The 144,179-nt window shown below is 43.2% G+C and overlaps 2 protein-coding genes across 7 annotated transcripts; one reads left to right on the top strand and one right to left on the bottom strand.

Moving 5' to 3' along the window:
- Positions 1-20,438: 20,438 nt before the first annotated feature.
- On the top strand, positions 20,439-54,950 carry LOC132830481 (carbohydrate-responsive element-binding protein-like). The gene is made up of 8 exons (XM_060848236.1): positions 20,439-20,477; positions 21,386-21,572; positions 22,311-22,420; positions 26,259-26,378; positions 39,567-39,694; positions 41,324-41,447; positions 49,353-49,482; positions 54,804-54,950. The coding sequence occupies exons 1-8, from the start codon at positions 20,439-20,441 to the stop codon at positions 54,911-54,913; spliced, it is 948 nt and encodes a 315-aa protein (XP_060704219.1). The 3' UTR covers positions 54,914-54,950.
- Positions 54,951-76,956: 22,006 nt separating this feature from the next.
- Positions 76,957-142,040, bottom strand: rcc1l (RCC1 like). Of its 6 annotated transcripts, none has more exons than XR_009646370.1 (12): positions 141,650-142,040; positions 138,820-138,949; positions 137,595-137,723; positions 130,916-130,982; positions 129,220-129,271; positions 124,026-124,110; positions 112,429-112,610; positions 110,131-110,218; positions 107,767-107,940; positions 90,952-91,037; positions 90,212-90,398; positions 76,957-77,228 (listed from the first exon to the last, which is right to left on the bottom strand). XR_009646370.1 is itself a non-coding variant. In XM_060848062.1 (11 exons), the coding sequence occupies exons 1-11, from the start codon at positions 141,959-141,961 to the stop codon at positions 90,321-90,323; spliced, it is 1,383 nt and encodes a 460-aa protein (XP_060704045.1). In that variant the 5' UTR covers positions 141,962-142,040; the 3' UTR covers positions 89,813-90,320. The 6 variants fall into 6 exon arrangements, 4 of the variants coding, with proteins under 4 accessions (XP_060704047.1, XP_060704045.1, XP_060704048.1 ...); XR_009646369.1 differs by lacking the exon at positions 76,957-77,228 and adding an exon at positions 82,890-82,983; XM_060848062.1 differs by lacking the exon at positions 76,957-77,228 and having other exon boundaries at positions 89,813-90,398.
- Between the last annotated feature and the right edge of the window lie 2,139 nt (positions 142,041-144,179).

Below are 144,179 nucleotides of genomic sequence, written 5' to 3'. Positions count from 1 at the left end.
CAGGTTATAATCCAACAGGTTTGTTTGGAAGGACAAACTTTTGGAGTGCTGCTCCTTTGACAGGTAGCTCCTTGCTCAGCATATATTATCAGATGACTCAAGTGCAATATAGACCAGTAGAATTACGCAAATACCACTATTTAAAGAAAAATTTAACAATTTTATTCTTTAAGTCCCCAAGAGAACATTAAACAACAACTAGTTACAACTCCTTTCTCTTAAACCTATCTTTTACCTCCCACTCTACAATACAAAAATCTGGTCCAATAACTTCCATCTTAAATTTATGGCAATTCAATTTCAAACCCAGTTGTCATCTTCGGATGTCAAACTTTCTCTGTAGAGTTCTCTAGGTCTGCTGCACAAATATCTTCTGTTCAGGTCCCTTTCAGAGCGTTATTCTGCTGGTATTTGCTTGGCTGCACTTTACTGTTTCCCCCCGCCCCCAACTATTCAAAATATCCGGTTTTATACATCGGATCATTTCATTGGTTTGATGTCCTCCCAAACAGTAAAATTCAAATTTGGTCGGATTTTGGTATTTAGGGAATAATTTAAACTGATTGGCCGAATTTGAATTTGTTTTTGTTCCATGGCAACACAGCTCCAGCTATTTGCTTCACCAAATGTTACATTTTTAAATTGTTCAGCACACGCTGTGCCTCTCTGGGTCCATGCCAACTTCCAGTCTCTCTTAAAGATACAGTACCTGCACCTTCGTAACACCTCCCCCCTTAAGAAAAAATGAACCATCATAATGAAAATGTGGCTTCATTTTTTTCTCTATTCCTTAACCAACTTACCATGGCATACATATGACTTTCATGTAAGTACATATTAACTTCTTCCATATATATATATATATATATATATATATATATAAACATTGAATAGATACCAAACCCACCTAAACTCTGTCAGCTGAATCTCCAATAATGCATCTGCGATTACATTTTTATGATCCAAACATAAAGTAAGTAAGTAAAAAGTCTGTAACACAAGACTCCAGTGAAATAATCTCATATTCCCATCTTTAAAGCGTTCCAAGACTGTAAGAGGATTGTGAACAGTGTATACACTTTGACACATTCTTCATGAAATACACATTAAAATATTGTAAGGCCAGTACCAAACTCAGAAGTTATTTTTCGATCGTGGAGTATTTCCTCTGGTAGATGTTGAGTTTCTTTGAAATGTGACCAACTGACAGTTCAATCCCATCATCATCTTCCTGTAGGAGTCAGCGCCAACCCCTATTTCAATAATATCGATGGCAACTTTGAAAGGTTTTGAAAAGTATGGTGTAGCTAAAACTGGCTTGGTCATTAATATTGCTTTTAAATGGTCAAATGCCTCCTGGCGTTGCCCTGTCCACCAAAGCTTTGTTCTTCTTCAGCAAATCGGTTGAACAAACTTCCGATAGCGTCTGCTTGGTCTCAAAAATTGAAGCACCTCTTTCTATGAGGTTGATTGGAAATTCCTCGATGGCCTTTGTCTTTGCATTCCTTGGAGTCAACCTTCCATGAACTATGTTATTTTCCAAGAAAGTCACCTCTGCTTTCGCTAAATCAGTTTTATTTAAGTTTATCACCAGTTTTGCTTCTCGTAGTCATTCAAAGAGCTCAGCCAACTGTACCAAGTGAGTCCCAGGACTCGCTAAAGAATACTACGTCATTCAGATAGACTTTAATTTGATATATCCTCTTTAGGGTTACAAACCCAGAAATTTCTTTTGCCATCTCTGATAAAGGTACCACGCATTAAGTCCAACTTGGTGATGTAACTGGCTTGTCTGCCTTTCTCGATGCAGTTCTTCAATCTAGGAATTGGATAGGAGTCCAATTTTGTAACAGCATTGACCTTCCGATAATCTACAAAGAATTGTTGAGTCCCGTCCAGTTTGGGAACTAAGACAATCGGCAAACTCCACTCACTCTGCCTCAGTTTGATGATGTCCGCATTGAGCATTTCCTTCTTGACCTGTCTGGCTTTGAAAGGATTAAGCCGAAATGGGTGTTGTTTTATTGGAACAGCATTCCCTACATCTACTTCATGTACAACAGCATTAGTCCTCCCCATCTGATTCTTACGTCGGTCCTTATACTGTAGTAATAAACCTTTCAACTGTATTCTATGCCTTTGAGACAGATAGCTTACTAACCTATCCCACTCCTTAAGGACTTCTTCATTTTTTAACATATTTTGCTGCACATCAAAATCCACAACATCTGGATTTGATTCCTTACTTTGTGGGGCAGTAACTAACAACTGTTTCTCCAGTTCTTTCAGATAACCCTCAGGAATATCCTCTGCCTCCTTTTAGGAGTATGCATCAACATAAATCTTTTGTTGTCTCATCTTTCTGTTGTAAATCTCTGAGCCTTTCAGGAGTAAACACTTCTGTCTGACCCTCTGCCTGTTCAGGTTTTTCCTGCACCATTATGTCAAACAGGGGATCCGCTAACTGAACCTCAACTCCTTCACCTTTCTCTTTAGTTTTTGCTTGGTGCTGTGACTTATGATAATGGGATCTTGTTACTACGTAGTCTGGGAAAATTCCAAGATATTTTTCTTTTAACTCCTCAGTTTCTTGGTCTTCCTTGGGTTTCTGCATAACAAAGGGGTGTCACTCCCACCTTGGATCCTGTCAAATCATTCCCCAAAACAAACTGGATTCCTGGAGCTGACACTCTGTCAATCACTCCCACTGTTACTTTCCCAGTCTTGAGTTGGCACTCCAACCTGATATTACATAGGGGAACACTAAATTTCTGTCCATCTATCCCACACTCTCAGGTAACAGATCAGAAAGAATGCGAATTCACTCATCTCTTACTACTAGAGACTGGTTAGATCCTGTATCTCTCAAAATTATAACTTCTTGTCCTTCACCCCCTGTTCTTTCTGAGTAAACATTACCCACAGAGGAGAATTATTTACAGAGATCGGGTACTGACTCCATACCCAGCCCCTGCCTAGGCTGTGCACTCTCCTGCAGCTCCTCAACTTTTCTTGGGCTTTCCTTTCCTACCTTCACTAAGGCCACTGGCTTAGCTTCTTTTACCACATCTTTTCCCACAATGCCTTTCTTTAACGACCAGCACTGTGTCTGTACATGTCCCACTTTCTGGCAATGACAACACCTTTTCCCAGTGCCCTTCTGAAACCAACGGCACTGTAATTTTCTATCTCCCACTCCACTACAGTGAAAACACCCGAGGTCTTTCACTTCCTGTCCACCCTCTTGGGCTTCTTTTTTTATCCTGTGGTAAACTATTATTCTTTGTTCTCTACTCTTGGTTTAGTAGTGCAGGATCTCCCTTTCTCCCAACTTCTATCCCTCACAGGATGAAACTCTGGCCAGAAGTTTGTCTTATGCACCAACAAATATTCATCTGCTAACCCTGTTGCCCTTCTCACTCCCTGAACTTTCTGTTCCTCCACGTGAATTCTTACCATCTCTGGAAGTGAGTTTTTAAATTCCTCCAGCAAAATAATCTCTCTTAGTGCCTCATAGATCATATCTATTTTAAGGCCCATACCCATCTATCAAAATTTGTATGTTTAATTCTTTCAAACTCAACATAAGTCTGACCTAGTTCCTTCTTTGTGTTTCTGAATCGCTGTCTATATGCTTTTGGTACCAATTCATACACACTTAAAATAGCCTGTTCAACCTCTTCATAGTCTCTTGACACCTCATCTGACAGCACGACAAATACCTCACTAGCTCTGCCTACCAGTTTAGTCTGAACTAGCATTACCCATAAATCCTTGGACCACCCCATCTGCCTCGCCAGTTTTTCAAATGAAATAAAGAAGGTTTTGACATCTTTCTCATCAAAATCAAAAGTGGCAATGTTTTAACAGATTTGTGTATATCACTACATTCTCTCTTCATCCCCATCCTGTTAACTTGACTTTCCTGACTAATTCGCAACTTCTGAAGTTCAAATTCTCTCTTTTTACTCAGCTAAGAACTTTCTCTTTCTTTTTTCTCTCTCTCCTCTCCCTCTTTCTCTCTTACTTTCCTTTCTCTCTCTTTATCTTTCTCTGTCCCTTTTTCCCTCTCTCTTTGCTCAGCTAAGAATCTCCCTTGCTTTTTTTCCCTCTCTTTCTCTCTCTTTTCTCTCTTTCCCTTTGTTTATCTTCTAACTCCATTTTTCTCCATTGTAATTTAAGTTTTGCTAACTCTACTGCACCTGCCTGTTTCTCTGACACACCTGAGTGTTTGAGTAATTCCTTTACAATTTCCAATTTACTTTTGTCCTTGGTTGAACGCAATTCTAACCTCTTTGCTAATTCTAAGAGTATGGTCTTTTCTTTTCTTTCCAAACTTTCTTGGCAAATTTGGGAATCATCTTCAAACCCCAGAACCTCTTTAGCAATTTGAACAGCCACCTCTCTCACTTTTAATTGAACCAACCACAACTAGCCGAAATTAAACAAATTGTCTCACCTATGTTTTATTCAAAGATCTAGGAGCCTAACTGGCAAGTGTTTAAATTATTGGGTTTTTTTTCATACCCCCAAATCTGTTCAAATTTGGCGGCACGGGTGATTCGTGGTTAGCACTGCTGCCTCACAGCGCCAGGGACCTGGGTTCAATTCCCGCCTCGGGGCGATTGACTGTGTGGAGTTTGCACATTCTCCCTGTGTCTGTGTGGCTTTCCTCCGGGTGCTCCGGTTTCTTTCCACAATCCAAAGATGTGCAGGTCAGGTGAATTGGTCATGCTGAATTACCCATAGTGTTAGGTGCATTAATCAGGGTTGCGGAATGGGCCTGAGCAGGTTACTCTTCGGAGGGTCGGTGTGGATGTGTTGGGCCGAAGGGCCTGTTTCCACACTGTAGGTAATCTGTGCAAATCTCAGACTGGATCTGTCTAGACCTGTTCACATCACGGATGAGAGTCCCCAAACTGTTCAAATCCTGGCAACCAACCCCTAACTGTTTAAATCTCGGTGATGTGTCCCAGACTGTTACAACACTGGGTAAAATCCTCTGCTAATTTAAACCAGATACAGAGGAAAGCTCACCTTGTGCCGTAAGCTGTTGTATTTCGAGAAGCAAAGAACTATCCCAAATATCACTAATTTAAAGTAAAATTTAACAATTTTATTCTTTAATTCCACAAGAGAATATTAGACAACAAGTTACAAATCCTTTCTCTTAAACCTATCTTTCATCTCTCACTCTACAATACTGGTCCCATACATTTCCTCTTAAATTTACGGCAAATCAATTTCAAATCAGTTGTCGTCTTTAGATGTCGAACTTTCTCTGTAGATTTCTCTTGGTCGGCTGCACAAATATCTTCTGGATAGGTCCCTTTCAGAGAGGTATTCTGCTGGCAGTCTTGGTACTTGCTTGGCTGCTCTTTACTGATCTCCCCCCAACTGTTCAAAATATCCAATGTTATACCCCAAAACATCAGATTATTCCATTGGTTTAATGTCTCTCCAAACAGTAAAATTCAAATTCGATTGGATTTTGGTATTTAGGGGATAATTTAAACTGATTGACTGATTTTGAATTTGTTTTTGTTCCATGGCAATGCAGCTCCAGCTATTTGTTTCATCAAATGTTACATTTTTAAATTGTTCAGCACACTCTGTGCCTCTCTTGGTCCTTGCCAGGTTCCACTCTCTCTTAAAGACACAGTACACACGTACACCTTCATAATAATTCAGTCACATTTCGAAGAATGAGAGATGATCTCATTGAAGCATAAAGGATTCATAATGGCCTTGACATGATAAATACAGCGAGGATGTTTCCCCTTATAGGTGAGTCTCAGACCGGAAGCCATAGCCTTAGAATAAATGAGTGCCAATTTAAGACTGAGATGAGGAGGAATTTCTTCTATCAGAGGATTCAGTGTCTTTGGAATTCATTGTCACAGACAGCTGTGGGGGCAGAAAATGCTCTTTGGAGGGTCAGTACAGACTCAATGGGTTGAATAGCCTCTCACTGCACTGTAGGGATTGTATCATTCTATGTTTGCTTGTTCCCTATCTACTGCCATGCATTAGTCAGGGTTGGGGAATGGGCCTGAGTGGGTTACTGAGGGGGTCGGTGTGGGTGTGTTGGGCCGAAGGGCCTGTTTCCACACTGTGGATAATCTGTACAAATCTCAGACTGGATCTGTCTAGACCTGTTCACATCACGGATGAGAGCCCCCAAACTGTTCAAATCCTGGCAACCAATCTCTAACTGTATTAATCCCGGTGATGTGCCCTCAAACTGTTACAACACTCTGCTAATTTAAACCAGATTTAGACGAAAGCTCACCTCGTGTCGTAAGCTGTTGTATTTCGAGAGGCAAAGAACTATCCCAAATGTCACTAATTTAAAGTAAAATTTAACAATTTTATTCTTTAAGTCCAGAAGAGAATATTAGCCATGCATAGTTTGGTTAAGATTGATTCATTAACAATTCCCTTTTTACAGAGAAATATGAAGATGGACCATTAGCACAGTTCTGCCATGACTTTGTCCATTCACCATCCAGTTGCCCGGTAAGACTCATTGCTGAGTTTTCAAGTGATTCACTTTTATTTTGCTTTTCTGAAAGCTCAATATTTTGTGCTGATTTTAATAAACAATTGGATCTTGCCAATATTTGTATTTCTATGAAGAGATTTGAAAGGAAGGATCATGAATCTGCAAATATATGAAATAGCAGTTTTCACAAGGCCTTTGATCAATTTCCATTCTTGGTCCCATCCAGTCAGGCAACTCTCGGACAGAATTTTGGAACAGCTCCCGCTTCTAGCTCAGCTTCACTCCAATCCTCGAATGCAAGCTGCTAAAGCATTGACACTAACTGCTGTGGTCCTTGTATAGTCGGTGGACCCAAAATGCCCTTAGGGAGGGAATTCCAAATCTTGACCCAGTGACAGTGAAAGAACGGTGATATATTTCCAAGTCAGGACGGTGAGTGGCTTGCAGGGGAGCTTGCAGGTGATGGTTGTTCCCGAGTATCTGCTGCCCTTGGAAGTGGTCATGGGCTTGCATGGTGCTGTCTTTGGTGTTTTTCTGCAGTGCATTTGAAGTGGTTAGTGTCAATGCTTTAGCAGCTTGGACTCGAGGATTGGAGAGAAGCTGAGCTAGAAGTGGGAGCTGTTCCAAAGACCACCTCACTTTTATTGAGATAAGACTAGAAGATAAAATTTATTGTTATATTTCTTTGGCTTTTATATTCTGTGTTTTGGCTTATTTTTTTATGTTTTAAGATGGTGCTGGAGAGTGGTGACACTAAACAACACTTTTCACTGTACTTGTAATAAATACATGTGACAATAAACCAAATCAAATCAAAATCAACCAATGCTGGCCCAGCCAGTGATGCCCACATCCCATGAGTAAGTAATCATTTTTCTCTCATTCAGATTGGTAACTTCTATCCTAGAATTGCCTGACTGGATGGAACCAAGAATGGAAATTTATCAAAGGTCTTGTGAAAACTGCTATTTCATATATTTGCAGATTCATGATCCTTCCTTTCAAATCTCTTCATAGAAATACAAATATTGTGATAGCACTATTGATGACACCTTCCATCACTTTACTGATAATCAACTGTAGACTGATGGGGCAGTATCACTGGTTAGGTTAGATTTGTCCTGCATTTTGGATACAGGGCATACCTGCGCAATTGTCGGAGAGGTGCCAGTTTTATAGCTGTACTGGAATAGCTTGGCTGGGAGTGGCAAGTCTTTAGTACTATAAATTCACAAACAGGAAAGGAAATGGCCTTATCAATACACAGAGTTATGTTTCACCCCCCAGGAATGTGTAACTAACTAGATTTGCTATCAAATCCTTGAGCAAATGAAAGAATAATTAAACAAGGCTGCATTCCCGTTGGAGGAGAAAGTGAGGTCTGCAGATGCTGGAGATCAGAGCTGAAAATGTGTTGCTGGAAAAGCACAGCAGGTCAGGCAGCATCCAAGGAACAGGAGATTCGACGTTTCGGGCATAAGCCCTTCTTCAGGAAAGCCCTACATAAGCCCTGCATTACCGTTGGAGACAATAAAGTGTGGAGCTGGAAAAAGCATAGCAGGTCAAGTAGCATCTGAAGAGCTGGCGAGTCAGCGTCCTGAAATGTTGACTCCCCTGCTCCTCAGATGCTGCTTGATCTGCTATGCATTTTCCAGCTCCACACTTTATCAACCCGATTTTCTAGCATCTGCAGTCCTCACTGTCTCCATTACCACTGGATCACTACTTGAACCACAAATGGTAGCAAATGTCAAAAGTCAATCAAAACATTGTGAGTGATGCTGAAGCACAATGTTGGGCTCTCCTCATGTACCTTCAGTGGGAAAAACACTGGAAGCAATGATGAGATGTTGTCAAGAATCACGTGAAGGGTCCAGAGATCATCAGGAGACTCAGCGTGGATTTACAACCAGAAGCCCCTCCATTTAGTTCGATGTTGTCAAGTGTAAGAATAAAACTTCCTTGGATTTCAGAAGGCATTGGTAATGTTCTACATGTAAGACTTAAAGTGGTTAAAACCAACAGGACATTAGCTTTTTGAAACCTAGTTTGATAGTGGGATGTGCAGTTTGCCTGTGAAACCACCACTGGTGGCATGTGTTTGGAATAGAATCTCCCTTTCTGGACAGGGTTGAAGAGTGTGTTCAGTTAAAATGGTAGAGGATTAACTATTAGTGAGCTTTAACAAACAGGTGAACTTGTTTGAACAATAAAATGGAGTTAATTGTATGATAGTAATAGATACAAGTTATATCGGCTAGTTAGGCAGAATGACAAAGATTGTGTTGCTGGAACACAATTTTAAGCTCTGATCTCCAGCATCTGCAGTCCTCAATGTCTCCTTCCAGAATGACAAAGGTTATCAGGAACTGGGAGATAATGCATCTGACCCCTCCCCCACCAGGATCAACAAGTAAACCTTTCAATTCTTCACCCAAGACTGTGTGACATCATCATGTTGGTGGAGCCGAGTGTCGTATCCACCATTAACCCTTTCAGAGCTATTACCTTACACAATGGGAAAGCAAGTACAGGCTGTGGCACAGAGAATGAGCAATGATTGAAGGGATTGCTTTAGGATCTGCTATGGTCATTGTTGCTCAAGCATGTTTTTCTTGTCAGATTCTATGCTCTCATTAAACAATGTGGGTTAATGACAAATAACTAACAATCTAGTGATGCTGTGTGAGTGAAGGTTTAAGGATTGCTGGATGTGTTTTAGGATGAATGCTGTGCTAATCTGAATTCATACATCTATTCAGTATGGGGAAGATAGGATGATGAACTGCGAAGGGGAAGTGTGCGTACACCAGGATAACACTTCTGTCTGACCTGACGCCAGTTCTCAGAGTGGCTGTTAGTATATGTCCTGGAATCTCAAAATTGATACAGTGCAGAACGAGACTAGTCAGCGCATAATGTGTGCACTGACTCTACAAATAAACAGCTCACTTAGTGTGATCTTATTAAGGGCATACCCATTCATGTGGTAGGTCTCAGGAATACAACTGAGCTCAATTATCACACTAATCTGAAGCGATTAGCTTTCTCAGCCTTTGAGAAGTTTGAGAATAGTGAAGGGCTGTGTGATGTTCCTGTTCTGAGCTCTTATTACTCCTGTTTTATTTAATCTGACAAAATATTTACATTGCCCAGTTTGTGGAATTTAGCTTGGTCAATTACTTTTGACCTACAATTGAATGTTCAGTTCTCAACAGCCTTTATGCTATGATGGAGACTTCCCTAACAGCAGCTTTCCATTGTTGGAGTTTCAGATTCTTCCAAGAACATGCAGAGATAGAACAAAGAACAGGAACAAAGAACATTACAGCACAGGAACAGGCACTTCGGCCCTCCAAGCCTGCACCGATCCAGATCCTCTATCTAAATCTGTGGCCTATTTTCTAAGGATTTGTATCCCTCTGCTCCCTGCCCATTCATGTATCTGTCTAGATACATCCTAATTGATGCTATCGTGCCCGCCTCTACCACATCCACTGCATAAAGAACTTCTCCCTTAAACCTTTTCCCTCTCACCTTGAACTCATGACCCCTAGTAACTGAGTCCCCTACTCTGGGGAAAAAGCTTGTTATCCACCCTGTCTATACCTCTCATGATTTTGTAGACCTCAATCAGGTCCCCCCTCAACCTCTGTCTTTCTAATGAAAATAATTCTAATCTACTCAACCTCTCTTCAGAGCTAGCGCCCTCCACACCAGGCAACATTCTGGTGAACCTCCTCTGCACTCTCTCCAAAGCATCCATATTCTTTCAGTAATGTGGCTATGAGAACTGTACGCAGTATTCCAAATGTGGCCAAATCAACGTCCTATACAACTGTAACATGACCTGCCAACTCTTGTACTCAGTACCCTGTCTGGTGAAGGAAAGCATGCCATATTCTATCGACCTGCGTTACCATATTCAGATACAATGGGCCTGAACATCCAGATTTCTTTGTACATCAATTTTCCCCAGGGTTTTTCCATTTACCATATAGTTCACACTTGAATTGTACTTTCCAAAATGCATCATCTCGCATTTGCCCAGATTGAACTCCATCTGCCATTTCTCTGCCAACTCTCCAATCTATCTATATTCTGCTGCATTCTCTGACAGTCCCCTTCACTATCTGCTACTCCTTCAATCTTAGTGCTATCTGCAAACTTGCTAATCAGACCACCTTTACCTTCCTGTAGATCACTTATGTATATCACAAGCAACAGTGGTCCCAGCATGGATTCCTGTGGAACACCACTGGTCACAGTTCTCCATTTTTAGAAACATCCTTCCACTATTACTCTCTGTCTCCTGCTGCCCAGCCAGTTCTCTATCTATCTAGCTAGTACACCCTGGACCCCTTGCAACTTCACTTTCTCCATCAGCCCACCATGGGAATCTTATCAAACGCCTTATTGAAGTCCATGTATATGATATCTACAGCCCTTCCCTCATCAATCAACTTTGTCACGTCCTCAAAGAATCCTACTAAGTTGGCAAGACATGACCTTCTCTGCACAAAACCATGCTGCCTATCACTGAAGAAATTCCTGAGTATCTATTCCTGAGTATCTTCTCCAGCAGTTTCCCTATAACTGACATCAGGCTCACTAGTCTATTATTACCTAATTATAATTATCACTGCTACCCTTCTTAAACACGGGGACAACATTAGCAATTCTCCAATCCTCTGGGACCTCACCTGTTTTCAAGGATGCTGCAAAGATATCTGTTAAGGATATCTGTTATGTCCTCTCTTGCTTCCCTCAGTAACCTGGGATAGGTTCCCATCCAGACCTGGGGACTTGTCCATCTTAATGTCTTTTAGAGTACCCTAAAATACTTCCTCCCTCCTTATACCAGCTTGACCTAAAGCAATCAAACATCTATCCCTAACCTCAATATCCATCGTGTCCCTCTCCTCAGTGAATATTGACAGAAAGTACTCATTAAGAATCTCACCCATTTTATCTGATTCCATGCATAACTTTCCCCCTTTGCCCTTGTGTGGGCCAACCCTTTCTCTAGTTACCTTCTTGCTCCCTGTATACAAAAAAAAGGCTTTGGGATTTTCCTTAATCTTGTTTGCTAAGGATATCTCATGACCCCTTTTAGTCTCTTAATTCCTCATTTCAGGTTGGTCCTACTTTCTCCCAAAGCCTCATCTGTTTTCATTCACCTAGACCTTATGTAGGCTTCTTTTTTACTCTGAGCTAGTCTCACAATTTCACCTGTCATCCATGGTTCCCTAACCTTGCCATTTCTGTCCTTTTCACAGGGACATGTCTGTCCTGGACTCGAATCAAACTCTCTTTAAAAGCCTCCCATGTATCAAATGTGGATTTCCCTTCAAACAGCTCCTCCCAATCTACATTCCCCAGCTTCTGCCGACTTTTGGTATCATTGGCCTTTCCCCAATTTCGTACTCATCCTTTAGGACCACTCTCATCTTGTCCATGAGTATTCTAAAATTTATGGAATTGTGATCACTATTCCCCAAGTAATCCTCTATTGAAACTTCAACCACCTGGATGGGCTCATTCTCCAACATCAAGTTCCAGTATGGCCCCTTCTCGAGATGGAATATTTATATAGATATTGAAGGGGTCTACATTGGAGCCAAGAAGGCGGGTCTATATTTGATTTCACAGCATGTTCAAGGAGATCTGCTTGCTGGGTTTCACCTTCAGGTTGTCCTCTTACCAGTTCACAAACTGCCCCGGGACTGGTCTTGCTCAGCATGATGATTGTGACCCAGCATCTAAACTCTGCGCAGCCACTTCCTTTGCAAAGGTGTCATTATTTTCCATGATCCCAAGGGTACAGCAGCTACTGTCTGCAAATCATGTGATCATGTGATCAATGTCAATATTGCTCTGAATGGGGAAGAGTTCCATTCAGTTGACTGGCAAGTTGTATCAGACCATCTTGTAGCTGAAGGGCAGGTCTACAGGAAGCTGACCCACTGCATTGACTGCACAACGGAACATCTGGAATGGTCTGATGGATCCTGGGACCTTCATAAAGCTGTGGCCTATGGGGTTAATCCAAAGTACAGAAACACGACTGTACATTGGCAAAGAGAAAGAAAGCAGAGAATAGAGGTGAACAAATAATTTCCAGACTGGATTGCAGTATATTTATAGGAGTTTTAAATCCTGGAACATACTGCTTAAAAGGGCAGTAAAGCAGATTCAATAATAACTTTCAAAGGAGATCTGAATAAAGACCTGCAGGATTTGATGAGGTAACAGCTGGAATACTGTGTATAGTTTTGGTATCCATATTTAAAGAAGGATCTCAGGATCAGTACAACAGAGGTTCACTAGATTATGCCCTGGGATAAGAGACTTGTCCAGAGGATGTAGCACCAGAATTGGGCTACATGACCGATCGAGTCGGCTGTACCATTTGATCGTAGCTGATACTTTTCTCAACTCTATTCTGCTGTGACTCACTCTATCCTTTGATCAACTTATGCATCAAGAACCTATCTATCCAGTACTGAAGAACGGTCACCCGCACCTGAAATGTCAACTTTGATTTCTCTTCACAGATGCTGCCAGACCTTGCTGAGCTCTTCATGCAGCTTCTGTTTTTGCTTTCGATTTGCAGTATCTGCAGTTCTTTCGGATTTTATTAAGAGCCTTTGTTTCAAATTTACTCAATGGTTTGACCCCCACAGCCTTCTCTGGCAATGTGTTCCATAGAGTCATCCCCCTCTTGTTATAGAAATTCCTCCTTATCTCAGCTCTAAAACATCATCCCTTTTATTCTGAGGGCTGTGCCCTAAGGTTCTAATCTTGCCTACTCATGGAAGCATCTTCTCCATGTTCATTCTATCCAGCTCTCAGTATTCTGTAAATTTTAATCAGATTCCCCCTTATCCTTATAAACTCCATTAGTTACAGATCCAGAATCCTCAACCGCTCCTGAAATGACAAGCACTTCAACTCCAAGGTCATTCTTGTAAACCTCCACTGGACCCCCTTCAACGCCAACACAAATTCCTTAGATATGGGGCCCAAAATTGCTCACAATGTTTCAAATATGGCCTGCCCAGAGCCTGATACAGCCCCAGCAGTACATCCCTGCTCTTGCTTTCTTGCCTTCTTGAGATGAATGCTAACATTGCATTTGCCTTTTTAATTGCCATCTGAACCTGAGTGTTCACCTTAAAAGAATCTTGAACTAGAATTTTAAAATGAGAAAAATGTTCATGCAGAGGAATGAGCTACCAGAGGCAGTGATGGAGGTGGATACAATTACAACATTTAAAAGGTATCTGGATGGGTATAGGAATAGGTAGGGTTTAGAGGGATATGAGACAAATGCTGGCAAATGGGACTAGGCCAGGTCGGGATATCTGGTTGATACAGATAAGTTGGACTCTTTCTGTGCTGTATGACTATGATTCTATAACATCTGTCACTTTACATTTAAGATTTCTACAGGTTTTCCTCATGTAGAAAACAGTCTATGCCTCTATTCTGTCTTATCAATGTGCATAATCTCACACTTTCCCACATTGCGTTCCATTTGCTCACTTTCCTAGCCTGTCTAAGACCTTCTGCAGCCTCCCTGCTTACTCAACACTAGCTGTCCCTCCACCTATCTTTGTGTCATCTGCAAACTTAAGCAATAATGCCCTCATTCTTTCCACTATTTACTGGCTACCATCCTGAAAAGAACCCACTTTTGCTCACTCTGTCTTAGTGATGGAATCATAGAGATGTACAGCATGGAAACAGACCCTTCAGTCCAACCCGTCCATGCCAACCAGATGTCCCAACCCAATCTAGTCCCACCTGCCAGCACGCGGCCCATATCCCTCCAAACCCTTCCTATTCATATACCCATCCAAATGCCTCTTAAATGTTACAATTGTACCAGCCTCCACCACTTCCTCTGGCAGTTCATTCCATACATGCACCACCCTCTGCGTGAAAATGTTGCCCCTTAGGTCTCTTTTATATCTTTCTCCTCTCAGCCTAAACCTATGCCCTCTAGTTTTGGACTCCCTGACCTCAGGGAAAAGACTTTGCCTATTTATCCTATCCATGCGCCTCATAATTTTATGTAAGGTCACGCCTCAACTTCCGACGCTCCAGGGAAAACAGCCCCAGCCTGTTCAGCCTCTCCCTGTAGCTCAAATCCTCCAACCCTGGCTACATCCTTGTAAATCTTTTCTGAACCCTTTCAAGTATCACAACATCTTTCCAATAGGAAGGAGACCAGAATTGCATGCAATATTCCAACAATGGCCTAACCAATGTCCTGTACAGCTGCAACATGACCTCCCAACTCCTGTCCTCAATGCTCTGACCAATAAAGGAAAGCATACCAAATGCCTTCTTCACTATCCTGTCTATCCGCGACTCCACTTTCAAGGAGCTATGAACCTGCAGTCTAAGGTCTCTTTGTTCAGCAACACTCCCTATGACATTACCATTAAGTGTATAAGTCCTGCTTAGATTTGTTTTCCCAAAATGCAGCACCTCGCATTTATCTGAATTAAACTCCATCTGCCACTTCTCAGCCTGTTGGCCCATCTGGTCCAGATCCTGTTGTAATCTGAAGTAACCCTTTTCACTGTCCACTACACCTCCAATTTTGGTGTCATCTGCAAACTTACTAACTGTACCTCTTATGCTCACATCCAATCATTTATATAAATGACAAAAAGTAGAGGACCCAGCACCGATCCTCATAGCACTCCACTGGTCACAGGCCTCCAGTTTGAAAAACAACCCTCCACCACCACCCTTTGTCTCCTACCTTTGAGCCACTTCTGTACCAAATGGCAAGTTCTCCCTATATTCCATGAAATCTAACCTTGCTAATCAGTCTCCCATGGAAACCTTGTCAAATGCCTTACTTAAGTCTATATAGATCATATCTACTGCTCTGCCCTCATCAATCCTGTGTGTTACTTCTTCAAAAAACTCAATCAAGTCTATGAGACATGATTTCCCATGCACAAAGCCATGTTGACTATCCCTAATCAGTCCTTGCCTTTCCAAATACATGTACATCCTGTACCTCAGGATTCCCTCCAACAACTTGCCCACCACTGAGGTCAGGCTCACCATCTATAGTTCCCTGGCTTGTCCTTACCATCCTTCTTAAACAGTTGACACCAGGTTAGCCAACCTCCAGTCTTCCAGCACCTTACCTGTGACTATCGATGATACAAATAGCTCAGCAAGAAGCCCAGCAATCACTTCTAGCTTCCCATAGAGTTCTTGGGTACACCTGATCAGGTCCTGGAGATTTATCCACCTTTAACCATTTCAAGACATCCAGCACTTCCTCCTCAGTAATCTGGACATTTTGCAAGATGTCACCATCTATTTCCCTACATTCTATATCTTCCATATCATTTTCCACAGTAAATACTAATGCAAAATATTCATCTAGTATCTCCCCCATTTTCTGTGGCTTCACACAAAGAACACCTTGCTGATCTTTAAGGGGCCCTATTTTCTCTCCCTAGTTACCCTTTTATCCTTAATATATTTGTAAAAACCTTTTGGATTCTCCTTAATTCTATTTGTCAAAGCTATCTCATGTCCCCTTTTTGCCCTCCTGATTTCCCTCTTAAGTATACTCCTACTTCCTTTATGCTCTTCTGAGGATTCACTCGATCTATCTTTTCTATACCTGACATATGCTTCCTTCTTTTTCTTAACCAAAAAGAAACCCTCAATTTCTTTAGTCATCCAGCATTCCCTATACCTACCAGCCTTTCCTTTCACCCTGACAGGAATATACTTTCTCTGGATTCTTGTTATCTCATTTCTGAAGGCTTCCCATTTTCCAGCCATCCCTTTACCTGCGAACATCTGCCCCCAATCAGCTTTTGAAAGTTCTTGCCTAATATCGTCGAAATTGGCCTTCCTCCAATTTAGAACTTCAACTTTTAGATCTGGTCTATCCTTTTCCATCACTATTTTAAAACAATTAGAATTATGATTGCTGGCCCCAAAGTGCTCCCCCACTGACACCTCAGTCACCTGTCCTGCCTTATTTCCCAAGGGTAGGTCAAGTTTTGCACCTTCTCTATTAGGTACATCCACATATTGAATCAGAAAATTGTCTTGTACGCACTTAAGAAATTCCTCTCCATCTAAACCCTTAACACTATGGCAGTCCCAGTCGATGTTTGGAAAGTTAAAATCCCCTACTGTAGCCACCCTATTGTTCTTACAGATCGCTGAGATCTCCTTATAAGTTTGTTTCTCAATTTCTCTCTGAGTATTAGAGGGTCTATAATACAATTCCAATAAGGTTATCATCCCTTTCTTATTTCTCAGTTCCACCCAAATAACTTCCCTGGATTTAATACCAGGAATAGTGTAGGTTAGATGGGCTTCAGATTGGTATGACATAGGCTCAACATTGAGGGCCAAAGGGCCTGTACTATGCTGTAATGTTCTATGTTCAGCACAGCTGTAATGCTATCCCTTATCAAAAATGCCACTCCCCCTCCTCTCTTGCCTCCCTTTCTATCCTTCCTGTAGGATTTGTATCCTGGAACATTAAGCTGCCAGTCCTGCCTATCCCTGAGCCATGTTTCTGTAATTGCTATGATATTCCAGTCCCATCTGCCTTCCCTTTAGGCCCCTTAATTTATTAGTCCTACCTTGTCCCTGCCTGCCCTGACTGTTTGACTCACTTCTGTTCTCAACCGTACCAGTCTCAGATTGATGATCTCTTACCTCATTATCTCCCTGGGTCCCGCCCCCTTACTGGTTTAAATCCTCCCGAACAGTTCTCGCAAATTTCCCTTGCCAATATATTAGTCCCCTTCCAATTTAGGTGCAATCCATCCTTCTTGTACAGGTCACTTCTTCTCCAAAAGAGTTTCCAATGATCCAAAATGTGAATCCATTTCCCAAACACCAACTCCTCAGCCATGCATTCATCTGCTCTATCCTCCTATTCATGCTCTTGCTAGATTAGATTAGATTAGACTTACAGTGTGGAAACAGGCCCTTCGGCCCAACAAGTCCACACCGACCCGCCGAAGCGCAACCCACCCATACCCCTACATTTACCCCTTACCTAACACTACGGGCAATTTAGCTTGGCCAATTCACCTGACCCGCACATCTTTGGACTGTGGGAGGAAACCGGAGCACCCGGAGGAAACCCACGCAGACACGGGGAGAACGTGCAAACTCCACACAGTCAGTCGCCTGAGTCGGGAATTGAACCCGGGTCTACAGGTGCTGTGAGGCAGCAGTGCTAACCACTGTGCCACCGTGCCGCCCTAGCTCGTAGCACGGGGAGTAATCCAGATATTACTACCCTTGAGGACCTCCTTTTTAAATTTCTGTCTAACTCTCTGTAATCTCTCTTCAGAATCTCAACCTTTTCCTTTTCAATGTCATTGGTTCCAATATTGACAGTGACCTCCTGCTGGCCCCTCTCCCCCGTGAGAACATTCTGCACCCTCTCTAAGACATCCTTGATCCTGGCACCAGAGAAACAACACTCCATTCTGCTTTTTCTCTGCTGGCCACAGAAACATCTGTTTGTTCCTCGGACTACAGAATCCCCTAACACAATTGATTTCTTGGAATCTGACACACCCTTTGTTGCATTAGAGCCAGTCTCAATACCAGAAACTTGGCTGTTCGTGCTGTGTTTCCCTGAGAATCAATCATCCCTACATTTTCCAAAACAACATACCTGTTTGAAATGGGTATATCCACAACAGACTCCTGCCCTAGATGCTGACCTCTCTTGCCTTTCCTAGAGTTAACCCATCTATGTGACTATACCCTCCTATAATTGCCATCCGTCAGATACGGTTCCTGTTGCAAATTCCTCATCGCCTCTGTCTCTCCAACCGATCCATTCGTTCCGATAAGATTTGCAGCCAACAGCATTTATGGCAGATATAATCCACAGTAAGCCTTAAACTCTTTTTAAACTCCCACATCTGACAAGAAGTTACTGCAAAGGCCATTTTTGCTCCTTCACAATCTACAGACCCAGAAAATAACACCGTCTTATTCCTCGACAAAACACTGCCCCAGGTTAAATTAATAGTTACGGCTTATATTTTAAGTTTAATCAAGAGACATATCTCCAAAAAATATGTAATCAAGAAAGAACCCACTGTACTCACTACTAAAGCCTTTCTATTGGACAAACTTAAAACAATGATTAACTTATCTGATTCTGTGCTGTGAACTTCGCCCAACAGGCTCCTCCAAGATTAGCTGTGAAATTCACTGTTGGTTAATTTTCCCAGATGCACTCCGATGTCCAGCGATTCTGCCATTCAGCCAACCCTCTATCCAGGCCCTGAGCCTCCCCTGACACCATGGGCTGCAAATGGGGCTTATACTCACCAGTGTTTCAAAAAGTAAGATAGAGTCTGGGTAGATACTGACTGGTTGTTTCTTCTTGTGGAATCTAAAACATGAGGTCTCAATCTCAGGATAAGGACTGATCATTTAGGACTGTGTTAAGGAGCAATCTCTTAAAGGTTGTGAATTGTTGAAATTCTGTACCTCATAGAGTTGTTGATACTCCAACATTGAATACGATAGACAGATTGATGGTCTCTCAGAGAAGTCAGGGTATGTGAGAGGAAGTTGAAACCAGTCGTTAGTCAGAATCATATCGCGTGGTGGAATAAACTTTAATCATTCAGTGCAATTAAGCATTACTCACACTGAGGCTTCTATGGGGTTTGCAATGTCACGACCTGCTGTTGTTTGTGTCTAAGGAGATAAACAGCTGGGAATGGATGACTGAAGAATTTAACACATTTCTTTACACAGACCAGCGCACTTTCCGATTTCCCAGGAACGACCTTGATGAAGCAAGCTGAGCACATCCTGCTGGAGCCACCCGCACAATCCAGTACGTCATATTCTGTCCCACATGTTTATTCAACGGCAAAGCGGTTATCACCAAGCTCAAGCTGCGGTGAGAAGATTCCATCATTCTCACTTCCAGGTATTTACTGAGGAACTTATGGCAGAATCTTACAGAGGTCTGAGCAACATCGTGAGATTTGTGACAAAACTCCGTGAGGAGTCCAGCGAGGTCTACCTCAACATCAGGGCCACCTTGTTGCACCTTTTATAATTTTGCTGAGCAGCAGCATTTCTCGCTTGGCAGCAGTGAGCTGCCAGTTATTGGGAATTGCAGCTTAATATTAACACCACAACTCACTTCATTAATATGTAGCTTCCAATTTTACCAACCACACCAAACAAGCTCGACGTCGAGAAACCAGAGTGAATCCCTGGTGCATTCACCTCACTGCGTGGTCAGAAGGACAACACCCCCCCCCCTCCCCACCAATGTCTCAGGGCACACTCCATGGGCACACATACACAGATATTGTCATCTGACATGTGCCAGCCTGGACTGACAGGGTATTTTTACACTTCAATGCTGTCCCTCAGGCTGCACTGATGTTCTCATTGTAACGCTGCTGTAAGGACACTATGTGCTCAGGGACACAGCCCCAGCTCAGGGATTGGGGGGTGCAGCTCCGAGCTCTTTGCTCTCTCACAGCACTCACTTACTCTGAGCTGAGCTGGATGCTCACTGAATTCCTCCTCGCATTGCCTTTGTGCATTTTGCCCTGTCAGCCAGGGATATCAGGCTCATATCACTGCTATCTTGCTGCAGTTTAGCACAGACACAGACACACAGCAAGCTGGTCAGCACTGCCAGCAGACCGCAGTCATGTCAAAAGGTGGGCAGCCTTTACTCTGGGGGGGGGGCTGGCACAGTAAGTCAAGGGCAGCCACCGATACCACCATAGGGGATTGGACCTTGTCAGTCAGCTGATTGGGGCTGAATAGGAGCTGCGTACAGGCTGCATACCATCCAGCCGGACACTCTCTGTCCTATTGGGCTGTTTTCACCCTGGAACAAGAGAGGCAGGTACCATGGGGGATGAAACTGGATGACACAGCTATTGGGGAGGAGTCCCAAGTGAGTCAGTGGACAGGGCAGAGGGCAATGCAGGGTACATGATATATATTGGGGGTTGGGTTCAGTGACAGTGAGTGAGGGAAAATGTTGCAGTAATGGTGAGAGCAGGAGACCATGAGCCTTGGTGGGAGGTGGAGGCAGTAGTAGAGATAGAGTGAGGGTGAGGTATCAGAGTGAAGATGGTGGCATCTATGTAATGGAGTGGGGAGGGTCAATGACCCTCTTCCTACAGAGCTGGGCATTCCCCCACATGGCTGAGACTGCACTAATCCAGGGTCAACCTGGGACCAGAATGGCAAAGTCTGATGGAACGGCCTCTACTGCTTGTCCTGAGGGAACATTATGCTCTGTGTTGGCCCTTCCCAATCCAGCAAGGCCTTCAGGATCCTGCCCACAAAGCAGGGCACCAATTTTTCTCGGTCTACCTAGAGTAGCGCTGAACTGATTGCATGTGTCCTTGTGTACCATGGACTTTTAAAGATGGCACCTGATGGTTGCCAGTCTTTCAGTAGATGTTTGGTGAGTTGTTCTGGGTAAAATGTGACTAGAATGAGTTATAATCAGAAATAAATTAGAATCAGGTGGAGCAGGTTGTTAATGAGGTGAATTTGGTAAAATACAGCGAGAAATTCTCAATGCAACTTGCATTTAACCAAACAAATACAAAATTCAATATATAGAGACTTCTAGTGCAGAAAGTAGAAATTCAGCCTATCAAATTCATGCTGGTCCTCTTGAGTAAACTAGTCAATTTATCCTCTACTCCATCCCTGTAGAAATCTATTTTTGTCAAGTGTCTATCAAATTTCCTTTGGAAATCTATGTCCTTTAGTCTTTGCATAATCAGTTAATGAGAACAGCATTCCTTTTTCTATCTAACTTACCTAAATCTTGTACATCTGTATCAGGTCTCCTTTCAGTTGGGGGTTTTTACTACCTACAAGGAGAATGACTCCAGTTTTGTCAGCTTAACCTTATCGCTAAACTCTCCGGCGTTGGAAGTTTTCTGGTACACCACTTCTGCCAAGGATCCTTACATCCTTCTAAAGTGTGGTGACCAGGACTGGATGCAGTATTGTAGCAGCGGTGCAACTGGTGCTTTAGAAAGTTTCAGCATAACATCCCTGCTTTTGTCCTCAGTAACTCTATTTATGAAGCTTCAGATCTGCATGGGCAGCATGGTGGCTCAATGGTTAGCAATGCTGCCCCAGGGACCCAGGTTCAATTCTAGCCTTGGGTGACTCTCTGTGTGGAGTTTGCACATTCTCCCTGTTCTGCATGGGTTTCCTCTGGGTGCTCCACTTTCCTCCCACAATCCAAAGATGTGTAGGTCAGGTGAATTGGCCATGCTAAATTGCCCACAGTGTTGGTACATTAGTCAGAGGTAAATGGGTCTGGTTGTATTACTCTTTGGAGGGTCGGTGTGGACTTGGGCCAAAGGGCCTGTTTCCACACAACGTAGGGAATCGAATCTAATCTATCCAGCTTCCCCCTATCAGTCAAACCCTGCAGCCTCAGGAACATCCTTGTAAATCTTTTCTGCACCCTTTCAAGTTTAACAACATACTCCTGTATCTGGATCACTACAGCTGCAGTCAGAGCTTTCTTCTCCTGTCACTCCTAAATTCACTGAGAAACAGGCTGACTGGAACCGTGTTGTCCCATATCCTTTTAAACCCTTCCAGATAAGGGTCTGTGTTGCATTTTCCTTCTCTTCCTCTATTTTCAGTTATGATAGTGTTCTGCATTTTGGATCTTTCTCAGTTGTAAGAAGCTCTGGATGAGTGCTGCCTTCTATGCATTGCTTGTAATCAGTGCTCTCTCTTTGTGTAGGTCACAAATGTGGCTCAGGGAAACTGTCACTCACTGACCCAGGAGAACAGGAGTCAGTGACACAGTCACCACGTTCCACTGCAAACAGGAAAAAGCTCCAAACAAACAAGGTAAGTATGTGGAGAACTGATCTCACATAGGGCCAGCTTTTAAAAGTTAAGAATGAGTGAATAGGGTCCAGTTTTAATCTTTGTAGAACTGGAATTAGAAGTCATTTCCAATACACTAACTTCCAGATTGAACAGGGGAGCCCTTGGTGTGTGGTGCAATACAATCCACTTGCCTGGAAGAGGGCAGCCACAAATTTAGATCAAAGGCTGTGAATTAGGTAACTCACTGATTGACTTCAGCAACACTCAAAAAACTCAATACCATCCACCTGATTGACACAATCCACAACCTTCAACATTCACTCGCAACACCACCAACACATCTGCACCATCTACAAGGTACACTGTCACCAATTAACAAGGCTTCCATACAGCAGCAGCAGGGGGAGAGAGAGAGAGAGAGAGAGAGAAACAATTAGACAGGGAGAAGCTGAAAGACAGAAAAGCAAAATCATGCGGGAGCAAAGAGAAAGAGCAGAGAAAGAGAGAGAGAGAGAGAGAGAGAGGCACAGCAGAGAGAGAGAGAGAAAGATGCAAGAGAGAGAAAGAGGACCAGAGAGGAGCAAGAGGGAGGGAGGTGCAGAGAGAGAGAGAGAGAGAGGAGGAGCAGAGAGGGGAACCATGAGTAAGAATAAGAGAGATGGAAACACAGAGAGAGAGAGGAGTAAGAGAGAGAGGTGCAGAGAAATGGGGAGCAGAGTGAGACAGCAGCGAGGGAAGCAGCAGATAGAGATGGGAGTTGAAGCAGTTTGCAGGGATTTTAGCAAAACTTTGACAAGGTCCCACAAGGGAGACTGATAAAAAAGTTCATGGAGAAGTTCATGGGATCCAGTGTAACTTGGTAAGATGGATCCAAAATTGGCTTAGTGACAGGAGATAGAGTAAGTTGGGTGAAGTTTGTTTGTGTGACCGGAGCCCAGTGTGAAGTTGCATATCACAGTGTTCAGTGCTGGGTCCCTTATTGTTGGTGCTATTTGTAAAAGATGTTTGCAGATGACACAAAGATTTGCCAGGTGGTTGATAGTGAGGAGGAAGGTGTTAGGTTACAGGAAGGTATAAACTCATTGGTCAGATGGGCAGATCAGTGGCCGATGGAATTTGACCTTGATAAATGTGAGGTGATGCACTTTGGGAGAAGGAACAAGACAAGAGGGTCCTCAATGAATGGTATGACACTAGGAAGCTCTGAGGAATCTTAGGGTGCTTATCCATAGATCCCTGAAGATGGCTGGACAGGTTAATATGATACTTAAGAAGGCTTGTCTTTATTGGTTATGGCATATATTGTAAGAGCAGGGAGATTATATTGGAGCTATACAAAATTTTGGTTAGGCCACAGCTGAAACATGGTGTGCAATTCTGGTCCCCACACTATTGGAAAGATGTGATTGCACTGGAAGGGGTGCAGAGGAGATTCACCAGGATGTTGCTACAGATGAAGCATTTCAACATTAAAGGGAGACTGGATAAGCTCAAGTTTATTCTTTGAAGAAGTTTGAGGAGGGAATTGTTAAGGATGTGTAATGGTATGAAGGGCATGATCAAGGTGAAGAGAAAACATAGAACATAGAAAAGTACAGCACAGAACAGGCCCTTTGGCCCATGAGGTTGTGTCGAGGTTTAATCCTAATGTAAAATATAATAACCTAACCTATGCACCCCTCAATTCTCTGCTATCCATGTGCGTGTCCAGCAGTCGCTTAAATATCCCTAATGACTTCGCTTCCACCACCACCACTGGCAACACACTCCATGCATTCACAGCTCTCTGTGTAAAGAACCTTCCGCTGATGTCTCCTTTAAACCTTTTTCTTAATATCTTAAAACTGTGACCCCTCATACCCGTCAATCCTGCCCTAGGAAAAAGTCTCTGACTATTGACTCTATCCATTTCTCTCATTATCTTGTGTACCTCGGTCAGGTCTCCTCTCTTGCTCCTTCTCCCCAGAGAGAAAAGTCCGAGCTTATTTAACCTTAGTTCATAAGGGAAGCCCTCCAGGCCAGGCAGCATCCTGGTAAACCTTCTTTGCATCCTCTCCAAAGCTTCTGTATCTTTCCTATAGTAGGGCGACCAGAACTGGGCACAACGTTCCAAGAGTGGTCTCACCAGGGACTTGTAGAGCTGTAGCAAAACCTCGCTGCTCTTAAACTCGATCACCCTGTTCATGAAAGCCAAAACACCACATGTTTTCTTAACAACCCTATCCACTTGGGTGGCAACTTTGAGGGATCAATGTACTTGCACACCCAGAACCCTCTATTGCTCCACACTGTCAAGAATCCTGTCTTTAATCCTATATTCAGCATTCAAGTTCAACCTTCCAAAATACATCACTTCGCATCTATCCAGGTTGAACTCCATCTGCCATTTCTCAGCCCAGCTCTGCATCCTGTCTATGTCGTGCTGTAGCCCGCCATAGCCCTCGATACTATCGACGACACCTACAACCTTTGTGTCATCTGCAAATTTACTTACTAACTCACTCCTCAACGTCCTCATCCAAGTCATTTATAAAAACTACAAAGAGCAGAGGCCCAAGAACAGAGCCTTGCGGGACCCCACTCAACACTGACCTCCAGGCAGAATACTTTCCATCTACAACCACTCTCTGCCTTCTGTCAGCCAGCCAATTCTGAATCCAGATAGCCAAATCTCCCTGTATCCCATACTTCCTGACTTTATGAATGAGCCTACCATGGGGAACCTTATCAAATGCCTTGCTGAAATCCATATACACCACATCCACAGCTCGACCTTCGTCGACCTGTCTTGTCACCTCCTCAAGCACTCAATAAGATTTGTGAAGCATGACCTGCCCCTCACAAAGCCATGCTGACTGCCTTTAATCACACTATGCTTTGCCAAATAGTCATAGATCCTATCCCTCAGAATTCTTTCCAAATTCTTTGCTGACCACGGACGTATGACTGACTGGTCTGTAATTGTCAGAGATTTCCCTCTTCCCCTTCTTGAAAAGAGGAACATACATTTGCCTCCTTCCAATCCTCCGGTACGACTCCTGTGGAGAGTGAGGAGGCAAAGATCTTCACCAGCAGCTTAGCAACCTCTTTTCTCGCTTCCTGGAGCAGCCTAGGATAAATCTGGTCTGGCCTGGGGACTTATCAATCTTAATGTTTTCCAAAATTTCCAGCACATCAACTTCATCCATCAAGTTAGATCCCAGGTCGAAACCAATCAGTTGAGAGGCGAAGTAAAGAGTATCGTAAGACTGACAAAGAGAGAATAGGAGTACAGAATGACAGTTGTAAAAGATAACCCGAAAATCTACTGACAGGAATAGAATTAGAGAGTGTCCTACTAAGAACAAAGAATGTGATACATAGTTAGAGGCAGAAGAGTAGGCTACAGTAATTTAAATTAGTTGTTACTAAGGAAAAAGAATCTGCTAAACATTGGTGTAAGTGGAGGTGTTAGAAGTAATGGATGAGCTAAAAATTGAGAAGCAAGAGTTACTGGAAAAACTGGCGATCCTTAGAATTAAAAATCACACAACACCAGGCTATAGTTCAACAAGTTTATTTGGAAGTCCTAGCTTTCGGAGCGCTGCTCCTTCATCAGGTAGCTGCTCAGAATGGATAATTTACTGGTCTGAATGACTTTGTTAAAAGCCCTGTTGGATACTTTTCAATCAACTAATGCAGAATAAAAATGATAATCTATATTGAAGTGCTACTAAAGTGCTTAGTGAAGGTGCTTGCTTGTCTGATACAGGTCTGACAGCAGGAGTATAGGGTTCTGTGACATAATTCCAGTCTCACCTGAAGAATTATCCAAGTGTTCCAATTCTTTGTGACTTGTACATCTTGTCTCTGGTAGTCTGTGACAAGACGGACCATTCACATCTCCGCAGAGCAGAAGAGGCGTTTCAACATCAAGCTAGGCTTTGATACCTTGCACAGTCTGGTGACATCCCTTGATTCACAGCCAGCTGTGAAGGTGAGTATATTCTGCCGCTTTATATTGTCTATATATGTATGCACATGTGTGTATATGACTCTGTGTGTGACTCTATTCTGTGAATGTGTCCTAGTGTATGTGAATGTGTTCGAGTGGTGTTTTGTGTGTGTGTGTGTGTGTAAGCATGTCTATATGTGAGTGAGTGTGTGTATATTTGAATGTGTTTGAGTGTGCCTGTACATGTGTCTGAACGAGCGTATGTCTGTCAGTATGTCTATGTGAGTGTGTGTGTGTCAATATATGACTATATGTTTACGTGAATGTGTATCTAAGTGAGTGTGTGTATATGCGTGCATGCGTAACTCTCTATGAACATGTCTGTTGCACTTGTGTGCCCGAGTCTGCATGTGTATGTTTGTCTGCGGACGTGTGTGTTTGTATATTTCTGCATGCTGATAATATAAAAAATGACATAGAGTTGTGCAGTACAGAAACAGACCCTTTGGTTGAACTCATCCATGCCGACCAGATATCCTAAACTGATCCAGTTCTATTTGCCAACATCCCTCAAAACCCTTCCTATTCATTTACCCGTCCAGATGCCTCTTGCATGTTGTTATTGTACCAGCCTCCGCCACTTCTTCTGTTAGCTTGGTTTCATACACGTGCCACCCACTGTGTGAAAAAGTTGCCTCTCAGCTCCTTTAAAATCTTTCCTCTCTCACCCTAAACCTATGCCCTCTAGTTTTGGACTCCCCCATCATGGGAAAAAGATCTTTGTTTTTTGCTCTATTCATGCCCCTCATGATTTTATAAACTTCTATAAGGTCACCCTTTAGCCTTCGATGCTCTAGGGAAAACAACCCCAGCCTATTCATAGTCTCCCTGTAACTCAAACCCCTTAGTAAGTACAATGCTGGTCCGAGGCTTTGGAAGACTGCTTGCAGTCGATGGACTGGACTGTGTTCAAAGGCTCAGCAGAAAATCTAGACAAATATTCCACTACTATCATGGACTTCATAAGCAAATGCACGGAAGACTGTGTACTAAAGAAGTTAATCTGAGTATTCCCCGACCAGAAACCTTGGATGAACCAGGAAATCTGGGCGTAGCACTCAAGTTTGATGACCCAGAACAACACAGCCTCTCGAAAGCCAGCAGGAATGCCAAGAGACAGTACCAGAGCAAGTTAGAGGCCCAAACCTACCAGACAGACTTCCACTGCCTATGGCAAGACCTAAACAAAATTACAGGATACAAAATGAAGAAGAACAAGATAATGGACAAAGCCCTCCCTGATGTGCTCAATGCTTTCTATGCTTGGTTCGAGAGAATGCCAGCAGTGTGGTGTCGCCTTACCCAACAGCCCCGGACGTACATGTTCCCTTCGTCATCACTGCACACACCAGATCTGTCTTCCTAGGAGTCAATCCAACAAAAGTTACAGGCCCGGATAGAGTCTCCAGCTAAGCATTTAGATCCTGTGTGGATCAATTAGCAGAGGTATTCATTGGCATCTTCACCTTTTCCCTCCTAAAAGCCCAAGTCCCCAGCTGCTTCAAGAAGACCACCACCATCCCAGTACATAAGGAAACACATGCAGTGTGCCTTAATGTGTCTCTGACCTCAATACTCACAAAGTTTGTCGAGAGGCTGGTTATGGCCCACATCAAATCTAGTCTCCCAAACTGCCTTGATCCCCTACAATCCGCCTGCCAACGTAAAAGGTCCACAGTGGATGCCATATCCCTAGCCCTGAACTCATCCTTGGAACATCTGAACAACAAGGACACCTACATCAGACTCTCCTGCTCATTGACTACAGCTCCACCTTCAACCTCATTATCCCCTCCAGACTGATCTCAAACCTCCATGACCTTGGTCTCGGCTCCGCCCTCTGCAACTGAATCCTCAGTTTTCAAACCCACTGACTGCAATCAATGAAGATAGGTAGCTGCATATCCTCCATGATAACTCTCAACACTGGAGCACCTCAAAGATGTGTCCTCATCCCCACAATGCTCCCTGTACACCAATGACTGTATTACCAAATTCCGAACGAGCACCATCCACAAATTCGCTGATGACACCACTGTAGCAAGATAGATATCAAATAACAATGAGTTGAAATACTGAAGGGAGATAGAGGGCTTAGGAATGTGGTGCAATGATAACAATCTCCCTCTCAATGTTGGCAAAACTAAAGAACTGATCATTGACTTCAGAAAGGAAGGAGGAGAACACTCCCCCATCTACATTAATGGAGTGGAGGTTGAGAGTGTGGAAAGGATCAAGTTCCTAGGAGTGACAATAACCAACAACCCGTCCAAGACTCCCCACTGTAGATGTGACAGTCAAGAAGGGACAGCAATGCCTCCTCTTCTTCACATTGCTCAGAAAATTTGGCATGTCCGTAAGGCCTCTCACCCACTTCTCCAGATACACCATACTGTCTGAGTGCATAATAGCCTAGTATGGCAACTGCTCTGCCCAGGACCGTAAGAAACTACAGAAGGTCATGTCCACAGCCCAGACCATCACTGAAGCCAACCTTCCCATCCATGGACTCCAGTTACACTACTCGCTGCCCTGGAAAGGCTGCTGACATCATCAAAGAACAATTGCACCCCGGTAATGATTTCCTCCAATCTCTTCCATCAGGCAGAAGATACAGAAGCCTGAATACACACACCAGCAGTTTCAGGAACAGCTTCTTCCCAGCCATTAATAGACTGATGGATGGACTTCCTAGCCTTAAATAATACTGATCTTGCTAACGTCGATCTCGCCTAGCACACGCCTTGTGCAATATAATCTGTATGCCTCAGTCTAAGTCTAGATTGGATTGGGATATCTGATCAGCATGGACGGTTGGACTGAAGGGTCTGTTTCCAAGCTGTACATCTCTATGACTCTGATCTGTATGTCCTTGCTTATTATGATTTGCCTGCACTGTTTGTAAACAAAGCTTTTCACTGTTCTTCAGTACATGTGACAGTAAATCAATCAATTAATCAATCAATCCAATCCTGGCAACATCCATGTAACTCTTTTCTGCACCCTTTCACGTTTAACAACATCTTTCCTATAGCAGGGAGACCAGAATTGAACGCAGTATTCTAAAAGTGGCCTAACCAATGACCTGTACAGCTACAACTCCTACACCCAATGCACAGACCAATGAAAGCAAACATGCCAAACACCTTCTTCTCCATACTGTCTTGCAACTCCACTTTCAACGAACTATGCACTTACATTCCTAGGACCCTTTGTTTGACAACACTCTCCTCAGGGCCCAATCAGTTACTATATACGTCCTGGCCTAAGTTGCCTTACTAAAATGCAGCATATCTAAATTAAACTTCATCCACCCATCTGATCAAGTTCCCTTTGTACTCTGAGATTTTGGTGTCATCTGCAAACTTACTGAACATACCTCCTATCTTCACATCCAAATCATTTGTATAAGTGATAAAAAGCAGTGGACCCAGCACTGATCCTTGTGGCACACCACTGGTCACAGGCCTTTAGTCTGAGAAACAACCTTCCACCACCACCATCCTCTGTCTCCTACCTTCAGGCCAATTTTGTATCCAATTGGCTAGCTCCCCCTGGATTCCATGTGATCTAATTTTGCTAACCAGTCTAAAATGTGGAACCTTGCTGAATGCCTTGCTAGTCCACATAGACAACGTCAACTGGTCTGCCTTCATCAATCTCACTTGTCACTTCCTCAAAAAATTCAAGTATGTTAGTGAGACATGATTTTCCACCCACAGAGCCATGTTTACTCTCCTTAGTCATCCTTGCCTTTCCAAATACATATTAATCCTGTCCCTCAGAATCCTCTCCAACAATTATCCACCACTGACACAGGCTCAACAGTCTATAGTTCCCTGGCTATTCTTTATCACCTTTCTTACATAGTGACATACCATTCACCAACCTTTAGTCTTTTGGCATCTCACCTTTGGCTATTGATGATGTAAATATCTTAGCAAGGAGCCCAGCAATCTCTTCCCTACCTTCCCACAAAGTTCTGGGACACACTTGATCAGGTCGTTTTATGTGTTTTAAGACAAGATATACTTGTCTAAAAAGATGTGGAGACAAAAAATATCTTTTGCTGAATATGATATAGATTAATATGGAAGACTACCCAGCAATACCCATCTTACAGCAAAACTCTTAGGCACAGCTCGATGGTAATATTGAGGCCATTTGCTTCACAGCTCAGAGAATCTTATGAGTTCTGTTAGTCATCCCATATTGACTGTGTTGTCTTTCCTACACTAAGACACCAAAACTAGACAGAATATATAAGGACAGCCAAGCCAATGGATTACCTGATTGCACATTCTAAATTCTGCAATGCAATGGGCTTGCACTAAGATAATCTGTCAGCTACAGCAGGACAGCCATTAATATGACCAGCTGAGATGTTCAATGTTCAAGTGTATGCCCAATGAGAATGCAAGAAATGGAAGTAGGAACAGGCCACCCAGCCCCTTGATCCTGCTCAAACATTCAGTAGGATCATGGCTGATCTGATCTTGACCTCAAATTTGTTTTCCTTCCCATTTCTTGTCATTTTTTAATTCAAAAATCTCTCTAACTCAGTCTTGTGTATAGTCAATGACAAGACAAATTGACTCTGATATATTTGTGTTCATACTGGGCCCTGACCATGAAAGCAGTAAAATCATTGTAGTTTTTCCAGTTAAAAACCTGGAGGACAATTAATCTATAACAGTGCCCAGTTTGCCAACAAGGACAAACACCATCCCCAGCAGCTCCCCCACATTCATGGGAACGTTGGGTAAATGGAGTCGGTTTACATGTCGACTACGCTGACTCTTTCATGGTCTCAACATTCTTAGTCATTGTAGATGCCAACTCAAAGTGGTTGGACATGCATAAAGTTCAGTTACCAAACACGGGGAAGATGATAGTAAACCTGCGAGCATCTTTTGAAATATGAGGGCTTCTGGAAATGTTGTTCAGACAAAGGACTAGAATTTGAATGGCATTCAGCTCCATACCATCCATTGTCCAATGATCTGGTGGAAAGAGCAGTCCAAACTTTGAAGACAGGCTTAGAGAAACAGCCTACAGCTTCATTCTATGGCGAACTGTCATGGTTCCTATTTGAGTATCAGACTACCCCTCATGCAACTGTAGGGATAGTTCCAGCAGAGTTGCTAATTGGAAGAAGACTCTGCAGCAGGTTAAATGTGATCTTCCCAGACCTGGGGGGTAGAGAGTGAAACAGCATCAGGAACACCAGTGCCAGACACAGGTCTCCTCTAAGCAAGAGAGACAGTTTACTTCAGGAGATGAAATTTGGTGGCAAAACGGTGGAAATGGCTCTACAATGGTAAGAGGCACGGTTGAGACAAGGTCGAGAGCCGAGACATACTAAGTTTGGACAGGTGAGGCAATCCTGAACAAGTACATGGACCACATGAAAGCTGCAAACTCGCAAGCAGAGCAGGAACAAACCATACCTGGCACCTCAAAACAGCAAGAAAGGCTGTGGGAACATGTGGGTTCTTCCCCTCTGTCTAGCGGGTGGCACAGTCACAGCACCAGAGACTCGGGTTCCATTCCCGCCTCAGGCGACTGACTGTGTGGAGTTTGCACATTCTCCCCGTGTCTGCGTGGGTTTCCTCCGGGTGCTCTGGTTTCCTCCCACAGTCCAAAGATGTGCAGGTTAGGTGAATTGGCCATGCTAAATTGCTCGCAGTGTTAGGTGAAGGGGTAAGTGTAGGGTATGTGTGGGTTGAGCTTCGGCGGGTCGGTGTGGACTTGTTGGGCCGAAGGGCCTGTTTCCACACTGTAGGTAATCTAATCTAAAAGCTAGCATCGAGAAAACCTCAGAATCTGAGATGGACATTGTGGATATCGCAGCTTCAGTGTCTTTACTGTTTAAAGAAAAGGATGAATTTCTCCCAAGGTACTCTGGGCGCAGGAGGCAGGCCATACGCTGCCTGTATCTGAGGCTGGGTCAGTGTAGGCAGGCCATATGCTGCCTGTATCTGAGGCTGGGTCAGTGTAGGCCATACGCTGCCTGTATCTGAGGCTGGGTCAGTGTAGGCAGGCCATACGCTGCCTGTATCTGAGGCTGGGTCAGTGCAGGCCATACGCTGCCTGTATCTGAGGCTGGGTCAGTGCAGGCCATATGCTGCCTGTACCTGAGGCTTGGTCAGTGTAGGCAGGCCATACGCTGCCTGTATCTGAGACTGGGTAAGTGTAGGGCAGGCCATACACTGCCTGTATCTGAGGCTGGGTCAGTGTAGGTCATACGCTGCCTGTACCTGAGACTGGGTCAGTGTAGCAGGCCATACGCTGCCTGTATCTGAGGCTGGGTCAGTGTAGGCAGGCCATACGCTGCCTGTATCTGAGGCTGGGTCAGTGCAGGCCATACGCTGCCTGTATCTGAGGCTGGGTCAGTGTAAGCAGGCCATATGCTGCCTGTATCTGAGGCTGGGTCAGTGGAACCAGACGCAGTGTGTAAACACCCCAGGTGAGGCTACAGGAAAAAGAAGAGGCCTACCTCCCCAGGCTTTGAAGGGAAGGTATGTACTAATTGTAATGAGGTCAGCCAGGTGGTTCAATCAGGGAGCCCTGGCTGACATTACAGGAGTCGAGAGTATGTTACTGGAAAAGCACAGCAGATCAGGCAGCACCATGAAGGGCTTAAATCTAAAACATTGGTTCTCCAGCGCCGTGGATGCTGCCTGACCTGCTGTGCTTTTCCAGCAACACACTCTCGACTCTGATCTCCAGCACCTGCAGTCCCCACTGACTCCTAGCTGACATTACAGGAGTGTCAGAGGTTCTGTCACTCTGAGAACTGGCTTTGAGGAAGTATTGCTCTTTCCACTGATTCCATGAAGGCCCACTAGGGTTGAAAAGACTGAAAGTTTGCAGGAAGAATTTCTTGGACTAATCCTGGAAATTACACTGACTTTCCTTGTATTGGGGGAGTGGTGGTTAGGGGATGAATGAATGCAGTAAATGATAAAATAATTGAAGCACAGCAGCAGATCCAAAGGTAAGCGCCTTGTGCTTGACAACATGATCTGAGGGTGAAGCTGAAAAAAGTATGATAAAATGAGATCCTAATGAGAAAGTGAAGATCTTTTCAGGAGCCAGGTGATGAGCTTCAGGCAGTTGTCAATAAAATAGTTGACACTTCTTGTGAGACTTCATATAAGTGCAATGATATAGAAATGGAGGAAGGTGTTGGTGTAGTTGTATCATAATTGGTCTAGTCAGCCAGACATCCAGCAGCGAGTGGAATTTGAATTCGGTAAAAATCTGAAATGAAAACTCTGTTGATGACTGAGAAATTATTGTTGTAAGAAATCATCATAGAATCCCTCCAGTGTGGAAGCATGCCCTTTGGCCCAACAAGCCCACACTGACCCTCCAAAGAGTATTGCACCCAAACCCATTACTCTACAGTTACCCCTGACTAATGCAATTAACCTACAGATCCCTAAACACTGTGGGCAATTTAGCATGGCCAATTCACCTAACCTACACATCTTTGGACTGTGGGAGGAAACTGGAGCACCCAGAGGAAACTCATGTAGACACAGGGAGAATGTGCAAACTCCACACAGACAGTTGCCCAAGACTGGAATCAAACCTGGGTCCCTGGTGTTTTGAGGCAGTGGTGCTAACCACTGAGCCACCATGCTGCCCCTTCACTAATTTTGATTCACAAATGTCCTTTAGAGAAGGAAATCTGCCTTCCTTACCTGGTCTGGCCTACGTGTGATTCACATTACTCATAATAATAGCCCAATTAGCCACTCAGTTGTGTCAAAAGTGGAATGAAACCAGATGGGCCACCTGTCATCGACTGAGGCATTGGAAAAGCTGACGGCAAACATAACCTTGTCCACCCTGAAAGATCTTCCTTATTAACATCTGGATTAATATTGGGAGAGCTATCTCATGGACTAGTCAATCAACAACATGACATTGTCCTACTCAAAGTATCATACATTATGGACAATGTTGCAGACACTGTCATCAGCATTGCTGAGGTGGTGGCACAGATGTATATAGTTGGGAACATATACTGTGAGTCCTCACCATTGACTCGAAACCCCATCTCAAGGTGTGAGATCAAACATGGGCAAGGAAACCTCCTGCTCATTGTCATGACTCCCTTGGCTGATGACTCTGTGCTTCTCTATGTTAACAATACTTGGAAGGAGCACTAAGGTGACAAGAGAGGAAGGAAATATACTCTGGGTCGGGAATTTCATTGTCTATCACCAAGAATGGCGTGGCAGCAGCACTATTGATCAAGCTGGTCGGGTCTTTAAGGGCATAGCTGCCAGACTAGGTCTGTGGTAGATGGTGCAGGAACAAACAAATGGAAACCTTGACCTTATCCTTACCAATCTGCCAACTGCTGATGCATCTGTCCATGGCAATATCTGTAAAAAATTACCACCCCACAGTCCTTTGTATGGTAATAAGCAGTCCTAGCAAAGCCCCATCCTCACACTAGGAAATGTGACAGATTTCAAATAGAGTTAGCAACTCAAGACTGGGCATCCATGAGCATTAGGAGCCACCAACAGCTGCAGTATGGTACTCCAGCACAATCTGTAACCTAATGGCTCAGTATATACCCCACTCAGCCAGTTACCAAAAAGCCAGGAAATCAATCTTGGTTCAATAGAGAGTGCAGAGGGTGATGCCAGGACCAGCACTGGGCAGACCTAAAAATTAGGTGTCACCTTGGTAAAGTAACAAACTGGTATGCCAAACAACAAAACATCAAGTGATGGACAGAACTGTGAAACAATTGTGAAACAATTTCACAAACAATGGATCAGATGTAACCTCTGTAGCCCTGCTAGACAGGACATGAATGATGTTGGGCAATTAAACAACTCAGTGGAGGACGAGGCTCCATAAATATCCAAATTCTCAAAGATGGAAGAGCCCAACATTTCAGTACAAAAGATAAAGCTGAGGCTTTTGCAAATATTTCAGCCAGAAGTGCAGAGTAAATGATCCATCTTGGCCTTTCATTATCGTCCCATCAGTCTACTCTTGATCATCAGTAAAGTTACGGAGGTGTCATCAACATTGCTATAAAGCAGCACCTGCTCTGTGATGCCCAGTTTAGATTTTGCCAAGGCCATTCAGCTCCTAACTTCATTCCAGTCTTGGTTCAAACATGGACAAAAGGGCTGAATTCCAGAAATGAGGTCAGAGTGACAGCCTCTGATATCAAGACCACATTTGAACAAGTATGGTATCAAGGGGCCTTAGTAAACTGGAATCAATGGGTATAAGGGGGCAAATTCACCACTGGTTAGAGTCACAGCTGACACAAAGGAAGATGGTTGTGGGACGTCTGTCATCTCAGCACCAGATCTCTGCATAAGATCTTCAGGATAGTGTCCTATGTCCATCCTTATCTGTTTCATCAAAGACCATTCCTCTATTACAAGGTCAAAATGGGGACGTTCACTGATGATTGTACAATGTTCAACACCATTCGGGACTCCTCAAATACTGAAGCAGTCCATGCTCACATGCAACAAGACTTGAACAATATGCAGATTTGGGTTGACAAGTGGCAAGTAACATGTACACAACCCAAGAACCAAGTAATGGTAATCTCCAATGAGAATCTAGCCATTGCCTCTTGACATTAAATGGCATTTCCATTGCTGAAACCCACACTGGGGATTAACACCCTGGCGATTACAATTAACAGAAACTGAACTGAACTATTGATGTTAATATTGTGACTATTGTGACTGGGCGGCATGGTGGCACAGTGGTTAGCACTGTTGCCTCACAGCGCCAGAGACCCGGGTTCAATTCCTGCCTCAGGCAACTGTCTGTGTGGACTTTGCACATTGTCCCCGTGTCTGCGTGGGTTTCCTCCGGGTGCTCAGGTTTCCTCCCACAGTCCAAAAATGTTCAGGTTAGGTGAATTGGCCATGCTAAATTGCCCATAGTGTTAGGTGAAGGGGTAAATGTAGGGGAATGGGTCTGGGTGGGTTGCTCTTCGGAGGGTCGGGGTGGACTTGTTGGGCCAAAAGGCCTGTTTCCACACTATAAGTAATCTAATCTAAATTAAAAAAAACAAGTCAAAGGCTAGGAATCCTGCAGCAAGCAACTCACCTCCTGACTCCCTAAAATGTGTCCTCCATCTGCAAGGCACAGGTCAGGAGTGTGATGGAATACTCTGCATTTGCCTGGATGGGTGCAGCTCTAACAACATTCAAGAAGTTTGACACCATCCAGAACAAAGCACTTGATTGGCGCATCCACAATTATCCACTCCCTCCCTGACTGAAGCTCAGTAAAAGATGTGTGTACCATCTACAGGATGCACTGCAGAAATTCACCATTTCCTTAACACCTTCCAAATCCTTGACTAATTCATCTAGAAACACGAGCACAGCAGTCACACAAAAGCAACAGTTGCAGTTCATGTGAGATTTCAGAGAATAAGGGGCTCGGATAACAGTACGATTCTACTGGCCAGGCTATCCAGGGATTGGGTAACTTCTCAAGAAATGCCACAAATATCAAAGACATGACCCCATGTTACAGTAAAAAGTGAAATCTTGTACAACACCTTTCTTACTGTTGGGATCAGATAAAACTTGCTCTTTTAAATATTTATTTTCTTCCTTTTAAAAGTGACTGGCCTTTACAGGGCCATCATAACCTTCTCACAACTTGTTTTCCTGGCTATTTCTATTTAGTCAGCAAGTTTGGTTGCAGTATATTTGGTCCCTTCTTCCAAGTCATTAATATAGATTGTTGAGGACATTTGAGATCCCAGCACTAATCCCTGTTACCTCACTTTTTAAATTGAAAATGATAGTTATTTATCCCAATTCTTTGTTTCAAGTTAGCTAAATATCTACACTAACATATTACTCCTGCACCATAACTCTTAGCTTGTGCGGTAACATTTTATGTGTCATCTAAGTATGCAGCATTGTAGTATAAATACATAACTTTGGACCCCTTTGTCAATTCAGCTAAACATTCAACATTTTACAGGTGTACTTAATATGCTTCTTCTTTCTTTCTAAAGCTGCTCTGAAAACATCTTACTGAGAGGAAACCATTTGTAAATCATGTCACCTTACAGCACAGAAGCCTTCTTTTCTTTTTTTTCTTCTTTTCTGTCCATTATTTCTGAGGCACTGACTCTTAGTTGTACCATTAGTCCCACTTACCTGTTATTTCTGCATAGCTCTGCAATTTTTATCCATTTTATAACTTAGCCAGTTCCCCTTTTTAAAGTTGCTATTGAATCTGTTTTCAGCACCTTTTCAGGTAGTGCATTCCAAACCACAATTATTATGTAAAAACTCTGCAAGTAAAAAAGTTTCACCTTGTTTATTCTATAAAAACTTCATGATTTTAAATACCTCTACAAATACTTTGAAAGGCCTTTGATAAGGTTCCACATTGTAGGCTGCTCTGGAAGGTTAGATCGCATGGAATCCAGAGGGAGCTGGGAAATTGGATACACAATTGGTTTGATGGTAGGAAGCAAAGAGTAATAGTGGAAGGATGCTTGTTGGACCGGAGGCCTGTGGCTAGTGGTGTACCTCAGGGGTTGGTGCTGGGTTCATTCCTGTTTGTTATCTATATCAATGATTTGAATGAGACTGCAGAAGGCATGGTTAATAAGTGTGCAGATAACACTAAAATAGGTGGTATCATGGACAGTGAAGAAGGTTATCAGAAATTGCAGCAGGACCTTGATTAGCTGGGGAAGTGGGCCGAGAAATGGCAAATGGAGTTTACTACAGATAAAGATCTTCCGTTTTGGAAAGTCAAATTAAGGCAAGAGTGTCATGTTGAATGGTCAGACCTTAGGGCTTGTAGTGGAACAGAGGGACCTTGGAGTTCAGGTGCATGGTTCTCTGAAAGTGGAGTCCCAGGTAGACAGGGCAGTGAAGAAGTCTTTTGGCACACTGGCCTTCATCAGTCAGGGCATTGAGTATAGAAGTTGGGGAGTTATGTTGTAGTTGTACAAGATGTTGGTGAGGCTGTACTTGGAGTAATGTATTCAGTTTTGGTCACCTTGCTGTAGGAAGGATGTTATTAAACTGCAAAGAATGCAGAACAAATTTACAAGGATGTTGCCAGGACTCAAGGGTTTGAGTTCTCGGGAGAGGTTGGACAAGCTAGGACCTTTTTCTTTAGAGCATAAGAGACATCGGAGGGTCGGTGTGGACTTGTTGGGCCAAAAGGCCTGTTTCCACGCTATAAGTAATCTAATCTAAATTAAAAAAAACAAGTCAAAGGCTAGGAATCCTGCAGCAAGCAACTCACCTCCTGACTCCCTAAAATGTGTCCTCCATCTTATAGAGGTGTATAAGATCATGAAAGGCATGAATAGGGTGAATGCACTATCCATTCCCAGGGTTGGGGAATCAAGGACTATAGGATATCAGTAAGTTAGAGGGGAATGAATAGAAAGGAACCTGAGGGGCAATGTTTATACACAGAGGGTGGAATGAGCTGCCAGCAGAAGTGATTGAGGTGGGTACATTAACAACATTTAAAAGGCCTTTGGACAAACACATGGATAGGAAAGGTTTACAAGGATATGGACCAAATGCAGGGAAATGGGGTTAACATGGATGGAAATTCTCGTTGGCACAAACCAGTTTGGGCCAAAGGGCCTGTCTCCATGCTGGGGAGGACTCTATGACTCTACTAAATCTCCACTTAAACTCCTCTGCTTTCAGGGAAACACCTGAAACCTATTCAGTCTTTATGTAACTGGAATTTCTGATCCTAGATATCATTCCAGCAAATCTCATATCCACCATCTCCAAGCTCATGCCATCCTTCTGAAAGAGTCATGTCCAAAACTGGATGCAATGCTCTCTTTGGGGCCTAAACAAGTTTAACATAACTTTCTTGCTCTTGTACACTATGCCCTGCTCATGTAGTACAAGATACTCTATGCTTTTTAAACAGCCTTCTCAATGTTAGCTTGCTTCTGAAACTCAGACCTGCCTTTCTGTTAACATCCGAATGACACTAAAGGGTTGTTTTAAATAGAGAGTGAGATCAGGGCACTGTTAAATCTGCTGGTAACCTTTCTGCTTCAATGGGGATAGTCTTCTTTCTTCAGTACCATTACCGTCACCCCACAACTGCTTTTGAAATCCATGTTCTTGCTCTGTATGATTCCTATAGGTCAGCAAAGCCACAACGTTGCAGAAAACAGCTGCATACATCACCAAGCTCCAGCAAGAACAGGCACAGACACAGAAGGAGGCACAACGAATTAGAGAAGATATTGAAAAGATCAATGCTGCAATCAAGTAAGATTTTCTTGCAAAATCTTTAGCAACTGCAGTGTTGAAAGAGCTTTACTCTATACCTAACCCATTTTGTACTTGTCTGGGATTTTCTGATTTTCGAGGATTGCAGAACTTCACTCAATATGAATCCATGTCGAGGGGGCTTTACCACTTCATTGAAACGGTGGTTGGGATGTTGGGGAAATCAACACGCAAAGACGGGATTGGAGTGATGAGATTGCACTTATGTACCACCGTTAACATAGTAAAATATTTCAAGGGGCTTCATAGGTGAAGTATTGAACAACATTTGACAAGAGCCACATAAAAACTTGGCCTAAGGATCATACTTTAAATAGCTTTTCCAACAAGAAAAAAGGGTGATGACTTTGTGGGGCTTATCGTATTCACAACTACCGGTTTTCTCAAAGTGCTTGACAGCTGATGAAATACGTCTTGAAGTGTGGTCATTGTTGTACTGCAGAAAATGTGGCAGTTGATTAGCAAGCAGCATGTTCCCACAAACAGCACTGTGATCAGGACCACAAGATCAGTGAGTTGAGGAATGAATATTGGTCAGTGTATAGGGAACCTTTCCTACTCTTCAGAATGGGGTTTATAATGTCCAATGCAGAGGAAATCAGTGTCTGGTTTTACTATCTAATTTAAAAGCCATTAACTCTGTTCAACGTTCAGTCAGTACTGATCCTACAGCGATGCAGCATTCCATTGGTACAGGCTGGAGTGTCTAACGTGAGTTTTTAGCTAAAATCCCAGAGTGGAATTTAACCCATAAATCTCTGAAATTTCTTCCCTAACTTCACTCTCAACTCTGAGTCAGATTCAGGGACAAGGGTAGCTAATTTAACAACTGCTAATGGTGAAGCAGTTAAAATCAGGGATACTCAAGAGGCCAGAATTGGAGGAGCAGAGAAATTTGACAAATTGTGAGGCCGGAATAAAGTAGAGATTTGCCTTTTGCTCTGGAGAGCCGTGCCACCTGGCTGGTGACAGCATGGTGCCCTTCTCGTAGCTGCTGGCATACTGGGAAGGATGAGGAGGGACAGTTTCCCCTTTGTCACAGAATATCATTTGTGATCTTGATAAGTATATCCCAGGTCGGTGAAAAGGACAGACACCTGACTTTTGAGGGATTGAAGCACGGTGTTCCAGGAAAGATGGGCACAAACTTGACAACAGATTTAAAGGATGAAGGATTTTGGAGAAGATGGGAAGGTTATAGATTGGCCAACAGTTTGCAACATCAGAAGAATCATGGTTTGATTTTGAGGAGTCAGCTGATGAAAACAAATGTGAAGAGGATTGAGTAGTACCTGAGGAGAGACGAATGTGAAGTGGGGGTATTGGGTGGTATTGGGTGATGTGTCTCGTGGATTGCCGAGAGCAGGAAGTCCTTTTGGGTATTGGAGAGGAATTTCCCAAAGTCTATTACCAGGAGATTGGTGATTACGATACACCCCACTTTTCCATGTACATTGTTTCCGAGAAAGCGAGCGAGGTGGGTGGATTTTGAGTACAGGGTAAAGTGGATTTTGTTGTAGATGGCTGAATCAGCAGCTCTTGTCTGGTGACACATGATTCTATTCTATCAACTGAATATTGAGTGAGTTTTTACCTTCTGGTTTCCAGCATTTATCAGCAGCAGCTGCCTGCTACCGGAGTCCCCGTCACTCAGCAACGATTCAGACAGATGAGGGAGATGTTCAATGAATATGTGCGTGTGCGGACATTATGCAACTGGAAGTTCTGGATTGTATCCTTTACTCAGCTGTTGCCACTCATGTGAGCAAAATGCTGGCACCTGACAGCTTGGGCTTTGCAGTGTGGGGGTGCTATTCCTCACTGTGATGACTCAGACCCAGCTCAGCCCAACTGTTAACTTCTGAGCTAAAAGCAGATTTTTGTGGTGGGTAGCATATAATAGTTGGTTATCTGCCATGGAGGACAAGAAAAACTACCAGTTGGAAGCACCAGCTAAGCATGGATTAATTAAGGTATGGATTAGTTTTCTGTTTAAGTAACTATCTATTAATATCAGTGAAGTGTACAGAAGACATGGAGCTGATAACTATTTGTGTCAAAAAGTGTGGTGCTGGAAAAGCACAGCAAGTCAGGCAGCAGCATCCAAGGATCATGAGAGTTGATGTTTCAGGTATAAGCCCTTCATTAGGAATGTGGGAGAAGGCAGTAGGTAGATGAAGGTAAGGGGGTTGATGGTGATAGGTCAGAGTGGAGGATGGAGCAGATAGGTGGGAAGGAAGATGGATGGGTAGGACAGTTCAAGAGGGCAGTACCACATTGGAAGGTTACATCTGGGATGAGGTGGGCAAAGGGGAGATGAAGAAACTGGTGAAATTGACATTGATCCCATATGGATGGAGGGTACCAAAGCAGAAGATAAGGCGTTCATCCTCCAGGCTCCGGGTGGCTAGGATTTGGTGGTGGAGGAGGCCCAGGACTTGCATGTCCTTGGCAGAGTGGGAGGGGGAGTTAAAGTGGTTGGCCATAGGGCGGTGGGGTTGTTGAGTGTGTGTGTCCCAGAGATGTTCCCTGAAACATTCCGCGAGTTGGTATCCTGTCTCCCCAAGGTACAGGAGACCACATTGAGAGCAATAGACGCAGTAGATTAGGTGTTTGGATGTGCAGGAAAATCTCTGCCGGATGTGGAAGGATCTTTTGGGGCCTTGGACGGAGATGAGGGGAAGGTGTGGGTGCAGGTTTTGCAATTCCTGCGGTGGCAGAGGAAGGTACTGGGAGGGAAGGGTGTTTTGGTGGGGGCCATGGACCTAATAAGGAAGTCACGGAGGGAATGGTCTCTGCAGAACACAGATAGTGGGGGGAGGGAAATATATCACTGGTGGTAGGGTCCGTTTGGAGGTGGTGAAAATGGCGGAGGATTCTATCCTTATTGCGGTTGGAGGGGTGGGGTTCAAGGGCGGACGGGTGGGAAGTGGAGGAGATGGGCTGGAGGGCATTGTTGACGACATGAGAGGGGAAATTGCAGTCCTTGACTACAGGTGACCATCTGGGATGTTCTGGAGTGGAATTGGTCTTCATCGGAGCAGATGCAGTGGAGGCAGAGGAGTTCGGAATAAGGGATAGCATTTTTAGAGGAGGCAGTTCAGAGGAGGTGTAGTCCAGATAGCTGTGGGAGTCAGTGGGTTTGAAGTAGATGTCTGTGTTGAGCTGGTTGCTGGAGATGGAGATGAAGAAGTCCAGGAAGGAAAAGGAGGTGTCCGAGATGGGCCAAATGAAGTTGAAGTCAGGGTGAAAGGTGTTTGTGAAGTTGATGAACTGTTCACCTTCTCATGGGAGCACTTTTTGTGTTAAACTTCCAGACTTCCAGGACGCTGTGCTTTCCTTATGTTACTGGACTAATGATCTAAAGAGTCGAGAGTGTGGTGCTGAAAACGGACAGCAGGTCAGGCAGCATCTGAGGAGCAGGAGAGTTGACATTTTGGGCAAAAGCCTTTCATTAAAAGACATTCCTGATGAAGGGCTTTTGCACGAAATGTCAACTTTCCTGCTCCTCGGATGCTACCTGTCTTGCTATGCTTTTCCAGCACCACACTCTCAATTCTAATCTCCAGCATCTGCCGTCCTCACTTTTGCCTAATGGTCCAAAAAACATAGTGGTAAAATTCAGCCTGTTTTGATTTCAAGATGTCATCTGTACCATGTGCCTCCAGTGTGATCCTTACTAATGAGAGATAACTGGGTCTTTTCCAGATTGGCAGGATGTGACGAATGGGATCCCACTGCAGTCTGTGCAGAGCCTTTAACCTTTTACCATTTCTAGCAGTGACTTAGATGATGAGAACAAAGGCAGTATAGCTAGATTTAGTAAATGACACAAAGAAAGGTCGGGAAATATGTTGTGAAGAAGATATACGGAGTTTGCAGATTTGTTTCAGTAGCAGCAGTGCATTATAGAAATTCGCCAAATATCCTGAGATAGTATCTTCTAAACCTATGACCACTTTAATCTAGAAAGATAAGGACAGCCAATACATGGGAATGTCACCCCTGCAAGTTTTCCTCCAAGTCCCTCACCATCTTGAATTGGAAAAGTATTGCTGTTTCTTCACCGTTGCTATGTCAAAATCCCTTGAAATTCCTTCCCTAAAGGCATTGTGGGTCAACCAACAGCAGGTAGACTGCAGCTACTGAAAACTGTAGCTCATTATCACCTTTTTAACGGTAACTAAGACAGGCAATAAATTTTGCCATCCAGTGATGCCCACGTACCCTGAACAATTTCTTTAAAAACTATATGTAGATTGAGAGAGTGAGAAACTGGCATATGGAGTATAATGTGGAAAAATGTGAAGTTGCTCAGTTTGCCAGGATAGATGAAAAAGCAGCATATTACTTAAATATTGTAGAATTCCAAGTTGCAGCATGACCTTGGCTTTCTAGTGCAGGAACCGCAGCAAGTTATGAAGAGGTACAGTGCATATTCAAAAAGGCTACTGGATGCGATCTATTATTATAAACAGAATTTGTATGGACCAGACGAAACGTCCTCAAAACGTTTTATGGGTATAGCGTAGACCCTAATTTTTGTCTTTTTTAAAGGTAAGTGTGTTCCAGATATGATTCAATTGGTCCACACCCATGCTTTAAACAAAACACACTTTATTCTTACACAACAGTCAAAATACAAACAAAGACAAGGTGGCATAACTGTAACTCCATTAAAACATGTAATAAAATAATATTTTATTTCACTACTAATCATCAACTCTTCCAATATAGCAGAATCCCATAAACACATCCTTGGCAATGGCAAATTCAGCAAAACAGATTTTGCTCAAGTACTATCTTCCTTCCAGTACAGGAGAAAGGTGCACTAAAATATGCAATCTCACAGCAGAGAGAGAACGCAAGCTATTTTTGCTGCAGTAGTGGTAGCGATCATTTTCAACAACTAACTCCAAAAATCCCAATTGAAAACAAAACTAAAACTCTCGTCTGTGTGAGTCTAACTCCACCACTCTTGCTTCTTTTAGCTAATTTTAAAAAAACATTCAGGGAGCTCACAGTTGTTTACCCACTGTTTCTGAGACAGACATTCGAACACCACTCTGCAAGAGAAACAGCATGGAGCAAATCTCTATCAGTTCACAGTCTCGTCACACAAAAGGAATGCTATACTTCAGTTATCGGGATGTTGGTGAGACCACATCTGGATTACGATGTGCCGTGTTGGTCTGCATATATAGGGAAGGGTAAAGATGTGTTGGAGATGGTTCAAAGGTATTTTGCTAGATTGATACTTGGAATTGATAGTTGACAGGTTATCTTATGAGGAGAGTTTGGACAGTCTGGGCTTGTTTTCTCTGGAGTTCAGAAGATTGAGAAGTGGTTTGACTGAAGTTGATATGATCAAAATGTCTTGACAAGTTGGTTATGGAAAGGATGTTTCCTCTTAGGGGGTTGAGTCCCAAAATGAGGACACCCTGTTTAAAACTCGGGGTTTCCTATTTCAGACAAAGATGAAATGAATATTAGAGTTCTACGATTTTCTAACTTGGAAAGTTTAGGGTCATGGAGTATTGTCGAAAGTGGATTATTGTTAGGCAGGGACATCATGTGTTATTAGTGTGGATAGGAATGTGGAATTCAGAACATAAACAGAGTTGTGATCTTATTGAGTGGATCAGCAGACTTGAAGGGCTGAATGACCTACCTCTGCTCCTAAGGCCTAACTCAATGTGTTAGTAAATATAATATATGTATTGTATATACTATAATACAAGCTTTTTGTTTTTCTTTGAACACTGCAATGAAGATGGCGGCAGTCTAGAAGCATGGAACATTTAAGCATGGAACAAGATTTTGGTGCAGCCCTCAGCCATTGCTGGTTTCTGCTTGTGCTGTAGTTAAAGATAAGACATCAGCTATCAGATACTGCAACATGGTCAGCTCTGTAAGTGGTGCTGTGGACTTTCCAAGCTTCCATCATTGCAACAAACAGATGTGGATGAATTGTTCACTTCAATCCCTGTATCTGCTCTTTGACTTTATTCACTGTTACCCTCTGTGTGAACAGGTTCAAGGCCTACAAGATTATGTTAAGATTTGGGAATGTAGACAGTGGAAAACTGATTGCATGTGCTGATATTGTAAGGATTTGAAGTCACAGATATAGATTTTGAGCAAACGACATGGGGCTGTGTGAGGAAGAATGTTATTACACAGCGAGTGGCAATGACCTGAAACCAGTTCCAAATGGAAGTGGAGATGACCAATGATCTCAAAAGACAACTGTATGAACACTTGAAGAAAATAAGGTTCCAGGGCCATGGGGTGGGAGGGGGGGGTGGTGGTGAGGAAAGGAGAATGGCAGTTTAGGGGACGGCTCCATTTAGAATTGAATTGAATTGAATTAAATTCATTGTCACACGTACCGAGGCACAGTGAAAAGCTTTATCTTGTGAGCAATATAGGCAAATGACGTAGTTAAATAGTATAGATAAGTAAATAATAGGTATACAGCAGCAAAAACAAAACACAGGTAAAGGCGAATGTTAAGTGTTTGTGAGTCCATTCAGTATTCTAACAACAGTGTGGTAGAAATCGTTGCGAAACGGGCTGTGCGTGTGTACAGGCTTCTGTACCTTCTCCCCGATGGTAGAGGTTGTGGAAAAACATTGCCAGGGTGGGATTGATCTTTGAGAATGCTGGCGGCCTTTCCTTGACAGCGGGCCTGGTAGATGGATTCCATCGATGGGAGATTGGTCTTTGTGATTGGCCGGGCCGAGTTCACCACTCTCTGTAACCGTCTCTGATCTTGAATGGTAGTTACCATACCAGGGAGTGATACATCCAGACAGAATGCTCTCAATGGCGCACCTATAAAAGTTGGCAAAGGTATTCGACGGCATGCCAGATTTCCTCAGCTGCCTGAGGAAGAAGAGACGTTGTTGGGGCTTTATAACCAGTGCGTTCACATGAAGAGTCCAAGAAGGTTTGTTGTGGACGACCACTCCCAGGAACTTGACACTCTCCACTCGTTTCACTTCTGTGCTGTTAATGTGTAAGGGGCATGAGTAACATCCTGCTGAAAATAAATAATGAGATCCTTGGTTTTGCCGGCATTAAGAGCTCGGTTGTTCTCAGTGCACCATATTTCCAGGTCTTCCACCTCCCACCTGTAGTCTGCTTCATCACCATCTGAGATTTGACTAACTATGGTGATGTCATCAGTGAACTTGTAAATGGCATTAATCTGGTATTTGGTGGCGCAGTCATGGGTATACAGTGAGTACAGTAGAGGGCTGAGTATGTCCCTGGGGGGCTCGGATGGTGAGTGTTATTGAGGATGAAATATTGTCCCCAATCTTCACTGATTGTGGCCTGTGGGTCAGGAAACTGAGGATCCAGTTGCAGAAAGTGGGGCTTAGTCCGAGATCACGAAGTTTAGTAATCAGTCTTGAGGGGATAATAGTGTTGAAGGCTGGACTGTAGTCAATGTGTAGGATTCTTATGTAGCTGTTCTTGGTGTCAAGATGTTCTAGAGAGGAGTGAAGGGCGAGTGATATGGCATCTGACGTGGATCTGTTGGTTCGATAGGAAAATTGGAGTGGGTAGTGGGAAGGCTGGCGTTGATTAATACCATGACCAGTCTTTCAAAGAACTTCACGAGCACCGAAGTTAGGGCATTTAGAATTGGCATTGACTCACAGGCTCAAATAATCTTCTTCAGAGATGACGGCACATTGGTATGTAATCAGGAGGGAGTTATCTTGGCAGCTGTCCACATTGACTCCAGGCTCCACCTCACGGCATCATCTCCAATATGGGCAAGGAAACCTGAGTACCACATGTCCCCTGCTCCCTACAGCCACCCACACCCCCTCCCTCACTGATGAATTAGTACTCTGCTGTTTTGAACAGCACTTAGAGGAAGCACTGCATTTGGCTGGGTGCAAAATATACTCTAGGTGGGGGATTCCGGTGTCCACCACCAAGACTGACTCAGCAGTGGAATTACTGATCGAATTGGTTGGTTCCTCAAGGACATGGCTACTAGACTGGGTCTGCGGCAGGTGGTGAGGGAGCCAACAAGAGGGAAAAACATACATCGCATCATCCTTACCGATCTGCCAGCTGCAGATCCATCTGCCACGACAGTGTTGGTAAAAATGACCTCTGTCCACTCCTTGTCGAGTCAAAGACCCGCCTTCACATTGAGAATGCCCTCCATGCGTACTATCACTGTACTAAATGGGACAGAGTTTGTACAGATATAGCAAATCAAGTCTGGCCATGGATGAAGCTCTGTGGGCTGTCAGTAGCAGCAGGATTATACCCAGCGAAGTCTGTAACCTCATTACCCGGCATATCCCCCACTCAACCATTACCATCAAGCCAGAGGATCAACCCTGGTTCAGTGTAGATTGCAGTAACAATTTTGACTCAGAAATAGAAGGCTGCTCCTTTCTTGTAACTGGGTAAAATCCTGCAATTCTATTCCTCACAGCACTGAGGCCTTGCCTGTCCCCTGAAAACTGGCATCAGGAAGATGACACAACTTTGAGAATGACAATTTACAGAACCCAAGGGGGCGAGGTCACAAACCTAGTCCATTCAGAACCTCTTGATTAGCTTCCTATTTTTAACTTGTTCCTGAATGTCTGTTACTTTTTTTCCAGAAATATACTTCATCAGTAAAATATTTTGAACTGCATTACCTGACTATTCAATGTTGACATTTATTGAAGCACAAACATACAGGGGTTTTCTCAGGGTTATACAGCTCCTTTATGCACTATGGCTGACTGAACTTTGTGAAATGTTCCCCTTGCATCTGTACAGTAGCTGAGCCAAGTGTTTGGCTCAATATCCCTCAGCACATAGTCCTGGACCTTGGAGTGTGCCAGTCTGCAACACTCAGTCAAGGTCAACTTGCACTGGAAGACCAACAGGTTTTGGGCCTTTCATGGATGCCTGATACTCCTTTGATCCAAGGTTTTATCATCTTTATGATGCCTCAGAAGGTAAACTGCACCTTTTAATGGAAAATTGCAAAATGCGCAAGGGAGAATGCTGTCAATGTGATGAAGAGGAGAACGATTTAAAAAGAACATTCCTGATGAAGGGCTTTTGCCCGAAACGTCGATTATCCTGTTCCTCGGATGCTGCCTTAACTGCTGTGCTTTTCCAGCACCTCTATTCCAGAATCTGGTTTCCAGCATCTGCAGTCATTGTTTTGACCTCGAACATGAGCGGTAACTTGTTTACACAGAGAGTAGTGCCTGTGTGGGATGAACTGCTAGAGAAGGAGATGGCTGCAGGCATAGTTACAATGTTTAAAAGACATTTGGATAAATTCATGAATAGGAAACATTTGGAGGGATATTGGCCAATGGCAGGCAGGTGGGACTAGTATAGTTTGGGAACATGGTCCACTGGACTGGTTAGACCGATAGGTCTATATGTCTCTGTATGACTCTGTGCCATTTACCAGAATTCTGAAGAAGGGTCATTGGACTGAAATGTTAACTCTGTTTTCTCTCCACAGAGGCTTTTGGACTTTGCTGAGTTTCTCCAGCAATTTCTGTTTTGTTTCAGATCTTCAGTATCTTTTGTTTGTATTTGATGTTTTGGTACTGCTTGTTGATCTGTTTAATCCTTAACAGATATTGTATAGTTTAGCTTCATTATTCGTCCTCTTTTCGAATCCTTTAATGGGATGGTTTCCACAAGTAGTTTGGATGATCTTTATCAGTCAGCCCTGGCTTGGTTGGAGCAGCACTGCTCCCTCCCTACACTGAGACTCTGTAAGTATGTCATACTCACAGTGCAGCTGACTATAACTCACTCTGGGAGAATGACCTGATTATTCTATCCTTGAATAGCTGAAAGGAGGGCGGTCAAGGTGATATTGATCAATGAGAACCTTATGGTGCTGGAGGGACAGGGTGTCGCAGAGAGTTCAAGAACACAGTTTATTTGGTTACTGCAATTAGAGTGACTGATACATTACTGGGTATATTCTAAAGACAGCAGTTCCCTGCTGGGAAGGATGCAGAGACACAGATTTGCAAGGACATTACAATTATGATGAGTTCTTGAATAATTAAAGAATTATCACATCTTATTCAAGAAACAAGTCATCAGCTCAAAGGCTGAATTGCAATGTGACCAACCAAAGAATGGGTTTAAAAATGGGGGTAACAAAAATAAATGCATGTCTATTCAGCAGGTACATTTAAGGGACAGTGACAGTATCACGGGACTTAATTTGGCTACTGGAATCAAAGTGCAGCAGCCAAAACTGTGATAGTTTGGTTACATTCACGGTGAAAGGTTAGGCAAATAAATCCAGAGCCTGCTGGATGACAAAAGTGAAGAGTCTAAGGTGAAGGAGGATATACAATAATGTTAAGCGGATAATACAACTCAGAACCAAGCTTAATACAGAAGTTTCAGGTAGGGAACTGAATAAACAATGAAGGGGAGAGAAAAGAGAGTTTGAGAAGAGGTTGGCAGTTAACATAAAAAGGAATCCAGCTCACCTATCGGCTCATAAATAGTAAGAGAGTGGTAAAAGGAGGAGTAGGGTTGTGAGAGACCGAAATGGGGAGTTCTGTAAAGGAGCAGGGCATGGCGGAAATACTAAAGGAGCAATTTGCATCTGTTTGTACCAAAGAAGATGATGCAGCACACATCACAGTGAAAGAGAAGAATGTCAAAATGCTGGATGAGCTAAACATTGGTAAAGAGGAGGTATTCGACAGGGTGCTTGTATCTAAAGTTGATGAGTCATCAAGACTGGATGTGAAGCACCCATTGATTCTGAGTTGAAGGTAGCAGAGGCGCTGAGCATAAATAATTCTTCAATTCTGTTTAGCTGCAGGTTGGGACCACACCCTTCTTCAAAAATGGTGGAACCATAAATCTGACAGCTACAGACCAGTCAGTTCCACTTTTATGGTGGGAAAACTTTTTAAAATGATAATTTAGGACAAAATGATCAATGACTTAAGCAAATACAGGTTACTTACAAGAAATTAATAAGGCTTTGTTAAGAGCAAATTGCTTTTTAATGAAGTTGTTGGTGTTTTTTGAAGAGGTAGCAGAGAGAGATGTTGATGTGGCTGATGAATTTCCGAAAGGCTTTTGACAAAGTGCCATATGATTGGCTTGTGAGCAAAGTTAAAGCTCATGAAAGGGACAACAGAAAAGTGGGTAAGAAACAGTCTGATTGACAGGAAATAGACAGTGCTGACAAACAGATGGTTTTTTTTCAGGCTGAATGCGGGTACCTATGTAATGGAGTTCTCGCAGGTCAGGGTTCTGAGACTCTTGCTACACCCGATACATACTAATGTCTTTGACCTTGGTGGAAAGAGAACAGTTTGTGGATGACACAAAACTTAGAAGCATTGTGAACTGTGGCCTGTATTGTGTAGAATTAAAAATGGCATCGACAGCTTTGTGGACTGGGCAGTCAAGTAGCAGGTAAAATTCAGTGTAGAGAAATGTGAAGTTATTCATTTTGGCAGGAAGAATAAGGAATTACAATATAAAATAAAGGGTACAATGTTAACAGCTGTGCGGGAGCAGAGACCCCTGGGAATGCACCTCCATAAATCACTGAAGATAGTACTTTTAATACCCATTTCTTTTATCCAGCTTTCTATTATCACCACATTTCCTGTGGGATCCTGAACCTGCAACTGCTCACCACATCCCTAATTAGACTTTATTACTTTCCCTTTTACTCAAACAGTACCTAATATATAACTCTACTTGCTCTAGTGTAGTCTGCCTCTTCCTCCAATTCTCTGTTCACTTTGCTATTCTACTTTGATGTTACTACCTGGTCCCCACATGCCTGCCAAATTAATATAAATCCTCTTGATAGCACTGGTAGATCACTCCAAGGATATGTGCCCTGGCTTTGTTTAATGTAATGGCTCCAGTCCATATCAGTCCCATCTTTGCTAGTAAAAGTCCCAATCTTCAGCCCTCCCTTTTTCCAGCCATACATTCATCCTCACCATCCTGCTGCAAACTTTCTATACTCACTGAACTTGGACAATTCCTAGATTAATGCCTTTTGATGTCATACTTCGTTGTATCTTTCCTCACTCACCCAAAGTCTATCTGCAGGATCTCATCACCCTTTCAATCTGTCATTGGTACCACCAGCATGGACCATTACTGATGCTGTCCAGTGGCTACTCAGCGATGTATCAGTTTCTGGTAGCATGGTGGGAGCACACTATCCTGAGTTCACATCTGCAGCTGCATAATGCCTGTGGCTGCACTATCTACAGAGCCTGCTTTCACTATTGCTTTCCCAATCAACTTCCTCCCAGGGCAACATGAACCTCCCTGTACTGCTCCAGGCTGCACTCCCAAGAGAAATGATCTCACTCTTCAGCATTCAGAATGGGACACTACTTGGAGACTATCCCAAGGTACTCCAGCACACCATGCCTGGTCCACCTTGCCTGTGGTCTCTGTGGTGATTAGAACAAGGTCAGCCAGGTGGACATCATGGAATAAAAGTTCCCTGTCTGGGACAGTTAATCTGGTCTGCTCAGGGAGCCCTGGCTAACAGATATGAACAGGAATGTCAGGCATTCTGTTGATGTTTCAAGGAAGCTGGATCAGTGTCACTGAGTTATCATGTGTAAATACTGGGTGATTTGGTGATGGGATGTGGGGTGGTGGAAATGTGTGGAGTTATTTCATTTTCCACCTTCATACAGAGTGAACACTCAGTCCAGATGACTCTCAGCCTCACAGATGCTCCACAATGACATCAGCATTGCGAATTTCTGAAACTCTGCAGTAAATGCCTTCCTGACACCACCTGTACAAGATTGTCCAAAACATGAGAAACTTGTTATGTAAAAACAAACATTCTCTAAATCTCTTTTCTGAATATTTTGCTCATTATGCAATTGTCAATAATAATCAATTCAAGATCTGAAATTATTTTATTTTCTGTGCTTTTCATATACTTTCTATAACCTCTTCTGTGAGATATCCTGAACATCAATAGCAGACAATCATAGTGGGATAGCCCTTCAAAGGAGGATCCACGGGTGTATCACACAGGGGTATCCATGGGTGTATCACACGGGGATATCCACAGGTGTATCACACAGGGATATCCACGGGTGTATCACACAGGGGTATCCACCGGTGTATCAAACAGGGGTATCCATGGGTGTATCACACAGGGGTATCCACGGGTGTATCATTCAGGGATATCAATGAATGTATCACACAGGGATGTCCACAGGGTATCATACGGGGGATCCACAGGTGTATCACACAGCGGTATCCATGGGTGTATCATACTGGGATCGACAGGAGTATCACACAGGGGTATCCACAGGTGTATCACAAAGAAATAGCCACAAGGCATCATACTGGGGATCCTCATGGACAGCCTGAGGGATATCACACAGGTGGATCCCCTAAGTGTATCACACAGGGGTATCATGTCTGGATATCCTGAGAGGTATATGCAGAGGGAGTTTTCTATCCATATGGTTTCAGTTTTCCTTTGTGGCTTGTGATCCCAGTGTCAGGATGAATTTTGGATTGGGAACTGAGAAGTGACCTCGGCTGGATAATGAACATGATTTTCTGAGAGGTAGCGAATTAAGGTGCCTGTCTGGTTCCTCATCTGGTGTTGCAGAAGAGCCCAAGTTCTGGAATCAGAAAGTCCAGTCAGTACAGCCATTCACATAGTGCCACTACTGGGTCTCCTGCCTATAACCCAGCCTATTCTCCCTTCACAGGGAACAATCCAATTCCCTCTTAACCTATTTGCCAGGCACTGTATTCCAGATCCCAACTACTTGCTGCATGGGAATCTTGTTCCTCATCTTGCAATTGCCTCTTTTACAAATCACCTTAAGTCTATAAATCCCTGGACCGAACCTTTCCAGCCTCGAAAAGATCATTTACTGCTACATTTGACATGTAGCAAATTACAGCTACATTTCCCACATAAAACACAAGCCATGATTTTCAAGCAAGGCTTTGAGATTGGGGATCACATGTTGGAGAGTGACTGCGTATTCACAGAAACTACTTGATTGGTCAGGGTTGGAGGGTTTGAGCTGAGGGAGAGGCTGAACAGGCTGGTGCTGTTCTCCCTGGAGCATTGGAGGCTGAGGGGTGACCTTATAGAGGTTTATAAAATAATGAGGGGCATGGATAGGATAAATAGACAAAGTCTCTTGCCTGGGGTGGTGGAGTCCAGAACTGGAGAGCATAGGTTTAGGGTGAGAGGGGAAAGATATAAAAGAGACCTAAGGGACAACTTCTTCACGCGATGGTGGTGGGTGTGTGGAATGAGGTGCCAGAGGAAGTGGTGGAGATTGGTACAATTACAGCATTTAAAAGGCATCTAGATGGCTATATGTTGAGGACGAAATGTAAAATGCAGTGGGTGACTCGCTCATAGTGGTCCGATTTAGATAAGGAATTGCACCACACAAACCTTGAGTTATTGACTGTTCGTGAGCTCACTGGGGGGAAGACAAGTCGACCGAGTGGTCACAAGTCACTCCGATGAGATACAGAGAGTTGCATGGTTATATAGGTTACAAACATTTAACAATTAGCAAAATGTTAATTGCAGGATAATGAGCAGGTTAGGCACTTTGCCCAGTCACTAGCTTTAGTCATGTAGTGTCTGGACAGTGTTGGTTAGTAGCTGATAAGCATGTGTTAGTATACAATAGGTTCTTGCAAAAGAGAACAACATTCCCATGCTGGGAAAGGATTCATTTATCAGGGAACCGGACAGCCGCAAGGCCAACCAGCTCACTGAGCTGGGAAAGTACGAGCTTAGCAAGCAGACAGTAAGATGAGATTCAAAATGGCATCCAGGCTAATATGTGATAAAATAGCTGCTTCAAATCTAACAAATCTCCTACAAATATTTGAACAGGAAGAATTTAGAGTGATATAGGCCAAGTGCTGGCAAATGAGATTAATTTAAGTTATCTGGTCGGCATGGATAAGTTGGACTGAGGAGTCTGTTTCCATGCTGTATGTTTCTATGACTCTATCTATTGCTGTCCTTACTTTGATTCAGTATTGATCAGTTTTAATTTCTCAACAGCTGTGTTGAACTCCCTTCGACAACTGAGCACCTCCACGTCAATCCTAACGGATCCATCCCTAGTCCCTGAACAAGCAATTGTGGCCATGAGGAATCCCAGTCGTTCTTAATGTGTGACCCAGGCTCCATCAACTTGATCATTTCTAAAATGTCCTTGTATTGTCTTTATAACATTCAGGGTTAAAGGACACTATGTTCAACTAATCTCAGTCTTTTGCTTAGTTGCTGAATGTTTTGATGAAATTGCTTTTGTAACACATGACTGTCATAAACCAGTTTGATGCTTCAACCTAAAATAAAATCCTGTGGTCAGTTTTTATTTTGGGGAAGAAGCTACTTGGACACGGTGACAGGAAATGGGGAACAATATCCCACAGGTGATGCCTCCTGCAGTTGGGAGCTGACACATTCACATTTGAAAGGGTTATTTCTCAGTATTTCTCAGCTGTTACTCCTCAGAGTTGCTACTGTTTGAGACCAGTACAGTGCCTTTGGGGATATAAGGGATTCCTGGCCTGTTTTTCTGAATGTTTTTCTCATGTCTAGAGAGTGAGAGTTTACTAGAGAGTTCATTGCATTTACTTACAGCACCATGACATGTCACTAGAGTATCTAAATTACAGGAGAAGAAGAGCTCGGTTCCTACTTATCCGTAAACAGAAATGGCCAGAGAGATACATCCTCTGTCCTTCCATGGTGACCACAGTACACCACAGGCTATTACTGTGAGTACAGGCTGTCACTGTGAGTACAGGCTGCTACTGTGAGCACAGGCTATTACTGTGAGCACAGGCTATCACTGTGAGTACAGGCTGCTACTGTGAGCACAGGCTGTTACTGTGAGTACAGGCTGTTACTGTGAGTACAGGCTATTACTGTGAGTACAGTCTATTACTGTGAGTACAGGCTGTCGTTGTGAGTACAGGCTGTTACTGTGAGCACAGGCTGTTACTGTGAACACAGACCGTCGCTGTGAGAATAGGCTGTCACTGTGAGCACAGACCGTCACTGTGAGTACAGGCCGCCACTGTGAGTAGAGGCTGTCACTATGAATACAGACCATCACTGTGAGTACAGGCTGTCACTGTGAGTACAGGCCATCACTGTGAATACAGGCCATCACTGTGAGTACAGGCCATCACTGTGAGTACAGGCCGCCACTGTGAGTACAGGCTGTCACTATGAATACAGGCCATCACTGTGAGTACAGGCTGTCACTGTGAGCACAAGCTGTTACTGTGAACACAGGCCGTCGCTGTGAGTACAGGCTGTCACTGTGAGTACAGGCCATCACTGTGAATACAGGCCGTCACTGTGAATACAGGCCGTCACTGTGAATACAGGCCGTCACTGTGAGTACAGTCTATCGCTGTGAATATGTTATTGGACAGGAGGATTTTAAAAAAACAGAAATACATAAAATGGTAGGGGAATTTGATAAAGAGTGTGAGGAAATTGGGGGATGTTCTTCTGATTTAATGTCCGTAAAACAGCAGTGGGGGAAAGTTAGAAGTCAGTTAATTAGCAGGCTTGCAAAGGACAAACAAAAAACAATGATGAAGAAATATGATAAGATTTGGGAAGATTTACAAAAACAGGGCAAAGTCCCTAAAGATGAGGAGAGGAAGAAATTGTCACCGTTTTTGGGAAAAGCAGAAGAGCAGGTTAGATTAGAAGTAGAGGAGCATATGAAGGGAAAGAAAGGGTCTTTCTTTGGTTAGGAGAAAGCGCATCAAAGAAGGTGAGGAGAAAGAAGAGAGGAGGATTAATCTACATAATATTACGTTAGCCTGTGTAGCAGTAGAAACATTACAAAGGGAAAGAGGTGCTACTTCTAAAACAGAAAAGCCAGGACCTTCTGCGCCTGTGTATCCTAAATTGACTGAGGCACAATCACCGCCCCCATATCCTGTAACACAAATGCCACTTATGCATGTTCAAGAGGGGGTGTTAGATGTGCGAGAAGTAGGAACAAGGGAGTACAATGTAGTAAAAGAGAGACTGGTGGAAGCATTAGAAGAAAGCATCAGAAAAGTAGAAAAACTAACATTAGAAGCTGAACAGAGGATTAAGGAGGCAGAGGAAGCAAGCAGGATGACGATTACGTACAGTAAAAACAAAGAACAGGCAGGACAGGGGAGATATTCAGTAGGGCAAGAACCAGATGCTCATTCAACACCACATAGTGCTGAGAAGGACAGAAGGAGAGGATTACACAGTTCAGGCCGGTTACCAGATGATGGATTCTCAGACAGGAGAAAGCGAGATTTAAGGGAAGAAAGAAATAGGGAAAACTGGGAGGAGGAGGAGTCCAAGAGTAGTACAGATAGTGAAGACAATGAGTCCCGCCCAGGGGGCGGTTCGAACACGTACCCTGTCACTTTAAAAGGATCACTTACCATGCATACTGAACAGGGCTCCTCAGAGGGACAGCCTCCGTTTGAACACAGATATGATTTGCGACAGAGGGAGACATTGCGGCAGCCCATATATTATCAGCACCAACTGCCTCTACTTTATAAAGGCTCTTTTATGGGGGATGTGTATCAGCCCTTTACCTATACGGATATGAATTGCATTTTGGAAAAAATGCCCCTTGGATGACTAAATTTTGTCAATACACACTAGGCTTTAAGTTAGCTATGGGCGATTGGAGAGCATTGTTGGGCGGACAATTGAGTATGTGGGAGGTACAGCAGATTGAAGCGTCTGCGGAGACCACCTTAGTACCTGACTCGGACCCGTTTGTGCAGCATACCACCTGTGTGGGAAGGACAATGAGGGATAGATTCCCGATTCCACCGGGAGCGATACACTCGCTCACCTTCACAATGAAGGAAGGTGAGGAGATGCCTGCCTTTTTGACTAGATGTAAAAGCACATGGACAGATACTGCGGGGAGCCAGCCAGGGTCGGGTCAGCTACAGACCACGTTATTTAGGAATGCCGTTATGGCAGGCATGCCTAAGGAAGTAAAAGAGGTAATGGAGAGTAATCCTGATATCCCAGGGTGTTCTACAGAACAGTGGGAAAAACATTTGATGCATCATATGAAGTGATATAGGACAAAATAGAATGAAGATTAACAGAGCAATGAGTCAGCACAAGTGCAGTTGCTGAAGTTACAGCTTGATGAGGCTAGACGGAAGGTTAATGAGACAAAGAAGACCTCCCAAAAGATGACTAATCAGATGGTGCAGCAGCCGTTGCCACAAAATAACCGGCAGAGTCTAGACCCGGCACCTGATTCGATGCCATACTACCCCCTTTTAGGAGGGCAGGCCAAGAGGTGTTCCAGGAGGAATGCCTGGTAGAGGAAGGGGCCGTGGAGGAGTCAGAGGTTAGCCACCGGACACTTGTTTTGAATGAGGCCAACCTGGGCATTGGAGAAGAAAATTGTCCCCTGCTATGGGGCCCCCAGGGACGCCAGGGATTGATCTGAGGACAGTATGTCCCCTTAAATCAGCCTCCTAATCTGCCTTTGACATCGCCACTGATCACATCAGTGGCCGGGCAGACTTTTTATCACCAACATATTTCATCACCTGCATGCCCTGTGAATTTGATGGGACGTGACTTGCTGGAGAGATGCGGGGTCCCGGTTCTGTGCAGACCAGACGGACTGGCTATTCTGTTAATTGTTCTATGTCAATGATTCACTCTGGACCCCAAGTGATATTATCACCAGACGCATCACCAATGGCAGAAGGGCAGTGGGCAGATATATACTAGGGACTCCTTGAACCTGAGAAAAGGCAGAATAACGGCATACAGTCTTTATATAACCAAGGGCGACCCTGGGTTCAGATGCTGCATCCCTATGCTCCTCCTGCAGATCCCCTTCATGTGACTCTATATTACAACAGATGACAATAAAATCTATCCGCATGCATTCTATCAACACCTGGAAGGTGTGGTGGGTGTTGTGGAACTAAATCTGGAACAGTTGGAATGGTATGAGATATCTGAAGAAGCTATAACGCATTTCACATTGGCAGTGCATGCTGAATATCAGGCCAAAGATCTGGGACTCATGTCCAAACGCTTGATAGAGCTAACTGATTGGGTTTGGACTCAGTTACCCGGTTTGCAATATTCACCCTCAGTTGAAGCTTATTGTCATGTGCACAGAACAACTGACAAGGTGTTGCTGGAACATAGGCAGAATGAAAGGTGTCATGGCAGGGAAAAGACGGACCATCCACAGGCTGTAGCGATGCTTGATACACTACCGGATGCCTTGTGGTCAGCAGGTTCGACGGACGTTGGTTACTGCCATCACATCGCACCAATCACATTCGAGGTAATAGACTACACTCCGATTTGGCAGAGACAATACCCACACAAACCAGAGGCTGAGGCTGGCATTGCTGAAACGATTGAAGGATTGGTAGCAGCAGGGGTGCTAGAACCCTCTCAGTCAGCCTGGAACACTCCTATCTTACCTGTAGAGAAGCAGAATACAGGCAAATATAGGATGGCGCATGATCTTAGACAAATCAACAGTGTCGTTTCTACTCCAACAATTTCGGCCCCAAACCCCTACACTGCGATGTCTGTGCTGACCCCTGACCATAAGTGGTTCTCGTGCATTGATCTGGCTAACGCGTTCTTCTGTTTGTCCCTATCTGATCATTTCAGGGACATGTTTCGTTTACCTATAAAGGCCAACAACTTCGTTATACAAGGGTCCCTCAAGGGTTCATTTTGTCACCTGGGGTGTTTAATCAGGTACTGACACAGCAGCTGAAAGATCTGATGCTCCCAAAGGGGGTGGTATTGATCTGATATGTGGATGACATTCTTATGGCGGCACCCGACCATGTTTCTTGTTTGGCAGCTACAAACTCATTGCTGTTACCCTTGTATAATGTCGGTTTCAAAGTTTCATGGGTTAAATTACAATGCTGCTGATGATTGGTGTCTTTTTTGGGCAGAGTTATTTCCAGTAAGGGAACAAGTGTGTCTCCATCCCATAGATCCTCCATTCTGCATCATGCCAAACCAGTCACTGTAAAAGACATGCTCTCATTTTCTTGGGTTGGCAGGATACAGAAGACAATTTGTTCCCTCATATGGGGAGCTTACTTTCCCTCTAAGGGCCATGGTAAATGAGCAAGGCATGAGAAATTTGTTTGCCCATTTGCAGTGGACCACGGAGGCAGACGACGGTTTATATCTCTTAAACAGGCCCTAACGCGGGCTGATGATTTAGTGGTCCCGGATTACAAAGAGCCATTTTTACTCGATATTTCTGAAAAAGAACACACAATAAATGGTGTTCTTTTTCAGAAAAAAGGGGGAGGCAGGCAGGTGCTGATGTATGTAAGTGTTACCCTTGACCCAATAGAGGGCGGCAAAGAATCAGCCCAATTGGCTGAACTACAGGCAATGAGTAAAAATTATATCAGAGAATGTAAATCGTGTTCACAATATAATGTAAAAGCAACAGTGAAACCACAAGAGGGAAAATTTCCTCCCCCAAGAATGCCAGGTCAGGAAATAGTGATTGACTACACTGACATGGTAGAGAGAGTAAACGGATGTAGGTACCTTTTGGTACCAGTGGATGCATACACTGGTTGGCCAGAAGTGATACCTGCGAAAAAGGAAGATGCGAAGACAGTGATCAAATTTTTGATAAACCAATATATTCCAATGCATGGGTTTCCAAAGAAAGTCAGGTCAGATAATGGCACACATTTTAAGAATAAAGACCTGCAAGAAGTAGAAGCAGCTTTAGGACTGAAACATGCGTTTGGAACAGTGTACCATCCTCAGTCACAGGGAAAAGTGGAGAGAATGAACCAGTCCATAAAGGGAAATAGGAAAAGTGTGTGCACAAACAAAGTTAAGCTGGGTGGATGCCCTACCTTTAGCCTTAATGTCTATTAGAAGCTCAGTAAACTCTATTACAGGGTTTACCCCGTACGAGCTAACAACAGGGCAGCAGTTCTCGGGACCAGGAGCTGGAATACAGATGTTAGAGGGAGGAGTCTCAATAAGGTACAAATCTTATTATGATCAACTAACAGCTTTGGTCTCAGCTTTCTCTAAACAGGTTGGATCGGAAAAGGGGGACCTACAGAGCCAGGCGCCATCCACCATAGACTGGGTCCTGCTGAAGGTGTTCAAACGGAAATGGTCGGAGCCACGGTAGACAGGACCTTACAAGGTGGAGGAAAGGACATTTCATGTGGTTCGACTACAAGGGAAAGAAGACACCTGGTACCATTGGAGCCAGTGTGCGGCCACAGAACCGCCAACGAGAGCTCTAGAACGAATAAGAACAGAAAAAGAGTAGAAGGGTCTTAAACTTTCAATTGTTGTATAACAAATATTATGTTTATTTTAGTAATCAGCCCGCGTTATTCTAAGCTGTTAAGCTTGGGAGTTTTCACTGTTTTATGTACAAGTGTTATGAGACTATTAATAAGGGGATCAACCGCGAAGGACGAACACACACACAGGGTAGGGAGTCCCAGGAATAAGAGATCAATAGGACAAGAGAGGGACAAATGTTTAAGGGAAGCAGGGAGCCGGGTACACATCAGACATGATAAAAAGCGTGATACAAATACCAGTTTGACTTATGCCAAGTAATTGACTGTGGCCAAGATACAGGGAGCTGGAGGGGGTATGATGTATATCTTTGCATCTACACCATTAATTCTCATCCATGCCCTTCGTGGGATGATGTATTCAGCATGCACGAGTACGCAGGGATCTGTTTGACATTGCCTCTGGCTCAACCACGTATATAGATGCAATAGGGGTTCCCCGCGGCGTACCTGATAAATATAAGTTGGTAGATCAGGTAGCAACAGGATTCGAGAATCTCCCAATTGTTAGTGCTCTATTCCCAATTACGCCGAATAAAAACGTTGATCGAATTAATTATGTACATTACAATAGAACTAGAGACGCCGTGGCGGGACTCTCTGAACAACTGGCAGGGACCTCATTGATGACAGTACAAAATAGAATGGCCTTAGATATGTTGTTGGCAGAAAAGGGGGGAGTGTGCTCTATGTTTGGAGATCAATGTTGTACGTTCATCCCCAACAATACAGCACCTGATGGCTCGGTAACCAGAGCCCTGGAAGGATTAAGAACTTTGTCTGAAGAAATGCATGAACATTCAGGTATTGACAACCCTCTAGGAGGCAGTTTCGATTCCTGGGTCGGGAAATGGAAAGGATTAATTCTGTCTGTGTTTATGTCCCTCGCTGGTATGACCATTGTGCTCGTGTTGTGTGGATGTTGTTGTATCCCCTGTATCAGATCTTTGTTGAACAGGGTAATTATTACAGCAATTGAAGGGAAGGCTCCACCGCCCTATCAGATGTCACAAATAGCGGCGGAAACCATGGCCCTGGCAAGAGGGGAGGACTATGCGTCGGAAAGTGAATGTGATGCGTAAAACTGGTTTGTTGGTCTCATTTTCATGAGACCAAAAGGGGGAGTTGTAAATATATATATAAAAAAAACTTACCTGGAAAACTAAATTGTCGGGCCTGGGGGGCGTGTCATCGGTGCTCGGAGGTCACGTGGTCCTCTGATGCGCGCGCAGAGGATGATCACGTGATGCTCCGGGACGCTGGCGCGGTCACGTGGTCTCCCTGTTTCGTGCTCCGGGAGGTCACGTGATCGGCCGTTTCGCGCCCCGGAAGTGGGTGAGACTGCCGTTTCGCGCTCAAAAAGGAGGCCGCATGGTGGTCCTTTGTCTCCGAAAAAGGGAGGGTCACGTGAGGTCAAACAGCCAGAAATGCGAGGAGGCAGGGAATGGAATCGGAGCAACAGCCAATGAGAAGACAATTTCACTTGAGTGATGGTATGATATTTTGTAATGTATAAAAGACTGTGTTAGGGAGAGAGAGGGGTCTTTTCTCTTTGTGAACTGACTGACTTAGTAGTTTGTCAGGGACGGAAAGGTTTAGACCCAGAGCTCTGTATACTTTATCCACTTATTGTTAGAATAAAACTAAAAGTGCAAGATTAAATGTTTTTTCTTATTGCTTTATTTTAAAGAGCACGCAGGACTTGGCTCACACATAAAAAATAATAAGTTTGTAGATTGAGCCTAAAGTCTGTCACATTCCAGGTGTACCATTTAATCGAATGACTAGCCATAATCGTCCAGGCACGTCTGAGACCCACCCCCCGGGAGGAAGCACCCCTACCCCGAGCATAAACCATAGAAAATCGACAAAAATAGTGATTCTTTAATACACTCACGCCAATATAGTAAAAAACTATTTCTAAATAATAAAAAAAAACATATTTAAAAGGAGATTTTCCCCCTTGCTTCCAGCGGTCATCATTTCCTATCTGAAAACCCATCATATCCTCTCCCAACCAGTGCCCCACCCTCGACCCAGGCACCCCATAATAAAATAGAAAAATTCAAGTGTACTATAAAGCTAAAGTTAACAGTGAGTACTACCCCTCCCCACCCATACCAACACCTAGATACATTTAATAAAGATAATACCACATATAAACATATAAAACTATAAAGTTACAGTCTCAGCAGGTAAAAACTAAGTATAATGACACAAAATAAGGGGATAAATCCCGCTCTAAAAGAAAGAAATAAGGTAGGACAAAACAAACACCCCTCCCCCCCACCTGAATCAACTAAACCGGCCGGCCTGAATTAGAAAAAAGGAAAGTGCATAGTGGAGAACAAATAACCCCCTCCCTACCCCCTGGAGACGATATTAAACAAGAAAGGAAATTAGCGTAGACCAGGATGGGGGTGCAGAACAGCATCATTAACCACACGGATTAATTCTTACAATCTATTTAAGAGAGTCCAAAAATTCCTTGGCCTTCTTCAGCGATCTGGATGGATCCTTCGTGGTTAAAATGTAGTGTCACTGGGTAGCGCAGGGAGCCCCTTAGACGCTTCTTCGTTTTATCAAACGCCCTCCTCTTGTGGACCAAAGCTGGGGAAAAGTCCTGAAACAGCATACCCTAGATCCCTTATATGTCACGGCCTGAGGATCTTTTCCGCGGGTTCTTAAGGCTTCCAAGAGCTTTTGCTTCTCTCTATGGCACTGAAGCCGGAACAGGACCTGGCAGGGGCGCTGGTCCGATCCGGGCCTGCATATAGCAACCTTGTGGGCCCACTCTACCAGCACCTGGCCTGATCCAGCCTCCAGCTTCAACATCTGAGGGAGTCACTGCTCCAAAATCACTGCGAGCTGGCCTTTCTCTTCCCATTCGGGAAGGCCCAGCAAAAGAATATTTTTCCAATGACCTCGATTCTAAGGCTTGGACTCGCTGTTCAAGAGTCCGGACCCGACCTACAGCCGATTCTACAGCAGCCTCGGAGGTCACGGCCTTTAGCTCCGCCCCTCCAACTCGATGTTTGATTTTTTTCAATATCTTGGTCGTGCTTTTGCAGCGTGACCGAGAGAGACTCCCACCTGCTGCTGGATTCCTCTATGAAGATGTCGATCTTCTTTTCCAGCTTGGTAATTACAGCAACACGGCTTGCCATCGTAGGTAAGTCCCCCGGGGTGATTGCGGATGTCTCTGCTGCAGCTGGGGGTGGGGGGGGTTGGATGGAGGGAGGGGAGGGGTTCTTATGTGCTGCGAGCTGCGAGCATTCTTTCCCTTAGTCATTTTAGCAAAGCACCAAACTACTCAAGTTTGATGCAAAATGACTAACTGTATTGAATAAAAGTTATTTTGAATGATTTGGCAGGTGTGGTGGAGGCGGGCAGTCCCACTTTGCCTGAGCCTTGGGTAGAGTACTACAGACTCAGACTTGCTGGGTCGCTGCCATCTTGGATCTCCCCCATATGCTTTCTTAACAACTCGATCCATGTGGGTGGCAACTTTGAGGGATCTATGCCCTTCACCACCAAGATCCCTCTGTTCCTCCACACTGCCAAGAATCCTGTCTTTAATCCTATATTCAGCATTCATGTTTGACCTTCGCATTTATCCAGGTTGAACTCCATCTGCCATTTCTCAGCCCAGCTCTGCATCCTATCTAGGTTGCCCTGTAAGCTGCAATAGCCCTCACCACTATCAATGGCACCTTCAACCGTTGTGTCATCTGTAAATTTGCTAACCCACCCCTTAACTTCCTCATCCAAGTCATTTAGAAAAACTACAAAGAGCAGAGGCCAAAGAACAGAGCCCTGTCAGACTCAACACTGACCTCCAGGCAGAATACTTTCCATCTACAATCACTCTCTGCCTTCTGTCAGCCAGCCAATTCTGAATCCAGATAGCCAAATCTCCCTGCATCCCATACTTCCTGACTTTATAAATAAGCCCACTAAGGGGAACCTTGTCAAACACCTTGCTGAAGTCCATATGAACCGCATCCATTGCTCGATCTTCATCGACCTGTCTCGTCACCTCCTCAAAGAACTCAATAAGATTTGTGAGGCACGACCTGCCCCTCACAAAGCCATGCTGACTGCCTTTATGCTTTTCCAAATACTCATTAATCCTATCCCTCAGACTTCTTTCCAAAACTTTGCTGCCCACAGTCGTAAGACTGACTGGTCTGTAATTGCCAGGGACTTCCCTATTACCCTTCTTGAAAAGGGGAACAACATTCGCCTCTTTTCAATCCTTTGGTACGACTCCTGTGGAGAATGAGGAAGCAAAGATCTTCACCAGCGGCTTAGCAACCTCCTTTCTCACTTCCCGGAGCAGCCTAGGATAAATCTGGTCTGGTCCCGGGGACTTATCAATCTTAATGTTTGTCAGAATTTCCAGCACACATAAATCTTGATCTGTTCAAGCCTATTTCCCAGTTCCTCGAAGTTCTCATTCACAACAAGGTCCCTTTCCTTAGTGACTGCCCCTATCTGCTCAGACTCCATGCACAAGGTCCCTCCGCTATCCTTGATTGGCCCTACCTTCTCCCTGATCATTCTCTTATTCCTCATGTATGAGTAAAATGCCTTTGAGTTCTCCGTAATCCTTCTTGCCAAGCCTTTTTTGTGCCCCCTCCTGGCTCTTCTCAGTCCGTTTCTGAGCTCCTTTCTAGCAAGTCTGTAATCCTCTAAAGCTGTGCTATATTGTTGCTTCCCCAACCTTACATAAGCTGCCTTCTTCCTTTTGACAAGAAGCTCCTCTGTTCTTGTCATCCAAGGTTCCTTAACCTTACCCCTTCTTGACTGTCTCAGAGGAACAAATTTGTGCATCACTCGCAACAATTGCTCCTTAAACAGTCTCCATATGTCCGTTGTGCCCTTTCTGTGAAACAATTGCTCCCAGTCTGTACTTCCCAATTCCTGTCTGATAGCATCATAATTTCCTTTTCCTCAATTAAGTATCTTCCCTCGGTAACTGCTCCTTTCCCTCTCCAAGGCTATGGTAAATGTGAGGCAGCTGTGGTCACTGTCACCAAAGTGTTCTCCGCAAGCAAACTGCCTGACTTTCAAGATAATACCATATAACCTTGTCACATTAGACGCTGCAAGACGTGTCAGAATGTCGACAAGGATACTACCATTACGCGTGGGGACACCTCCCACCATGTACATGGCAGGTACTCATGCGACTCAGCCAACGTTGTCTATCTCATACTCTGCAGGCAGGGATGCCCTGAGGCATGGTACATTGACAAGACCAAGCAGAAGCTATGGCAACGGATGAATGGACATCATACAATAATCACCAGGCAGGGGTTTTCCCTCCTAGTCAGAGAACACTTCAGGGGTCTGGGACATTCGACCTCGGACCTTCGGGTGACCATGCTCCAAGGCGGACTTCAGGACAGGCAACAATGCAAAGTGGCTGAGCAGAGGCTGATAGCCAAGTTCAGTGCCCATGAGGATGACCTCAAGCGGGACTTTGGGTTTATGTCACACTACAGGTGACCCCACTGCACTACACATACACACACTTAAACACACACAGACACTTCTACACACACACTCATACAGACCCTCTCTCATACACTCACACATACACTTACACACTCACACATGCACCCTCTCACAGACTTATTCTCCTTTACACTCACACTCACACACATACACATATAAGTTTGTGGGGTGAATCTGTAGTTGCAGAATTACATTTACTTTGCTCAAAAACTGCATTAATCCATGTACGATTCTGTAAATCTATGTTTTTAGGTTAGAATCAGTCTGACCCATTGTGGCACAGACAGTCTCACACAGGGAAGCTCACACCTTCAATACATTATCTGGGCCAACATGACACTAATTGTTGAAGTTCATTTGAGAATGTAACTTTTAAAAAAAGTTTTGCAATTTACATATGAAAGAACTGAAACCAGCATGGTCATTCTAACAGACGAAAGATTTAACAAACAATCCAGGTTTTTTTCAAAAAATAATTTCAGTTATATCACACTGTAAACTTTTGCTATAAATTCTGTGTCTTACAATCTTATTCTCCACAACTACCTGATGAAGGACCAGCGCTCCGAAAGCAAGTGCTTCCAATTAAACCTGTTGGACTATAACCTGGTATTGTGCGATTTTTAACTTTGTACACCCCAGTCCAACACCAGCACCTCCACATCATGTTTAGGTTGCAGCCATGTGGACATAGAGAATGGTTGCCATGGAAATGAAGCTTGGGTAATTTACCCTGGAGGAACCAGTTCAGAGACTGAAATGGGTGAGTGATGCTTATGGTAATTCCCACACTGGGGTAGATAGTTTTGTTTGTTGGGAGTAATATGAAGTCTCAAATCATGTGTTGCAAGTGGCAGAGCTTCAGAGATTGTGAACCCAATACAAAAGCAAGAAGTCATGGCTCACATTTGCTGGTACTTGCAGAGATTATAGCCAACCTGTTCAATGGATACTGATAGTCTGGTTGATACTTTACTCTGAGTCGAGAGTGTAGTGCTGGAAAAGCACAACAGGTCAGGTAGCATCCGAGGAGCAGGAGAATCGATGTTTCAGATGAATCAATCAAGATGAAGAGTTTTTGCCTAAAATGTTATTTGCCCTGCTCCTCAGATGCTGTCTGATCTGCTGTGCTTTTCCAGCACCACGTTCATGACTCTAATCTCCAGCATCTGCAGTCCTTATTTTCGCCTGCCTGATACCTTACACCTCCTAACTCTAGGAGAACCAGGTCAAACTCAAATGCATACCTCTTAAAGTCAGCTGAGTACATTGTGACAGCTTTCGACCCAGTGTAATGAAGATGTGGGTATACCTTGAAGAGAGTTAAAAGCAGCAGAATTACCAAACCCAGCACCAAGTGTCCTCAAAAATGGTAACAATGTAACACTGGGTCAAACCACTCAATTAGTTTGTTGCTTAGAGACAAAAACAAATTTGAATTCAGCCAGTCAGTTTAAATTATACCTGAAACATAAACTCCAATCAAGTTTGAATTGAGTATATTGACAATCTTGCTCTGGAGTATATGACCGGAGAAAATTGAACATTTGAGAGGAGAACTGCCACAGTCCCGCATGTAACCAGACTGCTTGAAAATAGCTCTCTCTTAAAAGTACCTCTTCAGAGAGTTTTGAGATAAGAAGTGTTGTTTTGTAAATTTTAATTGAGAGTTTTATAGTATTATAGCAGTTAAGGTAACAGATAGGTTAGAGAAAGAAATTGTAAATAATGGTTAGTTAATTATCCTGTTTTATTTTAAGAAATAAAGTTGTTAATTTTTACTTTACATAGCTCTTGGCCTCTCAAGTTTTTAGAGATTACTGCATGGGATAAATCTTTTCTGTGCTGCAGGTTTGCAATAAGCAGGAGGGTTTACCCCGTGTTGTAACAGTTTGGGGGGTGGGGGGGGGGGGTGTCAGGTCCGTGATCTGAACTGGTTTAGACAGATTTGAATAGATTTGGAGGTATGAAAAGTCCCAGCAGATTTAAACACCTACAGGTTAGTGTCCTAGATCTTTAAATAAAATGTAGGTGAGACAATTTGTTTAATTTTGGTGACTTGTAGTTGGTTAAATTTAAAGTGAGAGAAATGGCTCTTAAAATTGCTAAAGAGGTTCTGGGATTTGAAGCTAATTCTCAAATTTGCAAAGAAAGTTTAGAAGGAAAGAAAAAGACCATACTTTTAGAATTAGCAAATAAGTTTGATTTGGGTTTAAGCAAGGAAAAAAGTAAAACTGAAATTGTAAGAGAGTCACTCAAACACTTAGGTGTGTCAGAGAAAGAGACAAGTACAGTAGAGGTAGAAAAATTTAAATTACAATCAAGGAAAATTAATTTAGAAGATAAATAAAGGGAGAGAGAAAGAGAGAGAAAAGAGAGAGAGGAAAAAGAGAGAGAGAGAATGTGCTTGGCTGAGCAAAGAGAGAGAGAAGAAAGGGAGAAAGAAAGAGAGAGAGAAAGAGTGAGAGAATTTGAACTTGAGAAGTTGTGACTTAATGAGCTAAGTCAAATTAACAGGATGGAAATTAAAAGAGAAGGTAGTGATATATATATATGTATATATATGTGTGTGTGTGTGTATATATATATATATAATATATAAATATGTTAAAACTCTGCCACATTTAGATGAGAAAGATATTGAATTGAATTGAATTGAATTGAACTCAATTGAATTTATTGTCACATGTACCGAGGCACAGTGAAAAGTTTTGTCTTGCGAGCAATACAGGCAGACCACAAAGTTAAACAGCATAGATCATAAATAATAGATAAACAGTGGCAAAAACAAAAACACAGAGACAGGCGAATGTTAACAGTTTGTGAGTCCATTCAGAATTCTAACAACAGTTGGGTAGAAACTGTTTTGAAACTGGCTGGTGCATGTGTTCAGAGCTGAAAAATGTGTTGTTGAAGAAGGGCTTATGCCTGAAACGTTGATTCTCCTGCTCCTTGGATGCTGCCTGACCTGCTGCACTTTTCCAGCAACACATTTTTCAGCTCTGATCTCCAGTATCTGCAGTCCTCACTTTCTCCTGGTGCGTGTGTTCAGGCTTCTACGCCTCTCCCTAATGGTAGAGCTTGTAGAAAAACATTGCCAGGGTGGGATGGATCTTTGAGAATGCTGGCGGCCTTTCCTTGACAGCGGGCCTGGTAGATGGATTCTATCGATGGGAGGTTGGCCTTTGTGATTGTCCGGGCTAAGTTCACCACTCTCTGTAACCATCTTCGATTTTGAATGGTACAGTTGCCATACCAGGTAGTGATACATCCAGACAGAAGGTTCTCAATGGTGCACCGATAAAAGTTGGCAAGGGTATTCACCGTCATGCCAAATTTCCTCAGCTGCCTGAGGAAGAAGAGACATTGTTGGGTCTTTGTGACCAGTGCATTCACATGAAGAGTCCAAGAAAGTTTGTTGTGGATGACCACTCCCAGGAACTTGACACTCTCCAATTGTTCCAATAATGAGTTTCTTGATTTTGCCAGCATTGAGAGTTACGTTCTTCCAAGTCTTCCACCCCCCTGTCGGTAGTCTGTTTCGATGTCATCTGAGATTCAACCAACTATGGTGGTATCATCAGCGAACTTGTAAATGGCATTAATCTGGTATTTGGTGACACAGTCATGGGTATACAGTCAGTACAGTAGAGGGCTGAGCACACACTCCTGGGGGCTCTAGTGTTGAGTGTTAGTGAGGATGAAATATTGTCCCCAATTTTCACTGATTGTGGGGCTTAGTTGAAGATCACTACGTTTAGTAATCAATCTCAAGGGGATAATAGTGTTGAAGGCTGAACTGTAGTCAATGAGTAGGATTTATTCGTAGCTGTTCTTGGTGTCAAGGTGTTCTAGGGAGAAGTGAAGGGCAAGTGACATGGCATCTGACGTGAATCTGTTGGTCTGATAGGCAAATTAAAAAATGCTGAAGCCTTCTTTATTTCATTTGAAAAATTGGCTAGGCTGATGGGGTGGTCCAAGGATTTATGGGTAATGCCAGTTCAGACGAAATTGGTAGGCAGAGCTAGTGAGGTATTTGCCGCACTCTCAGATGAGGTGTCAATAGGTTAAACATGTTATTTTAAGTGCTTATGAATTGGTACCAGAAGCACACACACAGCAGTTCAGAAACAGGTCAGACTTATGTTGAGTTCAAAAGAATGAAACATAGTCACTTTGATCAATGGGTGCATGCTTTGAAAATAGATAGGACATTTGAGGCTCTCAGAGAGATTATTCTGCTGGAGGAGATTAAAAACTCACTTCCAAAGATGGTAAGAATTCACGTAGAGGAACAGGAAATTCAGGAAGTGAGAAGGGCAGCAGAATTAGCAGATGAGTATATGTTGGTACATAAGAGAAGCTTCTGGCCAGAATTTCGTCGTGTGAGGGATAGAAGTAGGGAGAAAGGGAGATCCTACACTACGAAACAAAGAGTCAAGAACACAGGATAAAAAAGAAGCTTAAGAAGGTGGAAAGGAGGTGAAAGGCCTCAGGTGTTTCCACTGTGGTAAAGTGGGACACATAAAGACACAGCGCTGGTCGTTAAAGAAAGGCATTGTGGGAAAAGATGTGGTAAAAGAAGCTAAGCAAGTGGCATTAGTGAAGGTAGTGAAGGAGACCCCAAGAAAACTCGAGGAGCTGCAGGAGAGTGCACAGCCTAGGCAGAGGCTGGATATGGAGTTAGTACCGGATCTCTACAAAGAATTTGCCTCTGTGGGTAAAATTTACTCAGAAAGAACAAGGGAAGAAGGACAAGAAGTTATAATTTTGAGAGATGCAGGATGTAACCAGTCGCTGATAGTGAGGGATGAGCTAATATGCACTCTGTTACCCAAGACTGTGGGATGGATGACAGAAATAGCATTTCCCTTTGTAAGAGCAGGTTGGAGTGCCAACTCAAGACTGAGGATGTTACAGTGGGAGTGATTGAGAGAGTATCAGTTCCAGGAATTCAGTTTGTTCTTGGGAGTGGTTTGGCAGGATCCAAGGTGGGAGTGTCACCCCTTTATTGTGGAGAACCTCAAGGAAGACGAAGAAACTGAAGAGTTAACACAGAAATATCCTGGTATTTTCCCAGACTGTGTGATAACCAGATCCCACTATCATAAATCACAGCATGAAGTGAAAAGTAAAGAGAAAGATGAAGGAGTTGAGGTTCAGTTAGCGGATACCCTGTTTGATGTAATGGTGCAGGAAAAACCTGAACAGGCAGTGAGTCAGACAGAAGTGTTCAGTCCTGAAAGGTTAAGAAATTTGCAACAGCAAGACAAGACGAAATTTGGATGCGTACTCTGAAAAGAAGGCAGACAAAATTCCAGAGGGTTATTATCTGAAAGATAGAATCCTCAGAGACAGAAATGGAGACCATGGCAAGTAAATGCTGAGGAGAAATAGGCCAAAGTGCACCAGATGGTATTGCTGGCAGCATACATACACCTGTAGGAGGTCACCTGGGATATGAAAGACTCAGGCTAAGGTATAAAAACATTCTTATTGGCCTGGAATGCACAAGGATGTGGTTAACTTTTGCTGTACATGCCAAATGGTGGGTTAGCCACAGGCAGTAATAAAATCAGCACCTTTGTGCTAATTCCCACATTTGAAGAAGCTTTCACGCGGCTTATAATTGATTGTGTAGGTCCCCTCCCGAGAACCAAAAGTGGGTACTTATTAACGGATGTGTTGACCAGATTTCCGGAGGCAATTCTATTGCGGGGTATCAAGGTAAAAAGGGTAATAGAGGAGTTAATAGCTTCTTTCACACGGTTTGGGCTACCCAGAGAGATTCAGTCAGACCAAGGGTCAAATTTTACTGCTAGGCTGTTTACAGATGTTATGGATAGCTTAGGTATTCAACACTTTAAATCCAGTGCATATCTTCCTGAATCCCAGGGAACTTTAGAATTCCTTGAAGACCATGTTGCGAGTATACTGTCAGGATTACCCAAATGATTGGGATAAAGGTCTCCCATTCATATTGTTTGCCATTACAGATGTTCCAAATGAATCAACTCAGTTTACTCCCTTTGAGTTAATATTCAGTCATGAGTGAGAGGGTCTTTGAAATTAATGAAAGAAAATTTGACAGGACCAGAGTCGGAGACCTCACAATTAGATTATGTATCGGGGGGTGAGACAGAGATTAAACCGAGGAGGTGAGTTAGCTAAACAACATCTAAAGAGGGCACAGTAGAGAATGAAGCAGGTGGCAGATAAAAGCTCTCAGACGTTTTCCAAAGGGGATGACGTGTTAGTATTGTTACCAATGAATGGAGATCTCTTCAAAGCCAGGTTTAGTGGTCCCTATCAAATTAAGAAAAGGTTGAGTCAGGTGAACTATTTAGTAAAGATTACTTACAGTGTGGAAACAGGCCCTTCGGCCCAACAAGTCCACACCGACCCGCCGAAGCGCAACCCACCCATTCCCCTACATTTACCCCTTTACCTAACACTATGGGCAATTTAGCATAACCAATTCACCTGACCTGCACATCTTTGGACTGTGGGAGGAAACCGGAGCACCCGGAGGAAACCCACGCAGACACTGGGAGAACGTGCAAACTCCACACAGTCAGTTGCCTGAGTCGGGAATTGAACCCGGGTCTCTGGCGCTGTGAGGATGGAATGCCAGATTGGAAAAAAAGGGTATCACGTATGTCACATGAACATGTTGAAACTATATTACACTAGCAACAAAGAATTCTTTATGAGAAATAGGTGTTAATTACTGCCCCGCAAAGTGAGGAATCAAATCCCGACAATATGGATTTTGAGGTACCTCAAAATAGATTTTCAAAATGAAGAAGTCCTTTAGAAATGGGATAGGTTAGTAAGTTATCTGTCACAGGAGCATAGAAAGGAGCTGAAAGATCTGTTACTGCAATATAAGGACATATGAAACATCAGATGGGGAGGACTAATGATGTTGTACATGAAGTAGATGCAGGGAATACTGCTCCGATAGGGATGGTGTTTTATCGGCTTAATTCTCTCAAAGCCAGATAGGTCCAGATGCAGTTGGAGGCCATGATCGATGAGCACACCATCGAACCAAGCCAGAGCAAGTGGAGTTCACCGATCATCTTAGTTCCCAAACCAGATGGAATTCAACAATTCTACATGGATTATGGGAAGGTCAACGCCATTACAAAATCAGACTCATCCAATTCCTAGATTGGAGGACTGTATCGAGAAAGTCGGACAAGCCAGTTACATCACCAAGTTGGATTTAATGCGTGGTTACTAGCAGCTCCCTTTATCAGGGACAGCAAAGGAAATTTCTGATTTGTAACCCCAAATGGGGTATATCAGTTTAAAGTGATGCCCTTTGGAATGAAGAACACATCCACCACATTCCAAAAACTCATGAACAGGGTTGTGGCTGGGTTAACAAACTGTGCGGTCTATCTAGATGATGCAGTGATCTTTAGTAAGTCCTGGAAAGATCACTTGGTACAGTTGGCAAAGCTCTTTGAATGACTACAAGAAGCAAAATTGACGATAACCTTAAATAAAACAGACTTTGCAAAAGCAGAGGTGACATTCTTGGGACATAACATCAGACATGGAAGGTTGACCCCACAGAATGCAAAGACAAAGGCAATCGAGAAATCTCCAGATCAACTTCGATTCTTAGGACTCAGCGGATTCTATCGGAAATTTGTTCAGCAGTGTAGTGGTACTGTTAACCGATTTGCTGAAGAAGTTTTGGTGGACAGAGCCATGCCAGGAGGTTTTCGACTATTTAAAATCGATATTAACTGCCAAACCAGTTTTAGCTACACCAAACTTTTCAAAACCTTGTCAAGTCACCATCGATGCTAGTGACATTGGATTATGAGCTGTACTCCTACAAGAAGATGAGGATGGGATTAAACTGCCAGTTCGTTACTTCTCAAAGAAGATCAACATCCACCAGAGGAAATACTCCACAATCGAAAATTAACGATTGAGTTTGGTACTGACCCTACAACATTTTAATATGTATGTCACAAACAATGTGTCAGAGATAGTTGTGTACACTGACCACAATCCACTTACATTGTTAGAGCGTTTTAAAGATAAGAATATCAGACTATTTCATTGGAGTCTTATGTTACAGACTTTTAATTTAAAGATCATACAATGCTGCGGGTCAGAAGAGTGTAATCGCAAACACGTTTCGCAGATTTAACTTTTTTAGATTAGATTCTCTACAGTGTGGAAACGAGGCCTTCAGCCCAACAAGAGTAACCCACGCAGGGCCATTCCCCTACATTTACCCCTGACTTAATGCACCTAACTCTATGGACAATTCCTCTGGGCCAATTCACCCTAACCTGCACATTTTGGGACTGTGGGAGGAAGCTGGAGCACCCGGAGGAAACCCACACAGACATGGGGAGAATGTACAAACTCCACACAGACAGCTGCCCAAGGCAGGAATTAAACCCAGGACCCTTGCGCTGTGGGGCAGCAATGCTAACCACTGAGCCACCATGCCACCCATTACTGATAGAGTTTAGATGAGATTAGTCTTTATTTAATGTTTATGTTTATGTATATTTATGTATATATACACATGTATATGGCAAGAAGTTAGGGCGAAATTATATGAAAGTTATCTGTATATTAGAGGAACCTGTTTAAAAAATAGAGAAAAAAATGAAATCATCTTTTCATTATGATGGGTCATTTTTTCTATTATGACGATGTGGGTATACCTTTAAGAGAGTTAAAAGCAGCAGAACTATCGAACCCAACACCAAGTGCACTCAAAAATGGTAATGTGTAATGCTGGGTCGAACCACTCAATTAGTATGTTACTTGGAGACAAAAACAAACTTGAATTCAGCCAGTTTAAATTATACCCAAAACATAAACTCCAATCAAGTTTGAATTGAGTATATTGACAATCTTAAAAGCCAATGACATAACCCAATGCTCTGGAGTATAAGGCAGGGGAAAATTGAACAGTTGGAAGGAGAACTGTCACAGCCCAGCATGTAAACAGACTGTTTAAAAAAGTATCTTTTCGATCAGTGACCTGTAATGCAAAGGAGCAAAGAAGACACAGGAAGAGCCAAAGACAAGAACCTACGGCTGCCTCGTTTTGAGAAAAGAAGTGTTGTTTTGTAAATTTTAATTGGGAGGTTTATCAGACTGGTATTATAGAAGGGAAGGTAACAGGTAGGTTAGAGAAAGACATTGTAAATAGTGGTTAGTGAATTATTCCCTGTTTTATTTTAAGAAATAAAGTTGTTAATTTTTACTTTACATAGTTCTTGGCCACTCAAACTGTTACAGATAAATCTTTTCTGTGTTGCTGGTTTACAGTAAGCAGGAGAGTTTACTCCATGTCGTTACACCAGAAACATTAGTAGTAATGAAAACCTGCATATTGAGGATATTTTTGTGAATGTTTGAGTATTTTAAGGGTTTGCATTAATTATAAAGAGATCATTCGTAATTTCTGGAAAATAAATTCTGGTCCTTGTGGCTTGGCGATCCTTGGCCTGGAATCAATATCAACACCAAGGAAGTTAAAATATGGGAGGCAATGTGGATCACAGAAAGAAGGAGAAAGAGAAGCAGAAACAGAAGAGTTGGAAAGGAGAAACAAGGAGATTTTGAAAACGTGTACCAGAAAGGACAGATTGAATGGATGGAATGCTTACATGAAAACCAACTGAAGATTGAACTGATTCAGTCCTTAAAAAAAAAGAGTTTGGACTGCTGCTTGGGAAAATGGTGCCGTTGACCCTCCAGGTGAAATGACTGCTTAGAAACTTGGCAAGATAGCCTCTTTTGTATCTGACACTCCATGTCTAATTATTTTTTTGTACTGACCAAGATTTGTTTGTTGTTTTGATTCTGATTCATATTAAAAAGTTACAAGCTGGCACGGATTTGTTGAAACTTGTTAGTCTGACGGTCTGTCGGGTAAATTTGTTTTTTTTTCAGATTCCTCAGGGATTGTGTGAACTGAGCATTGGTCTGAACCTGCTGGATGGCCTCCCATGTAGTGAAACTCTTCTTAATCTTTCTGGGCTGTTAACATACTCTGCATGTATACAAACAGGATCACTTCTTAGCATTGGGAATTATTTTAATGTCTCATTATTCTCAACATACTGACCATTAAATACTGAACTCAGTAACCACACATGGAGAACTCAACATAAAGTTAAAATACAAATAAAGTTGACATGATTTGTGGCTCATTTTCATTTCTAAGTTTATTCAATACAGGAAACATTGACACTGCAATTAACAGATTCAAACATACTTGGGAAAACATACGTAGGGATTCTCATGGTTAAAAGTTCTATTGCTACCAGTTTTAATACTGACACAGCACACTAACTTGATTGCACTTCAATTCTTCATCTCAGATTTTCCACAATGGGTGCTTTATCAAAAGTTACTACTCATTCCCAAAACATTATTGAAAGCTGCTTCAATAAACAGTTGCCATTATCCAGCAACTGAAGAACTTATGTTGCGATGGCACCTCACAAAACAGTAGGAGACCAGACTCAGGAATTTGGTGGAACAATCAAGGTCACTCGTTGAAAATCTGTGAAGGCGAATCAGAGAAACAAATTTAATTGAATAATGTCAATTCTTCACCTTTCCTTTTATTCTTCAGATATAGATTACTTTGACAAGCTTTATTGTCCACCACTGATTACCATGTGTGCCCTAAGAGTAAAATATGTAGTGTGGAATTGGACTGAAGTCACATCTAGGACAGACAGGGTTACATCAGAAATTGCCTCAATTTGGAAGGAGGAGTAAAGGAATTGAAGAGTTTAAAATGATAACAGGAGGTGTTTGGGTGGATGGAGAGAAACTAATCTCTGATGGGAGAACTCAGGACAAAGGGACCACAATATTAAATATGAGTTAGGTCATTTAGGAGTGAAATCTATTAGAATATTTCACACACAAGTTGTAATGGAAATCAGAAAGTCTCTCCCCAAAAGGTTTTGGATGTTGGGGATCACTGTACTGACGGGGATAGAAGGATTTTGCTGGGCAGGGACATTCCCTTAACCAATCAAACGAGTTGGATGAGCTGAATGGTCTTCTACTATTCTTATAATAAGCTGTATAAATATTCATTTGTTCTTAAGTCCAAATAAAGCTTATTCTGATGACGTCACTCCAACAAAGCTACAGAAAACAGATAAGACTTGATCTATCTGTACAACTGAATACAGAGGAACTTCGATTATCCAAATATCAATTATCCGAATTTTGGATTATCCGAAGGTTATCAAGGTTCCAATAGAAACATTACATCAAAGAAGTGTTTCAACACCGATCACACCTTTTGCTTACAGTGATTAAAAATGAACTCGGCTCACTGAAATGCTACTGGGAACAGTCCTGGACATCGATGGGAGTCCAGAAACCGTCTCCAAATGACTGACCTCCCTCCCTCTCCCCCCACACTTTCCCTGGAGTTCTACACAGGGTTGTACCCTAAATTCCCCTTCCTCAGATAATCTCTCCAACATTGTCCTGAACATGGCAAAGGTGGAACCTGTCAAAAAGTTGCAGTAAAATGGTGTGTGTGCACGCCTTGGGTGGGGGGGGCGTATTTTGAGACTCTCCCCCCTGAAAAGAAAACAGCAGTCTTACTGTTGGTGTCCATTCTGGCTTCCCCAGTGAGGCAGGGGCAGGGGTGGACTGTTCTCAGTAGCATTTCAGTGAGCCAAGTTCATTTTTAATCACTGTACTGACGGGGGTGGGGATGCAAAGTGGGTTGAGGGGTGGGGTCAATGGAGGGTGGGGTTGGGAGGGCGGAGACCGGGGCTCACACATGTTGTGCTGCTGCCTAGTCTCCTGAACGGGGTGCAGACTTAGCAAGTGCTCGCTGTGTCAACTCATTGAACTGATGGTGGTGGTGGGGTGGGGGGTGGACGAGTTGAATAATGCTGCAGGTGTGTGTCTGCTCAGAAACAAATCCTGAGACAGAGAGAGGAAAAAGGAAACTTCAGAAAATTCCGAGCCCCAGAAGAGAGGCATTGAACCAATTAACCGAATTATCAATTATCCAAACAAGAAAGTGTCTGCTCATCTCGTTCGGATAAATGAGGTTCCTCTGTACACACGTGTTGTTTTGACTCATTTTTGACAATTTTAAATAAAATCATGTGTTGGTCAGGAGTCAGTACAAAATTTGAGTTTTCCTTCCTGCTACCTGAAGTAACATCACTAAATACAACTTCTGAATGAGTAGCTGTTCTTTAACTCATGTGACTTCCATCCTCATTTGTGATTCCAATACATGAGCACCGTATTTGACTATGGAGTTCATTATGTCTGGGCCTAGATGCAAATGACCATTTAAGTCTCTGAACTTCTTTCTCTCTCTCCTGAGGCTAACTGTGAACCTTCATGACACCCGAGTTAAAATCCACAAATTGAGCTCAGCCTTGGAATCAAATGTCACCCCCTACTGCACTTTAGAATTAAACAGAGAAAAATCCACTTTGTTGGTAAGAAGGGGACAAACTGAAATGACTGCATCCAAACTCACCAGGAAAGGGAGCCCATTCTGACAAAAACATTACACTTCCACCCGCTAAAGCACTCTACTTTGGAATTCTCACCCAAAACAAAGTCTCTGCATCTTATTCCTCATAAAGAAGTCTCTTAGAACTTAACTAACCCAAGCCATCTTTCTTTAGCTCAGTATCCATTTTATGCCAATGCTGCTATAAAGCAATCTGAGTTTTAATTACATGGAAGTACCCTGACAATTAAGTTTGTTGGGGCACTGCAAATCACGCAGTGAACAGGGGACACACGAGTGTGGGGGGGAGGAGGGAAAGGTCACTCACCTAGGACGAGCTTTGAGCTCTCTTCCTTTTCAGCTCACTTTTGTAGAGTTTGTCCATGATTTTCCTCTCGTGCCCAGCTGGGCAGTGGTGATTCGTATTCCGAATGCTCTCTTTCTTGCTCCTGCTTTTCCCTCCATTGTGAAGCAGGCAATCTGCCAGATTGTAATACTCGTACTCATCATAATGTGCTTCCTCAAACGACTCCAGGCTCCTGCAAGACATTGTGCCTGGGACTAATGGTCCAGAGGGAGGCTGGAGCTGGAGCTGGGACCTCACGCAGTGTGCTGTGTTAAATTGGGCTGTGCTGCACTTGGCTGGGATAACTCACTCTGTATGCCTTCATTGGTTCACTGTGATGTCAGGCTAAGGATGGACTGGCTATTTTTTGAAACTGCTTTGAAAGTGTACAAGTTGTTAGAGAAACAGATTGGGTTTTTTTTTGAGTGGGAGCAGCGGCTGAGTATAAACGAACCTGGAAGACTACAGCTAAGGTAAGACAGTTTGTTTTAAAATTACTTACCTGTAGCGGGCAGTGGTGTTTTTTTTTCTCTCTCTTCACAGAAAGAGCGGGAGCAGCAGGGGAAGTGACGGCGAGCAGAGGGGCAGCCGGGAAGGAAAACAGTGAGTATATAAATCAGGAAGGCGGTTAAACCTGTAGTATCTCCCACCCACCCTCCTCCTCTAACCTCCTTAACTACACTGGTTTTTTTTAAGGTAAGGATTTTCTATTTCTTTACTAGTGACTGGTTAAAAATTTACTTTGTTTTTGTGTGTGGGTATATATATTATTCCTTTTTAGGGAAAGACTATAGCAGAGAGGTATCAGAAAGTATTCTAACTCAAACTTGTACAAAGTAACTAAGTAATTAATTAACTAAGCAGAGATGGCTGGGCAGGTGATGTGCTGTAGCTGTATGATGTGGGAACTGGCTGATCCCATTGTGAATGGCAGTGACCACATCTGCAGCAAGTGTTGGTTGCTGGAAGAACTCCGGATCAGAGTTGATGATCTGGAATCTGAGCTTCAAACACTGCGGCACATCCGGGAGGGGGAGAGTTACCTGGACGCTTTGTTTCAGGAGGCAGTCACACCTGGGAGATTAAGTAATTCACATTCAGCTAGTGATCAGGCACATCAGAGTGTGACTGTAAGTGAGGCAGGTAGGGGGAACCTGAGTTCAGGAGTGGAGGAGCCTCAGCCCTTGACCTTGTCCAACAGGTACGAGATTCTTCCTCCCTGTTCAGATGAGGAAAAGGGCTCTGGACAGGATGAGCCAACTGACCAAGGCACCATGGTGCAAAAGGCCATTCAAGAGGGGGGAGCAAATAGACAAATAGTGGTTATAGGGGATTCTATAATTAGGGGGACAGATAGTATCCTATGCAAGCTGGATCGGGAGTCTCGCATGGTGTGTTGCCTGCCCGATGCCAGGGTGCGGGACATCTCCGACTGGCTTGAAAGGATATTAGAGCGGGAGGGGGAGGATCCAGTTGTTGTGGTCCACGTTGGTACTAACAACATAGGCAAGACTAGGGTGGAGGACCTGTTTGGGGATTACGAAGCACTAGGCAGGAAATTGAAGCACAGGTCCTCAAGGGTCATAATCTCCGGATTACTGCCCGAGCCACGTGCCAATTGGCATAGGGACAAGAAAATTAGGCAAGTAAACATATGGCTAAGGGATTGGTGTGAGAAAGAGGGATTCCACTTCATGGGGCATTGGCATCAGTTTTGGAACTGGGGGGGGATCTGTACCGTTGGGACGGTCTCCACCTGAACCGATCAGGTACCAATGTTCTAGCAAAGAGGATAAATAGGGTGGTCAGTAGGACTTTAAACTTCCGAGTTGGGGGGAAAGGGAAAGTGAAAGCGACAGGGAGTGTGGCATTAAATGGAAAGATAAGCAGCAGGATAGCATGTGTCCAGGCGGATTTAAAATTGAGGCAGACTGGGAATGCAGAAAAAAGCAAGGATAACTTAGGACATCTTATGACTTCCAATATCTCTAATGATAAGAAAGTTAGCATTAAGGCACTTTACCTGAATGCTCGTAGCATTCATAACAAAGCAGATGAACTAATGGCACAGATCATAGTGAATGATTATGATGTGGTAGGCATCACAGAGACTTGGTTACAGAGGGGTCAGGACTGGCAGTTAAACCTCCAAGGATTTTCAACTTATCGAAAAGACAGGGAAGTCGGCAGAGGGGGTAGGGTTGCCTTGTTAGTTAAGAACAAAATTAAATCTATGGCACTGAATGACATAGGGTTGGATGATGTGGAATCTGTGTGGGTGAAATTGAGGAACCACAAAGGCAAAAAAAACCATAATTGGAGTTGTGTACAGACCTCCTAACAGTGGTCAGGACCAGGGACGCAACATGTACCGGGAAATAGAGAAGGCATGTCAGAAAGGCAAGGTCACATTGATCATGGGAGACTTCAATATGCAGGTGGACTGGGTAAATAATGTTGCCAGTGGATCAAAGAAAGGGAATTCATGGAATGCTTACAGGATGGCTTTTTGGAACAGCTTGTCATGGAGCCCACAAGGGAGCAGGCTATTCTGGACCTAGTGCTTTGCAATGAACCAGAGTCTATAAAAGAGCTTAAAGTAAGGGAACCCTTAGGAAGTAGTGATCATAATATGGTAGAGTTCAGTCTGGAGTCTGAAGTCTGAAAGAGAGAAGCAAAATCGGATGTAATGGTGTGATAGTTAAATAAAGGTAATTATGAGGGCATGAGAGAGGAACTGACAAAAATAGACTGGAAGCAGAGCCTAGCGGGGAAGACAGTAGAGCAAAAATGGCAGGAGTTTGTGGGTATAATTGAGGACACTGTACAGAGGTTCATCCCCAAGAAAAGAAAGATTATCCGGGGAGGGATTAGACAGCCAAGGCTGACAAAGGAAGTCCGGAGATGTATTAAAGAAAAAGAGAGATCCTATAAAGTGGCCAAGAACAGTGGGAAATCAGGAGATTGGGAAGGCTACAAAAACAAACAGAGGATAACAAAGAGAGTAATAAGAAAGGAGACGATCAAATATGAAGGTAGGCTAGCCAGTAATATTAGAAATGATAGTAAAAGTTTCTTGCAATACATAAGAAACAAATGACAGGCAAAAGTAGACATTGGGTCACTTCAAACTGATGCAGGAAGCCTAGTGATGGGAGATAAGGAAATAGCAGGAGAACTTAACAAGTACTTTGCTTCAGTTTTCACAGTGGAAGACATGAGTAATATCCCAACAGTTAAAGGGAGTCAGGGGGCTGAGTTGAGTATGGTTGCCACTACAAAAGGGATAGTGCTAGAAAAGCTAAAAGGTCTTAAAATTGATAAATCACCTGGCCCCAATGGGATACATCCTAGAGTTCTGAGAGAGGTGGCTGAGGAAATAGCGGCGGCATCGGTCGAGATCTTTCAAGAGTCACTGGAGTCAGGCAAAGTCCCGGATGTTTGGAGGAATGCTGTTGTAACCTTGTTCAAGAAAGGATCAAGACAAAAGATGGAAAATTATAGGCCAATTAACCTAACCTCGGTTGTTGGCAAAATTCTACAATCCATCATTAAGGATGAGGTTTCTAAATTCTTAGAAGAACAGAGTCTGATTAGAACAAGTCAACATGGATTTGAGGTCATGCCTGACAAACCTGTTGGAATTCTTTGAAGAGGTGACAAGTAGGTTAGACCAGGGAAATCCAGTGGATGTGGTCTATCTAGACTTCCAAAAGGCATTTGATAAGGTGCCACACGGTGGCTCACCTCGGTGTTCGAGGTGAGCTGCTGGGATGGATTGAGGATTGGCTGTCTGACAGAAGGCAGAGAGTTGGGATAAAAGGTTATTTTTCGGAATGGCAGCCAGTGACGAGTGGTGTCCCGCAGGGTTCAGTGTTGGGGCCACAGCTGTTCGCATTATATATTAATGATTTGGATGAAGGGACTGGGGGCATTCTAGCGAAGTTTGCAGATGATACGAAGTTAGGTGGACAGGCAGGTAGTACTGAGGAAGTGGGGAGGCTGCAGAAGGATCTAGACAGTTTGGGAGAGTGGTCCAGGAAATGGCTGATGGAATTCAACGTGAGCAAATGCGAGGTCTTGCACTTTGGCAAAAAGAATAAAAGTATAGACTACTTTCTAAATGGTGAGAAAATTCGTAAAGCCAAAGGACAAAGGGATCTGGGAGTGCTAGTTGAGGATTCTCTAAAGGTAAACATGCAGGTTGAGTCCGTGATTAAGAAAGCAAATGCAATGTTGTCACTTATCTCAAAGGGTTGGAATATAAAAGCAGCAATGTGCTACTGAGACTTTATAAAGCTCTGATTAGGCCCCATTTGGAGTACTGTGTCCAGTTTTGGTCCCCAGACCTCAGGAAGGACATACTGGCACTGGAACGTGTCCAGCGGAGATTCCCACGGATGATCCCTGGAATGGTAGGTCTAACATATGAGGAATGGCTGAGGATCCTGGGATTGTATTCATTGGAGTTTAGAAGATTAAGGGGAGACTTAATAGAGATGTACAAGATAATACATGGCTTGGAAAGGGTGGACGCTAGGAAATTGTTTCCATTAGGCGAGGAGACTAAGACCCGTGGACACAGCCTTAGAATTAGAGGGGGTAAATTCAGAACAGAAATGCGGAGACATTTCTTCAGCCAGAGAGTGGTGGATCTGTGGAATTCATTGCCACAGGATGCAGTGGAGGCCGGGACGCTAAATATCTTCAAGGCAGAGATTGATAGATTCTTGTTGTCTCGAGGAATTAAGGGCTACGGGGAGAACGCTGGTAAGTGGAGTTGAAATGCCCATCAGCCATGATTGAATGGCGGAGTGGACTCGATGGGCCGAATGGCCGTACTTCCATTCCTATGTCTTATGGTTTTATGGGTTTTCAGAGGAGTTGTTGGTGTTACTTCACTCTTACATAAACTGTGACCCAATCTGACCCAAATAAGCAGAAATAATTTCGGATTCTCTTGACATAACCCTCTCTTTCTCTTGCAGATATCCTGTCCCTCTATACGTCTATCTTTCAGCATATGTCCTTCTTCTGCCTGTACTCATCTTCAACCATCTCTAACTCAATTCACTTCATTTCCTACCCTCATCAATATTAATCTAACAAGACCTCTACTTTCTCACCTCCCTCAGTTTTACTATAAGCTTTACTATTTTAGTGTGGCTATATATTCATCGTCTGGAGGGTTGCCAAGCTGATTCACCAACTAGGATCCTGGTATTAAAGCAGTTAAATTATGATGGCAGTTATATAAACTTTGTTTTTATCCTGGATGATATCAGGAAACATTTCCTTCACACAAAAGGGGAGTGAAAATCTGGAACCTTCTTTCCCCCCCCCAAACACCTGATATTAGTATCTCAATGAGAAGATCAGAGTTACGGGGGAAGGCAGAACCAGCTAGATCTAATTGAACCTTCCAATAGGGTTCTGAATGATACATTCATGGTTCGATGTTAATGTTTGCCTACAATGAGATCTAAACTCTGCTAGGACTTCACTGCCTAAACTGGGAACCGGATGGCAGCTGTTTAGTTGCCTTCTTGCCAGCATTAGTGGAGAAGACTTGTTTGAATAGGAGGACCATGTGTGGGTTGCTGTCTCCCTCCCAGCTCTAACTGGCACGCCTCAGGGTTAACCACAACCTAGTAACTTAGCCATGTGGTGAACTCAATCTTTACTGAAAACTTGGACAACCTTGAACAGTTCGAGGATGGGCCAGAGAAGATGCAGCTACTTCCTTCATAAATGGGGAGGTGCTGCATCGTGGTAATGTCATTGGACTAGTAATCCAGAACTCCAGGCTAATGTTCAGCAGACCAGCTATTGCTGGTTCTAATCCCACCACAGCAGATGATGTCACTTGAATTCAGTAAGAAATGGAATGTTGTAAAAATCCCTCTGGTTCATTAATGTCCTTTAGAGAAGGAGATTTGCCATCTTTACCTACGTGACTCCAGGCCACAGAAATATAGTTGACTCTTAACTATCCTTTGGGATCAGCAATAAATGTCTGTAATGTGCACATCAATTAAAAAATGGAAATGAGTAAATGAGACTGTGGTTATCCAAATCAGATCATCACCCACAGAGATCCTGTGGAGACACCCATTCCTGGCTGAATGGGTTGTGAACTATACATGCTTCCCCAGGCTTACAAATAATGATGATGCCTCTGGGACCTGTCCTGAGATGAGCTTTCCACACATATGTGCACCAAACTACTTTCACCATTTCCAAAGTTATGTTGTGCTCCTTCCATTTTAAAAACTAAATCATAACCTCTCAGTTCCCCCAAATCCATTCAATCTGCAAGTTTACCTTTCGCACCAGAACGGAATACATTCTTTAACTTAGCTGAGGCTGCCCCGGGATCTTTCAGCCTGTCTCATTCTGTGTTAAAAAATGAGATCTGCAGATGCTGGAGATCACAGCTGCAAATGTGTTGCTGGTCAAAGCACAGCAGGTTAGGCAGCATCTCAGGGACAGGGAATTCCTTCGAGTAAAAAATGAGATCTGCAGATGCTGTCTCATTCTGTGTACTTCAGTTCTGACCTTCTCTAGTTCTACACCTTTACAACACCTTCAAGATCACCTGACATTTCGGAAACCTTCACCACAAAATACATCTCTTAATCTTTCCACATCCCACTTTCTCACTCATACCCACACCCACACTTCCTGCTGCTCTTCACCCATACATTGTCCAAGACCCCAAATGTACTTCGTGGCACATGATTGCTGTGCCCTTTCTCTTTTGTTTCCTCGATTTGAGCCTCAGAGGCTCTGTCTTTACCTTGGGAAAGAACACATGCAAAAATAAACAGGCAGTTTCCTGAACAGCTCAATCCTCAGAGCGCTCAAAATCTCAATTGTTTTTATGTGCCACATCCATTACCCACTCTCACCTTTCCTGTTTCATAGAATCAAAGAATCCTTACAGTGTGGAAGCAGATATTGATATATTGAGTTCACATTGCCCTCTGAACAGTATCCCATCCAGATCCACCCCATCCCTATAACCCTGCATTTCCCATGGCCAATCCACCTAACCTGCACATCTTTGAATCATGTGAGTAAACCTGAATATCCTGAGGAAATGCATGTAGGCAAGGGGAAAATGTGCAAACTCCACACAGACAACCGCCCAAAGCCAGAACTGAACCTGGGCCCTAGGTGCTGTGAGGCAGTAGTGCTAACCTTGTGCTGCCTACCTTTCTTTAATGATTCTCTCCATTAAAGAATTGAAATGCCATCCAACAGTAGTTTAATGATACTTCTCCTGAGGGAGTTTGTCTTTTTCTCTTCCCTTTCAATCTTTTACTGTTCACTTCTGAAGGGGGGTCAAGTGTTGAAACACTAATTCTCAAACCCTTTCTAATTTTGTAAGGAGGGGAAAGAGCTGATGTTTCAAGTCTAACTGACCCTTTGTCAAAGCTCTTTGACAAAGGATCAGTTAGATTCGAAACATCAGCTCTTTTCTCTCCTTACAGATGCTGCCAGACCTGCTGAGATTTTCCAGCATTTTCTCTTTTGGTTTCAGATTCCATCATCCGCAATAATTTGCTTTTACCCTTTTAAAATTTTGTTTAATTTTCAGAATCAACAGGATTTTATGCACAAAAGTAAATCTGATGTGGAATTAAGGAAAAAGACAAGATTAAAGAACAAAAAAGTGTACAGACGACAAGAAAACCTCAGACCAAAAGTTATAAACTCAAGAAAAGGATGTAAATGATTGAGAATTTTATAGAGACACTATGACAACATATGATCGATGAAATTTGAATACAAATAGCAGATGGGAGAAGTTGAAAGTAATGATAACTCCTGGGCAGATATGCGTGTTTTTTTATTCATTCATTTCGGTGGGGTCACTGGTCAGCATTTGTTACCCATCCTTAATTGCCACGATAACAGTTGTTGTGTGAGCAGTCAATCACATTGCAGTGAGCCTGGAGTCACATATGGGATGGCGGTTTCCTTTCCTAAAGGATACTAGTGAATCAGATGGGCTCTTACACCAATTGACTGTGGTTTCACAGTCATCATCAGACTCTTAATGTTTACTGAATCCAAATTCCACCATCTTCCGTGGCAGGATTCAAACCCCAGTACCAGAATTACCCCCCCAATGAACCTCTAAAAGTCAAGCGATAATATCACTAGGCCATCATCTCCCCATATTGTGGAATGTGTCCTGTTCTTTCTATTCTGTAAATAAAACAGGTCTACATTTTGCAACATATTATAATTATTTGCATGCTTAAATTGTGCAGCCTTTTAATTACCTCGTTTCATTTTATCTCAAAGATTGCCTGCAAATATGTAATGAATGATTACTTGTTTTATTTTGATCATGATTTGACAGATGCCAAAAAGAGGATTATTCAATAAATCAATTATTGTCTATTTTCATTGACTTATTAGAACCAGCAGCTGGTTAAACCAGTTGATATTGAGTACCTAATGGCCCTGCATTCTTGTTAGATGCGAACAGCTGCAAGAGGAGTAACCAGCAGTTTGCAAAACTGTCAGCAATACCTAAAAATGGATTGGATGACTGCCAATAACTGTTAGAGGCAGAATATAGCTATCCATCAAACTACCATAAAGAAAGAAAATAAATATTAATTTAGTTCATTTTGACAACATGAAAAGCACCAAATCTCTTGACAGTGGAACAGAAAGTTCTTCTACATAAATATTGGGAAAATGGAAGGCATTCTTTTCTGTCCTGCCAGAAACTCAGTTCCCCTGCTACCAACTCCATTCCTCACCCTAATAACTTGTCTGGAGTGTTTGAAAGCTTAGTGCTTTCTTTGACCCCAAGAGGATATTCTTACTACACATCCACCCACATCATTGGCAAGTTTGCCCATGCAGCAGTTTGGTATCTTCCACAATACACTGATCCGACCAGGGAACACCATAACTTTAAACTCAGTGTTACCAAATTTAATTGCAAGTGCAAATGTTTTTTTGCACAGGAAGCAGCATTTCTCCCACCACTCACTGCCCAGACATAAACTCACAGTGATTCTAGAGGGCTGAGCAGGGCTCCTCCATGGACTTGACTGAATGATTACTGTTGGTTTGTAAAATATATTCAGCTTTTCAACTGTGCTAGAATCACAGGACACAAATCATGTATAGACACCAGTTTATTGCTCTTGACCTAATCTCTTGGGGTGGTATGGTGGCTCAGTGGTTAGCATTGCTGCCTCACAGTGCCAGAGACCTGGGTTTGATTCTGGTCTCGGGCGACTGTTTGCGTGGAGTTTGCGTATTGTCTGCATGGGTTTCCTCCAGGTGCTCCTGTTTCCTCCCACAGTTCAAAAATGTGCAGGTTAGGTGAACTGGCCATGCTAAATTGCCCATAGTCTTTAAGGATGTGCAAGTTAGGTGCATTAGACAGGGGTAAATATAGGGTAGGAGGAATGGGTCTGGGTTGGTTACTCTTCAGAGGATTGGTGTGGACTTGCTGGGCCGAAGGGCCTGTTTCCACACTGTAGGGATTCTTCTATCTGATTTTTCCAGCATTGTAGCCTGATGATATTTTCTGGCACAGTTTAAATATTCAATGACAATTGCCAAAAATTTTCATCAACTCCTCACTCAAACCAATTCCTCACAGGTAGTCTTTGCAGACAGATGTCAGTCATGCAAACAGCAATCACAATGGCACTGCTTTCGAGGTGGGAACAGCAGTCAGGGATCCATCAGATCATCCATGAGTTGGGTTCTGTAGATTGGACAATCTTTTCTTAATTTCCTTTCATACAGGAAATGAACCTTGCATTTCACAAATCCTGGATTTCCCTTTTCACATACAAATCTGGAATTCTGTGAATCTAGAATTTCACGAATCTAGATTCCTCTTTTACATGTGAATCCAAAGTTTCCTGCCTCACGAAGGAAACTCAGCTTTCACTGAAGTTTGTTTTTATTAACCCCAGTATTATTGTGTACTGTTACTGCCCCCCAAACACCACCACTATTGTGACATCACAGCAACATGTGACATTGACTATGCTGTATCCTACAGACAAGAACATACACAGAGAATTCAAGGAGCTATCAGTGCTGGTCGTGTGGAAATAAAACTGGAAATAGTTTTACATATAAAGACACAAAGAGACAATGAGCAAAACTCCTGAGATAATAGGAGATAGGGAAAGGTGCTGACGGTTAAAAAATGTCCTACAGACAGCAAAATTCATAAAGATCTTCAGCACCAAAATATTTATTCCACAAATAAAATGAAGCAAGTTTCTCAGTAAGGTGAGAAAACTATCCCAGATTTTGATCATGTGAAATAATGGATCTGTGACAATCTTTATATTAATAGTCATAACTGTCAGTATAACACTCGGAATAAAATCACAGCACACTGTTAGATTTAGTTAGAATGGCACCTTCCATCCAGTTTTAAAGGTGCAGAGGAGGAAAATCAGAGATCAAACAAGTTACAGAAAGAAAGCTAGAAAGAGAAGTTAGCGAGAGGAGAAGTAACAAAATAGATTGATGAATGGGTGGAGAGCAGAACATATTTGAAAAGTTTACTTCAAAATACACAAATACAAACTGCTCCATTCAGTGAACATAAGACCAATAAGAGGACTCCTTAACTTGTACAAGATAGATCCATACTGTGATAACAGTAAAGAAACTTTTATGCACATACATTTCTTCTGCGGATAGTGGAGGGAAATCTAAGATCCTGGGCAGCTGATTTTGGTCCAGAATTAGAGAAGATCCATGTTGTAATCTTGTCGTGTTCAGCGACTATCAGTTCAAATGAATGATTTTGTAAGTGCCACCATGTGGTCCACCCCACAAGCTACGTCCATGACATTGCCTGGTACTGTCACCTAAACAAACAATAAATACAGTTAGTTACTCAGCGTTAGGAAGAAAAGGTCTTTGACAACTGCAGCAGATCTATTAGAAGAGGAGCTTTGCTCCAAGAGAGATCTTAAGCAATGAACTTAATTAGGTCAGCTACCATTCATAACAAGCCCGTGAAGTAGAAGAATAAGTGACCCAAAGTTTGACAAAACAGAGGATTTTTAAAAAATATAGTTTGAGGTGATATTAGATGGCAAAGTAAAACTGAAACAAAAAGGACTGTATCTTTAGGGACATAGAACATAGAACAATACAGCACAGAACAGGCCCTTCGGCCCACGATGTTGTGCCGAACATCTATCCTAGATTAAGCACCCATCCATGTACCTATCCAATTGCCGCTTAAAATGGCGACCTTTATTGGGATTACAATAGCTAACATTTTGGACAATGTTGTACTGAAAAACTCTCCCCAGCTATTCTCCTTCAATTCAGTTTTTTCCTGCAAAATTGGATTCCATAGGATTGGTAAAGAAATTGAAACTCCAAGAATAACAAAATAAGTGAAGGACCTACCCGCCAGGGAAAGTACTGATCGTCCATACTCCCAATGCCAAGGCAACCTCGGAGATTCTTGCCCCACACAAAAAGCTCACCACGATCTGGAACATGAAGGCATTATGGATTGGAGGGTAAAGCAAATAAATAAAAGTTTTATTAACCAGCATTTATGGGACCAGGATTGTGCTGCTGACCAAATATTTTGATTGATCAAGAGGTCAAAATGATCAATGTGAAAACACACACTAAGAAATCAAAACGTAATGCATGACTGTTATACATTATATATAGCATAAGTCACTTAAATAATAATGCAATTTTGCCTTAAATAAAATCTACTGACAGACAGCCTTCTCACTTGCACTCTCAACTCACTACCTGGATATTGTGGAGATTGTAATAATACAGTAAACGTTCAGTATTTCAGGTACATAACTTTTGCCAGATTATCAAGAATGCCAGTTCATAAGGTATTGGCAAAAACAAAATTTATAGCATCATAGAGAAGTACAGCTTGGAAACAGACCCTTCGGTCCAACCTGTCCATGCCGACCAGATATCCCAACCCAATCTAGTCCCACTTGCCAGCACCCGGTCCATATCCCTCCAAACCCTTCCTATTCATATACCCATCCAGATGCCTTTTAAATGTTGCAATTGTACCAGCCTCCACCACTTCCTCTGGTAGCTCATTGCATACACGTACGCTGTGTGAAAAAATTGCCCCTTACATTCCTTTTATATCTTTCCCCTCTCACCTTAAACCTATGCCCTCTAGTACTGGATTCTCTCACCTCAGGGAAAAGACCTTGTCTATTTATCCTATCCATGCCCCTCATGATTTTACAAATCTCTATAAGGTCACCCCTCAGCCTCCGACACTCCGGGGAAAACAGCCCCAGCCACCGTAAGTAAATAACCCCAGTTTCTCTTCCTTGTAATTTATTCCATTGTGAGATATGGACATCACTGGCTGGACCAGTATTGCTCTGGAGAAGGCAGTGGTGAGTTGCCTGCTTGAATTGCTGCAGTCCACATGATATAGATGCACCACAATGCTATTGGGAAAGAAGCTCCAGGATTGAATAGTGATGCAGTATCATGTAGCAGTACCACTGTGCTAAATGTGACAGACTTCAAACAGATCTAGCAACTAAAGACTGGGGCATTCATGACGTGCTGTGAGACATCAGCAGCAGCAGAATCATACTCCAACACAATCTGTGAACTCATATTGCCATCAAGCCAGTATTACGACATGGGGTAAACCTCTCTGCTAATTTAAACCCAACACAGAGGAGCTCACCTCGTGCTGTAATCTGTTAAATTTTGACAAAGAACTGTCCCAGAGGTCACTGTTTAAAAATTATCAATTTTATTTCTTAACAACGATTTGCCACTCCTTTCTCTTAAACCTACTTTTATCTCCCCACTCTACAATACTGGTCCGGTAAATACCCTGGTTAAGATTTACAAAAAAGAATTCAAATTTCAGAACCAGCCATCGAATCTTCTCTCTGTATCTTCCTCTGTAGATTTTCCAGTCATCTTTTCTTCAGTATTCTGCTTTACAGATCTTTCATATGTACAGGAACTCTTCAGATAGCTAATCGGCTAGCAGGGAATATTTGGCAGTTCTCCCCTAACTGGTCAAAATGTCCGGTTTTATACCCTAAAACATTGGATCACTTCATTAATTTTATGTCATCAAAACACTAAATTCAAATTCAATTGTATTTCTGTATCTGGGGCATAATTTAAACTGACTGGCCAAAATGGAAATTGTTTTAGTATCATGGCAACACAGCACCAGCTATTTGTTTCACCCACTGTTGGCCAGAAATTTCAGCTCCCTTAAAGGTACAGTACATGTCTACAACTTCATAACACCAGGGAATCAACCCTGCCCCAATGGACAGTGCAAAGGACAAGTCAGGAGCAGTACTAGGCATACGTAAAAGTGAGGTATTGATCTGGTGATGGTATGACATAGGACTACTGAAAGTAGCATTTAATAGTCAGAGTTAAGTGACCTCACAATCACTGGATCAGCTATAAGCTCTGCAGTTCTGCCACATCCAGTCCTCATGGCAGTGGATAATTAAACAGTTGACAGGAAGTGGAGGCTTCACAAATACATAGACAGGAAAGGTTTAGAAGGATATGGGGAGAGTGCAGGGAAATTGGGTTAGTATGGATGGGCATTTTGGTCGGCATGGAGCAGTTTGGGCCAAAGGGCCTGTCTCCATGCTATATTACTCTATGAAGAGGGGAGCTGAGGGCATCAACACAAAAGATGAGGACAAAAGATATTTGCATCCTTCAACCAGAAGTGCTGAATGAATGATCCATCTCAGCCTCCTCTCAAGGTCCCCAATATCACATGGCATCAGTCAATTCAAGTGACTTCACATGACATCAAGAAACAGCTGAAGACATTCAATACTGAAAAGGCTCTAGGCCCTGACAACACTCCAGCAACAGTACTGAAAATGTAAGCTTCCAGAATTTGCCGCTACCCTAGTCAAGCTATTCCAGTGCAGATACAACAATGGCAACTACCTGACCAGTGTGAAATGGTGCACAGACTACAGGACAAATTCAAGCCAAAGAGTACTCCATCACACTGGTAAATGCTAGACAGGCTTTGAGGAAGTGGAAGGTGAGTTCCTCGCTGTAGGTTTCCAAGCTTCTGACCTTCACTTGCAGCTGTACTATTTGTATAACTGGTTGAGTTCAGTTTCTTGTCAATATTAAATCTTGGAATGTTGAAAGTAATGGTACCTGAGGAGTCATGAATGATGTTGAACATTGCACAATCATTGCCCAATCCTAACACGGACCTTATGATGGAAAGATCATTGATGAAGCAGTTGAAGATGGTTTTGGGCCTAGGATACTATCCTGAGGGACTCCTACAGAGATTTATTTGACATGGAGATGGAAGTATGCCTCCAAACAGTGAAGCGTTTTGCTCTTGATTTCTATTGACTTCAGGTTTGATGGGAATCATAGAATCATACAGTATAGAAGAAACTCTTTGGTCTACAGAGTCTATACCACCAAAAATACATTACCTCCTACACTAACCTCACTTTGCCACTCCAGGCTCATAACCTTAAATGTTAATGCAAGTGCACACCCAAGTATGTTTAAAGATTGAGAGGTTCTCAACATTTTCTCAACAGCTACTCTGTCAAGCCCCCTCAGAATCTTGTCTGTTTCAGTAAGATCACTCCTCATTCTAACTTCGGAAGAATAAAAGCGGAATCTGTTTAGCCATTCTTCATAAGTCAACCACTTCACCTCTGGAATTGGCCCAGTGAATTTCTTTTGAGCCGCTCGAATGCTAAAATATTCTCTCTTAAATATGGGGAACAAAACTGTACACAGTACTTCAGGTGTGGACTCATTAACACTCTGGGAGAAAGTGAGGACTGCAGATGTTGGAGATCAGAGTTGAAAATGTGTTGCTGGAAAAGCACAGCAGGTCAGGCAGCATCCAAGGAGCAGGAGAATCGACGTTTCAGGCAGAAGGGCTCATGCCCAAAACGTCGATTCTCCTGCCCCTTGGATACTGCCTGACCTGCTGCGCTTTTCCAGCAACACATTTTCAGCAACACATTTTCAGCTCATTAACACTGTACAGTTGTAACAAGACTTGCAAGTTTTTAAACTGCAAACCCCCCCAAGGGGTTCCATTTGACCTCTTAATTACTTGCTGCATCTGTATGCTAACTTTGTACAGAAGAACACCAAACCAATCAGCAATGCACTTTTCTGGAATCTCCATCTGTTTGAATAATAGTCTGCCTTTTGATTCTTCTTACTAAAATGCACAACCTCCCACTTTCCTATATTAAATTCCATTAAATGCCCACTCTCTCCGCCTATTCCACTTCTCTTGCAGATCCCTCACATCCTCCTCACAACATGATCTCCCAACAATCAGCAAGTTTGGATACATTACATTCTGTCCCACCTCCAAGTTATTAATATACATAGTGAATAACTTAGACCCTAGATCTGCTCCTTGTGACACTCCACTAGTCAAAATCAGACTACATTTTGGTAAATCTCCTCTCGCCCTCTCCAGTGCTATCGCACTTCCCCTAAAATTGGATTCCAGTACGATGCACAATATTCTAGCTGTGGCCGAACCAACGCTCCAGCATAACTTCCCTGCTCTTAAACTTCACACCTCGATTATTAAAAGCAAGGATACCTATACCTTCTTAACCACTTTATCCATCTGCACCAGAAGGGACCAGTGTACATATACACCAAGGTCTCTCTGATCCTTGGTGCTTCCAGGGTCCTACTGTACATCAAGTATTCCATTGCCTTGTTTGATCTGCCCAAGTGCATCATACCACATTTAGCCAAATTTAGGGGTTTACTATAGCCCCCCCCAATAGCAGCAGGGAGATTGAAGAAAGCATAGTTTGACAGATTTTGGAAAAGTGTGAATGTAGTAGGGTTGTTGTAATGGGTGACCTTAACTTTCCCAATATTGATTGGAACCTCGTTCGAGCAGATGATTTGGAAGGAGCTGTTTTTGTAAGGTGTGCTCAGGAGGGTTTCCTAACTCAGTACGTTGGCAGGCCGACAAGTGGAGAGGCCATTTTGAATTTGGTGCTCGGCAATGAGCTGGGGCAGGTGTCAGATCTTGCGCTGATTTTGGTGATAGTGACCACAACTACCTCACAGTCTACATAGCCATGGAGAAGGAGAGAAGCAGGCACAATTGGAGGATATTTAATTGGGGAAAAAGGAAACTATTTTCCTATCAGACGTGAGTTGAGAAGCATGGACTGGGAGCAATTGTTCCATGGAAACGGCACTATAGACATGTGGAGACTGTTTAAGGAACAGTTGTTGCAATTGATGCATAAATGTGTTCCTCTGAAACAGGCAAGAAGGGGTAAGATAAAGGAACCTTGGATGATGAGTGGTGGAGCTTCTCGTCAAAAGAAAGAAGGCAGCTTATGTAAGGTGGAGGAAGCAAGGGCCTTGGTCAGCTCTACAGGATTACAGGCAGGCGAGGAAGGAGCTCAAAAATGGTCTGAGGAGGGCCAGGAGGGGTAACGAGAAAGGTTTGGCAGGAAGGATTAGGGAGAATCCAAAGGCATTTTACACGTATGTGAGGAATAAGAGAATGGTCAAAGGAAGAGTAGGGCCGATCAGAGATAGCATAGGGAGCTTGTGTATAGAGTCTGAGGAGGTAGGGGAAGCCCTAAATGAGATTTTTGCTTTTGTCTTTACTAAAGAAAAGGATCTTGTAGGGAATGAAACCTTTGAAGAGCAGGTGTGCATGCTGGAACAGATAGAGGCTGAGGAAGCTGATGTGCTGGAAATTTTGACAAACATTAAGATTGACAAGTCGCCAGGCCCAGACCAGATTTGTCCTCAGCTGCTTTGGGAAGCGAGAAATACGATTGCTTCGCCGCTTGCGAAGATCGTTGAATCCTCGCTCTCCATCGGAGTCGTACCTGAGGACTGGAGGGAGGCAAATATAATTCCTCTCTTCAAGAAACAGGGAAATCCCCAGCAATTACAGACCAGTCAGTCTCACGTCTGTCGTCTGCAAGGTGTTAGAAAGGATTCTGAGGAATAGGATTTATGACCATCTGGAAGAGCATGGCTTGATTAAATGCAGTCAACACGGCTTTGTGAGAGCCAGGTCATGCCTCACAAATCTTATTGAGTTCTTTGAGGATGTTACTAGAAAAGTTGATGAGGGTCGAGTTGTGGATGTGGTGTATCTGGACTTCAGCAAGGCATTTGATATGGTTCCCCATGGTAGGGGAAGGTCAGGAGGAATGGGATACAGGGAAATTTAGCTATCTGGCTACAGAATTGCTGATTGACAGAGGATAGCGATTGGTAGTGGAGGGAAAGTATTCTGCCTGGAAGTCTGTGGTGAGTGGTGTTCCACAGGGCTCTGTTCTTGGACCTCTACTCTTTGTAATTTTTATTAAAGACTTGGATGAGGAGATTGAAGGATGGGTTAGCAAGTCTGCAGACTTCAACAAAGGTTGAAGGTGTCGTTGACAGTATGAAGGACTTTTGTAGGCTGCAGCGTGACATTGACAGGATACAGAGATGGGTTGAGGGGTGGCAGATGGATTTCAACTTAGATAAATGCGAAGTAATGCATTTTGGAAGATCGAACTTGAAATTTGAGTAAAGGATTAAAGACAGGATTCTTGGCAGTGTGGAGGAACAGCGGGATCTTGGTGTGCAGGTACATAGATCCCTTAAAATTGCCACCCAAGTGGACAGGGTTGTTAAGAAGGGTTGTAAATGGAGACAGGTCGCCTACTTGCGGAACGTTTCAGAGAACACCTCTGGGACACCTGCACCAACCAACCCAACAGCCCCGTGGTTGAACACTTTAACTCCCCCTCCCACTCCACCAAGGACATGCAGGTCCTTGGCCTCCTCCATCGCCAGACCATGGCAACACGACACCTGGAGGAAGAGCGCCTCATCTTCCGCCTAGGAACCCTCCAACCACAAGGGATGAATGCAGATTTCTCCAGCTTCCTCATTTCCCCTCTCCCCGCACCTTATCTCAGTCCCAACCCTCGGACTCAACACCGCCTTCTTGACCTGCAATCTTTTTCCCGACCTCTCCGCCCCCACCCCCTCTCCAGCATATCACCCTCACCTTAACCTCCTTCCACCTATCGCATTCCCAATGCCCCTCCCACAAGTCCCACCTCCCTACCTTTTATCTCAGCCCACTTGGCACACCTTCCTCATTCCTGAAGAAGGGCTTATGCTTGAAACGTCGATTCTCCTGCTCCTTGGATGCTGCCTGACCTGCTGCGTTTTTCCAGCAACACATTTTTCAGCTATCCTCTCTATTTACCACCTTAATTTTTGTATCATCTGTAAGCTTACTGATCAATTCTCCTACACTCAAGTCTAAATCATTTATATGAACCTAGAACTGCATGGACCCCAACAGTAGCCCTTGTTGGATCCCACTGGACATGTTTAATCGAATCATAGAATCCTTACAGTGTGGAAGTGGGCCATTTGACCCATTGAGTCCACACCGCTCAACCAAATGGCATCCCACCCAGACCCACCCCTCTACCCTATCCCTGTAAACTCGTGTTTTCCTTGGCTAATCCACCTGGCCTGCACAAGGGAGTCCCTTGTGAAAGGGAAGAAGGTGGCATATGTAAAGATGAGGCGTGAAGGTTCAGTAGGGGCGATTGAGAGTTATAAGGTAGCCAGGAAGGAGCTAAAGAGGGAGCTAAGAGAAGCGAGAAGGGGACATGAAAAGTCTTTAGCTGGTAGGATTAGGGAAAACCCAAAGGCTTTCTATAGGTATGTCAAGAATAAAAGGATGACTAGGGTAGGTATCGGTCCAGTCAAAGATAGTAGTGGGAAGTTGTGTGTGGAGGCGGAGGAGATTGGAGAGACATTAAATCAGTACTTTTCATCAGTATTCACTCAGGAACAGGACACTGTTGCTGATGTGAATATGGAATCACAAATAATTAGAATGGATGCCCTGGAAACATGCAGGGAAGAGGTTTTGGGAATATTGGAAAGGATGAATATAGATAAGTCTCCTGGGCCTGATGGCATTTACCCCAGGATCCTATGGGAAGCTAGGGAGGAGATAGCAGAGCCATTGGCCTGGATTTTTATGTCATCATTGTCAACGGGAATAGTACCAGAGGACTGGAGGATAGCGAATGTGGTCCCATTGTTCAAGAAAGGGAGTAGGGATAGCCCTAGTAACTATAGGCCAGTGAGTCTGACTTCAGTGGTGGGCAAAGTCTTAGAGAGAATGGTAAGGGATAAGATTTATGAACATCTGGGTAGGAATAACGTGATCAGGGATAGCCAGCATGGTTTTGTGAAGGGCAGGTCGTGCCTCACAAACCTTATTGAGTTCTTTGAGAAGGTGACTAAGGAAGTGGATGAGGGTAAAGCAGTAGATGTTGTGTATATGGATTTTAGTAAGGCGTTCGATAAGGTTCCCCATGGTAGGTTAATGCTAAAACTTCGGAGGTATGGCATTGAGGATACATTAGAGGTTTGGATTAGGAATTGGCTGGCTGGAAGGAGACAGAGGGTAGTAGTTGATGGATTATGTTCATCTTGGAGCGCAGTTACTAGCGGTGTACCACAAGGATCTGTTTTGGGACCATTGCTTTTTGTTATCTTTATAAATGATCTAGAGGAAGGACTTGAAAGCTGGGTAAGCAAGTTTGCGGATGACACAAAAGTCGGTGGAGTTGTGGATAGTGAGGAAGGAAGTGGTAGGTTACAGCGGGATATAGATAAGTTGCAGAGCTGGGCGGAAATGTGGCAAATGGAATTCAATGTAGCTAAGTGCGAAGTCGTTCACTTTGGTAGGAATAACAAGATGATGGATTACTGGGCTAATGGTAGGCTACTTGGTAGTGTGGATGAGCAGAGGGATCTTGGTGTCTATGTACACAGATCTCTGAAAGTTGCCACCCAGGTAAATAGTGCTGTGAGGAAGGCATATGGTGTACTGGGCTTTATTGGCAGAGGAATTGAGTTCCGGAGTCCTGAGGTCATGTTGCAGTTGTATAAGACTCTGGTGAGGCCTCATCTGGAGTATTGTGTGCAGTTTTGGTCGCCATACTATAGGAAGGATGTGGAAGCTTTAGAACGAGTGCAGAGGAGGTTTACCAGGATGTTGCCTGGAATGGTAGGAAAATCTTATGAGGAAAGGCTGAGGCACTTGGGGCTGTTCTCATTGGAGAAGAGAAGGTTTAGGGGAGATCTGATAGAAGTGTATAAGATGATTAGGGGTTTAGATAGGGTAGATACTAAGAACCTTTTACCGCTAATGGAGTCAGGTGTTACTAGGGGACATAGCTTTAAATTAAGGGGTGGTAGGTATAGGACAGATGTTAGGGGTAGATTCTTCACACAGCAGGTTGTGAGTTCATGGAATGCCCTGCCCGTATCAGTGGTGAACTCTCCTTCTTTATGGTCATTTAAGCCGGCATTGGATAGGCATTTGGAAGTTATTGGGCTAGTATAGGTTAGGTAGGATTCGGTCGGTGCAACATCGAGGGTCGAAGGTCCTGTACTGCGCTGTATCCTTCTATGTTCTATGTTCTATCCCTGGACACCATGGGCAATTTAGCATGGCCAATCCACCTACTTCCACACCTTTGGACTGTGGGAGGAAACCTGGAAGAAACCCACGCAGAATCCACACAGATAGTCACCTGAGGCTAGAATTGAACTCGGGTCCCTGCCGCTGTGAAGCAGCAGTGCTGACCACTGAGCACTTCATTCTTCTCATCAAATTCTTTTTTTGACCAGAATAATTTTTTTGCTGAGCACTTAGGTAATTTAAGTACTCAACATAACTGCTTTGTAGTCCCTGTACATCTCGATTTTTTTGCAGATGTATTTCTCTATCTTTCTCACTATTTGGAAGCCTTTGAACTACTCCTAGCAGAATGTGATCATTTTCATTCTGCTCCTCAACTCCAATGATTTGATTGCGCATGGATTTGCAAATGCAAAGTTATGTTTGGCAAAATTATTGGTATTTTTAAGATGTCACAAAGAAAATTGATAAAAGGGAGCTAATGGACATAACATACTTAGATTTTTCATAAAGGTTTGGATGAAGACCTAACAGGCTGGTTAGAAACAAAAACAGCATGTGGAACAGCAATGTACATGGATTAATGACTGGCTAACAGAGATTTGGATAAAATGGGTTATTCTTGCTTTAGCAGGTAGTGGCTAGTGAGTATCATAGTGAATGATCATAGCGAATGATTATGATGTGGTAGACATCACAGAGACGTGGTTACAGGGGGGTCAGGACTGGCAGTTAAACCTCCAAGGATTTTCAACTTATCGAAAAGACAGGGAGGTGGGCAGAGGGGGTGGGGTTGCCTTGTTAGTTAAGAACAAAATTAAATCTATGGCACTGAATGACATAGGGTTGGATGATGTGGAGTCTGTGTGGGTGGAATTGAGGAACCACAAAGGCAAAAAAACCATAAAGGGAGTTATGTACAGACCTCCTAACAGTGGTCAGGACCAGGGGCGCAACATGTACCAGGAAATAGAGAAAGCATGTCAGAAAGACAAGGTCACGGTGATCATGGGAGACTTCAATATGCAGGTGGACTGGGTAAATAATGTTGCCAGTGGATCCAAAGAAAGGGAATTCATGGAATGCTTTTTGGAACAGCTTGTCATGGAGCCCACAAGGGAGCAGGCTATTCTGGACCTAGTGCTTTGGAATGAACCAGAGTCTATAAAAGATCTTAAAGTAAGGGAACCCTTAGGAAGTAGCGATCATAATATGGTAGAGTTCAGTCTGCAGTTTGAAAGAGAGGCGGCAAAATCAGATGTAATGGTGTTACAGTTAAATAAAGGTAATTATGAGGGCATGAGAGAGGAACTGACAAAAATAGACTGGAAGCAGAGCCTAGTGGGGAAGACAGTAGAGCAAAAATGGCAGAAGTTTGTGGGTATAACTGAGGACACTGTACAGAGGTTCATCCCCAAGAAAAGAAAGATTATCCGGAGAGGGATTAGACAGCCAAGGCTGACAAAGGAAGTCAGGAAATGTATTAAAGAAAAAGAGAGATCTTATAAAGTGGCCAAGAGCAGTGGGAAATCAGAAGATTGGGAAGGCTACAAAAACAAACAGAGGATAAAAAGAGAGAAATAAGGAAGGAGAGGATCAAATATGAAGGTAGGCTAGCCAGTAATAATAGAAGTGATAGTAAAAGTTTCTTGCAATACATAAGTAACAAACGACAGGCAAAAGTAGACATTGGGCCACTTCAAACTGATGCTGGAAGCCTAGTGATGGGCGATAAGGAAATAGCAGGAGAACTTAACAAGTACTTTGCGTCAGTTTTCATAGTGGAAGGCATGGGTAATATCCCAACAATTAAAGGGAGTCAGGGGGCTGAGTTGAGTATGGTTGCCGTTACAAAAGAGAAAGTGCTAGAAAAGCTAAAAGGTCTTAAAATTGATAAATCTCCTGGCCCCGATGGGTTACATCCTAGAGTTCTGAGAGAGGTGGCTGAGGAAACAGTGGAGGCATTGGTCGAGATCTTTCAAGAGTCACTGGAGTCAGGGAAAGTCCCGGATGATTGGAAGATCGCTGTTGTAACCCCCTTGTTCAAGAAAGGATCAAGACAAAAGATGGAAAATTATAGGCCAATTAACCTAACCTCGGTTGTTGGTAAAATTCTACAATCCATCATTAAGGATGAGGTTTCTAAATTCTTGGAAGAGCAGAGTCTGATTAGAACAAGTCAACATGGATTTAGTAAAGGGAGGTCGTGCCTGACAAACCTGTTGGAATTCTTTGAAGAGGTAACAAGTAGGTTAGACCAGGGAAACCCAGTGGATGTGGTCTATCTAGACTTCCAAAAGGCCTTTGATAAGGTGCCACACGGGAGGCTGCTGAGCAAGGTGAGGGCCCATGATGTTTGAGGTGAGCTGCTGGTATGGATTGAGGATTGGCTGTCTGACAGAAGGCAGAGAGTTGGGATAAAAGGTTCTTTTTCAGAATGGCAGCTGGTGACAAGCGGTATCCCGCAGGATTCAGTGTTGGGGCCACAGCTGTTCACATTAAATATTAATGATTTGGATGAAGGGACTGGGGACATTCTAGCGAAATTTGCCGATGATACGAAGTTAGGTGGACAGGCAGGTAGTACTGAGGAAGTGGGGAGGCTGCAGAAGGATCTACACAGTTTGGGAGAGTGGTCCAGGAAATGGCTGATGGAATTCAACGTGAGCAAATGCGAAGTCTTGCACTTTGGAAAAAAAGAATAAAAGCACAGACTACTTTCTAAACGGTGAGAAAATTCGTAAAGCCAAAGTACAAAGGGATCTGGGAGTGCTAGTTGAGGATTCTCTAAAGGTAAACATGCAGGTTGAGTCCGTGATTAAGAAAGCGAATGCAATGTTGTCACTTAACTCAAGAGGGTTGGAATATAAAAGCACCGTTGTGCTACTGAAACTTTATATAAGCTCTGGTTAGGCCCCATTTGGAGTACTAGGTTCAGTTTTGATCCTCACACCTCAGGAAGGACATACTGGCACTGGAAGGTGTCCAGCGGAGGTTCACATGGATGATCCCTGGAATGGTTGGTCTAGCGTAAGAGGAACGGCTGAGGATCCTGGGATTGTATTCATTGGAGTTTAGAAGATTAGGGGAGACTTAATAGAAACTTACAAGATAATACATGGCTTGGAAAGGGTGAACGCTAGGAAATTGTTTCCGTTAGGCAAGGAGACTAGGACCCATGGACACAGCCTTAAAATTAGAGGGGGTCAATTCAGAACAGAAATGCGGAGACATTTCTTCAGCCAGAGAGTGTTGGGCCTGTAGAATTCATTGCCACAGGGTGCAGTAGAGGCTGGAACGCTAAATGTCTTCAAGGCAGTGATTGATATTTCCTCGAGACATCAAGAAGCTAAGGGCTACGGGGAGAATACGGGTAAGTGGAGTTGAAATGCCCATCAACCACGACTGAATGGCGGAGTGGACCCGATGGGCCAAATGGCCTGACTTCCACTCCTATGTCTTATGGTCTTATGGTATCAGTGCTTGGGCTCCAGCTATACACTATATATATATATATATATATATATATATATCAATCAATGATTTGGAGGTGAACGCCAAACATCACATTTCCAAATTTACACACGATTCAAAGCTAAGTGGGATTGCATGTTGTGAGGAAGAATTTGGATAGTCGTCAAGATTGGGCAAGGAAATAGCACATTAAATATAATGGAAAATGTGACGTTATCAACTTTAATAGAAAGAGTAGATGAGCAGAGGGATCTTGGGATCTTGGTGTCTATGTACACAGATCTCTGAAAGTTGCCACCCAGGTAAATAGTGCTGTGAGGAAGGCATATGGTGTACTGGGCTTTATTGGCAGAGGAATTGAGTTCCGGAGTCCTGAGGTCATGTTGCAGTTGTATAAGACTCTGGTGAGGCCTCATCTGGAGTATTGTGTGCAGTTTTGGTCGCCATACTATAGGAAGGATGTGGAAGCTTTAGAACGAGTGCAGAGGAGGTTTACCAGGATGTTGCCTGGAATGGTAGGAAAATCTTATGAGGAAAGGCTGAGGCACTTGGGGCTGTTCTCATTGGAGAAGAGAAGGTTTAGGGGAGATCTGATAGAAGTGTATAAGATGATTAGGGGTTTAGATAGGGTAGATACTAAGAACCTTTTACCGCTAATGGAGTCAGGTGTTACTAGGGGACATAGCTTTAAATTAAGGGGTGGTAGGTATAGGACAGATGTTAGGGGTAGATTCTTCACACAGCGGGTTGTGAGTTCATGGAATGCCCTGCCCGTATCAGTGGTGAACTCTCCTTCTTTATGTTCATTTAAGCGGGCATTGGATAGGCATTTGGAAGTTATTGGGCTAGTATAGGTTAGGTAGGACTCGGTCGGCGCAACATCGAGGGCCGAAGGGCCTGTACTGCGCTGTATCCTTCTATGTTCTATGTTCTATGAGTATTTCTTAAACAGTAAGAGGCTGGGAAGTGGAGATGTACAAAAGGACACTGATATCCTTACCAGTAAATCTGTGAAGGCTGATATGCAAATACAGCAAGCTATTCGGAAGGCTAATGGACTGTTAGCCTTCATTGCAGCAGACCTTAAGTGTAGAAATAACTTGTTTCAATTGGATAGGAGTTTGGTTCGGATGCATCTAGCATACTTTGTGCAGTCTTCATCTCCTTACATCAAGAAAGTGTTATCATAGACAGAGTGCAATGAAGCTTCTCCATAATTTAAAAATGAGGACGATGCCATTTAGCATCGCGATGTGATTTTTAAAGAAAATCAGAATCTGCGAATCTTTCGAACTTGTTATGCCAGAGGACTGTGGACGCTCAGGAATTGAACATTTGAATGTAGAGGTCGACAGATTTCTTTTGGGGACATGGTGCAAAAAAGTCACTTAGCAGGACTTAAACACTTAATGGTAAGGTCCTAGAGAGTGTTGCTGAACAAAGAGACCTTGGAGTGCAGGTTCATAGCTCCTTGAATGTGGAGTCGCGGATAGATAAGATAGTGAAGAAGGCGTTTGGTATGCTTTCCTTTATTGTTCAGAGTAGTGAATACAGAATTTGGGAGATCATATTGCAGCTGTATAGGACATTGGTTAGGCCACTGTTGGAATACTGCGTGCAATTCTTGTCTCCTTCCTATCAGAAAGATGTTGTGAAACGTGAAAGGATTCAGACAGGATTTACAAGGATGCTGCCAGGGTTGGAGGATTTGAGCTACAGGGAGAGGCTGAACAGGCTGGGGCTGTTTTCTCTGGAGCGTCGGAGGCTGATGGGTGACCTTATAGAGGCTTACAAAATTATGAGGGACATGGATAGGGTAAATAGACAAAGTCTTTTCCCTGGGGTCGGGGAGTCCAGAACTGGACGGCATAGATTTAGGGTGAGAGGGGAAAGATATAAAAAAGACCTAAGGGGCAACTTTTTCACGCAGAGGGTGGTATGTGAATGGAATGAGCTGCCAGAGGAAGTGGTGGAGACTGGTACAATTGCAACATTTCAGAGGCATTTGGATGGGTATATGAATAGGAAGGGTTTGGAGGGATATGAGCCGGGTGTTGGCAGGTGGGACTAGATTGAGTTGGGATATCTGGTCGGCATGGATAGGTTGGACCGAAGGGTCTGTTCGGAGAAAGGTGAGGACTGCAGATGCTGGAGACCAGAGTTGAAAAATGAGGTACTGGAAAAACACAGCAGGCCAGGCAGTATCCAAGGAACAGAAGAATCGACGTTTCGGGCATAAGCCCTTCTTCAGGAATGAGGCTGGTGTGCCAAGCAGGCTGAGATAAAAGGTAGGGGGGAGGGCGCTGGGAATACGATAGTTGGAAGGGGGTGAGGGTGATAGGCCGGAGAGGGGGTGGAGGTAGAGACGTCGGGAAGAGGACGGTGCTGAATGCGGGGGTTGGGACTGAGATAAGGTTGGGGGAGGGGAAATGAGGAAGCTGGAGAAATCTACATTCATCTACATTATCTCAGTCCAAACCCTTGGATTCAGCACCGCCCTCTTGGCCTGCAATCTTCTTCCCGACCTCTCCGTCCCCACCCCCTCTCCAGCCTATCACCCTCACCTCCTTCCACCTATCGTATTCCCAGCGCCCCTCCCCCAAATTCCCTCCTTCCTACCTTTTATCTCAGCCTGCTTGGCACACTAGCCTCATTCTTGAAGAAGGGCTTATGCCTGAAACGTCGATTCTCCTGCTCCTTGGATGCTGCCTGGCCTGTGTTTTTCCAGCACCACATTTTTCAACCGAAGGGTCTGTTTCCATGCTGTACATCACTATGACTCTATGACTCTAAGTGTTCCATGGTCATGTTAAATAGCTGAGTGACCTACTTCTATTCCTGGTTCTGCTCATGCTCCTTAAGCCTGTTTCCCACATTACTATGTCTGCCCTAATCAGTACTGCTGCCCCATCTCGCTATTCTTCTGTCATAATTGTTTTCTGAACACTTGTACTTTTGAAAATTTACTTACTACCACTACATCATCGTCTCTTACAGCTATTTGTGTTTAAAGCTCACCAACCTTATCCCACTTTGTACGTTTACATATAAGCATTCAAAACTTCCTCATAATGTAGATGTATGAGACTTCGGGGAGAGGAAGCTTTCTCCAGGGCCGACGCAGAGCACAGTGGGAACAAGAAGGTAAATCAAGAACAATTCGAGGAAGTGATGACAAAAGGCCTCATCAGTGACTGACACCATGGGATTAGCAAAGCCATGTGACTCAGCCAGGTCAACATGGAGGTTAAGTTTAAGGGTGAACAGAGCACTGATTTCAGAGGAGAGGGAGAGTACGGGGATTTGAGATGGTGCTTAAGTTGAGGGTGAGAAGTTGTTCAGTGCAGAAGAAACCTGGCTGGCCTGGTACTAGGTGTGTGAGAGAGAAGAAGAATTTTAAATGAGAAGCAAGGGGTCTGGAAGAGGATGAAGTCTCAAAACACTGAGGGGCAGTAAAACAGTCGATGGTATGATTTGGTGAAAGGAGCTATTTCACTTTTGCAATAATTGGGCAAGGAGAGTGCTGTAAAGTACAGCCAAATCAGGGGAGGGGGTGGGAGTAGGGTACTGCCTTCCCACCTCAGGCAGTTGTTAAACCAATCATCCACAATACTCTTGTATACTATGGGCCTTTTTCACAAGTCAACAAAGAGAAAAATGCAAGGAACAATGAGATATCAATGGTACTGGGAGGGGGAAGTTGGACAGGAAGAGATTTCAAGGTCTGCTCCCAACTGGGGAAGGCAAGTTTATCGATGGGTCCTCAAAAGATACCAAGACAGGTGCAGATAGAAACTTCAGAAGTACAGGTCGCAGAGTCATAGAAATGTACAGCACGGAAACAGACCCTTCAGTCCAACATAGGTCATTCTGCTGTGATACACATTTAGTTAATGCAAATTCGCTATAATACAATTGACGAATTGGGGACACATTCTATAGCACAAACTTTCAAAGTATGTATTGGGAAGGTTGGACATCATCGAAGAGCTGGGGTGAAAATTTGGGAGGACAGAATATCCAAGATATCAGAAGTTTAAGGATGACAAGATTAAGGGATTATGGAGATAGAATGGGAAAATGGCACCGAGAAGATAATCTAGACTGATGGGCAGAAGAGCCAAGTCATATGTGCCTAACACAGATGGGTCTAGGAGCAGTAAAGAGATGAAACACAAAACTCAACCTCCGAAACTCTCAGCAGCTTGTGGAGCTCATTGAAAGACACTTACTGGTGATAGCAGCAAAATGGTTGAGGCCACAACGAATATGGTCAACTCGAACCTCAGGCATAAACTCTGAACAACCAAACAGTGTCGATGGAATCATCTCTGGCATTCCAGATTCTGAGAGATTGCAGCCTTTTCCTAGAATTCCATAACCCCAGACAAAGACATTGCCTTCTCCTATAAAAGACAAGAGTACAAGTTCATTCTTGGCAAATACAGCAGTGATTCATACTGACAGTACAGGATCTCCCATGGGCACTGGCAGATATTTAGCAATATCACGGAATCATAGTTTCACTGAGAAACCAATATTGCAGAGGGAAAACGTTTCTGGGATCAAGTGCTGGTGGGTCAGTGCGTACCCCTCTTAACCCAGCCAGGTAGGCTGAGAGTCAAGCTCCACTGTAGAAACTTCAGTACAATACTGGCTGACATTGCAGTTCAATGCTGAGGAGGTACTGCCTTTCACACAACACCTTAAAGACTTGCTTTGAAGCGCATGCAGAAGATTCCATGTGGCATCCAGAAAACATTGCAGGGTTTGCTGCTCATAAACTGCCTCCTGCACTTCCTCACATTACAGCACTGACTACAATTCAAACTGGCATGTTGACTATGCATGTTACTTATATGAGTGATAAGGAACTATATTGAAACTTTTAGCAGTTTATGGGTAGGAAACATGAAGTAAAAGATACATTAGGGAAAGTTATTTAACAACAACAACAGACCCAAGCTCCCTGACTACGTTAGATGGCACAGTAAATGTGTATAAAATTGGGAATGCTAGCACTTAATTGCAAAGGCACTGAATACAAAGAAGTGAAAATTCAAAGAAGCTGCCCAGACCTCTGGTTCGATCCCATGTGGTGTTGCTGCATTCAGTTCTGAGCAACACAACTTAGCAACAGGATAACCATTTTGGAGACACTGCGACTGAGATGCACCAAAACAAGATGAGGGTTAAATTATGAAGACATGGTCTGCAAACTGGGCTTGCCTTCCAACAGTACAGAACATCAGGAATGATTGGACTGTGTCGTTTAAGATGACTGAAACATGATAGAATAAAGAAAGAGGGACTGCTTTCTCGGATTCCTGCAATCCCCAGGACAAGAGGACAGATTTCCTCCAGGTGCTCCGGTTTCCTCACACAGTCCAAACATGTGCAGGTTAGGTGAAGGGGCCATGCTAAATTGCCCGTAGTGTTCAAGGATGTGTAGATTATAGTCATGGGAAATGTAGAGTAATAGAGTAGGGGAATGGGTGTGCATAGGATATACTTTGGAGGATCGGTGTGGACCTTTTGGGCCAAATGGCCTGTTTCCACACTGTAGGAATTCTATAAGACCCGCTCTCAACCACAGTTAATTCCTGCACTGGCTGAGGTTACCATAAGGGACTTTCCTTCTCAACCTTTCTCCTTGCCTGAGGTGTGGTGACCCTCAGAAGAAATCACCACCAGTCATCTGTCTCTAATGAGAGCCGCCCTCCAGGACCATGGCAACTTTACTGTTACTCAAAACTTAAACCATATCTCATTTAAATTCAAACATACACTCATTCACACATACGACACAAAGACAGCAAGTTCTGTTGAAATATCAAAAATGGAAAAACATAGACAAGAGGGAACAAATCCTGTGGGTCAAGAGTCCAAATAAAAAGGAATGGAATAAGGTGTGTTTCTCTTTTGTCTTTGGTGATGACATCACTGTGTGGTCAACCATGGTGATCCTCAATTCAGTAACCAATTAATTGCATCTAGATTTTTGCTCTAGATATCATAAGATTTTAGGTTGAATCTGGAAAAAGAGATGAAACAATTCCTCATTTCAGAGACATTTGGTGCTGGCTTTCTCCTACTCACAGAGGTAGGGGGAAAAAGCCAGCGAGAAAGATTGGGCTTGCTTTCAGGCTTTGAGAAGTCCAACTGTAACTGCCCACTCAGGTCTGTGTCAAACTGTAATTTAAAGCCAATTCATAAACTGCTGCTGGGCTGTTTTCTTTTAACCCAAAAGCATTTGGTGTCAGTCAGTCTCTCAAAAATATCAAAAAGCTCTCAAAAAGCTAACTTATCCAAAAAAGTTACATGCTGCCCAATATGTGAACACGATGCAGTTGCACTTTTGAGTTGTTAAAAAAATTGATCCAAACTACTATTTTGCATTTATTTGCAAATAAAATTTATGTAGTCCCTACAATGCCTAATTAATCTTCTGGGACAGTGAAATTAATAACACCAGGATAAATGGTCACTGTGTACTCCAGGACGGATAAACGGTGATGATACCTAAGGAGGAATTAAGGAGGTCTGGACAGGAAGCAATCTGAACAGAGCACTGTGTTAAAAAATTGAGGACTCACTGTTAAGGATTGCAGCATGAGTTCCACCACATGCTGCCTGTTTTATCTTCCCAACTCCTTTAAAAGGAAGGTACTTTGGAATATTCACCTGCAACAACATGTAATGAAAGAAAGTCACAATCACTTTGTTGGGAGATTTTACATGTTTCTCAGATACCTCCTTATCTATTCTAATTCCTTCTACTGTCTGAATTTCCTCCTCTTTCACTGTGGCCTGGGTAGCAGCACCGTCTTTCTTGGTAATAACAGGTGCAAGGTATTCTTTCAGTACGTCAGTTAAATCCCCTGACTGTGTCTAACTCCTAGTTTTGGTCCCAAATCTGCCCCACTCCTTTTACCACAATTTAAAATATTGTATGGCTACACAAGAGTCTAAATTCCCTTCTATGTCAACTGACAGTCTCTTCTCATATTTTCTCTTTGTTTCTCATATTTGCTTTATCAATTCCTCTTTGAACTTTCATATTCAGCTTGGTTCTCCGTTAGATGACATTCACCACTAGCTGGAATAAGATCACTTCTTCTTCTCCTCTACCTCTATAAACACCCAGGAAACTCTGGATTTATTTTCCCCTTCATGGGAATGTTATTTATCTGTCTCTTCTTTAAAGGCACTTCATCAATCCCATTATAATTTTTTGCCTGCTAATCTTTGATTTGGATTTATCTTGGTAAAATTCATCCTTATCCCATTGAAGATGGGATTGCCCCACACATGTAGTTACCCTTACTCGGGATTGTTTCACCTCCTTTTCCAAATTCAACCTAAAATCTTATGATATCATGATTACTGTTGCCTAAACATTCCTCTATTGCTTGGCCCATCTCATTCCGTGAACCAGGTCCAGCCAGTGCCACCTTTTTTGTTTGTATTAGATTGTACTCCCTCAGAAATCCTACTCAGCACATTCTAGAATCTCTTGCCTCTCTCCGCCCTTTAACACCATTACTTACCAAGTCTATATTGCAATAATTAAAGTCACCCATCATAATCTGTTGATAATTCTTACAGCTTTCTGTTATTTCCATGTAAACATGTTCCTCTACATCTTTTCTACTTCTTGGTGGCCATTACAGACTATATCGAGCAATATAATTGCTCCTTCTCTGTTCCTTAGTTGTAGCCAAATTGGTTCTGTCCTTGAGCCCTTTGGAACATCCTCCTTCCAGCTCTGCAATATTCTACTTGGTCAATCTGGCCATTCTATCCTTTTCCCTTCCTTTCCTGTTTCTTGAATAGCTCATATCCAGAAAAGGTTTCTTGATCCAGATTTTTGTATTCACAACATAATTTTCCACGTAGCTTTGTGAACCTGCAACTCATCATTCTGAGTTACCACAGACCATGCACTCTCAAACACATGCAGGGTAACCCTGATGCAGACTTCACTGCTTTCCCTCTCATATCAAACCCTTCCCAATACTTTTCTATTTCTATTTAGATGGTGGGAGTAATGAACCTACAGGGCGAGGTTCTGAGACAATGGTGAAAAAGGGGAGGAGTGGAATAGGCGAGAGGGATGCTGGCTGCTGAGGATAGTCTGTCAATAAAGTAATAACGGAAGCCAAGAATTCCTGAATTCACAGGTAATGAGCTCTTTGAAAATTAATGCACTTTTCATAAAGTGAATGTCAGATATTGAACAAAACCTTTCGTTGCTAACTCACGGCAGTGGACTTAAGCCAATGTAAATATTGTGGTGTCCAATAAGTTTAAGCTCTTCTGCAAATTGTGCATTTCATGAGGATTAAGAATTATTGAGGATATTGATGAATCTTTCTAACGCTGCTTCTGAGAGTCTAAATACCCAACGTAATAACACCAGAACAGAAGATCATCTCACCGGCCGTGGTTCAGAATGAAAAGGTAGCCCTCCAGAAATTGAGAGAAAAGCTCTTAGAAAGAAAAACGATTTTGACCCCAAACCAATTTCTTCATCCAGCTGAGTTATTTTTAACCATCCCCAACAGCACCAACAAATCACACTGCAAAGAATGAAGTGCCAGCTCTGTTTAGACTTAAACCATCAGCATGTACAGGTAACCCCCAGAACTGATCTCAATTTCCCAATCTAAATCACCCTTCTGCACTGGTCTCCAGTCATGCATTCATCTGCTGTATCTATTATGGAACCAACAAATTATTTCTCCTTTTGAAACCAGGTAGCCTAAGGTGTTCAAGCAAAGATTAAGACAGTGAACAGTTAACCACTCTGCTGCGACTGTGGTTAAATGCCAAGTCGTCACTATGTATGCTTTTGCAAAGTGTTTCTCTGGATAGGGGACTCTCATACTTACTTGTGTGGCCTCAGTAACTGAAGACAGCTGAAGATACTCAGAGTTTCCCCAGCCAAACACATCCCCGTCTTTGGATACGGCTAAACAGAAGTCTCCATAAGTTGCTGTCTGTACAATATTGACTCCAGCAATATCACCGGCTATCCTGGTCAATTTACAGGTGACACCATAGTGACCAAGACCTAAGTAAAAACATAACAGAGTAGGTTTTGCTTGTTTTCAAAGACAATTAACTCTTTACACAAAGACAATACAAGCTTTCTACAAAAACACTGGTCATCAGGGCAGAATGATAAAGGAGAATTGTGTACACTCGGAAATGGCAACAATGTTAGAAAGCTTTCGGAGCAGAGATGTCAAAGTTTGGCAGGTGGAGAATACGTTGTGAAAGTTATCACTTAGAGGAATTGAACTGAAGGAATTACTGAACATATCTCCAGAACCAACAGAATACATCCCAAGAACCTGCAGAAAGCTGGGGAAACGATCTTTCATATAGGAGCTGTCAGTTCATGATTCTGTTCTTCAGTGATAAGGGCAGAAGTTAAAGGCCAATCAGTCCGCCACTAGAGACTGTAATATGGAATGGATTAACCAGGTTATAGAGTCATAGAGATGTACAGCATGGAAACAGACCCTTCAAATCCAACCCGTCCACGCCGACCAGATATCCAAACCCAATCTAGATCCACCTGCCAGCACCCAGCCCATATCCCTCCAAACTCTTCCTACTCATATACCCATCCAAATGCCTCTTAAATGTTGCAATTGTACCAGCCTCCACCACTTCCTTTGGCAGCTCATTCCATTCACATACCACTCTCTGCATGAAAAAGTTGCCCCTTAGGTTTCTTTTATGTCTTTCCCTTGTCACCCTAAATCTATACCCTCTAGTTCTGGACTCCCCGACCCCAGAGAAAAGACTTTGCCTATTTACCCTATCCATGCCCCCCATAATTTTGTAAACCTCTATAAGGTCATTCCATAGCCTCTGATGCTCCAGGGAAAACAGCCCAGACTGTTCAGCCTCTCCCTGTAGCTCAAATCCTCCAACCCTGGCAACATCCTTGTAAGTCTTTTCTGAACCCTTTCAAGTTTCACAACATCTTTCCGATAGGAAGAATTGCACACAATATTCCAACAGCAGCCTAACCAATGTCCTGTCCAGCCACAACATGACCTTCCAACTTCTGTACTCAATACTCTGACCAATAAAGGAAAGCATACCAAACACCTCCTTCACTATCCTATCTGCCTGCGACTCCACTTTCAAGGAGGTATGAACCTGCACTCCAAGGTCTCTTTGTTCAGCAACACTCCCTAGGACATGCCCATTAACTGTATAAGCCCTGCTTAGATTTGCTTTCAAAATGCAGCACCTCACATTTATCGGAATTAAACTCCATCTGCCACTTGTCAGCCCATTGGCCCATCTGGTCCAGATCCTGTTGTAATCTGAGATAATCCTCTTCGCTGTCCACTACACCTCCAATTTTGGTGTCATCTGCAAACTTACTACCTGTACCTCTTATGCTTGAATCCGAATCATTTATGTAAAAAGACAAAAAGTAGAGGGCCCAGCACCGATCCTTGAGGCACTCCACTGGTCACAGGCCTCCAAGTCTGAAAAACAACCTGCTATCACCTTTGAGCCAGTTCTTTATCCAAATGGCTAGCTCTCCTTGTATTCTGTGAGATCTAACCTTGCTAATCAGTCTCCCATGAGGAACTTTGTCGAACACCTTATTGAAGTCCATATAGATCACATCTACCGCTCTGCCCTCATCAATCTTCTTTGTTCCTTCCTCAAAAACCTCAATTGAGTTTGGGAGACATGATTTCCCACACACAAAAGGCCATGTTGACTATCCCTAATCAGTCCTTGCCTTTGCAAACTGTATAAGTCCTGCTTAGATTTGCTTTCCCATCCTGTACATCTTGTCCCTCAAGATTCCCTCCAACAGCTTGCCCACCACCAACGTCAGGCTCACTGGTCTATAGTTCCCTGGCTTGTCCTTAGCATTCTTCTTAAACAGTGGCACCACATTAGCCAACCTCCAGTCTTCCGGCACCTCACCTGTGACTATCAATGATACAAATATCTCAGCAAGGGACCCAGCAATCACTTCTCTAACTTCCCACAGAATTCTCGGATACACCTGATCAGGTCCTGGGGATTTATCCACCTTTACCCGTTTCAAGACATCCACTAGTTCCTCCTCTGTATTCTGGACATTTTGCATGTCACCATCTATTTCCCTACATTCTATATCTTCCATATCCTTTTCCACAGTAAATACTGATGCAAAATACTCATTTATTTTGAAGATGGATTACTGGGCTAATGGTAGGCTACTTGGTAGTGTGGATGAGCAGAGGGATCTTGGTGTCCATGTACACAGATCTCAAAGTTGCCACCCAGGTAAATAGAGCTGTGAAGAAGGCAAATGGTGTACTGGGCTTTATTGGTAGAGGAATTGAGTTCCAGAGTCCTGAGGTCATGTTGCAGTTGTATAAGACTCTGGTGCGGCCTCATCTGGAGTATTGTGTGCAGTTTTGGGCGCCATACTATAGGAAGGATGTGGAGGCATTGGAACGAGTGCAGAGGAGGTTTACCAGGATGTTGCCTGGCATGGTAGGAAGATCGTATGAGGAAAGGCTGAGGCACTTGGGGCTGTTCTCATTGGAGAAAAGAAGGTTTAGGGGAGATTTGATAGAGGTGTACAAGATGATTAGGGGTTTAGATAGGGTAGACACTGAGAACCTTTTTCTGCTAATGGAGTCAGCTGTTACTAGGGGACACAGCTTTAAATTAAGGGGTGGTAGGTATAGGACAGATGTTAGGGGTAGATTCTTTACTCAGCGGGTTGAGAGTTCATGGAATGCCCTGCCAGTAGCAGTGGTGAATTCTCCCTCTTTATGGTCATTTAAGCGGGCATTGGATAAGCATATGGAGGTTATTGGGCTAGTGTAGGTTAGGTAGGCTTTGGTCGGTGCAACATCGAGGGCCGAAGGGCCTGTACTGCGCTGTATTTTTCTATGTTCTATGTTCTATTTAGTATCATTTTCTGTGGCTCCACACAAAGGCCGCCTTGATGATCTTTGAGGGACACTATTCTGTTCCTAGCTACCCTTTGGTCTTTGAAGTATTTGTAAAAACCCTTTGGATTCTCCTTAATTCTATTTGCCAAAGCTATTTTATGTCCCCTTTTTGCTCTCCTCATTTCCCTCTTAAGTATACTCCTACTTCCTTTATACTCTTCTAAGGATTCACTCAATCTATCCTGTCTATACCTGACATATGTTTCTTTCTTTTTTCTTGACCAAACCCTCAATTTTTTTCATCATCCAGCATTCCCTATACCTACTGGCCTTCCCTTTCACCTTGACAGGAATATACTTTCTCTGGATTCTCGTTATCTCATTCCTGAAGGCTTCTCATTTTCCAACCGCCCCTTTACCTGCGAACATCTGCCCCCAGTCAGCTTTTGAAAGTTCTTGCCTAATGCCGTCAAAATTAGCCTTCCTCCAATTTAGAACTTCAATTTTTTGATCTGGTCTGTCCTTTTCCATCACTATTTTAAATCTAATAGAATTATGGTTGCTGGCCCCAAAGTGCTCCCCCACTGACACTTCAGTCACCTGCCCTGCCTTATTTCCCAAGAGTAGGTCACTGAACCGGAAACTTTTCTTGTACACACTTAACAAATTCCTCTCCATCTAAACCCTTAACACAATGGCAGTCCCAGTCAATGTTTGGAAAGTTAACATCCCCTACCATAACCACCCTATTATTCTTGCAGATAGCTGAGATCTCCTCACAAGTTTGTTTCTCAATTTCCCTCTGACTATGAGGGGTGTCTATAATACAATTCCAATAAGGTGATCATCCCTTTCTTATTTCTCAGTTCCACCCAAATAACTTCCCTGGATGTATTTCCAGGAATATCCTCCCTCAGCACAGCTGTAATGCTATTCCTTATCAAAAATGTCACTCCCCCTCCTCTCTTGCCTCCCTTTCTATCTTTCCTGTAGCATTTGTATCCTGGAACATCCAGCTGCCAGTCCTGCCCATCCCTGAGCCATGTTTCTGTAATTGCTATGATATCCCAGTTCCATGTTCCTAACCACACATGTGGTTAGGCCACATTTGGAGTACTGTGTGCAGTTCTGGTCGCCTCACTTCAGGAAAGATGTGGAAGCTTTGGAGAGGGTGCAGCGAAGATTTACCAGGATGTTGCCTGGAATGGAGAATAGGTCGTACGAGGACAGGTTGAGAGTTCTCGGCCTTTTCTCGTTGGAACGGCGAAGGATGAGAGGTGACTTGATAGAGGTTTATAAGATGATCAGACGAATAGATAGAGTAGACAGTCAGAAACTTTTTCCCCGTGTACAACAGAGTATTACAAGGGGACATAAATTTAAGGTGAAGGGTGGAAGGTATAGTGGAGATGTCAGGGGTGGGTTCTTTACCCAGAGAGTGGTTGGGGCATGGAATGCGCTGCCCGTGGCAGTGGTAGAGTCAGAATCATTGGCGACCTTTAAGCGGCAATTGGATAGGTACATGGATGGGTGCTTAATCTAGGATAGATGTTCGGCACAACATGGTGGGCCGAAGGGCCTGTTCTGTGCTGTATTGTTCTATGTTCTATGTTCTAACCATGCCCTGAGTTCATCTGCCTTCCCTGTTAGGCCCTTTCCATGAAATAAATGCAATTTAAATTTATTAGTCCTACCTTATCTCTGCCCGCCTGACTGTTTGACTTGCTTCTGTTCTCAACTGTACCAGTCTCAGATTGATCTCTTTCCTCATTATCTCCCTGGGTCCCACCCCCTTACTAATTTAAATCCTCGCGAGCAGCTCTAGCAAATCTCCCTGCCAGTATATTAGTCCCCTTCCAATTTAGGTGCAATCTGTCCTTCTTGTACAGGTCACTTCTACCCCAAAAGAGATTCCAATGATCCAAAAATGTGAATCCTTTTCCCAAACACCAGCTCCTCAGACATGGATTCATCTGCTCGATCCTCCTATTCCTGCCCTCACTAGCTTGTAGCACCGGGAGTAATCCAGATCTTACTACTCTCGAGGACCTCCTTTTTAAATTTCTGCCTAACTCTCTGTAATCTCCCTTCAGAATCTCACCTTTTCCCCTTCCTATGTCATTGGTTCCAATGTGGACAATGACCTCTTGCTGGCCCCTCTCCCCGTGAGAACATTCTGCACCCTCTCTGAGATATCCTTGATTCTGGCACCAGGGAAACAACACACCATTCTGCTTTTTCTCTGCTGGCCACAGAAACGTCCGTCTGTTCCTCGGACTACAGAATCCCCTAACACAATTGAGCTCTTGGAACCCGACGTACCCCTCATTGCATTACAGCCAGTATCAATACCAGAAACTTGGCTGTTCGTGCTATGTTCCCCTGTGAATCAATCACCCCCTACATTTTCCAAAACAGCGTACCTGTTTGAATTGGGTATATCCACAAAAGACTCCTGCACTAGCTGTCTACCTCTCTTACCTTTCCTGGAGTTAGCCCACCTACGTGACTGTATCTGAGAATTGCCTGCTTCCTATAACTGCTAACATACTGTTGCTGTTGCAAATTCCTCATTGCTTCTAACTGTCTCTCCAACTGATCCTTGTGACCACCAAATAGAATAAATAAAAAGCGGGAAGAGGATGAAGGAGGCAGAGTCAACATGGTGAGAAATCAAATGCTTTTGGGAAGTCTATCTTTTATAAAACATTTAGTCAAAAGCATATGAAATTAAAGATTGAGATAGTTACTATGAAGGATTCCAATCAGAATGAGAAACTGACTCGTGGAGCACTGGATGGAGAAATGACCTTTTCCATTGTGGATCATTCACTGAATCGCTCAAATTCCAAATGTCTTTACCCTTTTAGATAGGAATTCTGCCCTTCGTGTGACTTATAGGGTAAACTATGTGAATGTCGAGCACCTCTTCTGTTGAAAGCTGTTCAAAGGTCAGTATCACACTGTCCATTCAAGCTTACCATCAATCATTCCGAACTAAGATGAGGTCAGTAGTCACAAACATCATTACAGACACACAGAAATACATTTTGATGTGTATCCTGATAATTAAAAGTCAGACCCCTATAACTCAAGTTAACTCAAGTCATAATCTGAAGATAGACTGACCAGGTCATTGGTTGGATCCAGTCAGATACTGGCAAATGGGCTTGTATAAAACTGAAAAAAGTTTGTGAAAAATAGGTAGCTATTAAAATCAACAGAGTTGATATAATTGCAGTCGCCTACATTTGAGCTCAATGAGTTGCTGGTTGGCATCCACCCAGTTAACTTACTGGACTGACATCACAGCACTGGGAATGATTCCACCAGTAACTAGCATCTGAGAGCGCGACGGTGCGTTGTGCATGTATGCGTGTGTGTACATATATGCACTTTGACAAGCTCCCACATGAGAAACTGATTAAGAAGGTGTGACAATGCTGCTGCTCCTTTACCACGGTTATGTTGTCCTTGGTTTTTCTCAAAAAGGACTGTAACAGCAGAAGGTTGTGATTTGCCTGAGATTAGCCCTTTAATTATGGCTAACAGATACTGCCTCAGGCAAAACGTTTTTATGTTTTTTTTTGTAAAACACTTGTACAATGAAAATGGAGTGGCCAGTTCTCCCAGTTCAGGGTTTGGTTTTAGCAAGCAGTCGGTTTGAAGCTGCTGGTCACGTTTTAGCTGGGGACTCAAGAAAACAGCTCCATGCTGATCCCCTCTCTCTCTGCAATCTCTCTCACATAGGAACTGGTGTCTGGTTTTACCTTTATTTGCCAAGTGGGTGTTTATGAGAATGTTGCAAGCATCATGAAGCTGCGATACAATCTACTGGATTTTCAGATAGGTTAATTAATTCTAAATTTGGCTCACTTTTGTTCATGTTTCATTCAATAGTCTGTAAATAAAATCTGTTTTGTTTAAAACTGAGTGGTTAGGTCAGCTGCATCACTCCTGGAATATCCACTCAAGGAACAGAGGGCTTTTGGGGTGCTTGTCCACAGGCCTCTGATGATGGTTAATAGGGTAGTTAAGGTGGCAAGGGGTCACTTGCTTTTATCAGTCATGACATATTTAAAGAGCAGGAACATTATGTTGGAGCTGAATGGAACTTTGTTTGGGTGACAGCTGGGAGTAGTGTGTGCAGTTCTGGCCACACACCAAAAGAACATGGTTGCCCTGAAGGGGGTGCAGACGAGATTCACCAGATGTTGCCTGAGTTGCAGCATTTTAGCTATGATGAAGTGGAATAAGCTTAATTTGTTTTATAGAGTCATACAGCAAGGAAACAGATCCTTCAGTCCAACTCGTGCATGCCGACCAGACATCCTAAAATGACAGTCCCATTTGCCAGCATTTGACCCATATCTCTCTAAACTCTCTAAATCTCTCTCTTCCTACTCGTATGCCCAGATGCCTTATAAATGCTGTCATTGTATCTACCTCCACTACCTCCGCTGGCAGCTTGCTCCTTACACGCACCACTTTCTCCATGAAAAAGTTGACTCTTAGGTCCTTTTTACATCTTTCCCTTCCCACCTTAAACCAATGCCCTCTAGTTTTGTACTCCCCTTGCCTACCTGAGATATCTGATGGAGGTGTACAAGGTAATGAGGGGCATGAACAAAGTGGATTGAAAGCAGCTGGTTCCCTTCATCAAAGGGTCAACGACAAGGGGCTTTTAAAGTGAAATGCAGGAGGTTTAGAGGGGGATGTGTTCAAAAAGCTTTTCACCTAAACAGTAGTTGGGGTTTGGAATTTTTTTTTAAGAACACCACAGGAACAGGCCCTCTGGACCACGATGTTATGCCGAACATGCGTCAAATCTAATTAAAGTCTTCTGTCTGCCCTTGATCTATATCCCTCCATTCCTTGCATATTCATGTGCTTATCTAAAAGTCCCTTAAACACCCCTATCTCATCTACCTCCACAACCACTCCGGCAATGTGTTCCAAATTCCTACCACTCTGTGTAAAAACTTACCTCTCACATCTCCTTTGAACTTTCCTATTCTCATCTGAAATGTATGCCCTTAGTATTAGACATTTCAACTCTGGAATGTTCTATCAGTGAGGATAGTTGAGGTGAGGATACCTCACAACTTTTAAAGAGTAATTGGAATCTGATAACATTCAAAGCCTAGTGCAGGAAAGTGGAACTGGTGTAGATAGCAGTTTATTTTTGGCTGTACAGCCAAAGGGTACCTTCTGTACTGTATGATTCTATGTGGGCAGATGACGAGGTGACACAAAAATGGGCTGGGTGATTGACAGTGAGAAGGAAGGTCCTGAGGTTACAGGAGATCATAAACTGAATAGTCAGATGGAAATTAACCTGGTCAGGAGTGAGGTGATGCGCTTTGGAAGAAAGAACAAGACAAGCGAGTACTCAATGACTGGCAGGACAGTAAGAAGCTCAGAGGAACAGAGGAATCTAGAGGTGCTAGTCCACACATCCGTGAAGGTGGCAGGACATGCCTTTTTTCCATTATTATTCATTCACAGGACATGGGCATCACTGGACAGAACAGTTTTATTTCCCAGAGGGCAGTTAAGAGTCAACCACATTACTGTTTGTCTGAAGTCACATGTAGGCTAGATCAAATAAGGGTGGTAGTTTGCTTCCCTAAAGGATATGGGTGAACCAGCATGAGATTTTTTCCGACAATGGTGTCATCGTTAGACTCTTCATCCCAGATTTTTAAAAAATTGAAATCAAATTCCAATATCTGCCATGACAGGATTTGAAACCAGGTCCAAAGGACCATTAGATAATAGGGGTAGAATAAGGCTGTTCAGCCTGAGTCTAATCCACCATTTAATCATAGCTAATTTGCTTCTCAACATTCTGCCTTCTCCCCATAACTTTTGATTCCCTTACTCTGTTGATCTCCTTACTAATTAAGCCAAGGGAGTGAGAAACGGTGCAAGACAGTGCCTGAAGGATTCCGTGAGGGAGCATGAGAAATTTCTGAAGAAACTCTCTCCACAGTGATAACATTTCGAGTCCAGTGACCCTTCTAGAAGGAGTATGAGTTTCTCCAGCTGTATCTGTTTTTTCTATTTCCGTCCTTAGCTTCCCTGGTTAACCATAAATTGGTTTATCTGCTTCCGAGAATCCTCCAGTTGGTTTAGCCATTTCCTAGAAACTCCCTTCCTCACTGAGATGGACCTTTGCTGAGAGTCATGAACTTTTATTTGAAATGTTTGCCATTGTTCATCAACTGTTTCTTCTGCTTAACTCCTTTCCCAATCCACTCCAGCCAACTTTGCCCTCATTTTAGAGTAATTATCCTCATTTAAGCTTGGCAGTTATTTCCAAATCAGTCTCTCAAACTGGATGCTAAACTCTACCATGTTACAATCACTGGTCCCTAGTGGATCGTATATTCTCAAATCATTTATTAAATCTGTCTCTTACACACTACCAGATGCAAAATAGCCTGATCTCTTGTTGGGTCCGCAGCATACAGTTCAAGGAAACTATCCTGAAGACATTCTATAAATTCATCCGCGTGGCTACCTGTGCCAAATTGATTTCCCAATATCTGTGAAAATTGAGGTTTTCCCTGACTTCTTCATTTCCTAATAATTTGTCCTACAGAACAACCTATATGGATTCTATAACATCTGATCCAAGATAATTTCTTGCTAATTGACTAATTTCATCTCCTAATAACAACACCTCATCCTTCTGTCTGCCCTTTCGAAAGGTTACATACCCCGAATATTGAGTTTCCAGGCTTGATCTCTGCAATGGCTCTATATGCGCCATTTATTCTTTATTTTGTTCTAATTATTACATGCATGTACGTGAAGAGCCATTAATTTTGCCCTTTCACTTTGACTTCCCCCTTTGACTTTATTTGTTGCTGTTTTTTATGCTCTCTGTACAGTCGAATTGACTGGCATTTGATAACGTCATATAAAAGCTAACCAATGGAAGGTAAGAGCTCATGAGGTTGGAGGCAACAAAATTAGCATGGATAGAGGATTAGCTAACTAACAGTAAACAGAGACGGGATAAATGGATCATATTCAGGTTTTTAGTTGTACAGTGTTGCAGTGATCCATGCTGGGGCCTCACTTATTTCTTTTTGGAATCAATGACTATATAGAGTGGCAGCAAGACCGCAACAATAGCTCCGGGTACAGTCTTTTTGAGCTCCTCATTTAAGGAGGGGTATACTCACACTGGAGGCACTTCATAGCAATTCCAGTCTGTCAGTTCCTGGGATGAAGGGGGTTTTGTTGTGAGGAATGGTTTGAGCAGCTTGGGCAGGTTAGAATCACGGAATCTCTTCAGTATGGAAACAGGTCATTTGTCCCATCAAGTCCACACAGATTCTCTAAGGGGCATCCAATCTAAATGCATCCTACCCTAGCCTACACATACCTGGACACTATGAACAATTTAGCAAAGCCAATGTACCTCACCTTTTTTGGACTGTGGGAGGAAACCAGAAAGTCTGGAGGAAATTGATCAACCACAGGGAGATTATGCAAACTCCACACAGACAGTTACCTGAGGGTGGAATCAAACCCTGGTCCTTGGTGCTGGGTGGCAGCATTGCTAACCACAGTCACTGTGCCACCCTAAGGTTGAATTAACACTGGTGTTTAGAAGAATGACAGGTGATCTTATTATATGATTCTGAAGCTCATTGTGTGAAAGCAATCTTCCTCACCTCACCTTTTTTTTGCCTTGCCAACTGCCTTAAATCGGAGTTCTCTGATTACGAGGTGGAAACAGTCCCACTTTATCTGTTCTAACTAAACTATTTGTGATTTTGGACATCTCAATTAAACTGCTCCAAAGAGATCAATCCCAGCTTCTCCAAACTTTTCACATAACTACATCCCTTTCTCTGGTACAATTTATTTTAAATATAAATAAATATATTATCACCAGCACTATAAAACTTGCAAGTCACATATTGAGATACTGAGGCAGAGGACCAATGCATGAGAAAGGAGATTGTTTGAAGGTGTGTGGTAAAGAACCAGAATGAAGTAGAGATGAGCAGTAAGTGTAGAGTTGGAATTCCAGAGCTTGGGACCTATTTGATGGTGGTTTTAAGTGGTGTAGCTCTTAAAATACACAAAAGGTGGGAATCAGAGGAGCCTAGAGGCCTCAGGGTTTGCAGGATTAAGAGACTGCATATAGGCTGAGGGCACAAAGGGATTCAGAGACATGGAAAAACATTTCAAAATCACAATTATTTACTAATAAAACTCTTGTGAACTCCCTCAGATCCTGACATCCTTCCTAAAGTGTGGTGTCTAGATTTGGACACAATTAGAGCCTAACCATGTGTGTTTTATAAAGATTCACCATAACTTCCTTGCTTTTGTGTTGGATTGCTCTGTTTTAAAGCCAAGAATCACTTCTGCTTTGAAGCAGCTTCATCAATTTATTCTGCCACCTCTTAAAAACTCTGTCTACGGTTAATAAACAATTAAATTCCACAAAACTATCACAGGCTTCTAAGCTGAATCCTGAAAGGAACAGTTGCTGTGGAACTGAAGAAACCACCATCAAACCCCCTTACCTGTTTGTCCGTCAGCTCCCCAGCCACAGGAATAGATCTCGCCCTTCTCTGTTCTGAAGAGACTGTGATCCTGTCCACATGTAACCTGAAAATCATAATCATGGTATGTACAGTTCTAAGCTAAAGCAATGCTTATCTGATCACATCAGACTTTTTATTTTGTACAGACAAACAATATTTAAAGAATGAAATTACTTTGTGTTATGAAGTCGAAGGCATGTACTGTACCTTTAAGGGAGTGTGAAGGCTGTTTTGCACTGAGCGCTTGCAGACACATGTCATGTAACTGACTAGCAATCTCAGAGTGCACTGGAACATTGAAAATATTTGGCTGTAAAACAAATATCTGACTTTTGGTTGCTAGGTTTTCACAACAGTTTGAATGTAACCAATCAATTTAAATTATGCCCAGGATACTAAAATCCAATCAAATATGAATTTTATTGTTTTGACAACATTGAACCAATAAGATGATCCAATGTTTGGGGTATAAAAGAAGCCAGCATATTAAAGAGTTAGCCAGAGAGAGAGCAACCAACTGCCAATGTCAGACTGCTAACAAAACACTATCAAAGTACCTTTTCATATGAAACATCTTTATAGCAAAAGACTAAAGACTACCCAGGGAGATCTACAGCCACAGGAAGGAGTACACTGGAGACAAGCACTTCTGTCTGGTTTTGAAAATTAAGTTAATGTAATTTTAATAAAGGCTTTTATTGAATCAGTATATTGTTATAGAGTGAGAGGTAGATAACAAGCATTTAAGAGAAAGGAGGTTTAGAATTGTAAATAGTTGTTATTTAATGTTCACTTTTAGAGTAAAGAATAAATTGATATTTTTCTTTAAATAGTGGAATTTGGGAGTTCACTGTCACTCATACTCGAACAGATTACGAGGTGAGCTTTTCTGTGGGTTTGGCTTAATTAGCAGAGGGATTCACCATCGTATCATAACAGTTTGCGATTTGAACAGCTTTAGATAGATCCAGTCTGGAGATTTGGACAAATTTGAACAGATTTGGGGTACGAAAGATCCCAGCAGATTTAAATACTTGCCGATTAGTGTCCTAGATCTTTAAATAAAACATAGGTGAGACTATTTGTTTAATTTCAGTTGGTTAAATTAAAAGTGAGAGAAATGGCTCTTAAAATTGGTAAAGAGATTCTGCAGTTTGAAGGTGATTCCCAAATTTGCCAAGAAAGTTTAGAAGGACAGAAAAGAAAACATACTTTAGAATTGGCAAAGAATTAGGCTTAACCAAGGACAAAAGTAAAGCTGAAACAGTAACTTGTGTGTGTCAGAGAAACAGACAAGTGCAGCAGAATTAGAAAAACTTAAATTACAACTGAAGAAAATGGAGTTAGAAGATAAACAAAGAGAAAGGGGAAAAAGGAACACAGAAAGAGAGGAGAAAGGAAGAGAGAAAGAGGAGAAAGGAAGAGTGAGAGTAGAAAGGAAGAGAGAGAGAGGAAAAAGAAAGAGAGAGAGAAGAAAAAGAAGAGGAATTTAAAAAAGAGAAGGTTCTTAGCTGAGCAAAAAAGAGAGAGAAGAGAGACAGAGAGGGGGAGAGAGAAAAAGAGAGAAAAGAAAGAGAAAAGGAAAAAGAAAAGGAGAGAGAATTCGAACTTCAGAAGTCGTGACTTAGTCAGGAAAGTGAAGTTAACAGGATGGAGATGAAGACAGAAGGTAGTGATATATACAAATCTGTTAAAACAATGCCACATTTTGATGAGAAAGATGTTGAAGCCTTCTTTATTTCATTTGAAAAATTAGCTAGGCAGTTGGTGTGATCAGAGGTGGTGTAGGTAATGCTAGTTCAGTCTAAGCGAGTGAGGTACCTACAGCACTGTCAGATGAGGGGGTCAAGAGATTAACAGGTCAAACATTGGGGAAATCGAACAAAAGCTACGACAACAGATGAATGGGCACCGCACAATAATCAACAGACAGGAGGGTTCCCTCCCAGTTGGGGAACACTTCAGTGGTCCAGGACACTCAGCCTCAGACCTTTGGGTGACCATCCTCCAAGGTGGACTTCGGGACAGGCAGCAGAGAAAAGTGGCCGAGCAGAGGCTGATAGCTAAGTTCGGTACCCATAGGGAGGGTCTCAACCGGGACCTTGGGTTCATGTCACATTACAGGTGATCACCATTGCACTATATACACACAGAGACACTCCTACACACATACACACAGACGCCCACACACACCCTTACAGACACACACATTCCCACATTCACCCCCTCACAGACTTGAGACACTCTGCACTCACTACACATAACACATACACTTTCTCACACTCACAACTCCCAACCCAGACAGACAGACAGACACACAGACAAAGACCCACATGCACACATATATTTTGTGGGGTGAATTGGTACTTGCAGGGTTACATTGTACTTTGCTCAAAAACTGCATGCATTCATGTAGAACTCCGTTATCTCACTTTTTAGATTAGAATCAATGTAAACATCATGGCACAAACAGAATACAGGGGGCCAACACCTTCAACATATTGTCCACCATTGTTGACAGCTAACCCGGGGGTGGGGGGGCCAAGTAGACCTTCAGACATTAAAAATTACAATTAAGCTCGCTTTTGACCTACGTAAGTGATTGGGTTTGTGGGGACCCTCTTTCAATATGGCTAGATATCGAAGTCTCCCAGGCAAGATGCCCCCTTACCAGTTTGCAGTTTTTGGACAAGGTGAGGACAGTTAGGGAATATTGCCATAACCCAATAGTCATCAATACTGTTAAAGCATGGAGGGCAATTCGGCAGAGGGAAGGTAATATTGGCAAAACATCTTTGTTTACACCTTTAGTGGGTATGCCGAATTTTCAACCAGGTATGATGGATTCAGGATTTAAACGTTGAATAGCTAGGGGTATATCTTGCATGGGTGATTTATTTGAGGGAGATGTAATGATGTCCTTCGATCAGTTAGTACGGAAGTATGAGTTACCTATTAGAGACCTCTTTCGTTTTTTTCAAGTTAGGGATTTTATTCAAAAAAAGACCGATCCCTACAAATCTGACATAGAAAGAGGGGTACTAAGGGCTAAGAGTACACTCTGTCAGTACTCTATATCACCAATTGGGGGGTGCCACCTCAGATGAGTCTGATCGACTCTGCAAGATGTGGGAAAGAGAGCTGGGTGTTGAAGTTTCTTCAGAGGCATGGGAGGATATTTGGGAGAATGCAAGAAAGGTATAAACTAGCAATAGGACCTATGCTTTACAGTTGAAGATTCTGCTGCAAATGTGTTGCTGGTCAAAGCACAGCAGGTTAGGCAGCATCTCAGGAATAGAGAATTCGACGTTTCGAGCATAAGCCCTTCATCAGGAATAAGAGAGAGAGAGCCAAGCCGGCTGAGATAAAAGGTAGGGAGGAGGGACTAGGGGGAGGGGCGATGGAGGTGGGATAGGTGGAAGGAGGTCAAGGTGAGGGTGATAGGCCGGAGTGGGGTGGGGGCGGAGAGGTCAGGAAGAGGATTGCAGGTTAGGAGGGCGGTGCTGAGTTGAGGGAACCGACTGAGACAAGGTGGGGGGAGGGGAAATGAGGAAGCTGGAGAAATCTGAATTCATACCTTGTGGTTGGAGGGTTCCCAGGCGGAAGATGAGGCGCTCCTCCTCCAGCTGGAGGCTGGAGGAGGAGCGCCTCATCTTCCGCCTGGGAACCCTCCAACCACAAGGTATGAATTCAGATTTCTCCAGCTTCCTCATTTCCCCTCCCCCCACCTTGTCTCAGTCGGTTCCCTCAACTCAGCACCGCCCTCCTAACCTGCAATCCTCTTCCTGACCTCTCCGCCCCCACCCCACTCCGGCCTATCACCCTCACCTTGACCTCCTTCCACCTATCCCACCTCCATCGCCCCTCCCCCTAGTCCCTCCTCCCTACCTTTTATCTCAGCCTGCTTGGCTCTCTCTCTCTTATTCCTGATGAAGGGCTTATGCTCGAAACGTCGAATTCTCTATTCCTGAGATGCTGCCTAACCTGCTGTGCTTTGACCAGCAACACATTTGCAGCTGTGATCTCCAGCATCTGCAGACCTCATTTTTTAGTTGAAGATTCTGCACAGGGTCCACTTAGCCCCAGACAGTCTGTCAAAATTTAAACCGGGGTATCTTCAGCATGTCCCAAGTGCAAGGTCTGCACAGGCACTCTTACCCATTGTCTTTGGTTTTGTGACAGGCTTCAAACATATTGGAGCGTTAGTTAGTTAAATAGCTAGTTTAGGTTTTTTTTTAATTTTACACTTCTCTGTATATGCTTATACATTCGCATAGGAGGGTGGGTTGGGGAATTTGTTTTATTATTTGGGCTTAGTTTTGTACTCTTTCAAATTGCATTGTTTTGTATTTGTTGTAATATTTAAAAATCTATTTTTTCTTAATAAAAATATATCATAAAAGAAACTAGATACAGTCGAAAACCTACTTAATTAGCTTAGTTTTAATGTGTGTTCAATTCACACACCAGCCAAACTGTGGTGGCCCTCAAGTTAAATTACCACCAGTCATCTCTCTCCAATGAGAGCAGCCCAGTGGTCCAGTCAGACTACAGAAACTTTAACAGTACCCTGTTTAAACTTGAAATTTGTTTTAGCCAGTGGCGACCTGGGAGTAGAAAGAAATGGGGGCACTCCTCCAATCTCAGTTGAAACAAAACATAAGAAAAATAATAAGTGGCTCAAACTCCATTAAATTACAGCTTTATAAATATTTTATGAGCTGTCCGAAGAAGCTGTGCATGGGATCAAATAGCAGCAGAGATAGGGGGAAGATACGGAGATTCAACAATGTCTCAAATTTAATTAGCAAAAGAGACTAGCCCATGCACTCCAGACTGGTTCATACTGTACTGAGAAGAGCCAGAACCAAGGTCAGGGAGTAATTGCCAGGGTTAAAAACTACCACTGAAAAGGGGGCTGCTAGAGTTGCATAGATGAACGAACAGCAGTGTATTTAATTTGAATGTGTATCTTGAATCCTCATTCCACTTACCATTCAGAAGACAAATTTGGTAACAGTGCACTGAGTTAAGCAAGAGATAGAATTACGAACACAGCTAGTTTACAAATTGATAAGTGTTAGTGATCGAATTGAAAAGAACCATTGCCTGTTTCAAAGTATTTTCTTGTATGATCGTTCACAATCACTTGGGACTTTCCAACAAATCTTACCTCAACGATTTTGTCATCTAAATCTTCAATTCGATGAATAATTTGGCTACCACTGGAAAAATAACAAATATCGTGGTAAGTAACCTAGAGTCACAACATAAGTAGTTTTTTTCAGATTAGATTACTTACAGTGTGGAAACAGGCCCTTCGGCCCAACAAGTCCACACCGACCCTCTGAAGAGCAACCCACCCAGACCCATTCCCCTACATTTACCCCTTCACCTAACACTACAGGCAATTTAGCATGGCCAATTCACCTAACCTGCACATTTTTGGACAGTGGGAGGAAACCGGAGCACCCGGAGGAAACCCACGCAGATATGTGGAGAATGTGCAAACCTCACACAGACAGTTGCCTGAGGCAGGAATTGAACCTGGGTTTCTGGCGCTGTGAGGCAGCAGTGCTGACCACTGTACCGCCCATATTAAAGATCAGTTAAAGATTGATCTGCACTTTAGACCAAGATGTGGGTTTGTGCTGCCCTAACACATGGCACCATATCTTGACTATGAGACAGCAAGATCTCTGGGAATGGGTAGGTGCAGGGTCAGAATGCAGCAACACATTGCTCACTCACTGAGGTCTCTGCCAGTTGCATCATCAATCAGTAAGTCACATCTTTATGCACATTCACAGATTATTTTAATATAATTGGGCAGTACACACTTTAGCTCAAGTGTGCTTTGTTCAGAAAGGATGAGAGGGGGCCACTCTCATCCATCATCAACATCGAAACAGAGTATTAATAGTAGGGTTGCAGGAACAAATTATGCACATGTTTGGCTTATGTTTTGTAGCTGATGCAGGGAACTCCAGAATTTGGGAAAGATCATTGGCTCCTTCTATGTTGGAACTGTGGCCAGGATCGGAACTACTGACTATTAAATTACTGGTGGTAGAAAATAGAACATTTAGAACCAGAAATGAAAGATCATTTCTCCAATCCCCAAAGTTATCTCCTAAAGACATTTCCCAACCAACTCCCAGAAACATGACACAGCCACTTCGTTCCCACTTTCCTTGCCACTGAAGTACTCACACACTAGCCTATTCCCACCAATATTTCCTCAACAAACACTCACTATTCCCAGTCACACCGACAAACTCTACAATTTCCACACGCAACCTCACCCTTCCATTATTCGTCAGGCTTTCCTGCCAAATTGAACCCCCAAACTCCTTAATACCCCAGGCAGTCAAATCCAACTGTCCAATTCATTCTCTGTACACCTTAATATCTCACTCCCAACCTCTTGTCCATTTCCATGTTCTTTAGCAATCAATTTCATTTCCTTTAGGGGCTTACAGTCACAAACGTATCATGCTGAAAAATTACAATTCTAACCATCCTCTATATAATATTGTTCCTAACCTCCCCATTAATTCCTAATTTACATTTCATATCTTGCCAAGCAGAAGATACTGTGTTCACCTTAACAAAATCCAAGATATACATTAGTTGCCCCCCGCTTACTTTTCTGACTTTTTAACTATACCACGTACATTTTAGCACTACCCAGAGAATCTATGATGGGCATTTATCATTCAAAGGGACCTCTTCCCTTATACTCTCCTCTGTGAAGTCTTCTGTTCTCCACCATTTGTTGCTAATTAATTTAGGTTCACTTGATTGCCTGCTTGCTTACCCAGTCAGGTTTTATTTTTGATTTGATTAAGGTCCAGAAGGCAGCTTACCTATAAGTCTCATTGTCCACGATGCTTCGTCCACACTGTCCATAGGCATTGTTTCCCATACTGAAAACTGAAAAAACACAAACCAAATCCAACAAAGCTCCCAAAATTTCATCAGAAAGCACTGATGTTTGACAGGGCTAACAAATGCAATTTCTAAAGAGGAGATTACAAGGAAAGAAGAGGGGTGCTGTGTTCTACCAGAGAAAAAAGCACGAATGCAACAAATGAGGCTAAAGGCTGATAAGTCCATGGATCTGATGGATAGCATCCTGGGATTTTAAAGAAAGTAACTACAGAGATAGCAATCTTCAGATTCAGGAGATATGCTGGAGGACTGGAGAACTCCCACAGTACCATATTTATTCAAAAAGAGAAGGGAATTTAAAAAAAATCTCGTTAGCTTAACATCAGTTATTGGCAAAGTGCCAGAGTCTATTGTAAAGGATACAATAGCAAAGCAATTAGAAATAAATATAAAATCTAATAAAACATAGGGTCTGCGTGGCCTCATGATGGGGAAATCATGCCTGACAAAATTAGGCTTCTTTGAGGAAGTGACACTCAGGATAGATAAAGACCACCAGTGGATTTCCAAATGGTTTTCGTAAGGTACCATATGTAAGGCTATTCACACTATACTAACCTGTGGTGTTCTGGTTGTGTATCAGCGTGGATAGAGGTTTGGCTAATTAATAGAAAACAGAGAGTTGGGATAAAGAGGGCATTTTCACAATGGCAACCTGGAGGGACTGCCCAATAAGGAGGGGCCGAGTAGGTCAGACTTGTATTCATTGAAGTTTAGGAGAATGAGAGGAAACCTTGTTGAAATATATAAAATTCATAGGGGCTTGACATGGTAGAGCCTAGAACCAGAGGATATAATCTCAGACCAATAGGTCATCCTTTTAAGACAGACAAGGATCATTTTTTTCTCTCAGAAGGTAGCCAATCTTTGGCATTTACTGCAGAGTGATGGGGGTGGGGGAGTGGGGGAGAGAATGCTGTTAAGTACGTTCAAGGCTGAGGCAAAAAGACTTTTAATCAATAAAAAAAGTCATAAACTAAAACAAATTGCAGGAGGAACTCAGCAAGTCTGCCAAAAGAAAGGCCACTGGTCTCAAAACATGAACTCTATTTCTCTATCCGCAGATGCTGTGACAGTTGTTGAGTTTCGACAGCAATTTATGTTTTGGTTTTAGATTTCCAGCATCTGCAGTTCTTTATTTCAGTTTAGGGAATCAAGGGGTATTTTGGGGAAAAAGCAGGAAAGTGGAATTGAGGATCATCAGAGCCTCACTGAATTGAGACAGCAGACTTGAAGGGCTGAAATGTTCACTTCTACTCCTACATCTATCATATTATTAAATAATACAACTTTTAAAATTTCTTACATTTGAATTCCTCATGACATCACATTTTGTTAGCTCTGTCATCATCTTGATTCCTACAACTTTCCTTCTCTCCACTACTTCCCCCCCCCCCCCACATCCCTGCTCCCCCCCCCCTTACCAAAGTGCTCTTCTCCTTCACCCCTAACCTTCGTGAATGACCAAACATTCAAAAGGCACCCAGACTGGTGCACACCTGGCTAGAAGAGTCGACTCAGTGTTGAACTATAAAATCCCATAACTGAGTCAGGGTCACTGTTATAATTTGAAATAAATAAATACATCCCTTACAGAGTTCGTGCTCTGAAACAATTTTGTCGCAAAACCACAAACACTGGGACTCAGCAAAAAAGTACATTCCACGAAGGAAGAAAAATTCTAAGAAAACAAACCAACCATTGGTAACCAAAAAAGTTAAGGAGAGTTTGGAGTTGAAAGAAAAATGATATAAAGAGGCAAAGGTCAGTGATAGCCATTAAGATTGGGATAAATTCAGAATCCAGTAAAGGAGGACTAAAAGATAATTAAGACAAAGAAAATAGATGAGGACAAATTAGCGAGGAAAATAAAAATTGACAATAAGAGCTTCTTTTAATATATAAAGAGCAAGAGAGAAGTCAAAGTAAATACAGGCCCCTTAGAAAATTAACGTGAGGAGATGGCTGTGGGGAACAACGAAATGGCAGAGGAGTTAAACAGATATTTTGCGTCAGCCTTTACAGTGGAAGATACTTCGAACATCCCATTAATATTAAAAGGTATGGGTGCTGAATTAAATACCATCACCATCATTTGGGAAGTAGTATTAGACAAACTAATGGGCTAAAGGCAGATAAGTCTCCTGGTCTTGATGGACTGCATCCTAGGATCTGAAGAGTGGTAGCTCCACAGATACTAAATGCATTGGCTGTAATTTTCTAAAAATCTTTGAATTCTGGTGGAGAACCAGAGGATTGGAAAACTGCCAATGTGAAACTCATTCAGAAAGGGCAAAAAACAGGTAACTGCAGGCAAATCAGCCTAACATCTATTGTTGGAAAAACATTGTGATCAATTCTTAGGGAGGTGATCGTAGCACATTTGGAAAACCACAATCTGCTCAAGCAGAGAATGGCTTCATGAAAGGGAAATTATATCAAATTTATTAGAGTTTCTTGAGCAAGTCTCAACCAAAGTGGATGTAGTAGAACCAATGGGTGTGTCATATTTGGACTTCCAAGAAAGCATTTGACAAGATATCTCACAAAATATTAAGACGAGAGCCCACAGTATTGGATGTAGCATATTGGCGTGGACAGAGATTTGGCTCATGGCAGTGAGTGGGGAGAAGGAACTCTTTTTCAGGTTGGCAACCTGTAACCAGTAGGGTTCCACAGTGATGACTGCTGGGACCACAACTGTTTATAATACATATTAATGACTTGCAGGAAGGAAGTGAACGTACATCAGCCAAATTTACAGACGACCCAAAAATGTATGGAAAGACAGATTGTGAGAGGCATACAAATAGCTTACGGAGAGACGTTGATTATCTAAATGGGCAAAATATTGGCAAATGGAAAATAATTTGCAAAGACATGAAATTGTTCATTTTGGAAGGGTGGATAAAAGAACAGAATGATTTAAATGGAGGCAAACTATAGAAAGCAGCAACACAAAAGGACTTGGGGTACTTGTTCATGAAACACAGAAACCTAGCACACAGGTACAGCAGGTAATCAGGAAGGCTAATGGAATGTTGGCCCTTATTTCAAGGGGGTTGGAGTACAAAAGGAGAGAGGTCTTACAGCAGTTGAACAAGATGCTGATGAGACTATATCTGCAGAACTGTGAGCAATGTTTGTTTCATTATTTATGAAAAGATTAATTCATTGGAGGCAGTTTAGAGAAGGGTCATTAGGATGATCTCTGGTTTGGATGGATTGGCTTACGAGCAAAGGCTTAACAGGTTGGGACTCTACTCAAAGATTTAAAAATAAGAGGTGATCTCATTGAAACGTAAGGATTCTTAAGGGACTTAAATTGCTAATGTTGTCCCCTTGTTTAAGAAGGGTAGTAAGGATAATCCAGGTAATTATAGACCAGTGAGCCTGACATCAGTGGTAGGGAAGCTGCTGGAAAAGATACTGAGGGATAGTATCTATTTGCATTTGAAAGAAAATGGCCTTATCAGTGATAGGGAGCATGGTTTTGTTCAGGGAAGGTCATGTCTTACCAACTTAATAGAATTCTTTGAGTATCAGAGTTGATTGATGAGGTGAGGGCTGGAGATATCATATACAAGGATTTCAGTAAGGCGTTTGATAAGGTTCCCCGTAGTAGGCTGATGGAGAAAGGGAAATCGCTTGGGGTCCAAGGTGTACTAGCTAGATGGATAGAAAACTAGCTGGGCAACGAGAGAGAGAGAGAGAGAGAGAGAGAGAGTAGTAGTAGTAGTAGTAGTAGAAGGGAGTATCTCAAAATGGAGATCTATGACCAGTGGTGCTCCATAGGGATCCGTGCTAGGACCACTGTTGTCTGTGATATACATAAATGATTTGGAGGAAGGTATAGGTGGTCTGATTAGCAAATTTGCAGATGACACTTAGATTGATGGAGTAGCAGACAGTGAAAGGATTGTCAGAGAATGCAGCAGAATATAGATAGATTGGAGAGTTGGCGGAGAAATGACAGATGGAGTTTAATCCAGGCAAATGTGAGGTGATGCATTTTGGAAGATCCAATTAAGAGCGAACTAAACGGTAAGTGGAAAAGCCCTAGGGAAAATTGATGTACAGAGAGATCTGGCAGTTCAGGTTGATTTTACCATGAAGGTGGCAACACAGGCCAATAGAGTGGTGAAGGTGGCATATGGCATGCTTTTCTTCATCAAACTGGGCACTGGGTACAAGATTTGGCAGGTCATGTTACAGTTGTATAGGACTTTGGTTCGGCCACATTTGGAATGCTGTATACAGTTCTGGTCACCACATTACCAGAAGGATATGGATTCTTTGGAAAGGGTGCAGAGGAGGTTCACCAAGATGTTGCCTAGTGTGGAGGGTGTAAGCTATGAAAAGAGGTTGAGTAGATTAGGATTATTTTCATTAGAAACATGGAGGTTGAGGGGGCACCTGATTGAGGTCTAGAAAATCATGAGAGGTATAGACAGGGTGGACAGCAAGAAGCTTTTTCCCCTGAGTGGGGGACTCAATTACTAGGGGTCGCAAGTTCAACATGAGAGGGGAAAAGTTTAAGGGAGATATGTGTAGAAAGTTCATTATGCAGAGGGATCTGGAACACGTTGCCAGCGGAGGTGGTAGAGGCAGACATGATAGCATCATTTAAGAAGTATCTAGACAGATACATGAATGGGCAGGGAATGATACAGATCCTTGGAAAATAGGTGACAGGTTTAGATAGAGGAACAGGATCAGCACAGGCTTGGAGGGCCGAAGGGCCTGTTCCTGTGCTGCAATTTTCTTTGTTCTTTGTTTGACTTGACCAGGTAAATACAGGAGCATCTAGGAGCAGAGTGCATAGTCTCAGAATTGAGGACTGCTAATTTAAGACTGAGATGAGGATGAATTTCTTTTCTCAGATGGTTGAGATTCTTTGGAACACCCTGCCACAGAAAGCTGTAGGAATGGAGTCCTTGTGTATATTTGAGGCTGCGATCAAAAGACCGATCAATACGGGAATCATGGGTTACGGAGAAAAGGCAGGAATGTGGACGTGAGGAATGTTGGGTCAGACAGGATCTGATTGGAATGGCACAGCAGGCTCAAAGATCTGAACAACATGCTCCTATTCCTATTTCCCATGGTCTTATAAGGAAGTGACTGACAAAATCTTTGTGAAACTTACAAAAGAGTAGCATGGATGGGAAACAGATAATGCAATACAAAAACTAATCATGGATTGGAACAAACAACAGGCTTGTGAGCCTCACTCCAATACTTGGAAACATAACAATAATGAGGATAGTAAGAGATTTCAGATGGATATGGACAGATTGGTGAAATACACAAATACACAGGAAATTAAATTTAATGTACAGAATGTAAAGTTGTGTATTTTGGTCAGAAAAACTATGAGAGACAATGTAAATGAATTTTAAAGGGAATGCTAGAACAGAGAAACATCCAACAATACATACACAATTTTTTGAAGGCAGCAGAATGAGTTGAGAAAGCTATGGTGGAATATATGGGAGATCTGGTTTTATAAATAGACTAATGGAACAAAAGCAAAGAAACAATGGTCATTGTTTTTAAATTAGAGGCTGGTGACACAATTCGGGGCACTGTAGGAAGAATGTCAAGACCGTTCACAAAACACACAAGAAAATTACTAATGTGGCACCAAGAGTGAAGGAGTTCAAGTGAAATGCAAACACCAAAAACCAAAAGTTTCTATCTTTGGAGCTGAGAAGGTTAAAGGGAGATTTGAAAGAGGCTTGCACATTCATCTGACAGAATAAGGAAGAACTATTTCCACTGGTGACAGATCCGTAGTCAGAGAACAGAGATTTATGATAACTGCCAAAAGAACTAGAGGTGACAGAAGTATTTATTTTATTGCAGCGTTGTTTAAATGTGATGTCTGACAGGGTAGTGGAAGCAAATTCATTTGGAATTTACACAGAGAACAGGAGAAAAATTACAAGGCTTTGGGAAAAAAAAGTAGAAAATGGGCCTAATTAGACAACTCTTTCAAAGAACTGTTACAGGCATAATAGACTGAATGGCCTCCTGCTGTGTGCAATTCCATAACTGGCCTGGATAAAGTGTTTGATGACTTCTTGAAAGGGTAAATGAGGATGGAGAGAAATTTAAATGTAATTGGTTGGTAGTACATAAAGTAAACAATCCAAACACAGACAAACAGTTGAAGCTTTTCATCTCACACTTTAGGACCAGGACTCGAATCTTAAAAAGAGACACCATTTTAATACAGCACGAAAAGCGGTTGCTGATTGGTTAGGTCATCACTGGAGTCACAATTTCGGACAAGCTTCACGGGCTGCAATCTTTCCCTGTGCTTCCTCTCCTGTTCACAGTGGCATTAAACAAAAACTAAACTGACCTCTACTGCCCCTTGAAAGCTATTTGAACAGGCTCAGGCTCAGGTTGTACCACCTTCAGATCATTTACACAAGGATTATTCCTCCACAGATTGGCAAAATTGCAACCTTTTAAATAAAAACAACTAGTCACAGGCTAGGGGTGAATGATGGAAAGCAGGAGGCCTGTTAAACAAAGAGAATACAGGTGAAATCAGTTGAAGAAGGAAAGAAAGAAGATACAGACCTCCCTCATTATCAGTCAGCAGTAGCGAATGTGCTCTCCCACATGACACCTGGATTACACGGGTTTCCTGAGGCCTCTCCAGAGGTAACGGCACTGGCGATGGTTCCAAGACAAATTCATAGCCCTTCGCTGAAACAGGATTCATAACAGCACAGGAACAATATGGGCTTATGGAGCATTCTTGCATTTGAAAGTCTTAGTTCCGATTTACTCAAAATACTTTTGCCACACAACATAGAGTCCATGGCTCAAACATTCACACAGACTGGTCTTACACACTGTCATAGAATTCCTGATAAGAACTTAGGCTCTAGGGTTTAAGGATTAATTCTCTCATTGGTTACTCTTTATAAAGGGAATTACTGGAAGTACTGTAGCAGGGATTGGTATTCTAATGACATGATCATCCATAATCTGGAACAATCGGTGAAATTATTGAACCATTATTCTCTGCCCAATATATTGGGATATGAGCAGGAACATGGTTAGTTGCCAAGGAGCTCACATTCACATTTCCATTAATAGTACATCTGTACAGACCAGTTACAGGTGTGCTCAGTCCTTGAGATCCCTTACTCAATGCACACATAAAGGAATAAAAAGGGACAAGAGTGAACCCACTATAGTCAGTTTGACTGAGATCGTGAACGAGTTAGACTTTGATGCACATGATGTAGCTAGTCAATATTGCATTAAGACTCTAATTAGACCACAAAGGAAAGGGTCATTTGCTCAGTCTGCTGTCTACATGAGTGCATTGTTCTTCATACATCATAGGGAATGTTCTAGAAGATTGATTGGACTGCTACTTTGCTCAGAGCTGGGTGTGTTGTTTTCTGAATTTTACAGTGACTATATCTTGCTGGGGAGTATTCATTAGCTCATAGGAAGGCAGCCACTTTTGATCCAGATCAGAAAAAGTGCCGGTAATATGGATTTCAGGGAAATCTTCTATCTCAAAGTGGTTAGAATGTAAAACTTATTCTGCTGAAACAAATAAGTATATTTAAGGGGAAACCTTAATAAACTCACAAGAGAAAGGAATTTAAGGATAAGCTGACAGGACATAAAGTCAGGCTGAGGAGGTTCACGTCAATCTGAATGTCCCGCTCTTGTGCTGCATGTTCGAGGTCATCAATACCCACACACAAACACAAATCTTCAATGGAATTAATGTAAATACTAAACATAGAACATTTGCCATTTCAAGGTCACTGCAACTCACTCCTGTCTGCCCGACTCCGGTGAAATCCAATCTGGGAATCTTTGTTCAAGCCCATTCCCCAGACCTTGGTAATGTCATGGGTTTGTGAAGCCAATAAAGTGAACCCATAGCCACAGGCTGCAGATGAGATCTGTTAAAACAACACATGAACATCATGAACATCTGTGTCTTGGAATGGTTTCAAAAACCTATTTTTCAATAACTAATGGCACATTATATTTAAAAACAATTTCCTGGCTCCATAGCCAGTCCAACGACAGACATCACTGACCAGTTATTTAGCAGCGTTGTTGGTTGAACAGGTATACTAACCTCTCCCACATGTTCCAGCCCTCTTCCCTAAACCTTCCCCACACTCCCACCTCATTCTCAACTTCTCCACTTGCCTGTCATTTCTCCTCTTCATCTTACCCCCACTTTCCCCATTCCCTCATGTGTTTAAGAGAAAAAGAGATTAAAATCAGTTCTCTCTTACCAATGCCATGTTTTTAACAAGTGAAGCTATCAGTTTGGAGATGAGGATGGGATGGCCAATTAATAATTTGAGGTTGGAGGAGTTTCCAATTGACCGAGAGTATGTTCTTTATTTGAGAAAAAGGTTTAAAATCAATCAGTCTGTAAAATGTGGATGGAGTGGCTTTGAAGATGTCCACACCTAGGGGAATTATCACGTGACACGGAGTATGGTCACGACCGACAGTCTTTCATACATGGAGCAACAAAATGTTTTTCAATCCAATAATCCAGCTGTGGATGCCCAGACAGGTGTGAGACACTAAAGAGTTTGCTTGCCTCACAAAGTCAAAGGACACACCGCTGAAGGTCATTTGATTCGGCTCGAGCAGCTCAACCATCCTTAGTTTTCAGAGATTACAGAATAATGTTTTGATATGAGGAATGAATTGCCCAATGTGGGGCATGGTGGCTCAGTGGTTAGCACTATAGCCTCACAGCACCAGGGACCTGGGTTCAATTCCAGCTGTGGGCAACTGTCTGTGTGGAGTTTGCACATTCTCCCCATGTGCACATTCTCCCCACATAGTCCAAAGGTGTGCAGATCAGGGCCATACTAAATTGCCCATAGAGTTACTCAGAGGGAAATGGGTCTGGGTGGGTTACTCTTCAGAGGATCGGTGTGGACTTGTTGGGCCGAAGGGCCTGTTTCCACACTGTAAGGAATCTAATCTAATAACTGAAGGGCTAATTGTGGTTGATTGAGGTTTACATGCCAAAAACATTTCTTGATCAAAGGAAGGCAAGGCCAGATCATTGCAAGCCATGTCCATTAACCTAGGCTCAAAAGAAAGAGCAAAAACTGAAAGGAAGTAGGCAGCTAGTATGCAGTCAGTGCTGCATATTTATTTTCTCAGAATTAAAAGCCAATCTTCATTGTGATAGAGAACCATTCAAAGCAAGATTCTGATTATTTGTACAACATATGTAGTTCGGTCGATGTTCATGGCTTGCTAGCAAAAGTAATGTTTGACAATAAACCTCAGTTTTGCTTGGAAGGATTTTCCCATTTCAGAAGTCCGAACAGGATAAAACATACCAAAGTACCACCATATCATCCTGCTTCCAAGGAAGCAGTAGACTGCACGGTGCAAGTTGTTAACAGCACTCCTTACATGTTCTTACCAAGCAAATGCTAGAAATAATCTGAAGTAATAGAGACAAAATGCTGGAGAAACTCAGCAGGTCTGGCATCATCTGTGAAGACAGAAACAGTACTCTGAACTCTTCAGCACTTTCTGCTTCTATTTCAGACCTCCTGTTTCCAAAATATTTTACTTTTATTTGAAGTGTTGTCTTTCATTACACAACAGACTGGTGAACGTGAACTTTTTCTTTAACTACCTAATCACATTTCACATCACAGCCTACAGAACACCAGCTAAATTACTTCTTAAAAGACTACAGAGAACCCAGTTTCCAGTACTCTTGTGCTAAGGTGTCCCTTCTTCTGTAACCAAAGGACCCATTTCAAGTCCCAACTGCTGAAGAATTGTAATAAATCTGGAAATAGACTGATCAGAAATAAATCTAGCATGATGTTTCCATTGCTGAAAATGCATTTAGTAGAATCACCATCTTCTAATAGCATACTCTACATCGCCCTCCTCCCACTAAAATCTTACCTCCCCATTCAGCATCTTCTCCACTTTCCATTCTCTCCAGTCTACTGCCTTGCCCTCATCCTCTCACATACCCAGAGTCCCTCATTTCCCACCTTTCCCCCATTCCACCTTCCTATCGTGTCCAACTTTCTTGCCACTGCCCCGATTTTGCCCTCCACCCCACCTGACCAATACTGTCCCCATACTCATCCCATTTATACATTCCCTTATCCATACCTCCAGTTCCCCAAACTTCTCTCACTCTCAGCATCGTTCCCCTCATCCCCATGCCATGCTCTCATCACCCCAACCTCCATTCCCCACCAGTAATCCTTACTCAGATTCCCACTCCCCCCACATCCTATCACCACCATCTGCACCCTCCAGATCCCATCCTCTCCCCAACCCACCATCATAACCCACCTGGTATCCTACCCCCACCCTCCTCCCTGATGTCCCACCCTTCCACTCCTAACCCCTGCCCCTTCCTATCCCATTCAGCTCCCACCCTGCAGCCCACATTCCCACCCCACCATGCTACCTCAATCACTCTCCCCCTCCATCCTACCTCCACACTGCTAAACCAACCCCAACTCCAATCCACCACCCCCATCCTATCCCCCACCTCACCCTCCTACCCCAGCCCCTCCCCTCACACTCCACCCCCACACCCTCCATCCCCTAACCCTCACCTCTTCCCCCCGGCCCCTCACCCCACTCTCAGTCACTCCTATCTGACAATGCCTCCTCCTGTCCATCCAGATTTCTTGCTGGCCCCCGGCCCGCACCCTCTGCTCCAGCTCCACTCCGCGCGGCCTCAGTTGGAACTGCCGGGGTTTCTGGCCTCCACCGCGGCCGAGCACCAAGTGCGGGAGGCCCAGGGCCCCGGTGTGGGCGAACCCCCAGACGAACACGCGGCTCTTCCTGCGCCCTTTGCCCATATAGCGGAAAATCGGGTCCGGGGCCTGTGCTCCCCGCAAGCCCCGGGCTTGGAGCCAGCGCCAAATGCAGTTGCTGACCGCCATGGGCGGCGCTGGGGCCGCAGGCAGCTCCTACACACGGTCAAAGGCAGCGGCTACTCCGGGCCGCCATCTTGGTAAAGGAGACTGCCACCTCCCTCCTTAAAGGGGCAATGTTCTGCTATACCTGGTGGGGTCCACACTGATTGACATCAGCATCCGACACTGGGGAGAGAGTGGCTCAGGTTCGGGGCAAACACACACGAATAGGTAAGATGTGTGTCGCAGCTTTACGAAAAGCTTGAATGCAACAATAGAGTTGTACATTTAAGTCTGCCAAATGTGTCGGGAGGAAGTGAAGACTGCAAATGCTGGAGATAAGAGCTGAAAATGTGTTGCTGGAAAAGCGCAGCAGGTCAGGCAGCATCCAAGGAGTAGGAGAGTCCCAGCTCCTTGGATGCTGCCTGACCTGCTGCGCTTTTTCAGCAACACATTTTCAGCTCAAATGTGTTGGGAGGTCATGTTGCAGCTTCACAGGACATTGGTTAGGCCACTTTTGGAATATTGTGTGCAATTCTGGTCTTCTTCGTATCAGAAAGGTGTTGTGAAACTTGAAAGGGTTCAGAAAAGATGTGCAGGGATGTTGCCAGGGTTGGAGGGTTTGAGCAACAGGGAGAGGCTGAATGGTCTGGGGCAGTTTTCTCTGGAGCGTCAGAGGCTGAGGGGTGACCTTATAGATATTTATAAAATCATGAGGGACATGAATAGGGTATATCGACAAAGTCTTTTCCTTGGGGTGGGAGAGTCCAGAACGAGAGGGCATAGTTTAGGATGAGAGGGGGAAAATTTAAAAGGGACCTAAGGGGCAACTTTTTCACACAGAGAATGGGGCGTGTCTGGAATGAGCTGCCAGAGGAAGTGGTGGAGGCTGGTACAATTGCAGCATTTAAAAGGCATCTGGATGGGGATATGAATAGGAAGAGTTTAGAGGGATATGGCGAAAGTGAGGACTGCAGATGCTGGAGATCAGAGTCAAGATTAGAGTGGTGCTGAAAAAGCACAGCAAGTCAGCAGCTTCTGAGGAGCAGGAATATCGATGTTTCGGGCAAAAGCCCTTCATCAGGAATGAGGGATATGGGTTAAGTACTGGCAAATGGCCAGATTAGGTTTTTGGCACGGATGAGTTGGACCGAGGGGTCTATTTCCGAGCTGTATTATCTCTATAACTCTAAATGACATGTGAAGTGACACGTGAAAGGCCGAAATTTGCAAATGGACATTGATAAAATTATTAAATTGGTAAAATTGTGGCGATGGAGTTGACTGTGACTAAAGAGCTTTAGTGGAAGCTGCTGGGCAGGGAGAGAAAATAATTTCGGTAAGGCAAGTAGAATATTGAAATTCATCTTACAGAGAACTGGAAGTGAGATTCCAGTTGTAGCTATGAGATCTGCTTTGATCTCAAGCCCATTGAGGTTTTATTGATGTGTTTAAATCGATGAAAAGCTTTGAAAGGATACATGGAGAGAAACTACTTCCTCTGGTGGAGAAGTTCAGAATAAGAAAATAGAGCCAGTTCATTCAGAGGTGATTTCAGAAAACACTGCACAGCTACTGTCCTCTGTGGGCAGCATGGTGGCTCAGTGGTTAGCACTGTTGCCTCACATCGCCAGGGACCCAGGTTCGATTCCAGCCTCTGGTGACTGTCTGTGTGGAGTTTGCACATTCTCCCATGTCTGCGTGGGTTTCCTGTGGGTTAGGTGAATTGGCAATCCTAAATTGTCCTTGGGGTTCAGGGATTTATAGACTGGGTGCATTAGTCAGGGGAAATGTAGAGCAATACTGTAGGGGAATGGGTTTGGGTGGGACCCTCTTCAGAGGGTTGGTGTGGACTTAGAGCAGTATAGGCCCTTCGGCCCTCGATGTTGCACAAACCTGTAAAACCAATCTGAAGCCCACCTAACCTACACTATTCCATTTTCATCCATATGTTTACCAATTGCCATTTAAATGCCCTTAAAGTTGACGAGTCTACGACTGTTGCAAGCACGGAGCTCCATGCCTTTAAAGCTCTCTGAGTAAAGAAACTACCTGTGATATCTATCCTATATCTATCATCCCTCAATTTAAAGCTATGTCCCCTCATGCTAGCCAACACAATCTGAGGAAAAAAGCTGTCACTGTCCACCCTCTCTAACCCTCTGATTATATTATACGTCTCTATTAAGTCACCTCTCAAACCTTCTTCTCTGTAACGAAAACAGCCTCAAGTCCCTCGGCCTTT

Source organism: Hemiscyllium ocellatum, chromosome 31, assembly GCF_020745735.1.
Source record: "Hemiscyllium ocellatum isolate sHemOce1 chromosome 31, sHemOce1.pat.X.cur, whole genome shotgun sequence".
Lineage (NCBI taxonomy): Eukaryota > Metazoa > Chordata > Chondrichthyes > Orectolobiformes > Hemiscylliidae > Hemiscyllium > Hemiscyllium ocellatum.
Note: the sequence above shows the minus strand (reverse complement) of the source record. Positions and strands in the feature narration are given on the sequence as shown.

Coding starts and splice junctions, on each gene's coding strand:
- LOC132830481 (XM_060848236.1), top strand. CDS start 20,439: ATGAAACTGGATGACACAGCTATTGGGGAGGAGTCCCAA. Junction 39,695..41,323: donor AAGATCAATGCTGCAATCAA/GTAAGATTTTCT, acceptor TCTGGTTTCCAG/CATTTATCAGCAGCAGCTGC. Junction 41,448..49,352: donor GCAACTGGAAGTTCTGGATT/GTATCCTTTACT, acceptor GATATTGTATAG/TTTAGCTTCATTATTCGTCC.
- rcc1l (XM_060848062.1), bottom strand. CDS start 141,961: ATGGCGGTCAGCAACTGCATTTGGCGCTGGCTCCAAGCCCGGGGCTTG. Junction 112,611..124,025: donor GGGAGCTGACGGACAAACAG/GTAAGGGGGTTT, acceptor GTTTTTACTTAG/GTCTTGGTCACTATGGTGTC. Junction 90,399..90,951: donor ATCAGTACTTTCCCTGGCGG/GTAGGTCCTTCA, acceptor TTGTTTGTTTAG/GTGACAGTACCAGGCAATGT.